This window comes from Lichenostomus cassidix, chromosome 3, assembly GCF_008360975.1.
Source record: "Lichenostomus cassidix isolate B80296 chromosome 3, HeHo_3.0, whole genome shotgun sequence".
Lineage (NCBI taxonomy): Eukaryota > Metazoa > Chordata > Aves > Passeriformes > Meliphagidae > Lichenostomus > Lichenostomus cassidix.
The window spans coordinates 56,639,895-56,743,932 of record NC_139483.1 but is presented as its reverse complement, the minus strand read 5'-3'; the positions used below and the strand labels follow the sequence as shown (position 1 = coordinate 56,743,932).

General features: G+C 41.3%; 1 protein-coding gene across 3 annotated transcripts; it reads right to left on the bottom strand.

Annotated features, from left to right (window-relative positions):
- Positions 1–21,791: 21,791 nt before the first annotated feature.
- Positions 21,792–91,317, bottom strand: SGK1 (serum/glucocorticoid regulated kinase 1). Of its 3 annotated transcripts, XM_085055896.1 has the most exons (14): positions 91,206–91,317; positions 69,180–69,395; positions 46,520–46,595; positions 27,139–27,214; positions 26,636–26,711; positions 26,099–26,203; positions 25,586–25,669; positions 25,352–25,483; positions 24,955–25,067; positions 24,651–24,774; positions 24,212–24,307; positions 23,944–24,099; positions 23,761–23,850; positions 21,792–23,045 (listed from the first exon to the last, which is right to left on the bottom strand). In XM_085055896.1, the coding sequence occupies exons 1-14, from the start codon at positions 91,272–91,274 to the stop codon at positions 22,878–22,880; spliced, it is 1,581 nt and encodes a 526-aa protein (XP_084912022.1). In that variant the 5' UTR covers positions 91,275–91,317; the 3' UTR covers positions 21,792–22,877. The 3 variants fall into 3 exon arrangements, with proteins under 3 accessions (XP_084912022.1, XP_084912020.1, XP_084912021.1); XM_085055894.1 differs by lacking the exons at positions 46,520–46,595; positions 69,180–69,395; positions 91,206–91,317 and adding an exon at positions 29,805–30,179; XM_085055895.1 differs by lacking the exons at positions 46,520–46,595; positions 69,180–69,395; positions 91,206–91,317 and adding an exon at positions 27,321–27,766.
- Between the last annotated feature and the right edge of the window lie 12,721 nt (positions 91,318–104,038).

Here is a 104,038-nt window from a genome sequence, read left to right as displayed (position 1 = left end):
TTGATGTTTTTCTGTTCTCCATTCTTTTCCTGTTACTGCCTTGCCTGTGCACACTGCTCAAACAATTGCTTGGCTGGGGCTCTGTGCCAGGAGCGAGGTGTCCCTCGGATCAGGGGCAGAAGCCTGCCAGCGTGTTGGCAGACTAGGACAGGACTGCACCTGCTCTGCCCCTCTCATGGCTACCCAGGAAGGGAGTCCCGCTGCAATTGAGGAGCAGGGAGAAATGTTCCAGAAGACAACAAATCCCAGATGCTGGGATGAGCCACAGATTAATGATGCTCTGAAGAGTAGGAGTCCTGGCTTCATGGCTGTGCTGTGGGAGGCTGGGCAGAAGACCACACCCTTCAGGAGGAACAAGAGTGGGAAAGATTTAAGAGCCCAAAACAGGAGAGGATCAGGAGATAGGCAAGGGGTTTGAGTGTAACACTTTCATGAGATTCCCCTGTTGATTTTATCCCTGTGCAGTTGACAAGAAATCATCTTTTCTAGGATCTTCTCAGTTCCTTGCATTCAAAAGTGGTTTTAGTACTAGAAACGTGATTAGGCTAGAAAAAGAAGGTAAGATAGTACATAAAATTGCTGAATAATCTGTCTGAAAAATCTGTGAGGCTGATGTGGGGATTTCCTCTAAAATCTCTGGTTTGTATTTGTATGTTTTTCCACTGATCTAATGACTCAAATTGGGACTGTGGAGAGACAGGGGAGTTGGCAATAAGCCAATAGAAATTAATTAAGAGTTGAAGAGTTTTCTGAATCACTTTTTATCAACCACTTTTATCAGAGTTGCAGTAAAGAAGGTTGCCTTATTTCTCTGTAGATTTTTTCACTCTTCAAAAGAAGATGGTGTATGTCTCCCAATTAATTTATTTTAAAATGTAGGAACAAAGATTGTCAGCAAACTATGGAGAGGATTTTCTTCACATATGAGCTTAAGTTACTTTGCCTTCATCTTTGATTGTTGAGATTTGCTCTCAGAACTAATAGTTTGCCATTTGCAGAACATGCTCATGAGGTAGCTGGCTTGGAACGACAGAAGGAAGGCTGGGAGGACAAAAGCAGGAAAGTTACATGGAGAGGAGAGAAAAGAAAAAATGGGGGAAAACCAAAAGAGAACCATACTATTTATTTTTTAGAAAGGTACCAATCTAAAAAGCATGAGTAGCCTTTACCATTAGTGTTGACACATTGATATCCACACACAAGGAGGAAAATGTGCCAAAATTCCAGTTACAGAGCAATGAAAACTGGGTGAAAAAACCAGAGAGCTGCCTCAAGAAATTAAAATGATCCATCCTTCAGGTACTATGAAGATAATTGTTATTACCTTTGTGCAGCAAAAGAATTGCAACTCAGGAGTCAGCTTTGCAAAGGTGCTTATTTTAAATGTAAGATATGTCATAAACACAATGTTTAGGATATGCCATTTGTGCCATTTTGCAACTGAATGAACTCCAGATACACCAATGTACAGATAATACTTTGTAACTAAATAAATAATATGGTCTGATATCATATAGAAAATTCATGCCTGAACTGAGAACAGAAGTGTTTTCATTCTGAGTCCTGTGGTTTCTTACTAAGTCATACTCTTTCTGCTATGTTCTTACTCATTGAGAGGCACTGATTTATACCAATATATTTTTATTTGGCTTTTAAAAACTCAAATCATAGACATAGTCCAGAGTTCATTACACTTCACAACTCCCTGCAGAATCTGTGCTGAGTCACTGCACAAATATTTAATCTTTTGGTCTTCTGTTAACATCTTCTTTAAAAGTACTCTTTAGAAGTACAGTGTGGCCTTGGTCAGCAGCTTCAAGAGTTATGTTTTGGCAGAAACTTGAAATCAAACTGGAGGTAAGAACTGAGGACTAGAAAATACAATGCAAATAGAATTGAGCTGAGAAAAACAAAATAAAATATAAATTTTAGTTTAGGTTTCCACTTTCACGGCTGTGTATCCTTTCCAATGGATAAAAGGAAAAGTTTTTTGACTTCTGGGTAACGTGAAGGGCCACTTGTATGTACTTTGTTGCTGAATAACATATCTGTTGTTTGTCATCACACACTGTTCTTTCCTGTTGCTTCAGATATTTTGCATTTACCTTTTTTTTTTTTAACAAATCATAGAAACAGCAGCCCTTACATTTGAAAGAAAATTGTGCATATGAAATAAAACTGGGAGGCTGTGCCCATTCCCAAAGCAAGAACTGAGCCCAGAGAAGCCAGTTAGTAATGTCACCCAGTGCTCAAAATCAGGTGGTTTCTAGGAATTTCCAAATAAAGTGCCAAAAAATGCAGTCCCTTAAGATCAATGGAAAAGGGAATTTGTTCTTTACTCTTGTGATGAATGGTTAAAAATGCATAAGCTGAAATTCCCTTTGCCTGCTCCAGTTAAGGAAAGGGATGTACATTGCTAAGAAAAATTTGGGCTGTTGAAATGTATTTTTTTTGGTTGCTGGGAAACATTTTCTCCCACATGGAATATGTCAGTCACACAGGAAATGCAGTCATTTTCATGGTTTTAATTATTTCCACTGAGAAAGTGTTTTGTTTTCTCCTGAAATCTTATTGTTGCAAAAATAAACAACTAAATGTCATTAACGCTGTGCTTCGACTTCTTGCTAGTTTTTAACCGCAGCTGGCAATCTGAAAGCAGTTTTACATGCATTCATTAAAACCAAATGTCTGGGTAAAGCTTTCCAAAGTCGATCAAAATTTTCAAGTCATTGCAGGCAGGCAAGAAATGAAAGCAGCCTCCAAAGCACAGGTCATTTTGTGTTCACCCAGCGGTCCTGAAGCAATGAGCATTGGACACTCCTGCAATGCGGGAAAAGCTTCAGGTCACCTGTTCCCCAGAATCTCTGCCACCTGAGTCCATTAATAGGTAGCAAAGGCTGTCTTCAGTGGACACTGGAGGTGTCTCAAATTTACTTTGAGACCACCATTCCCCTTCAGAGTTGGAGATACTGAAAGCTCAGCAGGTAGAGTGACAGACCTGTTAGAACCTAGGACAACCCAGGAGAGGCTCTTTGCAAGAAATGGAGGTTTTCTGCCCCAGAATCCTTTCCTCTGCATACACCAAAATCCCATCTTTTGAAATACAGGTAGGGGAAACGTTATGCTAGCACTGTTTCAACAGGGAGGGGACAGTTTCCTTTCTCTGTTGTGATGGCCTGGAAGGGCAGGTAGGCACTTTGCTGACAGAGAGAGGCCAGGGGGCAAACAGCTTATTTGCTTCCCACTTAAATGACATTTTCTCCCAATTGATATGAGGAGGGAGTGGATGCCCTTTAGGGACCAGCTCTCTGGCCCCTCACACCATCTGGTGCAGCTCCTGGCGGCAGGCCATGCCTCTGTGGGCAGTGATTACTCCTTATCCAACATGGATCAGTCAGGTGCACCCATGGGACCCCTGGGTACCTCATCACAGAAGAAGCCCTCAGCTGGGCTGTGGCCTCAGAGAGGATCCCCAGCACACTACAAAAACACCTGGTGGGGATTGCAGCCTGCTGCAATTCAGGGGCTGGCACTTGGTCTTCTGGAATTTGAGGGTTTTTTTTTTTTTCTTTTTTTCTAAAGCCCAAGATATACATCACCTCTGTCAAAGCTGATTTTTTGACATCCTGGGTAGTAGCAAACTTTGTCTTGTAATTTTCTGTTTGTCAGTAGGATCTGTGTGAAGGACTTCCCTGAGCAGCTGAGAACTGCAGCCTGGAGAGCCTGCTACTGTCTCCCTCCATACCCCTGGTGAAAGCAGACAGCCTCTGGAGAAGGCAGCTGCCACCTGTCACCAAGATCCCTGTCATCCCAACGTGCCTGCTTGGCTGACTTACTTCTGTGCTAAGAGACCTTAACATCAAGACTTGGGCCTCTCTGAAGACTACCGCAGAAGTCCTGGTGCACTCATTTGCCTCTGACATGGCATAGGCTGCCAGCCTGTGAGCGACTCCACTCAGCAGACACCCTCTTCACCCCCTTCTCATTCAGATTCAGATTCTGTGCTGCTCAGTTTGGCTTAAACCTCTCTGTTGCAGACTAATCACTGAAGCATTAGTTGTTTAAATTCACACTGATGAAATAGGTGCTGGCAAAGCTCAAAGGACTGTCAGTGGTACAGCATGTGCTGTGCTGGGCACTCACAGTGCCCTGAAGAGCCACTGCACTGCTCTGAGCAGGAATGCCCCAAGGAAAGAATGTCCAAGATTGGGTTCACAGCAAACAGGGTGCACACAATGCTTTAGCTTTCCAATAGAGCTTCTAACTCCAGCAGGTCTTGTCAAACAAGAGAGAACAAAGCATAGTTTTGTAGTTAGCTCTGATAAAGTTTAGCTCTTGGAAAGGACTTTTCTACTATGGATATAGTTCATGAGGAAGATTTTTGGGTTCATGGAGTCAATAGGCAGAAATTTCCTGTCTTGGCTGAAGATTAATTTCACACCACAAAAACTAATCAGAAAATCCAGATCAGAACTAGAGTGGCTGCTTAGTTGTAGCCACTCTCATGAGAGCAAGGAAACTTGCAAGTCTCTTTCTGTCTCCTCTGGGAAAGTGAAAGACCCACTTTCCTTCTCCAACCTCATCTCACTGATTTTTGGGAAAGTTGGTGATGTGTTTTGGTGCTGCCTTCAACTTTTCTCCCTTCAGACTGAGAACTTTGAACACATCTCTCACACTTCACCTTCTTCTCCAAATCTTACCTTTTCCTAGGTAGTTACCAATATGCACTCTACCTCTCAAAGGAAAGTATCTTTTCCCTGGTCTGTGACTTTCCTGAATTGCACCTTGGCTTTTTGCAGTGGGTGCCTGCTGCCTCCTGATAGCAGCTCTGAAATTTCAGTTATACTCAGTGAATATGACCTCACACCCATCACCACAGAAACATTCATGCTTTCTTACTCTAAGCTCTTTGACCATGTCCTCTCCTCTACCTGAGCCCACCCAAGGGGGCAAAGCAGCTACAGCAGTGAGAAGAGAAAATCGGGCCTTCAGTACCCCTTTGAAAAAAGTCCCAGTTCACTGCAGGACATCTGACTTTGAAATGGCTATGTGATTTAGAGATTTTTGTGACTAACATGTTTAGACATATATATCCATGTTTACCATTGTGGGGTTTGGATCCCTTGCCAATTCTAGAAGCTAATAGACTCATGCCAGCTCTGAAACTATTGGACACATGCCATGGAAATCAGAGGCAATATATTAAAGTGCCTAATTCTTGGAGTCTTATGATTATCACATCTACACAACCCACCCTCTTAGCTGTAAAAACCTGAAACCCCAAGTTAGTTACATTTCATTCATAGAAACTCAAGAGTTAGAACATGAGGGAAATAACTCAGCATTTTTTGTTTTTAAAGCCATGTTTTCTAAGCCAGTATTTTGACTTTTATTTTATGTAAGGCTTAACATAAAGGCCTTAAATGTTTAATGTTTTATCTTCAGCTTGAACATACATGACATTAAAACTGAAGAATCAGTTTTATGCATAGAAGACATTTAATCCTTCATGTTTGTGACTGCAGGATAGTTGGAACAATCCAGCCCTTGCATGATTGATACAGATAGGGCAGTAGGGGACAGGCACTCTAGGGACTATGCTCAGATGTGCAACAACACACCCCTGGTCCCAGTGTTGGCTGTGATGGAGTTGGCTGGGAGGCACCAATCACTGGTCAGGAATGGGCTGGGCAAAAGTCAGTGGGAGGTGAGAAATGGTATTGGGCATCACTTTGGGTTTTTTAGGTTTTATCTCTCCCTCTCTCATTTGATGATGATGGTTATTATTATTATTATTAATAATAATTATTTACTTTGTTTCAATTATTAAACTGCTTGTATCTCAACCCACCACTTTTGCATTTTTTTCCTTATTCCTGTCCCCATCACACCGGGGCAAGTTAGGAGAGTAAATGAGAGGCTGCATGGTATTTAGTTGTTGTCTGGGGCTTAACCACAACACCTCTAAAAGGCAGGTTTTCAACTTGCCAGTTAAAAGGGAGGGCCTGAGCCCAGGATGAAACTGCTTCATTCACCTGAATGAATTTCACAATTCACTCTCTGTCAAGAGAGACACCTGTGCCAGTGGCAAGCTAGAGCAGTAAGGGCTGGGGAGCACAGCTGCAGTGGAATTCCCCTTAACTATTTGCCTATGTCTTTGCAGGTGTTGGGAGCCCAGGGCAGAAGCAGAGCAACTTGCCTCATCAAAGTCTCTACCTCTTTATCAGATCCTGGTTCCTCAGAGATAATGGGTGTCATGGAGCAAGTGGGATTTGGAGGGAACATTTTGGAGAAAAAGCAGAAGTGCTAATGCTCTGCATGGTAACTGCAGCTGGCCAGGTGCTTGCCACCAACAGATGACCTTACACCTACTGCATGGACTCTGCAGTCTGCTGGAGCTGCACAAGCTACTCTCAGAGTTGGCATGTCTGCTTTCAGAGACTTCCTACACCATTCCATTCCTTCAGTTTCATTTCCAAGTGACTACTAGATCAGATTGAGGTTTGATCTCTAGGTTGCTGTGAGTTTAGACAGGAGAGATTTCTGGGCAGCCCCACAGGCCAGGGGCCACGTGGTTCCCTGTAGATGTGACTCCTGCCTGGGCTGTGCCACTCTGGGAAAGTGGAGGCTAGGGAGCAGCTCACAACTCTCTCACCAACAGCTTGTGTTGTGCCTCCCTGCTTAACTGAGCAGGGAAAGGAACCAAACAGTTTCGTCTTGATGACAAGACAGGTTTGTCTCAATGACTCGTATCACAGATAATCACAGATATTCTGAATTGAAAGGAGCCCACAAGGATCACCAAGTCCAATGGCCAGTATGGGGATCAAACCTACCACCCTGGTGTTATTAACCAGCTGAGCTAATCTCAGAGTCCTATAAATGTGTTCTTCATGTCTGAATACTGCATGGGTTGATTTCATGCACAAGGGCATCTGAAAACACTACTGCAAAAGGCAGCTATGCACAAGTTGGTAAATTCCAGAGGCAGAGGATATTTGTGCTTCTGTTACTCTGCACTTTTGTGCACATGCACAACAGACTGTTTAATATCTGTACTGCAAACAGTTTTTTTCACACATCCTCACCTTGTTCAGCACACAAAGTAGATCATTATTAGCCAATAGTAACGTGGAGGTCCATGGTACATCAGAACTCAATCTGCAAAACCACAGCCATCGTTGCTGCCTTTACAACCTACAGTGATAGTGAGCTTTATGATGTTTGGTTTTTTCCAGCCTGTGGTACTAACCTTGGAAATGGAGATAATCCATCATGGAAATATAGTTAACAGTTTCGCTATAAAATGCTGGATGGTACTGTAATATATAAAAATTTCATAAGACTGAATTAATCCACCTTTACAACATGCCAAAAAGATGAATGGATAGCATTAACTCTACATTGGGGTTGAGGAACAAAGATGTGTCATTTTTAAAGCCCAAAACATCCTTTATATTTGGATATCCCGTTTGGGAAACCTAGGCTCTGTCCTTGTGATTTACTATTAACCAAGTCTTAAAACATATAAAGGCAGTTACAATTGACTTTGTTCACATTTGGGAGTCTGGAACACAGATGAAAGTAAAGCTTTAGCATTTCAGATCATGCAAAGAGGAAAAATAAGTCTAACAGCATCCCCTGTAGGCCACCTAGTCCATCTTCCTGCCCTAACAAAAGGTCAGCTATCTCAGTCTTTGCTGGATATCTTTATTGCTATATTTTTCCTGTCTAACCTCTCTCTAAAAATGCCCAGACCCCAGAGATTTCACTGTCTTCTGAGTCAGGTATCTTCCAGTGCCCAATTATGTTCATTGTTAGTCGCATGCTCATCTTAAACCCTCTGTACAGATGCTAGTCTATCTTTCCTTGCTTTGTCCCCAGGGGACATGAAGAACCAAGTATTTCTCTGCTCTTTGAAGATGTTGGATATCTGCTGCTGGACCTGAGTGCTCACTGAATCACAGCCTCCTTGGGGAATGCTGCCCAGAATGGAAGATGAAACACCAGTGGAGGTCTCAGGGTTGCTGAGTAAGAAAGAAAAATTTCTTCATGACTCTTATATGCTACTTTTTCTGCTTATATGTCACAGATGTGATCCTCATGTTTCTTCACAACAGTGTCAACATTATTGCTTATTAATAACCTGATTCCCTGCTTAGCCCCATAGTTTACATGGGGTATTCTACCATCCCATTTCTGTAGTAAATTACTCTTACTTAAATGTATGATTTTGTGGTCTGACTTATTCCCCACACTTTTTCAACTCTCTATACTAATTTGTCAGTCTTCTGCCCTCCTGTGTGCCTGCAGCTCCCCTCCCAGCTGGGTGTTGTTTATGGTCTCCCACACGAAGTTAATACACACATCTGCTAATGACGTAAGTGATGGAGGAGGAAGCAAAAAAAGAGAAGCGGACCCAGGACAGACCACTGTGGAAGCGACAACTGATTTTCCTCCAACTTGACAATTATTTGCTAATAATTCTTAATATTTATTAAGAATTAATAACAAATAATTGTAGTGTTCCTACTGCAATTATTTCCCGTACATTTCAGAAACAAGGCATCTACCAATGGACAATCTGACTTGGAAATTCTGGTGTAAGTGACTTCCCTAGAATCAGGTGCCAAACAGGCAGGGGGTGGAGCTCAACTTTCATCTATGTCCACAATGGGGCAATTTTTTTCATGCTGTTCAGTTCAAAACTCCCTGGGGTGGCTGGATGGGGGCAACTCTCTCTTCCTAAGGAGAGTGCAGGGCAAGGTGAAGCTTCTTGGGCATCAGGAGCTGGGAAGAAAAGACATGACATGCTTCCTAAAGATAGCACCTTCAGAGACTTCAGCTTTTAAGCTCTAGCATGCCCTAACTCCTGATTTAACCAAACCTAGGTTTTTTTCAGGAAAAGGAGAGCATTCTGGCACAAAGATTACCCCTGCTAACTAAAGATTAGCCCAAGCTTATTTGGTATCCACTGAGGGTCTACCTTTAAGAAACCATTGCCTTTACATTCTTCGCCCTCTGGCGACAGGAAGAACAACAGGATAGCTGCCTTGGAATTTATAAGAGGTTTGGAGGGAATTACCCTTTACCTTCACCTTTTCTCAGACGCCACATTTAAATTACACCAATGTCATGTACCCCCTTTATCAGAATTGTATCATAACCTTTGCATTACATAAATCCATCAGAACTGTGAGCTCACAGAAGCAGGTTTTGCATGGTTGCTTTCAGCTTCTTGAGCACAGATATGGAAAAGAAGCTTTTGTTTTAGGGGTTTCAGATTAATACAGTTTGGAAGGGGGAAAATCCACTGCTTTTAATGGGCACGTTTTTGATCTATCTTAAAAAGGGGGTGGGGGGGAAGGTCTATTTTTATTCCACTAGAGGTCACCAGCACCATAGTTTTCAAAGAATACTTCAGGATAATTTCAGTTCAAGAATTCACTTGGGACATAACTAGGTGATGTATTTGACCAGCTAACCATTCCAGAATAACTGTAACAGGCTGCTTTTGAGGACTATCTCACACAGATTTCTGCTGTGGTAGCTGATACTTTTTCTGAAAAAAAAACCCAACCAAAAAACCCCTAACACTTTAATTCTGTACTAGTGTGTTCACACCACAAAGGATAGCTTAGAAAAGTTAGATCATGCCAAAGTAAGTACACTGGGCAATCATTTTGAAGTTCTGAAGCTACAATTAGGAAAGAGAATATTTACTAATAAGAGAGCAAATTAAAATAAGGATTTGAAATTAGATTCTCTGCTCCTTCTTTCCTGTGGCCTGCTTAGCAAATGAGGACCAGAGAGGATATTTTTTTGTCAGCATACATTAACCCAGACTTGAGTCTAACCCTATGGCTACTCCAAAGTCCGTAACACTTCACAGTGGGCTGGCAGATACGCCTACCTGTGGCACTTCTGCTGCCCTCTCACTGCAGCCAAATGGGGACCTGCTCTGGGGTCACAGCAACTATTTAACTCATGAGGGACACACTCAGGACAGGCATTGCTTTTGCTGCAATGCTGTGCTCTCAGCTACCCTGCCCCTTCCCTGGGGCTCAGAGCTGAGCTCAGCAAGTGGTTGGCACATCTCCACTGAGTGGAATCTCAGCTGGCTAATACCAAATTTGTTGTGATATGTTATACAACGTATAGATCATCAGAGCTAAGGGTGGGAGATACAGTCATTAAATTGGTTCCCTGTCTCTCACATATCTGGAAAGAGGAGTATCCCAAAGGGAGCAGTAAACTGCCCTTCTCCTGCAGTAATCTGAGGTTTCTCACAGCTTTCTTCTTGTCTCCCTGCAGCAATGTTGCATCTACTTCTCTTCCCCCTGAGCTGCACCTTGCACTTATCTCTCTCCATGTCGTTGCAGCAGGGTCAAGTTGAAGCTTTACTTAACCTGTTATCCTAAGGCCTTAGCATGGCCTTGCTCTGACACCTCATCCTAAATAAAAGATCGGGTCCTAGAGCAGCGCTGCAGCCTATCTATATTGGTCCAGCTTGTATTTTTCCATGGATAATGCAATCACAGGCCTCAGTGTGCTCTTCCAGAGGGGAGTAGGGCCATCACACATCCGGCTGCTCCAGGAGATAAGGGTGCACAACAGCCCAGTTTATGATGCACAGCCCATAGCACACCAAAAGGAACTTCACCTTTGCTGACAGACCAGGTCAAAGGCCAGGCAACGGGAAACAAAAAGAGTCTCTTCCCAGAAAGTCATGCACTGCTCATGAATCAACAGATATCAACAGCAAATACAGCTGCCAAACATTGTGCAGCTCCATGAGCAATGGTTTATATATAAAACATTTAATGATTTTTTATGCACCTTTGCAGAAATCTTCCCCTTCTTTGTGCTGCCCCCAACATTTTGCAACACCTTACTGCAGTTATCTCCCTGTTCTCCTGTTCACTATTGGATCTACCCCAATTCTTAACCCCCACAATCCCCACCAGCAACAGAGCAGTTCAGTTTCTGCCTGTGAGAGAGCAGCAGGTGTCAGGCCAGGAGCAATTCATGATAGGGCACTAAAAGTGCTGGCTGTATTGTCTCTGGGTGATTTGAGTGCTTGACAAAATGTTACTCCTTGCAACACCCAGCTACAGGGACAGCATGGCAGAGAGACAGAGAAGGTAATTGCAACTTCCTAATGTTTCTGGCAGCAACTAGTGGTTTAGAGGTATGAGAGACAGCAAAACACCCACCAGCTTAGCTGGGCCACTCATATTTGGCATGGAGGGAGCAGGAACTGAAGCAGACTCTTTCCAGTGCTCCACTGTGCGTCACAGTTTTGGAAGGAACAGCTGAGCCACTCTATATGTAAACAATTTTTTTCCTAATGACACTTGACAAACATCAGTTTTCTTCATTTCATGGCAGCAAGTGCATCTCAGCAGCATTGCCACTGCAGTGAAGTCTTGTGGTTTAGGAAGAGCACAGTGCTTCTCTAGTTCTCTTCTCAGTCATTGCTAATTTCACTTTTGCCTTTTCTTGTTCAGGGTCAAAGAACCAATGTGCACAGCTTAAGACACCTGGATGGAATAAAATTGGCCTTTCATTAAATCATGGATGTTCATCCCCTTGGTAATTGCTTTTGCTCTCCTTGAGCTCATTTATAAACCACAAGTAGCATGGACAGGGTGAAACAGCGATTGATCATTCACTGTCCTCTTAATACAGTAATTCTAGGTCATCAGGGAAAAGAGAGGTAGAAGACAGATTTGGGAGATGAGATAGTTCACAGCCATAATCAAGCACCATGGCTGTCCTCCCACAGTAGAAACTGACAGGCAAGATATGACCTGTGGTGTTTGACCTGACACTTTTCTCTTGTATCAGGAAATGTGGGAAATCTGTTGACATGAGAAGGTATGATGACCGGACAGGGAAAGGCACTTGGTTGAAACTTAATCTGGTGAGCAAGAATGTGGTTTCTGTACAGGCTCTCTGCTGAAGTGAGCACCGTATGAACCCTGTGCACCTGTAGAGCCAAGACTGAAAGCCTGGCTGTCTTACCTTGCTCCCTGTTGCTGTCAGAGCTGACCAGGACAAACATCGATCAAGCTAACTGTGTCCCCGCAGTAGAATTGAGTGCAGGTTGTCAAACCCAGCTAAGAAGCACAGTAAGTATTTGACCTGTCAAGCTCCCTGCTAGCAGCCCCCTGCCTGGGCTTGAGGATGTTCACATCATCTCCTTCAGAAGAGCAGCTTACAGGTACCTTAAATTTAGCCCAAGGCTGCCTGTGCATTCATGCCGGCACACTCTGGTTACAGGGCATACACCCTCCCAGGGGCGGGTTTGACCTACAGTTTGGGAAAGAGGATTTCTTATTTCTGACATGCAATACCATGCCTCCTCCTAAGCATGGCAAACTGTTTATTTTGTCATGTGGTTTTGGATTAACCCAAATGGGGAAAGCTTCTTATATCACTTACCTGGAGGGTAGAAAACCTGACCTATTGTGCTCTTCATGATATTGAGGTAAAAAGGATTAAGATAGAAATAGTATACATAGAGTGAGAAAAGACCAGGGTATACTTCTGCTGATTAAAAGATGCAGCTGCTATCAGTGTTTGGGTTTGTGCATCTACATCTTCTCTTTTGTTATATTTGGAGTGTAAAATTAACTTTGTTATATTTGGAGTGTAAATTAACAAGTCATTAAGTAGATGTCATTAATAAGCTTATTTTCAGAAAATCAGTACCTCAGAATATTTAAAATAAATGCAATTAAAATGTTCCTCCAATAAAGAGTTTATAAAAGTTCTATAATCCTAGCTCTGGAAGATATATTAGCAAACTGACACTATATTCAAAGGAGGGAAGGGGATTAGATTATGCATTTGATGTGATCAGCTAGGTTCTGAATTGATTCTTCATTTTAGTGACGGTGCTTTTCCACTTGCCTTTTCAGAGTGCAGATTTCAATAATAAAAAAAGGGGCACATTTATAGAGGACTAAGCTTCCTAGAAATACCACAATTGAACTCACAAGCTTCTTAACATCCTTTTTATATCCTGATGGTGTAATCAGTGTATCTTTGTCTTTAGCCAGCAAGTAATTTGGCATTAGCAGTTCACCTTATTTAGGTCGGTTGAAAAAGACTCCTGATTTATGGTGAACATAAGGAGAGAATTTATACCTGTAGAGAACAACAGCCTAAATTTAGGAAAGGTAACAGAAAGCATTGTATTTAGAGCTAATAACATCATGGGAATGGGTTACTGTCAGACATTTCAGTTCTTTAGCAGAACTCCTTACCCTATTTTGTGACAAACCACCATGATGGCCAAATTTTGCTTTCAGTTTTAACTATGAAAACACATAGGACTCTTTGGCCTTACTATAATTTATATTGACATAAATAATAGTATGTTTTTCTCAATTTTTTTTATTATTTAAGATTTTACCTTTTCTAAAACCTGGCCAGTTTAAAAATATATAAACAATATTTTCAGTCTTTCAGATAGAAATAAATTTCTATGTGGATTTAGGATTAATTTGGAGTGTAATTATTCTGAAACAAGTTGTTTGTGAGTCTGTGAATTAAAAATCTCATTTGGGATAAAAACTTCCCTGGAAACAAAAAGTGGGCAATTGATTTAGGAAAAGCTGAGATGTGCAAGTCCTTACTTTATCATTCTGATAGAATTATTGTTAGAGATGTCTAGAACTTAAAAGTGTGGGTCAGATTGTAGAGGCTTGCTATGCCATAATCAGGGCAGAACCTGAATCAAAAGACACAGAAAGAAAGCTGTCAAAGGTGTGCTTCAGTGCTTTCTACAGAAAATTAAGCTACCATCTATAGAGGGAAAAGAGAAGACGTGAGATTTCTTGCAGAGAAAATACCTTTGTCTAAATATGACAAAGCCTCAGAGATGAGGGTGTGACAAAGGGCAGACAAATAGAGGGAATCACAGGCAACTGGGGTGATGGGTTTTCAGGTGTCATCTTTGTGAAACCAAATTATAATTACAATTTGCTACTCAGTGGTGGATAAATAGAGAGGTATAATAGATCCTACTTTTAATGTGTGGTTACATGAGTAGCCGCTAGATTCTAAACTGTAAGCAATGTGTATCTTTTCTCCACGTGTGATGGGTTTGGGTACTGCATGTGCCTGTATGACTAATACAGTACACCCAAGTGTCATCCATCAGCGAACACTGTGAACACTGTGCCAGGAGTACAAGAGCTTTGAAAACTGAGTTCTTGAATTCTCATCCAGGGAAGGGTGTAGATCCCTGTTTTTAAATAACCTATTGAAAACTGCAGTTCTGGAACTAATGAAGCAAATTTTTTTTGCTCTCTTTTTTTTTTTTTCCTTGAAGAGGAGGCTCAGGTTGACTTGGTAACATAAAGGCATATTTGCTGCAACGGATGAAAGAGCTTAGCTGAAATGAGAACACTGAGTAGAGATCATATACTTGGCTACACATGGAAAAAACAGTCACTGCTTGGTTCACGTGCATCCATGAACAGCTAGAGGATAGATGCAAATAATCTGTTTGCAATTCCTCACACTTGGTAGATATTTGTGATTTGTCTAATTTAGAGCTGTCATATAAAACTGTCCCCAACAGAAAAATGGTAAGGATATATTACCAAAAAATATTTTCCCTATAAAACCTGATTGTAATTTTCAAGTGGTTGTGGGATTAAATTTTTTAATTGCACAGAAAGCTCGGACTAATTTCAGTAAAGTCAATCTTTTTGGGCCAGAACCAAAATGACAGAAAGAGAGGTAAGAGTCAAACTCACTCTGTTTTTTCTTGCTTCACAATCAGTGATCTTCCCAAAATAATTTTAGCAAATTACATTTATCATACTTTTCAAGTTAAAAGGTGTGAACTGCATTCAGACACTCAAGATGAGCTTTCTTGGATTTCTGAAATCACTGGAGACCTGACTACATAATGGGAAGAACAAAAGCTTGGATGCATGAACATCTTTAGGAAAAGATTGTCTGGATTCCATTTATGCTTACGTGGAAGATGACACTGCTTCTCTCAGAGCCTTCATGTGAACACTATAGTTGAAACACAGAAACTACTTCAAAATGTTGCACAATTTATGAACATTGCAAATGCCTGCTGGAGCATGGCTATTGTGGTCCACAGCCTTGGGCCCTGACACATAGGGCTGTACACAGGCAAAACAATAGCAAAGGTCCTGTTGCCAACAGCCAACTACCTGCCTGCAGCCTCTTAGTCAGCACCTCTAACCTCCCATGCAAACCCATGACTCAAAGGGATTGATTTTCCATAGCCCAGCTGGGTGAGCATCAGTGGCTTTAGCACATACACAAGAGTGCTGAGACAAAGTCTCACTTTTGCCAAAATATTGCTGTTCTGCTCCCCTTTACAACTCTACCCCTGTGCTGGATCATATTGTGTGCCATTCTAAGGAAAAGGAGGTGTGTTCTGGGACCTTTCTCTTTTGGTTAAATGAACTGCTACTTTGGCTCAGTGGTCTGTGGAAGCACATTGGTACTGTCAGTCCAACCCAGATGTGCAGTAAAACAGCACTTAAGTAGCTCAGACCTGTAAGTTTTACTTTACAGCCTCCAGCAGGGACAAAAGCTACCTCAGAAAAGGCTCCATAAGGCAAGGAAGGGAATTCACAAGCGCTGTTACCAGTTGGTTCCAGTCGAGGTGACATGGAAACCAATAGACTGTGTATGTCTAGCCTGTCCACTGCAACAGAAGCTGCACATTTTGGGGTAAAGGAAAACAGTAAATACATAATTGTTTACTATGAGGGTAGTAAGGCACTGGAGCAAGTAGCCCAGAGAAGCCATGGATGCCCCATCCCTGAAAGCGTTCAAGGCCAGGTTGGATGCAGCACAGAGCAACCTGGTCTAGTGGAAGGCACCACTGCCTATGGCAGGGGAGTTGGAGCTAGATGGTCTTAAAGTTCCCTTCCAACTCAAACCACTCTCTGATTCTATGATTATATGAAACATACACATGTGAATGTATCAGCAGTAGAGCAGGTACTCAGTAGCATTAACTTTTATTCATGTAAATAGTCCTGGTGGAGTGAATATGTTGTGGGGTTTGCATGTTGTAAGGCTCTAAAATCCGTCTCAGAGTGACTAACCTCAGTATTTTAGCATGAACAGTTGTTGAATTATTTTTGACCCAGATGGTAACAGGCCCTCATCAAATGCTTTGGTTTGACTCATGCCAGTGAATGGCTCTGCTAATGATGTTCTCATGTTATATGAGAAAATGCTCTACAGGTTTACATGATCTAGTATAACTCCCTGTAGATTTTGGCACAGTTTCACACATGAACTACTCTGCTGATTTTCTAATGGAGTGTCTCAGTGTCTTATCTATTTTCAGCTCTTTGCCATTACATGTCATACTACTGTGTATGATGGCAGCATGCCAAGAGATGAATGTCATGTTAATAATTGTTAATATATCATGCATATTTCAGGGCAGATATCCAAAGTGATAGGTGTTTTAGAAATAATAAAACAAATTTCTTTTCTTGCTTTTCATGTTTCTTCTCCAGCACTTTCCATTTTATAGGCTGCTTGCTCTACTTCTCATCTCCTTGTTGTCAGTTGCTGAGATACTTCTTTGTAGTGGTCACAAAATAAGGAGCAGCATATCACTAGTTATCTGTAAACCTTAATTTAAAAATCCAAGCTTTGGAAGCTGGTCATCTCATCTGTTAAAGCTTTCTACTGGCTTGCAGTCATGTTTTAAACAAATGCAGTTCTTCTCTGCTAAATGCTTTTAATTGCTTGCAGGGCTTATCAGCATCTGCAGAGGTAAAATACTTCAACTCCCTAGTGAGCTGCATCATTTCCAGTTAGTTCCATGTCTTTTGATATCAATCCCATGTGCCTAGGATGTGATCTGCTAAATACACATCGGCAGTGAGCAAAATATGCACATGCCAAATGATCATCCAAGAGAGAGGAGGAACCTGTTTTAAGCAACTGCATTGACAAGTCAGTGAAAACTCCATTTACAGGCAATGGAAAGAAACCATCCCCTCCAGAATGCCCAACATCTCTGTTTAAGGCAAGTGAGATCACTTTCTCTCTCTGGGTACCTGGAAAGTCGCTGTAAAGAGAGACTAGGTTGCATGCTCAGGTCTGATTGATACTGAACAAGAAATATGATTTAATTAACTTAGCCATAGATTGTTAACTGACATGTGGCCCAATGTATCTCAGTGAGATGATATTCCTTATTCAGGGTTGAAAAAATAATAACTGGATAATCTCTTATTAAGCAGGGATGGTTCTTACAAGTCTGCAAATTCATCATTCACAGCCCATCAGTAAAATATAACCTTAGTACCTGTCTGATGTCTGGAAGCCAAAGTGATCCTGGAATACAGAGAAACTTCAGACCCAAGTCTGGAACCATAAGTCACATTTGAGACCCTCTTTAGCATTATCCAATTAAGCATGTCCCATAGCTCGCTTCATGGTCATCACTTAAAAGAAGTATATGGATTATTTTGTCCCTTCAGAGAAGCTAGATCCCTGTACACCCACACATCATTCTCATTTCTTATTTCATTGTATGGTTCAGCACAGTCAGTCATTAACTGCGGTCGTATGGTATGTATTATTTTTGTTCAAATCCATACAAAAGGCTATTTTTGGGCATCTATAACTGAATTGATACAGAACAATTCTCAGGAAAAAGCTTCTCTGTATGACATATACTTTCTACTTGAGGAGACATTAGCTGTAAAGCTGTCTTCAGAGCAATGTGTGCATTTACCTGAACTAATAAGTTTATTTCCCTGAGAAAAGCAAAAATGGTAACTGACTGACTTACAATATATTTTTGAAGATATATAGGACTGTGTGCCAGATTTCTACTCTCCAGTAGATTATAAAGAATATTAATTCTTTAAAAAAGCAGTGATAGATTTCTGTAGATTTCAGACATAAGTATATGGATTTTCTATGCCAGTGCAGAAAATCTCAATAGCAAACCACTTGAGAGCAATCATAGGTATAGACTCCAAAGTGCAAAGGGAAGGATGTTTACAAGAACTGACAAAGCAGGATAAAGTCTAAGAAGGCTTAGGCCTTATCCTATAAACCACTTATTTGTGTGCTTCATATGTTACATTCATAAAAGATGGCCTGAACTGTGGGGATATCCCCTCCTCATCAACATGCAAGAGACCATCCACAGAGTACTGAGTTCTTCACATCCTCACGCACGGGGAGAGATGATTCAGTGAACAGATCCTTACCAAATAAACAGGCCAAGGCTGTGGACCATTTCCTTTCCAATCTTTCCAAATAAGGAACTGCAGGAGCCATGGACTCGCTGCTGAGCTGTTCTTGCCTAGTGCTGCTCATCCCTGCCTGCTGGAGGAGAGAGAGAGAGGCAGCACCCACTGTCACAACTGGCAATCCATGCACCAAAAAATACTCTGGAGGGAACTCCTGTGTTAGCCAGGTGTGTCTCAGAGGCAGGTGAGCCCTGACAAGGATGTTACCGGGAAGGCTGAATCTGACAGAAGGAAACCCGGGCTTAGTAAGGCCTGCACAGCTCCAGGAACGCAGCCCCTCCATCATCACGGGTTGATGCCTGTCTGGAAGGGGAATCGGAGCCGTGCCATGGCTCCTGCTCCTCACTCAGCAGCAGCTCGAACCATTGGCTCATGCAGGTGCAGGGGGAAGGCACCATTTCCCAGCCGCGCCATCCCCCATGCCCTCCTGTTGCTGAGCTGCGGCAGCTCCAGCTCCCTTTCCCGGGGAGCCGAGCGCTGCGCGGCGGCACCGCAGGGTGTCAGCCTCGGCCCAGGCCCGCAGCGCGGCGGGCACGGCAAACAGCGCCCTGCTCGCTCTGCGGTTGAGAGCACCCAGAGCTGGGAAACTGACCTCTCACAGCTGCAGGGGACCACACGTGCATGAGGACTTTTGCAAACGTTTTTGCAGAAACTTTCCATAATCAGCTCTAGCCAGCATGGAAAATTTTATCCCGATCTTGAAATGCAGGCCTTCACAGCAGAAACTGAACTGCAACAGTGGGGAGCATCAGAAACCATCTCTGCCTGTAAGCTGTCATACCAGCCCTGCTGGGGTAACTACAGCCATGTGGGATCACATAAACACCTGTAGATCTGGTACTGTAGTTGAATAGGAGCATAATGTTGTGCAGTATTTCATTTCTCTTCTTGGAAGAGCCCAGATGGGCCCAGATTCATCTACCTACCTTTGGCTACCCTAGGTAAAATGCTGAATTAGGGCCACTAGCCAAAACTCTTTCCTGAGCAGCGTCCCTCATTTTTAGCCTCTATCTGTAGAAATGTTTCACTGGAGGTGCAAGGCTATACCAGAGGCTAAACCTGGTTTTCTTCATTAATTTCTCCAGGCTCTTTATAAGTGTACAGGGGGTGGGCATAAACAACTTTTAAAGAATCTTTTGGGGGAGACACAAGAACCTCCTGCTTATTTTGCTTTTGATCCAGTCTGTCCTCCAGCCTGCTGAGTGTAAGAAGCATAAGAAAAGTAGTCACTAAGAAGTTTCTCTTATCTCCCTAAGGCTCATGAAATGGTTCGTGGCTTATGGTACACGAGATAAGTAACGCATACTGAACCACGTGAGATGTCTGCATTCACGTATTTAAATGTTTTTGCATGTATTATCAATACGCTCCACCCAAAGAGCATATGAAAGCCCAAGCATGCACGCCACGCAGAATACAATGTAATAAGTGTTTTAAGTTTTGTTGCATTGACCATTTTGCTAAATAAAGGCATACGAGGTGGTGGTGGTTACAACACTGCCACCAGTAGGAAGTGTGGATGACTGCTTCCATTTTTACTAATGAGTGAAATTAAACTACAGGTTCAGCTTTTAGTCAAAATAAAACATAACACCTATGCCATCTGTGATTTCAGGAGTCCTAGCCCTTTGGTTCTCAGTGCAAAGACTTTTCTCTAAAGGAAATACAGACCTTATAGACACAGGATTCCATAAAACAAACAAAACAACAAACCCAAAACCCAGTTGACTTCCACAGACTCACAGGCATGACTGTAATACATCAAAATCAGTGAGATTAAAATAATGGACAACTTTTTCCCCTTTTCTACACCAAACAATTGAGGCGGCATGTGTTGAATATTCATTGCTAGCAATTGCAGACTTTTGCAGAAAGCAGCAGCATAATAAGCCTACGCATGGTAGAACAGTTAGAATTACAATCAGACATTGTTTTTTAAAGAGTAACCTATTAAAATAATATCCTACATCTTGGCAGAGATGAAAAGTACACGATGTACACCTTTGAGTTGCTGAAGTTTTATAGTTCTTCGTTATTAATTACTACAGAGGGTTTTTTTTCTTGAAAACAGTAGATGGTATTTAATGTTCTGTTACCCTGGGGCTGCAGTTCTCTGCTCGTGTATCTGCACGCAGCACCTTGCTCATGACTGGGAAATGTGAGGCAAAGATAATGTGTATGCACAGCGTCGTTGCTTAGCAAGTAGTTTCATTTTCTGCAGAGACAAATTAGCACTATATATTTGAACATCTCTAGCCTACAAGTCATCAGCAGAAAAGATGTTTCAGGGACATTATAGCAGTGGAGGACTTTGCAGAGCCTGTCAGTACACTATTCAAAAAGTTATTGAATGCATGAATTTGGCAGTTTGTTGGGAGTTTGAGGGGGAGGTGACTGCATCTCTTTCAGATAACGGGATTTGAAAGGTTTCTTGGCTGCTATAGATTAGCATTTTCAGCTCTGAGTGTGGTCTCCCAAAAACAGTTTATAGCTGAAGCCATACACGTTTTTCTGTTCCCACATCCAATGGATAATAAAAGACGGAAAATTACTGCAGGCTTTTATCTCAGAAATGTAATGAACAGAAATACCACCCGTATTAGAAATTTGCTTACACTGCTGTTATCACAGCAGCCTGAGCAACATTTAGCTGTCCAACTTTTCTCAGCAACTGCTCATCTTGATTCTCCAAATTGCTAAGACCACCAACTGCAGTACCCCGTAGATAACAGGAGCTGTAAATAAGGTGCAGATGCTCAGTTCCTCAGAGAAGAAAGCCATCTATCACCACACAAAAGAAACTGAATAGGATCACCCCAGAAGTGGTTATCTTACTTCTTGGCCAAAAGTCCCTCTTGCAGGCCATCTGGTAGTGATCCTCAGCAATGAAGAACTATTATACAGCTCAGTTTTAGATGAATAGTCTGTTTTACCCCATCTGCAAGCATATGCTCATTGAGTGAAACCCAGCTCCTGAATAGATATTGGAACGCTGGCAAACTCGGGGTGCATTCCACTGCCCCACATGACAGCAGCAAGGTTTGATGCTCCAGGATGGACTCCAAATAGTGACCGTTTCCATCAGCCTCGTGAAAACCTGCCTCTAGTGTATGTCTCCAGCACAGTGCTAAAACAGCTGCTGACTTTGTTACCTGAGGATGTAATTCAAGTGTAGTTGTGCATTGTCCACACTAGAGAGCAGTACCTTCACTTTGCTAGAGGCAGAGAAACTCATTTTGGGGAAGTGGGAGCATTTGTACCACAAAAAAACACCCACATTGATACACAACCAATCTTAACACCCACAGTTGGAAGACTAAGTTGTATCCATGTACTTTGCCAAGTTGTGTCCATGGTAAGACTTCTATGGGTGCAGTTTGATGGAATAACCATCACACACCTAAGCAAAATTATCTTGGCTGATTGGCAGCTTGGATTTATTTTTAATTTTTTTTTTAAATCTTTGTTTTAAAATAAGACAAGAGTTTATGGAAGTATTTTTCAGGATTTTACTGCAAACCAATGGGTCTGGTCACAAAAAATATGATACATATAACCATGTTAATTATATTACATTACAATGATGGTATACATTACAAGTAAGTCTGTAAGTTTAAATATACATCTAGAGTTACAACTGAATGTACAGATCTTTTTTACAATACATACAATCAGGAATGAAAATCCCTCAGACCCCAAGACCATAAATAATGCCCATTTTACAGATGATATCTTTTAAACTAAAAGAGGAAAAAAAAACCAACAGAAAAAAAAAGGAAAAAAAAAAGAAACCAACAGCTTTGACCGACTGCAGCTGGGGCATTTTGGTCCATAAAAACCCTTTCTAAAAATAGAAATCTTTTTTCATAGCAGCAATGCTTTCTTCAAGCATTTGGATACAAGTAATTGTGAGCCCATTTCAATAATTTTAGTTGACTGTATAGATTTACAAAAGAAATTTCAAAATTACACTTAATTTATCTTCCAAATATGGAAGAAACAAACAATGCCCCACATTGTGGTATCCTGCAAGTGTCACACTGATGCTTTAAACTAAGTCCATCTGTAGTACGCAGACCACACACATACCATTTGTTCACATAGTAAACCCACATAAATGAACTGAGAAACACACTCTGCAACAGGGAAAGCTTTGGAGCTCACAAGATCTCATCAGAAAAAAAGGCACATTTCATAAAATCCTTATCACGTTCAAATAGATCTTCAGGCAAGGCTTTTCGAGCATGATTACAAAACAGCTTGTTCTTACTCCTACGATCTGCCGTAGCAGTCTATGGCAGCAGTCACTCTGTTTTTTCTTTCCCAAGGAGACAGCACCACTTTGGGGGAAGAACAAATGGAAATGAAAAGCCTGTAAAGCTCATTTAGAGAGTGATGTGCTCTTCAAAAAAGCTTCCAGCAAACAGTGTAGTTGAAATTAAGGCTGCAAAGCTGCCATGGTGGAAATGTGCAAATTCTCTTTCAAGGTGACTGGTCAACTGGCAGTTCCACCAGAAGGCCAAACAAAAAATAAAAATAATAATTGTTATTATTATTTAAAAAAGAATAAAAGAAAAACGTTCACAAGAAAGAGTCCACAGGTGGGGCATACGAGAAGCCCAAAAAAGCCTCAGCGGCTTCTTTGACGCTGGCGGTGATGAGGATGCTGTCTGGGGACTGGCCGATGGAGTTTGGGACTGGCTCATCTGTGAACTCCGGATCAAAGTGTCGCAGGTCACTGGGGCCGCTCTGTGGAAAGGGCAGAAAAGTAATTTAGACCCAAACATTTTGTGAGCATGCAGTTCAATTCAATATGGAGACAAGCACCCTTGTATGGACACTCACAGTGTTATCACCTCAGGCCCACTGTTTAGCAGGCTTTGACAGTTTCAATTGACCTTTTTTTGTATCCTGCTGCACACTGTCTCACTAAAAACAAGATGATTCAATTCAGTGTGCTACACTCCTAAGCTCATGCAACAGAAGCTAAACACAAACATGCCTCTCTGCCACACACAGCAGTTTGCAAGGGAGGACTTTGATCTCCTAGTTATTAAATGGAACTCATAAAATGCTCAGGAAATGATGGAGAACAACCTCCACAACCTGATCCCTCTCTTTACATGTCAGTGTCTGACAAGACAAATGTAACTCTGCCCCAGGGAAGCTACTTGCTCCCTATACTTTAACTTCCCCTTTGGTAAAATGGGAAGGCTGGGGATTATTTTTAAATTGCCATGCAAATGAAGCATGTGAGACAACAAAAAATCAGCTAAATTTAAATGAACCGTGAGCAAAAAGTCAATTACCACCTATTTTTAACTTTGTTTGGACAGACAGGGGAAGGAAAGTTGCATTCCCCGAACACAGCCATCCAGCCACTTGTCCCTGGCTCCTGGGCACCCCACAAAGACAAGAGGTAAAAAGACAGTCTCCATGCACTATAATTAGAAGAGATACGTACCACATTTGGGTTAAAAGGGGGTGTAATCTTCTTATTAATGAGATCATCCCAGTTAATTGGGGAGAAGAAGATGTGATTCTTAATCTCCATCTGTTAGAGAGAGAAAAATAGATTAATTCAGACCCAAGCTAATGTAAACAGTACAGCCTAGTCATCCTACTGCACTGGCCAGTTTGCACTTACAAAGTCCTCCTTGGCGCCAAGTCTCTTTGTCCTGTCCTTCTGCAAGAGGCCTTCCAGGAGATGTCTAGCTGAGTTGGTAATATTTGGCTTCAGCTGCAAGGGTTTGTTCAAGATATTGTCGTACATTTCTGCAGTGTTCCTGCTGTAGAAGGGTGGCTGTGGGAAACAGAAAGGAGAAGTTAATGAGGCTGACAGGCGGGCATGAGGTTTCTTGTGGGGAAAGGCTGAGTAAGCTAGTTTGATCTGTCATGAAGGATTCATTGCTTACCAAGCCATAAAGCATCTCATACAGGACTGCTCCAAGGCACCACCAGTCCACAGTCCGGTCATAGGGCTGCTTGTGGAGAACTTCAGGAGCAAGATACTGTGGAAGAGAAGGAAGAGAGCCATGTTAGCCATAGGGATCTTTACAATCAGGAAAGCCTCACTGTTCTTGAATGAAAGCAGCTTACTGAATCCCAGCAATACCTAAGCTAAAGGAAAGCTCAAAGATTTTTACAAACAGGCAGATGGCTTGAGAGCTGCTCTCTCCTACTCAACAAGCTCAATGTGTCCCACACGTCCTTATTGCTAGCCCTGTATTAGAAGGCCCATAATGCCCTCTGCTTGTCTAACCAGCTGTACATGCACACTGGAGAAGTTAGTTTTCGCTGATGAGAACAGCTCTTGCCGTTGCTCTGCAAATGGGGGCTGAGGGCTGGCCGTACCTCTGGCGTGCCGCAGAAGGTGGAGGTCGTGCCATTGTGCTCTATGTTTTCTTTGCAGAGTCCAAAGTCAGTCAAGACAATGTGCCCCTGTGAATCGAGCAGGATATTCTCTGGCTTCAAGTCTCTGTAGGAAGAGATAAAAGAAGATAAATGTTAATTAGAGGAGGTGCAGTGACAATATTTTAGGTGCAACTGTTTACAGAATATTAAAAGCAATTCCGAGCTCCTACTGAGATCCATCTTTTCAATGCTTATTCAACAAAGCACACGCTTTTTGCTGTACAAACTGAACAAGGCTGCTCACCGATAAACGATGTTCAGGGAGTGCAGATAGCCCAGTGCACTGGCAATTTCAGCAGCATAAAATCGGGCTCTCGGCTCCAGGAAGCAACGCTCCCTCTGGAGATGGTAGAACAACTACAGGAGACAGAGAGAACAAAGTTGTGTAAACGGCGCCAAAGCCTGTTAACAATGCACTTAATTAGACTCAACATATATAGCAAGGGAGAACAATAGCAGGAAATGGCCTAACGATCCTTTGGTAGTTCAAAACTTGGCAGGCAGAAACATTCAATCTAGTAACTTCTCCCCCATGACTTTTCCCCTTGCAACTCTTTTTGTATTTAAAAGGAAGGGTGAAAATGTCTATCCTACCACCACGCACATGATAGGAAATACTATTGAATTTTCTTAATGCTTACCTCTCCACCATTGATGTAGTCCAGGACAAAATACAATTTGTCTGCAGTTTGGAAGGAAAAGTGAAGTCCGACCAGGAAGGGGTGTTTCACATTTTTCAGCAAGACATTGCGCTCTGACATAATGTGCTTCTCCTGAAAACATAAGAGATCACTAATGTTTAGTACACTTGCTTAGTAGTAGCAGTAAAAATGTATTTGATGGAAATTGCAATGGCATGGTAAAGCACAGCTTACCTCCTTCTTCTTCAGGATGGCTTTTTTCTGCAGGACTTTAACAGCATAGAACTGCTCTTCTGCCTTATGCCGTGCAAGGAGGACCTGAAAGTGCATAAAATTCCAGAACTGAGCAATACAGAACAACTTGTAAACACAACCAGCAACAAGTCTTTACGTTAACTGCTGAACACTGCCACATCCTTCTGGTTCAATGCACAAGCCCTTTGCTGAAAATGCCTAACCACTAGCATTTTAATCTAGCTTAAAGATATTATGTCTAGTTTCTTTCTCTTCCAAAAGCAAAGCATATCTATTTTTCACAGCACTAGTGAACCGAATTCCCTGGGTCTTCTATGACTCATTCAAATGCAGCATTCCTGCTCTCTGTCCCTGCACTGGGCAACAGGATGTGCTCAGGATTGGTTTAAATGACCACCATTCACCAAAGCCAGTACGAACCCAACTCTCTGGTATTTCATAGAAGAGCTCAAGAGTAAATAAATTAAAAGAAAAACAAAAAGTTAAGCTTACCTTCCCAAAACTGCCTTTTCCAATCACTTTTAAGAAATGAAAGTCAGATGGTTTGGCATGTGGGTTGGATGATGGGCCAAGATTGATCTGCTGTGAAGGACTGGGCTAGAAAAATAAACAGAAACCACATCTATTAAAACAGTTCAGCAGTTAGAGTCTCAACAAATTCTATTTCTTAAAAATATAAATCAAGTGACCTTGAAAAAAAATATTAACACTCTTCTTGCCACTAAAACTTGATTTCTAACAGATATCTTAAACTAATAGGTACTACCTAAGAAGAGTCTAACAATCATAGCTTACTTAGAAGCTCTTGAAGTTTTAGACATAATAAAATGTCATTAAGTAACATTTTTAAAAAATTTCTCCTTCATGTTCGAAACAGAAATTTTCAGTCTAACCCGATTACTCTTTCTTGTTTACATTAGTGCGCTATAAGCTGAACTAACGCAATACTCACTATGCTAATTTTGCTACACTTCTATTAGTGGACGAATTGATATTCTAAAAACGTCACACAGAGTAAAATCTACTTACCGGAGGAGAAGGATTAGCATTCATAAGTTCAGGCTCCTGAGGCTGAGAGATTTTCAAGATAGACTGAACTTCAGGGCTGCAAGGATAAGAGCACACATGATTAGGAGTTACCAGGAGCAGTAGGCAGATCTTTCCGCCAGAGGGCAAGCATGTAACGCAAAAGCGAAGTTCTGGTTGAGCTGACTACAGCAGGCAACCAAAACAATCTATTCGATTTAAGGAGTAAAATTTTTCTAGGGACAGTAAATTACATCATACAAAAGAATTTATTTATACTGTAAGTACAGAACAAAATAGGGACGGCTCACTAGAAATCTCCTCTGACTTATTTGTCCCAGAGCCAGCTCAGAGAGATCGTTGCGAAGTGAGTAATGAGACAAATTAACTCTTCCGTAACAGTCAGGCAGAAGGCATTACAGTAAACAAACATTATTTTTAAACTAGATCTCGCAATATGTAGTAATATTTTTGACTGAAATTGGCCCAAAATGTCTCATACTTACTGCTTGCATGCATAGGAGTTGGTGGCTATCTTCTGAATGAAGTCGTTTAGTCCCATTCTCCTCTGCTTCATGAAAGCTATAAAGTAAAAGGACACGGAAAGGAAAAACAAAATCGTTAAGCCACCCTGAGAGAAAAATCACAGCCCCTTGAGAATCTACGAAGAAGCCCCCACGCCGCTCACCGATGAGGATGGCCACCATGCCCCTCATCTTCGAGTAAGTCAAGGTAGGACCAGACGCCTCAGCTGCTTTCACGGTCATTTTGAAGCGAGAAGGGGATAAAATAGCAAGCGCACGCTACCACCAACTCCCAGCGCCGCACTGACTTGCCGAAGCACCCGACGGCGTTTAAGTGGCTGCGGTGATGGGCAGGACCGGGGCGGGGCGGCGACGATCGCTCCCCCCTCGACGTCCTGTGGGGGGCGGCCACTGGCCGCCTCGGGGGACATGGAGGGTGGGAGGGGAAGGCAATCGTCACTGCCTTTACCATCGCCCTACCTTGAACACAACCCTCAGGGGAGCACCCCCACAAGCACCCTCACCGTACCCAGCATCCACAGGCAAACGCATCAAATCCTTTTCTTTTTTTTTCCTTAACAGCAAACTCCGTAACCCAGGCTCTCTCTCTCTCCCCACCACCACCCCTTTTTCTTTTATCCGGCCATACTTATTTTACGGTTCTATGAAGTTGAAATCTTTCTCTGTCTTTAGTACAACCACCACTTCCGACAGTGTGGGTGTCCCCCCCAGCACCCCACAGCCTGCGTCCGCTCTCGGTCCCACCGCCCAGGGTGAGCGGCGATAAGGGGCGCTGACGTTTGCCTGAAGGAGCCGCAGTGACTCAGAAGAACAAAATTTCCTGCCCGGTTTTCAATAAAACAAACAAATGTGCCTTCTGTGCACTGCCCTGATCCTGCCTGGGACATAGGAAAATGAAAAAAAAATAGTATTTTAATGCCAAAAAGGGAAACAACGGGGGGGAAAAGAATTTGTTCTCTGAACTTGGAAGAGAGCACAGAAATCTTCTTTTAGAAAACTTGGGGAGATGACCGAGGGCTGAACAAGTGCAGTAACGGAGAGGGAAAAAAAAAAAAAAAAAAAAAGGGAAACAGCCCCGCTTTGCAGATTTTGTTTTTACTGTACACGGTCATTTGGGAACACCGTGTACCCGGCATTTAATGGCTCAGTCGCTTCCTTACGGGCGCACCGGGGGCAAATCAGGAGCGCCGGTGCATGCACGAAGCCCAAGGTGAAACTACGCAGCTGGCGCCCTTTCGCCCAAGGGGGCGCGGGAAGGCACGGCGAGGGGTACCACTGCCTCCTGCCAGGCTCCCCCGCCGGGGAGCATCCCCGCTCACAGCCCTGACACGGGTCAGGCGCGTCCGGGGTAGCCGAGCTCCTGCGCCCAACAGGCGGCTGGAACTTTCCACCCGACGGGGTGTTATTCATGAGCGTGTTTCGCCCCGCTGTATGAGCGAAGGGCGCTGGGCTGCGGCCAGCGGCTCCAGCTGCAACTTGCCCCCGTCCTCCCCCCGCCGGGAGACCGTCTTTTTACGTTTTATTTTTTTCTCTGTACCCGCTGTTACTGCCTCCCCCCACAACCACTGCCGGCCGCTGGGCGGCATCCCTTGGCAGCTGCCTGTATCCTCCGCGTCGCGGGGGGGTGATGGCAAGCACCGCAGCACAGCAGCCGTCAAAGGCATCAGCTCACCCTGAACAGCAAGACGGATGACCCGGAGAAGAAGAGAGAGAGACCCCTGCGAGTTGGGCACAGATCTCTTAAAAAAGCGCTGTCAAGGCCTTATAGGGAAAGAGTAAAGTGGGGTGACTACCGGCTCCGCTCCGAGCCTCCGGTGTCCTTCCCGGAGCAAGGGGCCCTTGCCCGACCCCGCCGCTCTGATGCGGGGAAGTGGAAGGGAGCCGGCGCCAGGGAAGGAAGCGGAGACGGGAGAAGCAAGGAAATGCGGACTGCAGCTGGCGGGGCTCTAGGTTCTCCCACTTGCTGCTTTCCATAACTCAGTTGCACACAGAAATTACCGCTCTCATTAATGCAACTGGAGAACAAAGACCAACAACAACAAAAAACCCGTCCCACAATAAAGCATAGGATTCAAAACTCTCCTCAAAAAGTCGCTTGATAGATTGAAAGAGACGCAGCCGGTTTTCTCTGCCTCTTTGTACTGTTTTCAGAGTGCTGCTGTTAAAAACCACTCGAGATGCACAGTTTGGAGGGTCACCTGAGTTCCCTTCCTCTGCCTGCTTGCCTCCCTGGCATCTCCAGGCTGTACGACGATGGCCCCCGGCACGTTCCTGCCCGCTGTGGGCAGAGGCGAGCGGCTCCCAGCCCTCCGGCACAACCCACCCGCTGTTCTGCACAGCCTGCCAGAGGCTGACACCCGCTGGCTCCCCACGCCGCCCGCAAGGGCCCCCTCTCCAGCCGGCTACACCAGCGCCCTCGCCCCCGCTTTGCGTCGGTCTTTTTGTAAAAGCTCCGCTGCTCTCGCCAAGTCACCTGGCCTCTGTTCGTGCCAAGCGCTGCCTCGGCTGTACCCCGCACGCAGCCGGCTGTATCCCTTGGCGCACGGCTGCGCAGGGACCCCGCTGCTGGATGGGTACTTTTCCCCGCGGAGAACAGTTCTCGTGCCAGGGCGGAGCGGTGAACCCACCTTTCAGAGACGACTTCTCCTCTTTGCCCCTCATCTCGCTGCCTGCCGGGATCCCAGGCTTGGCGCGGCGGCGCGGCGGCTGTGGCTGGGCTCCCGCTCCCAGCCGCTGCTTCAATCCCGAATAACTCCCCTTCCTGGCCGGGCGGCCCGCAGGCAGGAGGGAGGCGGCGAGGGCGGCGAGGCCGGCCGGCGTTCCCGCTGACCCCTTTATGGACGCAATATCGAGGGCGGCTGACATGCGGGAGCGTTATAAAGTTCAGCACGGGCCGCCCCGCACACTCTGCCCCGTTGCAACATCACCCTCAAAATTACTGTAATCAGCGCGCACACAAACACACGCACGGGCGGAGCGGGGCGGGGGGGCAGCTCCGGCCCTCCCTGACCTGCCGGCCGCGGCCAGCCCTGCCCCACGGAAGCTTGCGCTGCCCACGCTCCGCCGGCCAGGGCGCGGTGCGAGCGGCCGCGCACCCACGGCGCGGATCCTGCGCCCCCTCCCCTACGGGACGGGCAGAGGCGGGGCGGGGGCTGCTGCTGCTGCTGCCCGCGGGGGGCTCGGGGCTGCGGCTGCCGGCCGGGCTTCCCCGCCGGCCGGATAGCGCCGGGGCGGGACCGGCGCCCCGCTCCGACCTGGCACCCTGCGCCTTCCGCCGGCAGCGCCCCGGCGGCGCCCCCCGCCCGCGCGGCACCGCTCGCCCGCCGCCCGCCACCGCCCGGCCCGGCGCCGCGCACCCCGGCCGCGCCCCGCCGCGGGAAGCCGATGTCCCTCCGTCCGGCACCCACCTGCCGGCTCCCGCGGCCGGCAGGGCCCTCGCCCCCTCCCCGTGCTCGAGGTGCCTCGTAGCAGTGACGTTCTTAACGTGGAAGGGAGGAATTCCATCCAGGGGACGAATTATCTTTATTATATTACTTATAAGTCATGAAGCGTTTTATGGTAAAGAACTGGGTTCTCCAAAGCCCGGGGTGTCCTAAGGTTGCATTTTAAAACTTTTTCCTACAGTGACAGCAGCAAACCCCTTAGCAATTGGGCGGTATGAGAGAACACAAGCAAGGAACAAGTAACCAAAGATCCCCTTTCTCAAAAGACAAATCTTATAGGAAAGCATAAGACTTCGTGAATGCCTCAATAAATTGCATTAAGAATTTGTGTAGACAGTGGGTTAGGACTGTACATCTAAAAAATAGATACAAGAATCAAAGAATTACAGTGATGTTCTACACTCGTCTTACTCTTCTACCACAGCCTAAAAATTGACAAACTGTCCTGAAATTCTAAATTAACAGTTTCTCAAAGCAAAATGAGTAATAATAAAGAAGAAGGTGGATGCTGAAAATGGAACGGGAGACTCCACAGATGGAATACTAAAAGTTTATAGAACTCTTTGCCCCAGGACGTGCGCACTCCAAAAGAATGGATGAGTTCAAGTACAGATGGACAAATCAATAGGAAAAAACACTCCAGATTTGACTACATGGGGAGCATGTCTGACCTGAAACATCTCTGTACCACAAATTCCTGTAAGCCAGGGATGGGCTAGAACATATCACTGAATAGTTGCCTGTTCTTTCCTTCTCATGTAGTAATGCAGTGTTAGATAGTGATAACTGACCAGATAACCCAGTAACCCAGACTGACCTGCATGGACCTTGGGCCCATACTGACATTCTGACAGTCTTGTATCACACTTGTGAGTGGCATGATACTGCTTTATTAGTACCAGAGTTTAACCAACTCAGAAAATTCCAGGAACTGCTGATCACTTACAAAAAGGAAGAGAACTGACTTGAGTTGTAACCTAATGTGAAGCATTTGACTCTGCCAAGTACCTGTATTCCATGTAAAAGTAGCACCAGGTAAACAGATACTCATCAAGCTCTTCACCACGACAGCATCTAAAACAGGGCCCTGTGAGAGATGCCGAAAGACATAGACTCTGCTGGAACCATGGGTGACTTAGGTAGAGGGCAGAGCAGGCACAACATGCTGGCTTACTGGTATAGGTCACCCCCAGGGTCCTGCTGACACAGACATTGGGACATACCTGAAGGAAAGCCAGGAGGGATGTGAATAGATTTATCTTCTTAAAGAATGAACAGCAGCTCACCACTAGTGTGGGCCCGTATTGCTCAACGCAGTTCAAAGCATGTTCAACAGTAGCTGAGCTGTGTAAATTCATCTCCCTAGAAAAGCATTGCTGTTTGGAGATCTTCTTCATTTGTGGTGCACAGGCAGCTGTTAGTCCTGCCTGACACTGCTTAAAGGGCACACAGAAACTTCTGCCTCTTGCCCTTCAGGAAGGTCAGAAGCTCCAGCAGCCTACATGGTAACTGAAGTATGTGAGCTCTCTTCTGATTCTGTCCAGGTCCTCATTGTCTAATGTGGAATTCAGTGCCTCAATCCTACAGGAATTCCATTCTCTGATAGCTTCTGAACTTCAGTTTGGCAATGAATTCAATGCTGAATAAATGAATTCCTGCTTACTTATCTTGCTGAATCAAGACCTTAGGATGCAGCAGGTTCCTAGAATTACTTGGCTGACTCTGGAAGGAAACTTCTTCAAATTCTGCAAATATTTTCAGCAGTATTTGGCTTTGGTTAATTAAATGAAGATGAAACTCAAGCTTTGGACTGCAATAATGACACATCCCCCACCTACAGAAGACAATGGCACTCCTTAACAACATCTGCCTTCTGAAGCAAAATCTCAGAAGCTTTTATTTTCCTCCTGTAAATCCTGAAAAAACAAGCCTCTGACCTTGTAATTAAGTTTCATGTGCAACAGCCAAAACTTTCAGTCAAGACCTTCAGGCTGCCCCCACAAATGATGTCTACAAGTAGCAGCAAACAGATAAGGAGCTGAGTAACAGCTTTAATAACAACCCCAACAGAGATTTTAAATGAGAAGCTTTCGAATGCTGTCAACAGGTCTGCTAGACATTGTGTTGACAGGAGGTTTATTGACTGAAGCCCCTATTGATCTGGAAACATCTAATTGATTTCAATGTCATATTTTGTCAAACACAAATTTGGAACATCTTTTATTTCCCTTTTCTGATGCTTACAGAGCAGGTTTACTGCATTGTCAATAAGAGGCTTTAGTGCCAAGGGATTACACTCACAGGATCACAGAGTGATGCAGGGCTGTGCTGAGAAAAAAGTAATTCCCATCCTTGTAGAAAGGAGTGGAAAATTACAGCATTCTTTAGATGAACTGACCTCTAGTTAAAATAGCTGATAAACAATGCCCTGACCTCCATTTTATTCCCAGCACATGAATTTGAGTCTAACACAGTTGTTGTCACTGTGACTTTATGCGTAAATGTTGCAGGTACTTCAGCCCATAGCAGTCAGAGAGGGATGACTGCAGAAAAACCGTATTTGTATGCCTTGCTCTGAGTGTGCCTATCTGGGAGTGTGCCACCCCAAGGCTAGTAAAAGTCCTTGCAATACTGTGTAGTCTGTCTAGTTTAGAGTTCTCATAAAACCGCACTGGATGACAGATACCTAAATTTGTTATTGGTGTTATGAACTTTAATGTGCTGTGACTGCACAGAATCTGGTCTTATCAGAACTGAATAGTGCTAATATGGAAAAGGAGGTGAAAACATATGATGGAAAAGTGATAAAAAAACGAGTCATGAGAAAAATGAGGATTCTTAGTGATTATATGAGTTTGGTCTGCTGGTTTCCTTTGGTCACAAGGCAGACATATGTGAGGAGCTCCAGAATGAATAGTGTAAGCATGTACTGTCAGCTGACCCTTGCACTCAGATTTTTCTTCCAAAACTTTAGTTTTTAAAGGATAAAAGCAGAAGGGCATTTAGGCATTTTCTATTGAGGACATAATCTGAACAAGTTTCCTTGCACCTCTTGCATGAAATACATGTGCTAAAATGCAAACATTAGCTGAACTAATCTAGCTATGGGGTCATCTCTTTTCCCTTTATCTCTTCATCTAACTTCCACTAGGTGTTGGCTACCATGGTATTTCAATGTCTTTTGTGTGTATTCAAAACCCCCATCATCGTGATTGTCATAATCATCAGTTCATTATCTTATAATAAAGACCTCTTTAAGCCTGTGAGTCCTCCAACAACCTTGGAGATAAGGCACCAAATGATGTAAACAGTGAGAGAATTTGTCAAAGAGAGGAATTTTTGCTAGAGAGAAGTTCAGCTGGGTCCTAACTCAAAACAACAATTTAGATTCTTGACAATGTGAAAACAGAGGCCTGATAAAGGAAGACTCACACTGCCAGGTATCAATGCTTTTCCTCTAAGTGATACCACCGTGTCTCTAGCCATTACATTGACTGCTTCAATATTCCTTATTATTTATAGGAGGCTTTCTTTCAGGAAGTGTTAAAAGGCTTCCTGGGCAGAAGGATGCAAAACATGCATGCTAAACAGAACTTTATCTATAGTGATTTGTGTTTAGTGATATGTAATTTTAGGAGATATTTGGTCCCTTTCAGGACCCAGATAGATGTGGGATTATTACAGTATTTCTGAGCGTAGATTAATAAGCCTAAAGTAGAGGAAAAGGGAAGAAGTGTTAATTTCGCCCTAGGTAACACGTCCAAAATGGAGTAAAAATATTTATATATTCATTCATAATATATTTACCCTCCTTAAGTTCTGGTACTCGAGCTAGGCACATAGTCACCAAAGGTAGCCTCCTTGGGCAGAAGAGACAAATAAGCACCCTGAAGGCAACTCAGAGCATCAGTGGCCTGAATCAGGCAGTGTCTACTGTTTAGTTGAAGGAGTTTGGTCCTGAAACTCACAGATAAGTAGAGGATGATTTGAATTACAGGTGATTTTTTTTCTTGGTTTTGAAGTTTTACATGTAAAAGATGTGAAATCACTTTAGAGGATCATATTGTCAACATACCCTGAGGGAGCTGGTAATTTTATTCCTGATCTATATATATTTACATAAAAAGAAAAAATCCTGTGGCAAGTTTAGACACCACATATGTTAGGCAGAGATTCCTGACCTTAGTCCAGTTTAGTTAGGGACCTGAAAGAATACTTGTAACATTGTTATAACTCTCCATAGTGCTCCTCAAGGCTGAATTATCCATGTTGGCTTCCAGCTAGCAGCCCTGCGTGGTTGTGTATTGCAGCAGATGCACAAGACATACCAGTTTTCTTGGAATTAATTGACATTATCTTGCCTTGTACTGTGCCTGATATAATCTCAGAGAGATGTGAAAGTATTAGTTCCATTTTGCAAAGGTGGGAATTAAACCACAGGGTAGACAATGTGTCTCATCTGAGGGAGGTCTGTGGCAGAACCAAAAATTAAATGCAGAGCTCACTTTCTCCCATTCTAGTATCTGGATTAAGATTACTGTGCAGCAATATATATTCCATACCTGCCAACCTTATTTGTGTAATTACATGCATCGTAAACAGACAATTTTGGATGGCAAGAACCACAGCAGGCACTGCAGGCATTTGCTGTACCTTGGAGGAATGCTACTGAGATATATCATACTACTAAAGCCATATTTCCCTTCCCAGCAAAAGCCACCCATCACAGTGAAAAATGAGGGACTTGGAACACTGACACCTAAAAGGCTATTATTCCAGAAATGACCTGAATCTAGATGAGGGAGGGAGGGAGGGAGGGAGGGAGGCAGGGAGGCAGGAAGGCAGGCAGGAAGGCAGGCAGGAAGGCAGGCAGGAAGGAAGGAAGGAAGGAAGGAAGGAAGGAAGGAAGGAAGGAAGGAAGGAAGGAAGGAAGGAAGGAAGGAAGGAAGTTTAACCATATTCACATTGAACTGGCTCCTGGTAGCCTCACCTGCCATCATCCAATGTGTTGGAAATGCCAGGAAAGTGCTTTTCCCACAGCACACGGTCACCACAAAGAATATTACTGTAAGACAAAGAAGTCCCACAGCTGTTTCACAGGCAGACACAGAAAGAAAAAGCCACAAACCTTCCCAGCATTAATTTTTCTTTTTCACTTTCAGATGCCATTTTCAAACCTGTTCGGTCATTCACTGCACTGTGAATCTCTTTGTAGTGTTCCAGTTAGTCCAACTTTTTTTTAACACCTTAAGCCCTAAAGTGAACTGGAAACCTTTGACAGGGGTTTTATTTACTTTGCTAGAAGCTGCCATTACTTCTTTTTGTAAATGCTTTATGTGACTCCACAAAGAAAAGCACAGCTCAAGTGTTCAATCCATAGGTTTACTAGATTTAAAGACCAAAAGAAGACGCTGGAACATATAACTTGGCTGTCTGTGTAACAACTCTTGCATTTGCTGCTACGTATATCAGGTCCAACAACTTTACCTCTGAGGTTTCTTGTCCCTTCCTCTTAACTCATGCTTAACTATCTCCAAATTTTCGTCCATTTCAAGGATAAGAATCAGGAGGTCTGACAAGCGCAGTCACCCACCCATGCACAGTCACGCAGTGGACCACAGGCTGTGAGTATATGACCTTTCCAACCTTCAGCAAAGACTTCCTCGCCCCCATGCATCTGCATCTGCTCATCAGCACCCACTTGGTGGGTGTTACCAACCCTTGGACCAGCTGGCAGGTCTCCATGTGGGAGCTCCCACTGACTTGCATTAGTCAGCCAGGTGATGAGCAGCTGGGCACAGCCACTTCAGCTGGCACAGCTGAAGCTGGAGGCAGACATGTATTAGTGTGCAAGGCATAAAGCCATTGATCTTATCCACATTCGCTGCACTCTTATTTTAAACTTGTAAAAATAAAAAGGAATACAGATTTGCAAGTGTGTCATGCTCCTAGTAGTTGTGATACTTCTGTAATGTTCCCATCAGATCCTTATAATACGATTTTTTCAGAAAATGCTTGCATGCAGGAATGGGGAAGAGCAGGTCTAGCTTATTGGATTGCTGGTGAATGCAGTGTGACTGGTACATAATTCTCAGTGTGACACTAATCTCTATACCCTCTGTGAGATGACTGCAACACCTCTCTGCCTGACTGAATATAATGCCTTGATGTTTCACACAAGACAGACATAATAATGCTATAGATTTTTCTTTTTCTTCTTTTTTTTTTTTAATAAAAGAAAGAGCATGAGAAAGAGAATTATCTTTATGTACTTTTAATAGAGCATCAGAAAAATTAAGTCCTGGAACTCTGACTTGTTGTGAACGTGCCTTAGCTTGCTGCAATATGGGAAACATTACTAAGCAGCTTGTATTTTGTTGACAGTGGAGTACTTTAGAAATACAGATAAAGTGCCAGGTGAAGAAATTAAAGCATAAAGAGATTAAGAAAAGTACTGTCCAATGAGATAGGGGATTGAAAGCAAGGCTTTTGGCCTTTTGTGTTCTACAACTCATGTAGACAGATGAACCACTGAGGGAAAATTTAAAATTTAATTCAGAAAGGCTATGCATAATTTAGCTGCCAATGGCAGCATTTAGTCACTCGCAAAGCATAGCACTGTGGACTTCTCTACAGTTATAGGAAACTCCATTACCAGTGGTGTTATTCATTATTTTCACTCAGCAATGATTTTCACTTATGCATGTTTTTATTCAGAGCTCTTTAAAGCTTCACACAGGCAAATATTAACAGTGACATTTTGAAGAATAAGGAGATGGGGAAGTTGGATGACTTGGGTCACTGTCATATGATGAGCCTGAAATAGAATAAACATTTTGTGAGGCTTGTGACTTTCAATCCCATGCTCAACTCATTGGACATATAGCCCACCCCCTACAAAGCCAAACTTGACAGCAGTTTTGCTCCTTTGGTGACCCAGACTGACTGACTCAAAACAGTGGTTGAAATCACAACTCTTGGACTTGGGATCAAAATCAAATGCTGTCTTCTGACAGGTTCCATGAGGTTTGCAAGTAACACTGTTTTTGACCTGTTCCACAGTTGTGAGTTCCTTAGTGCTTAGAGGCAGACAAGAAGCACAGAAAGAAATTTCTCAGAAAGGAAGAAAAAGGGTTTGTGCCAGTGTTTGAGATATGAAAGTGTGAAATACACAATGATCTGCACATGCCAGATTCAGCTGAGTAGTAACTCTATATCTGCCTAATCCTGTTTTGATTTCTCTGTATCTGTTTCAAAACGGATAGTACATGGTAGTGAAGTGTGCTCAGCTTTGTCTGGAGATAACATTGTGAAGTATTTTTTACAGACCACATTTTTCTCTTATTTAGTATTATGTGTGTATATATATGTGTATATATACATGTGTATATATATATGTAGCTGTGATTGTGTTTTTAATTTATTTTTTCTATATTATTTAACTCTTCTGTGTTGAATAGCACGCACAGAACTTACAACTCTTTCATCTTTCTCAGGTGATGCTGATGAAAGGTCTGTAAACACTCAAACCCAGAGCATCCAGCTTGATTATTGCAAGTATATTTGATTTGTCTTTAGGTGCTGCAACCACAACTAGTGAACTTCCAAGTCACTTTGGCAGTGTGAGTTGAATCACAGAATAATATAAAATTACTTCTGTTCATTCATTTGTGCTCACTGAAAATACTTATATGTACAGTGGTGACTAGTGAACTAGTGAACATATTTGTTAAAAAGAGCTTAATAGGAAAATGTGTTTTGTTCTTGAAATGGGGGGATGGATATTATGAGGTTAGAAACTGTGAGAACCAACATTATTCCATTAATATAATGAGTGTTTATTCTTTACATGCAGTTTTATTCTCAGATGTGGTGTCTTTAAATATTGAAGAATATTATGAGACTGATACATCAGGTCCCACTTTGTTGTATACACCTATTTTTGACTGCCAGGAAAGGACATAAACTTCTCTGAGCATTTCTCACCATCTTGTGCCTTTAACAGTTTCTCTCAAGTCTTGTTAATTTAGGGATTACTTAGGGTTTTTTTTTAAAAACTATCAGTGGACCACCTTGTGCAGCACAACCATGTGATTCAAATTCACAAAAAAAGCCTATTATGAAGCTAAGCTTTGAGTGTTCACTAACTTGCCTTTATCAGGAATGTTTTGAGAATATTAATTCCTTTTATTTCCGTGTTTCTTTTGCTTTACTGATTACTTAGAAAACATTTGCACCTATTTTTCAGGTCACCATCTGATGTTTAATGGAGTGCCAGTACTGTCACAGACTTTGAAACACCTCTGCATGGTATGCAACATGAACCATTACTGGAGATGAGATCCTGGACCAAGTGAAACTTTGTTTGGAACAATGAGGCAATTCACATGATTTTTAACAATTTAAGAATGCTAAACTGATTACAAACTATTTTATCAATATATTACAGCTCTTGACTTGTAAAAAGTCCTCTTTCATAAGACACCATCATTTTCACAGAAGATCTTAAAATAGATTTCAAAATCACATTTTACTCTGAATTGGCTCCACAGGAAGGAAAACAGGCTTCCAGGCTATATGCCATCATCCACGAGTATGGCTCAGCATCCTGACACTTCTGTGGGCCCAGCTTACAAGAAATGTGGAACTGCTGAGATGCTGAATTCTTTTCACAACATGAAATATGTAGACTGCTAAGAAAGGCAAAAAAAAAATAAAAGGGAACTGCTGTGGGAGTGTGTGGGGAACTCCATATAGAAAGAGGAAGTATCGTGTGACTGATCAGGAAATGGGTACAAAGCATGTGTTTTGGTAGTATTTTCACTTGTTTTGGGGGCATTTCCATAGAGAACTGGAATCTGGCCCTGCATTTAGGTATTACTTCACTCCGGAGCGAAAGGCAGGCATTAATTTGGAGCGAAACACACCAGCTGTCAGCCTTTGCACATAGCAACACGGCACAACAGCTGAAGGCAGGTCGCACAAACACAACATCCCACGGAAATAGCAGTGTTGTAGAGCCATTCTGGGCTGCAAGAATCACAAACAATGCTCTGACTACTATAAAAAGAGGAAGCTATTTTCCAGGCTGTATTCTCTGAGATGAATTTGTTCTCTTTTACCTCCAAAAACTCCGGGATACATCTGCTACAAAAACTCCAGGGAAATATGCACAGTAGCAAGGTGCAAACATGATGAAAACCCTTTTTGATCCTGCCTGCCATGACACTTCTTTACCATGTACAGATTTGACAGGATAGAAGTTTGGCCCTCATCTTTCCATAAACATTGTCTGGTCTGGAGTACACTGCTACTCTCGTGATGTCAGGGCTGTTCAGTGCTTTGGTTTTGTCACGTGATTTTTTTTTCCAGAAACAAGGAAAAAGTCCAAAAATGTGACAATTCTTCTTGTGTAAAGTGAAGTTCTGCTTACTCATTTTCTCTTGAGCAAGTTGCTGTTAGTCAGATGTTTGCAGAGTTGTGGGGAGGGTAGTATACTGCCCTCAATGCAATGAAGTAATATTTAGAGGAAGTCCTTGTATGGACAATTTGTTCATTGTTCTGGAAGACTTCAAATAGCATTTCCAGGAGGACCAATTCAAATTCCAGATTTGATTCCCCTTATTCAGTCATTCCTCAGTCAGCTGGGAGGCAGAGAGTCAAGCTTAGTATGCTGGTGCAAGTGAGCAGCACAGAAAGCTCAGACACAATCCCTAACAGAGGATATTTTGGACCTTCCACTCCAAAACAGAAATGTAATTCTTCTGCAGAATTATAAAGGGACTGAAATAAATGAAAGGTATATTTCAAGGGCTGTCATTATAAGGCTCCTGAGCAACATGCTCAGTGATGTGGAGCGAGACAATTATTTGGAGGACTCTTTTTGCCATTGGCTTTCCCCTCTCTGGAGAATGAAACTTCTTAGATTAAATGATTTTAAACTTGACCCATTCCCATTTGCTAAGCAGATCGTATTAGTCTACCTTTGTCCTGGATCACAGTGTAACAAAAGTGTCAGAGTGTAATTTCCTGCGCTGCTCCCTTGGTCTTTGTCATGTCTCCTTTATCAGCCTAGTTTTTTTCCTTTATCTTCTTTCCAACCTTTCTACTACTCCTTGGAGTGATCTTTGAGGAGCCTTAATCTGCTTCTTCATTTCACCTTCTTTTCTCTCTGAGATCTTTTTTTTCTTCCTGGCTGCTTCAAATTGAAGCCAGCACTCGGAAAGCAACATTATCAGCTACAGTCACCTTCAGTGGAACATCACGAGTGCAAAGTCATCTTCAAAATGATCTCAAGTAAAAGAGATCATTTCTCATGTTTTTATTTCATAGGGTGAAGATGAAGTTAAATAGGATGTGGGAAATGGGACAGTTTTGGCCACCCACTTCAAGATAGATGTTAAGAAACTGGAGAGAGCCAGAGTGGAGGGCTACAAGGTTGATCAGAGTTCTAGTGCACAGGACCACTGAGGAGAGACTGAAGAGCTGAGCTTGTATGGTCTGATGAAGAGGAGGCCAAAGGCAGTCAAACAGCAGCCTATGACTTTATGATCAAGAGTTGCAATGGTGCCAGAACCAAACTCTTCCCAGGGGGGACTGAAGGTGCAAGAGGAGGCAGTGGCAGCAAGGGGAGTGTTCAGCTTGCCCATTAGGAAACAAATGCCCACCCAGACCATAGTGCAGCCTGGGAACAGGCTTCCTTGAGATCTGGAGGAAACCCTGTCCCTTGAGGTTTCCAAGCCTTGACCAGACAGAAGCCACACTGACCTGCTCCAGTACTGAAAATAGTCTGGCCTTGGAGTGGGATGGGTGACCCATGGGGCCCTCTAAACAGCACTATAACATCACAAACATGTATTTGTCCCCTCAAAACTCTTAGTTGTAGAGTTCTCCATGTTGCCTCTCCATTAGCTACTCCCTCCTGAATGGAAAGAGGAAGAATATATTTTGCATTTTTTAAGTGAAGGATCACATAAACCACCTTAAACAGCTACGGTAATCCTGGCATAAGTAGAATACCTCTACCTCTTGCTTTAAACAGAATACATCTCACGCAGATAGTGCCCCTTCAACTTTTACTCCTTTTCAAAACTCTACATTCATACGAGTGCTGGAAGATGTGCAGGCAGAGTGCAATGCTGAGAGCCTGCGAAGCACACCCAGCAGAGCAGAACCTGTACTTTCTGTGGTTAAAATTGTGTTGGAATTCTGATACATCTGTTATGTACCAACAGACCTAGGAGGAAAATGTATATGCGTGGAGAAGTATCTCTATCCCCTAGTCAGGCTGCTCTTGAGCTTAAAGGATATCTATAGAGCCCAGGGCATGGTAGGTCATCCTGTATTAGAATGAATACTCTCAGTTCTATAAACCAGTGCAGACGCTGGGTTTTATTTTTAGGTGGAGAAGTAGCCTTCTCAGTTTCAGTGGGATGATTCACATCCACGTAGTGATGTATACGTGTGCTTCGAGAATGAATGTTCTTTATTTGTTGTTTCAATATTTACGTCTTTTCTCTGAGTTACTCTAATGAGGTCTTTGTTCATTTTTTTCTGCCATGGGGCTGTCCAACATCCAATGTTTTTTGGGGAGAGGTGTTTCTTTTAAAGTTTCCAATTCCTTGGTAGGAATAAATTCACTTATTTTTACTGAAATGCTTTACATACTTTGTTTAGGACAGGTTGTAAGCCACAATCTTGCATTTTCTACAATTGCTTTTAACATACTTGCAATTTTATTTTTTGTGCAGCTCTATTAAAAACAACAGCAATTTTCCATCTGTTTTAATTTGCAGCAAATGAGCTTATGCTGCTGTGTTTCAGGCAGACAAGAGCTTGTCTCCTTCAGTAATTATTTCAAGACAATGCTGTTTGAATTATGTGATCGGATAAATGAGAATGATAGCATATCACAGGTAAACTAAGTGATTTTGCTCCAAAATATTAAATTCTGATCATAGTAAAAAAGGTTTTTAATTAATTTCCCTCACCATTGAACTGATTCACAAATTGCCTTCTGAGAAGTATAGTGACAAAAGATATATAAGTATGTGCTTGGGACTGCAGAGGGTATCAAGGAGCATTGTGATTATTGGCATAATTTAAAATGAATCTATGCCAGTGACTGAGATCACACCCCTTAGTCCAGTGATTCCTGAGAAGTGGGAAGGTTTCCATGGAGAAGTTTAAAGCATAGTTTCTTCTCCACATGAACAGAAGTCTCTTGTCTCCTGTGCAGGAGCTGAAGAAGCAGAAGGTGTCCTTGAAGAAGCTTTCAACTCTTTCCTGAGGCAACCAGTGTGGGGATAGCCTGCTCTCTGCCTAGAGCCTTGAAAGATAATTAGAGGCTAGTGCTTAGCAAGCTTTAGTTAGCCCTTCTCTCTTCTGAAACACATTCACTTCAGTGCATTTGCACTGGTATGGAAAGAATTAAAAGTCTCCTCAGTCAGGCTGTTCTGTTACAGGATCCGTTTGCGCTGTGTGGTGCTAAGGGCTGATGGATTCCAGCATGCTGCTACATTATGCGCTGCTTTGGTTAGGGTTCCCCCTTCCTGGACAAACCTCACCCTTTGAGAAGTGCAGTCACACAGATTTCTCTTGGAGAATATATTGCAGAAAAATATAATACAAAGAAACCTTGGGACACCATTACATAAGAAGAAAAATTGTCTTTTTTCTTTGTAAGGAAGCAACATAAGCACATGCCCACTGGCAAGGTCACTTTTGCAAGCAACATCAAAAAATACAGAAAATTACCGTAACTTTTTCTGTGGGATCTTCATTTCAATATGACCTTTTTAATTAGTTTATTTCAATGCCTATAAAATTCATAGCAATATTTCTCTTTGGGCAGGAGCCAGTCAATAGAAATGAGCAACCAGGAGACTCCTGATACTCAGCTTTCGTCTGTGCTACATTTTCTTAGAGCTTTTCCCTATTAATTTTGCAACAACCCATGCATTTGTGTGATTTATTGCTTAGCTGCATAACACATAAAAAAGGTTTTAGATTATGGTCCCTCTACTGCTTTTCAAAAAGATGACACTCTTCTACAAGGCCTGGAGGTCTTGCCAGCCAAAATGTGGATCTCTGCTGGGGAAACAGGACCTCAAACAGAATAAAGCCACAGTTTGGATACTGTCTGGAAAGGATACTGTGAAGGAAATGTTAGGGCAAGAGAAAAGGTCTGATCTGGATATGGCATCATCACTCTGCTATTTTCTCCAGTAGTTTTTTTCCATCCTCTTGCTCTCCCTTACCTTCATCCCCACAACTGCAGCAATGTAGCAGATCCTCTAGAAATCTCACTTAATGCTACACTCTGGAAGAAATCACCCAGGGTTCTGGTTTGGCCCATTTGGTACTGGCCTCCTTCACCATATTGTATGGTAGGTCATGTGCCAGATTGATAAATCAACAGAAGAAGATGGAAATTAAAAAAAAAAAAGAAAATAAAAGAAAAAAAAATTAAACCCCATAAATACTTAGCTCTCTGTTATATCTGCAAGGGCTGTCCAAGAAAATGGACATTGAGGATTTGCTGCCACTGGATAAGTTAAACCCAGCTCATCCAACCTTCATTCATAGTCAAGAGAGAAAAATGGACACAGATAGGGACTGATGCTTCTCCTTCTCAGCCAGGAGTTCTCCTGTAGGTTAGAAGAGCATTGTCTGTTCTTTGTCACGAGAAACAGTGACAACTGCAACAACACCACCCACTTTGCAGAGGTCTGAAGTCTGGTGAAATGACAGGTTTGGTTTTTATTTGAGAAAAAATCCCCAGAGCTACAAATACAAGAAGAACAATTTTTAACAAAAAAATTTAGAATGTGAAGTCACCACAGATCTTCCAAACTGCAGCATCTGAGTCGCCATTGAGTTCTGTTTCCTGCCTGACACCAGTGGCTGAAGGATCAGCTCCAGGTTGTCCTGCAGGTAAATCTGGAAGCACTTCACGTGTCTTCAATCCAGACTGTTACATTTCTTTTTTAGTGCAAGTTCAGTATGACACATAGACAGACATGTACATTAACTGCAATTAAGCTTTATTAGACCTTTGATCTGCTACCATGTTGTAGCGTATAAATGAACGCATTAAAAGAAAAATCAAATGTGAAATAATTCTCTTCTGTAAGCTGTAAAGCTGAATTTCAAACTGTGCCTTTAGAGCACTTTCATCACATTTTTAATTGAGTTTGCTTTTGTGTGAGGAAATAGGGCTTTATTGGAAAAGATGAGGGAAAAGTAGAAAAAAAGCTGATGTTTCATTAAACTGAGAAATGCCATGGGCATGAAACTGTAATCTTTAGAATTGGCAATTGTGTCCTGGCAGAAGAACCCTTAAACTTCAACTACGCTAGGACAAGGTCCTAGATTAGTAAGCCGTGAGCACTTTTTCTACTTTAACTGAAATTAGACTGGATACCCAATTAATATGGATATGAAAAAGAACAACTAGCATCCCCATCTCATCACCACTGCCAAGAAGTGGTCCCTTAATAGTGTATTTTTAACTGGGTCATTCCCCAGATGTGGTTTCTTGTGCAGCCAGCTGTGGACTTAACTGAGAAGACAATAGCTTGGTAGTGAAGAGAGGGCAGGAGTGTGCAAAAGGACATTGAGACCCCTCTGACTGAACATGTTGCTCTTAGAGGGGTAGTCGCCGGCCTAGAGCACTTCAGGCAGAAGAAAACACCACTCAAATTAGTTAAATCAACTTCCCTGTATGGACTTCCATATTTCTGAAAAAATGTATTACAGCTATAGCTACCACTGCTTAGGAATCAGTGTCATTTACAACATTCACACACTGTAGTGAGATCTCATGATTGACTGAGCATGTTTAGCTAATTAAATGTATTTCTAAACTTGTTTCATAAAAGTTTATCATCTACATCAGGATTTAATCTCTATGCGTAGAAGCCAAGACTGGTTATAGGTCAGGGGAATTAACCAAGACCATTAAGCATTCAAAATCAAAGCAAGGAAGTGAAATATTTCCTCCTAATGGGGACAGAGGCTTCTGGGATTTTTCCCAGGGGCACAGCTGCAAAAATGGCAAAGAAAGCAGAAAGAAAACCCCCCAAATATCCAAGTAAAATCCACCTCAGGATCAGACATCTACTGTCATGTTAGGAGCAGTTTATGTTTACTGGGACATTTGCACTGTGTAGTCACAATTTTTTTAGGGGTAATTTTTTTCTTGGCTTAAATGCAGTTCTGACATGTCATATAACCATGGCATCAACAGTCAAAGTTAATCTGGTATACTTTTCATTTGTAAATAATATCTAAGCTTATGATTAGGCAAAGAGAAATAAAGACAAACAAAGCACACAAAAAAATCCACATCACTCCAAAAAGCAAAACTCCAAGATAGAAAGGAGACAGAGTAAGAAAAATGCACGTGAGCTTGACATATTCAATTTATTCTATCTGTGCTAAAACTACTGAGGCTCCTCTTTGCACACAACTCAGTTCTCCTGCATAAAGATCAGGGGTCACTGAGTGGCCACTTTTGCCCTGAGATGCATTGACAGGACTCTCGCTGTAGCTAACAAGAGCTCTGCTCACACAGCAGGTCAATGCTGAAATGTGTCTGACAGCTTATTAAACAGATCTGCTAGAATTCTGTTGTTTCCTCTCATTATGTCATGGCATAATTCCTCTGGAGCCTTTGTGCTGCACATTGTGCTCTGTGACCATGCACGCAAGTGAGTTGTTGTTGTTTTCGCCCAGCAAACGCTCAGTGGGTGAGAGATTGCATCTCATTTTGACATGAAAAACATCCTTCAGTTAGGCTTGGCTTGGAGACAAGGCACTTGAGCCCAGAAGAAAGGAACACCAGAGTGCTCTGCCCGCTCAGCCCCACTGCCCACCCTGCAGCACACCACCCCTACCTGTGTCCTCAGCACCCCACAGGTTCCTGGGCTCCGGCTTGGGCAGTGAATCTCCCTTGCTCTGGGGCTCCTTCATCTGAAAAATACAGAGAGAACACATCAGGTCATGAGAGCTTCCTGTTGAAGTGGGTTTTGCCTTACAACACTGAAGACCAAAATTATTTTCCATCCAAAGTGCATATTTCAGGCAACAGTGCAAGGCCCTTCTCCAGCTGTTTCTATAATCAGAGGCAAACTTATGAGGTGTGAGGTACTGTGATCTTTCAGAAAAGAAAAGGGTCCTGTGAGTCACTGTATTTTGAATTGCATTTTTCCATTCAAAGTGTGTGTTGATTTTACACCGTGCACCAGATGGTCCAACCCTATTCTCCTGCCTTGGCCCTGCAGAGGTAGGGGAAAGGAAAGGAAATGGTGGGCAGGGTCCCAGAGGATCTCCTGCCTTGGAACTCTTTGCAGAGAGCTACTTTGCCTGCTTTCATTCACAGCAGGGACAACATTGTGGGATTTGGTGTAGGGGATGCACAGGTGCAATCCCTTCACATATCCTTGGCTATCTCCAGTGTGGGAGCTACAGATATGTGCCCCTTCCTGATTAACACTTCATCCTCATACCTGCTATTGCAGTCCATCTAACTGCTTGCCCTCTAGAACCCTCTTACTCACACATGAGGTTTGAATCAAAGCTGTGCAAGAATTTTGAGAACAAGGAATGTTACTCTGTCACCACTTCAATTAAAAACTCTGGTTTCACTTGTGCTGCTTCTGGGTGTGAGGGTGAAGTAAATCAGCAGGATTGCACCTTTGCTAACCCTATCTATCCCAAAGTACTTCCTAGGCTCTCCATCCTACTGAAATGTTGTGTCCAGCATTAGCATGGGCAGCAACAGTCAAACAGCAAATAGGGTGCTGCAGAAGAACAAGGTAAAGAATTCCCACTGGAAATTTGGCTTTTAGTAAAGTGTTCTGGTTTCCAAAGACAGGAGAAATTTTCTTGCTAGCATCAAAACTTAAATACTTCTTCATACAAATGCACGTTTCTCAAAGTCTGCAGTCCTGACAGATGAAGGAGTTTGTCAGTGTGGGTCTGGAGCTCTGGTGGGTTGCTCATGCAGAGTTTTCAGCTATGCTGTTCTTTGTGTTGTTAGTTTTAGAAATACTTTCATCCAAAAGAGGCCCAACTCAAATAGCTCTTCCCCCACCATTACACACACTCGAAATGGGTGTGAAGCTGTCTGGAGGATGCACAGGTTTGCAAAACATTGAAAAGGGGGCTCACTTTTCCTGATTACATAGTTCTGGTTATCTTCATTCATAAGATTAGGTACGTGACAAATAATATGGAAGAAATAGGTATTCAGGACAGCCACTGTTCTGGCTACTGTAAAACTCCTTGATTAAAGAGCCAAAGGGACTGTAGGAAATAAGCAGCAAGGGAATAGACAGTAAGTGTCGGAAGGGAGAGAAGGAGAGAAAGTGCTTAGTTTGATGCATTCCAGGCAGAACTGTGATAACACCCAGAAAAATGCAAACTCAGAAAACACAGGGAAAAGCATTTAAGAAAACCAGTCTCTAGATATGGATCTGTCCTTGCAGAAAAGCATGTCTTTATGAATGTACAAAACAATATATATGGCAAAGCCACCGTGTCAAAGACAGAAGTATTGTGTCCACAATGTCAATGAGCAATACGATTCAGACTTTGAATGCTGAAAGCTGAAAACCCTGAACTCTGTTACATGATGGAGTCCAGTAAAAAAAAAAAAAAGAAACTCTTGGCTACCCTGCCACAAGACAAGAGGCATCGCTGTCAAAGTTTGCAAAGGTAAAAGTCTGCGAAGTTGTACAGATGGACCATGTAGAAAGGCTTACAAGGAACCAAATTTATGCTAAACAGGTACTAAAGAGGAACAGAGCAGAAGAGGAACAGTACACTGAAAGCAATGACCCCCTCAAGGATCACACACGTGTATATCCATCAGCCAGGAGCAGCTCTGGGTGAGAATGAAGGCGTGCATTTGTACCTGCTGACAGGAGGAGGGTTCTCAGCAGACACTGACACTGCAGCGGGATCACCCTTGCGTGTCTCATCACAGGTTAATGCCAGCAAGTCACAGAGCTGACAACAACCTCACCCCACTCCAGAGTGTGTCTGTCTGCAGGACCACATCTGGGAGCACTTCTGTGTTCCACAGCAGGGGTGGGAAGGTTAAAAAATTAAATCTTGTGAAATGCAGAGAACACCAGTTACAGAAGTGACACAAATGGGTAGGAAACCTAGTTCAAAATAGTTTTTGGGACTCCTTTAGCACTAAGTATGCCCACTTTACTGGTGTGTGATATTGATAACAAATACATGCATTTCAACTTATATGTCCTTTAATTTCTTCATTATTATCTGTGTGTACAGTGGCATTTTAATCACGCCTTCCATTTTTATGTCTATGCTTCCGTTTCAATCGAGGTTCTTAAAACCTGAGGCATTCTTAAGAGCCTACTTGTTATTGCATGCAGACTATTTCTTTTGTATGTTTACCTGGATTATGTTCACATACTACAAATTCAGTAGTTCAATTCTATAATAGATGTACTGGAGAAGCTTTTCTTTTCATTCGTAGCTGTGCAATGTTTACCATGGTGCCTGTAAAATGCTGGATTAAGTCTGTTTCCTAGCTGACATTGCTCAAGCTTAAAGTTCAGTGAGGGGAAAGGAGACAAGTAATTTAATGTGAGTGGCCAAGTCTTTGTACTGGCTGAGTACTCATAAGCCAGAGCAGATAAGACCTCAGCAGGTTAAATATTTTAAAACAATATCCATACAATAGTGACTCAATATATATAAACCAGCACATTTTTTCATACCACAAAGCACAACTTCTCTCTTCTCACATTTCTTGTACTCCAATAATGTGACCCTGAAAGACAGACTGCCCAGATGAGAGGGACTGCTCTCTCTGAGCTTTGCTCTAGGAGTCAGCTGCAGAAAACTACATCCTTTTATTTGCAAGAGGAAAACTGTGTTGGAAGCTCTATCTCTGAAGCAGGGTTTAACAGCACTAGACTATGTTTTTAGTTTTCTCCAATGTCACCATCATTGGAAGAAGATAAAGGGAAGTAGAAGTCAGAAGCTTATATGTCAGTGCAAGCAACACTTAACTTGAAATACTGATTTTGGCTAACATTCAGTGCTTCATATATTTTGGGCAAACATGCCATTAATTGCATGATCCTGCTTTTTCTTGTTTTAGAAAGTAAAAGGATGGCAGTCTTTATAAATGCTTAATAAAATAGCAGCTGCATCACATCCTTCTCTGCTCCCTTTAACCTAGGCACACAGTTCTCTGTAGCTGTAATTCCTCTTGGCGTGTCCTCAGCTTGGACGCCATCCCTAAAAGAAAGACTGGAGAAGAGACAAGGTAGGCACACTGGCTACCCATTCTTGGTGTAGGCCAAGGAATTGGAAAGGCTGTTGAGATTCAAATATTTAATGAGATACTCTGAAAAAGCTCATCTTTCCCATAGCATCCAGTATGGGGATGATTGAGAGCATCTAGATATCCACACAGGTGTCTCTTTATATAGACAGAGCTGGGTTGTTCAGTCTGGAGAAGAGAAAGCTCCGAGGAGATCTTACAGCACTTTCCAGCACCTAGAGGGGGCCTACAGGAAGGCTGGCAAGGGACTTTTTGCAAGGGCATGTAGTGACAGTACAAGAGGAAATGGCTTTAAACTGGACGAGGGTAGGATTAGATTGGATATTAGCAAGAAATTCCTTGCTGTGGAAGTGGCGAGGCACTGGCACAAGTTGCCCAGAGAAGTTGTGAATGCCCCATCCTTGGAAGAGTTCAAGGCCAGGTTGGATAGGACCCCAAGCAACCTGGTCTAGTGGAAGATGTCCCCACGCATGGCAGGGGATTTGGAACTAGATGATCTTTAAGGTCATTTCCAACCCAAACCATCCTATGATTCTGTGATTTTGGGAGCCCCAAAGGAATTAAGACTTGGGGAAATTGCTTCCTCCTTTGCTATGATGTGGGGTCCACATTCCTTCACTGCACACAGCAAGGTGCCAGGCATGGAGAGCACCAAAAATGGGGGAAAGGCAATGGTTTAAAGACTTGTTATTCTTTGAGTAACAATGTTATCAAGGCAGGTAGCACTTCCAGTCTAGAAATCACCTACAATTCTAATGCACGTGCTTCTAGAGGGATTTCTGCTGTTTAGCTTTCAGACAGTCCTCACCTTTTCTGTTGAACCAAGAGCCAGAGAAATGTGGTTTGCAAAGGCAATTTCAACACTGAAGCCTAATTTACACATCAACATTGTTAATTATTTCATTGCTGAACATCTTAACAGCAAGAGCTCATTATTGGCTGCATATTCCATTCACTTGAAAGGACATCGATACCAACAGGGGAAGCAGAATATATTATCTAGACTAAATACTACAGCCACTTTGTGTTAGAAAGAAAAGATGTTGCTCACAGATACAAAATTATACTCATTAATTAAACTGTCTGCTTTCACTGCTGCTTTCTGGAGTCCTACAGAGGATCTACCTTATTCAGCAAGACACAGCCTTGGGATCCAGCATATTTTTGCCACTGAGATGACAATGAATATCCTGTTTTTGCTTGAGGTTCCCAATTATACAAATAAGTCATTGACTTCTCTATGACAGTTAATGTATTCAGATTTACAACTTCATTCCTGTAGACAATCTGTTCCAATGAGGACAGTATCAGAATGTGACCAAGCATACACTAGGTCTGTGGATTGTGTTTGTGAAATACTCATCAAAAGTTAAAAGATTCATGAAGCTGGTGGCTAAAATTTCTACAGTCAGTCATAACAGCTAGTTATCCATTGAAATGAATGGGAGCCATCCACACTCCTCTTGGCCTGACTGCTTCAGCACTGCATAAAATATTGTGAAACTTGCAGCTAATCTGTTCAGGTCCAAGCTATTTGGAGTAGCCCACATGTAACTTGCGAAAACATAATCATATAATCCTCTTCCAGAAGTACCTTGACCATTGCCAGGGGACAGAAGATGCATTTTTCTGCAGCAGGACAGCCTGGGCTAACTGTATGTGGCACAGGGTTAACTGTGTTTTTGAACTAAGGACATTATCCCAGCCCAAAGCGAAGCTCAGGGACATAACTGAACAACATTCTGTGAATCAGAGTTTTGTGATTCATTGCCTTCAACAGTGCAAACCAGAACTGTATTTAATGATGTCGGGAACCAGATGTGTTGGAATGGGACTGGTTGATGTACCAGGACAAAGGACTGTGCTGTGGTTCACAGGACAGGGTCCTGGGGACAATGAAACTGCAAACCTGCAGTGCAGTGTGAATGCTGCATCAAACAGCAATTCATTATGAATGTACAGCATGCTGTAGCTACATCATCTGTTCAGTTAGTGAAAGAGTCCTTTTCCTTGACAAAACAAAGTCATGGGACAAGCAGAAGTGAAAACCAGCACTTTTCTTACCTACACTTACGTGAAATTTGATCAGTGCATTTTCTACAGTAGAATTACACTAGTCCAAACAATGCATATAAATGTTATTTGGATTGTTCATTATAAAGCATCCAATGGCTTTATTTATGTCAAATCATGGAATTGAGAGAGTATTGAATAGAAAATATTTTAAAAAGCTAAATTTTTCTCTCTTAGCTTAGAAATTCATTAAAGCCAGAATATGAGATCCAAGGTTTCTAGACTCAGATTTTGAAAGAGTTTTAATTTGGGTTCAGGTTCATATCTGTGTTTTGTTCCATGGGACTGGATAGTAATCCTGAGACCAGACAATACTGAATTGAGAGGAAATTCAAGTGCATGTGGGAATTCAGACTTACAGTCATAATAACTGTAGAGTCATAAGTAGACAGTACAACAATCTTGTCTGAAATTCTGCATAATGTAGCTACAGAATCTTGCCACATTTATTGCTACCTCACCCCCCTCACCTCTGGCATTTCATGTCTGGTTTGGACTTCAGGACTTCCAGTGATGTAAAATCCATCCTTCCTTATATGAGTTATTTGTTCAACATTTTTTTCACTTTTTTTCTTATTGATTGATTTTGCTTGATCTTCCAGTCACAGGATGCTTTTATATCTTTTCTTTGAAGAGCTTTGTGTTACCAATAGCTGCTCCAACAGGGAGATATTTGTAGGCCATGGTCAAGCTGCCTCTCAAATTGGTTTTTGATGAAGTCATCGTGGCCCTCTCATCCAGGGTTAAACAGTCTTGCGTTTGACACAAGGGAAAAACACACACAGTTCCTACAAAGTAGCAAACAGAGCTATAAATTTGAGCCCTTCCAGCTGACTCACAATAACATGTACCTATATCCTAAATCAAGTTCAGAAAAAAAAACCCAACCTTTAAACCCCAACCTTTTTCCAAAATAAGACGAGGTGTAATAGAAACAGTGATCATGTCTAGACTATAAAAAAATGGGATTTATTGCCATTTTTCTCTTTTTGTGTAGACTTAATGAGGTCAAACCAAAGACTACAATTTAACTATCACAAAGAAACTAATGCATCATATCCTATGGTAAAAATTGTAAAATGTGCCTGAAATAATTTTGAGTGTGGAACTTAACTTTTAAGTTAACGGTGGCATAAAAAGTAGCTGTATGCAGAGCTGGTTTGGACTCACAATGAACAGGGTATGTTGATCAGAGTGTATGGAGCTCCCACACATTCACAGGGTCCATTAGAGCTGTGGATATCTTCCAAGGCTGTACTTTCTTGCTTTCAAGGAATCAGACTGAAACTGTCATAAGGCTGTGCTTTCTGGTCCTTGCTGGCTCTAACCATAGCAAAGTCATTTGTACATTATCCCACTTGTACATTATCCCACTCTCATTTACAAATAGTGAGTGCAAGAAAGTGAACGTTAACTGAATTTACTTCAGGTTTGGTTAAAGATTTGGGCAAAGGTTGGAGTCAGATCCCATTTTGCCTGAAATAATTCTCTCCCCTGGGTTGTAAACCCTCAGAAATAATCGGTGAACCTTGCAAGCTTCCAGCTTGCTTTGAACTGCTTCTGGCCTGAGCAAGGAGCATTTTTCCATGGATGAGCAAGTGAAATGTCTCAGCAACAATCACATCTACCTACAGTGATAACTATTCTCTGGTTGTTCAGTCACACAGCGCCTATTGCCAGGGAGAAGATACTGCTGGATTTTGCTTCAGATACTAAGTATGCCTATTGCATAAGGAGTTTGCAGACCTTCTAGACTATATCCTCACTCAGTCCTAGACACTAGCATAGTAAACTAGTTGCAATATCTTTTTGTTCTGTATTTTTCTGTACGTGGGATGAAATAAAAGCAGCGACGGCTCATGCAGTGATGTATGCCTTCCATGAGCCAGAGACAATTCATAATATGTGGCATCTTGAAGTACTGAGCCTAAGGATTAATTGGATAATTATCTCAATTTTACAGATGGAAAATCTAAATAACAAAGAGTTTGAAGATTTGTTCAAACTCAAATCTCAGTTCAAAGAATCTGGAACAGGCTTTAGTTTCCAATCCTCCAATTAATTTTCACGATGAAGTGATATCCCCTAATACATTCTTACATAAGTCTGACAATCAGTTTACACATACAGTGGGGTTTATATCAATGGAGAAATCCTTTTTTGCTGCATATTTTCTAGATGCTAATCAAGCACTTGGGGATCCTTTTTCCAAGGCTTGTAGTTATGCCATGTGCTCAGATACAAAGGGACTGAACTTGGTTAAGTGAGACAGTGGGTCTGAAATCCTGCCAACAGTACTAACAAGACTTCAAAACTTCATCTGAATATATATATATATATTCATTTGCTCAGAAATAGGGGTGAATTACTCAGGAAAAGGGCTAAATTTATTCCTTAATGATTACTTCTGTTGTAGCACAGCTCCAGGTCTCTTCAGCTTGATGAGAGGAGGTGAAGGATAATGGCTCTGATATGTCCAGGGTACACACTGAGCCAGCTAAGATTTAAAGCTGTTGAGAGAATTAGAAGCAAATTATCTGAGGAGTTCTGTAAGACTGATAAATGTTCCTGGTAGTGGCCATGTTTCCTCATGTGGCCCCAAATACCACCATAGCTTAAGCCCTCTTGTGTCCCCTAGTCCTGTGTAGTGTCCATGCTGGCAGTGGTGAGGAGCTCTCTACAGGCATCTCTGTCCCTATGTGCAAGGATGCTGGCTGGCACGTCCTTAAATCTTGTCTGGATCACAAACTCATTTATACAGGAAGATGGGCAGATATGCTTGACTGAAGAACAGAAGGTGAGGCTGAGGGAGGAGCAGACAAGTACCTGGACCCAGCAGTAGCAAGTGCATGGTGCACTCACCAACTGCCCTGCTGCACCGAGACTTCCATTTCCATTGCCTGAGATGAACATATCCTGAGGAAGCCAAATGTCACTTGCTCTAGGGACAGCTTCAATGTCCTTCCTACTAACTGTGAAGTGTTGATATTTTCATAATTCTGCAGTTCAGTACTGTGACAGCAAGGTCAAGAATATATTATTATGAGAAAAGATTGTCTACTGTACTTAGGTTTGACCCTTTCTTTTTCAAGTGCCTGATCATTCTCCCTTTCATATTCCCTGCTAAGGAATCATTTGACCTGAAAATGAAAAGAAAATGAGGCTGGTTAGAAGCAAAATGTTTTTGGAGTGTCATTGTCTACCTGTGCTATACTTGAAATCATATTTCCATTAATTTCTGACAGGCCAGTGACATAGCGAGGAACTAATATTTTTCTCTGTTTAAAACAATGAAAAATCTCACTGTCTTCAGGAGTGAGACCTCTGTTATAAATAGCTGCCAGGAAAGAAAGCAAATTGCTAATTTGTAAAAAATCTGTATGTTTTTGCTTAGGTAAATTTATGCTTGCAATGGTAGTTGCGTGAATGTTCAGAGGAAGAAATGAAGCAAAGCTGTATAGGGGATATAAATGGATGTCTAAATAATGCCATTGTTGTATGCTGTGTGAGTGCAAAACTTGAAATGGAATTGCATGGAACTATAACAAGCCCATGTTATTCTACACCCATATTTTGCAAGAGGTGTTGGAGGTGGAGTGATGCTGGCCTGATAATGAGGGCAGTGATTGTTATTTGCCATTTAGAAACAGGTATAGACACTGAAATTACTCAAATGAACAGGCTGTTGCTATGTCAGGGGTGTGATTAGCCCTTACCAGTGGATTTGTTCTGCCTCTCCTGACAGGAGACAAGAGAGGCTGGGTCACTCCTGCAGGTTAGTATGGAACACATGTCCACTGCATCAGAGACACTCACAGAGGTGTCCCTGCCTGCAGAACAGTGGCTCTGTCCTGAGGAAGCTCCAGGCTCTGGGGAGAGTAACAGCATGGTGCCCACCAAAGCACTTCTGACAGCTTCTAAATGGCTTCAGTATGGGCTCACCCAGTGTCAGCAGCACTGGCATTGTTTTTCAACACTTCCCCGCGATGGCTGGCAAGGAGGCTTAGCCATCCAGCATCCCATCCCTCCCTGCTTTTGCTGTCAGCCCCCCTAGGTCCAATACAACTTGTATGTCAGTATAAACACACATGTAGGCCATAAGACATGACTTTGGGATAGTTCCGGTGTAGATAAGCTCTAAAACTTCATTCTACCCAAGAAATAAATTGAGGGACTGAAACCATAAAGTTCTACACAAACATAATTCTTATCCGGATGGATGGTGTTCATGCTGGTCAGCCATGCTGCAATATCCAGTTTGGCTGAAAACTGGTTTAAATCAGATTTAAACCAAATTTCTTTCCTACAGTTGCAATCCACAGATGAGTTCTAACAAAGGAATGAATAGGGCCTGCACAGTCCTTGCAGTCTGGCTTGCATTTGCAAACAGTCTTAGTTCTGAACATTTGACACTTTAATATTTGATGCTGTCATTATTAACAAGAATTGATCTTGCACTAAAGGGGTGGCCAAAGGTTCAGCATAAAATATCCAGCCACTTGCATGGCCACTGAGCATATATGTTGGCCCTTAGCCTCTGCTGCTGTGAACTATCTCTAGCTGTGTGTTTTGAGGGGTAAGGGAAGAACAAGGTATATTTCACTGCTTATTACAAATCATAAAAGCACCAAAACAGGATTTCTGGATGTGTTAATACTTTCTCTTCCAACTCACCTTAGCTCTAGCCATAGCATCAAGAAAAATGTGATTTGTTAAATAGGAAAATATTTAACACACTAGTGTCAGCAGTCATTGCAACTCTGAAAGGCTGTTTCTCCTTTTTTCACAGTACAAGTATTTGCTTGCATTCAGTTACCTAATCAAATATGGGAATGCTGGTTCATAGCTATGCATCTCTCTGAAGAAAGTTCCCACTTGTGCTTAGAGATTCAGATTCAGTTTTTCTATTAGTCCAAAAGACTTTTTCAGCATGCAGGTTGTCTTCTTTCCGGCTGTCCACAAATCATCAAAGCAGATGTAGCATAACCAGTGGTCCATCGTTATTACTGAGGCTGCCAGCAGGATTAATTGATTTATGAATTGTGGCTTTGGTCCAAGAAGAGCCTATGCTTCTCCCTCAAAGAAACTAAAGCAGCATTCTTAGTGAAATGATAGCATATGATCCCAACCCAGCCAAAACTGGCAACAATCAAGCTGGAGCCAAACACATTTTGAGGTTGTGACGGAATTGAGCAAGTCTGTTACTATCAGCCTCACCACAAGACTGCTGCCAAGACACTGAAAATACAAAACTAAGCATACACAGCAGTTTCACTGAAAGAAAAATAATATTGACAAATGTTCTATGAAGGTACCAGATCTTTTTTATCCCTAAAATTCTTTGCAAAACTTAGAAGGGAACAACATCCTCTGAAGATCTGCTGACAGCTCATAAAGGAAGCTGTACAGGCTTATATAGCTACAGATATTCCTAAAGGTCTAATTTCCACTCTTCTCAATATTTCTGGAATGAAATGTAAGGAATAATCAGGCTGCTAATGGCATGCATGGCAGTGATACAATCTGAGTTTTCCAGCAACAGGCTTGGAGAGTGTCCAAATTGCCTTTTTCCTGTGCTCCTCCAGTTATGGACTGGGGCAAGCGTAGGCTCAGTACAGACTTCAGCATGTGCTAATGTGGTAAAAACACAGATTCACAGACTACAGCAGCAATTCCATAGCTGTAAGAGAACAAAGGGGCCAAAGATTGCAAACATTGCCACCACAGGCAAGCCTGGGAGGACAAAGAGCCAGATCTGTGACTAGAGTGTCTCCTGAATTGGGTGTGAAATGTCCCTCCAAATGCAGGCAAAACCTTGGACTGAAACCATGGCAGTGGCTGTAACTAGCGCAGGAAATGGCAGATTTGCAGTTGAGTTTCGTCTTCCAGTTGTGCCTGTAATTCAGGACACTGCAAGAGGCACGCTGTAATGGAGGAGCTGCCTGAGCATAAAAATCTTTTACAAATGTCCTCTAGGGATGAATTCCCAGATCCTGATTTTCAGAGTCCACCCAAAACTATAGAGTGTGGAAGGATTAAGCAGTGCTTTGTCAGGGTGGAAAATTACTCTGCAGTTCATATGTGAAGTGACATCCTGAATGTGTAATGTGTTCAACAGCCACACAACCTATGATGAGAACTTCCCTTTGCTGCACCGTTATGTCATCCCTGTTTCACACGGCTTGCAGAAGTTGATGTGGTCACAAAACTCTGGTCTGCTTGCACATGTATGTTCTGCAAATCACAACGGATGACACAGTACTGGCAGAAATTTTTCTATTTCTTCTTCAGGACAAGATTGCATTGATCAAAGTTGAAGAATTTGAAAATCCCTCCCACGCGGTTGCTTTATTGTCTAGAGAGAATATGAACCAGAAGAAGACAGTGAAAACTAGTAAAAACTATGTGGCTTCATTGTAGAACAGAAGCTCCCTTTTCATCCTATTGCCTTGTGCAATCCTAGGGAGGGGAGAATTTGCTTTTAAAATTTGTTATTCCTGAAGGTCACTGCTGAATAGCTTCAATTAAGAGAAATAATGAGCAAGACTTCCTAGAGGTACTGCTGGCTCTGAGTGCCACAGTTTCTGAGACGCTGGTTGAGGTCCTACACTGATCCCTGGTACATGAGGGGTGTTTCTTACTTCCTGCAATGTTATTACAGAATAGCTCAGTGCCTGTGCATTCATGAGGCGAAGTACTTAACATTGCTGGTCACTTCTGACAACTTCGGCACTATCAATGTTCACAATCAATGGAAATATTGATATTAAATGCTATTTTGACACATTAGGAATATAGTAAGCATAGTTTGCTGACATGCTGAATTCAAAAAACAAAAGTCATCCTCAGAGCAGCTGGAACTGAAACCTTATAATATTTCAGTGAAGCCTAGGAAAGCAAAACTAAACAGAAAAACTTTGGACTTCCAGTTCTGATAAAAACAATTGATGATTGAAGGTACACAGATGTCTGAAATTCTTCCAGTTATAGTAATCGGATTTTAAAGATACTTTTCTTTTCAGATATATGATACTTATCTTGACAGAGTTTACTCAACAGTTTCATTGTTCCATGTATTTCCCTTTGGTACTTTGAAAAGAAAGCTAGTTTGTTCTTTTCATCTATAGCCATTCCCTCAGTAGCTGTCATTTATTATGTAGAAAAAAAGGATTGTGTTTTATTTCTGTATGCATTTGGCTTTGCATGTAGCTATGTTTTTCTTTCAGTAAATGTATCTTGGGGCTTGGGGAATTGTTTTGATGAAAGGACTGCTTTTTAAGCCAAAATATCTTTATCTCTCAAAGATCCTCAATTCCTGTGGGCTAGATTAAAAAAATCCTTAAGAAACCAAACATCATAATCTTAATAAATGCTAACTTTTAGACATCAGCCTTCTAGGGTATAATCTGTAACTTTAGGTGTATAGGTGCCCCTGCAGGTGCCTTTTGAGCAGAACTGAGTGCTTCATAATAAGAGTAACAGCAGGCAATATCGACAATAGAGGGAGAAACGCTAGCATCAGCTATCTAGCTCCTGCCTTTTAAGAGTGGCTTTTGAAAAGCTTCTCAAGGGCATCAATCGCTGTTTTTATCTAAGAGACCAAGCCTGTCAACAAATGCTCCAGTTTTGACAGGTCTTTCCAACCTATAGGAATGAGATCTGTTTCTTCTGCCTTCCATGATGCTGCTTGAAATAAGCCGAATCCCTGATGGCAAAACTTGGCCACTTTCAAGAACCAGACATTTAGGAAGCAGGCAGGAGCTGGAGCTTTCCTTCCCACCAGCACTTCATCCAGCAACCCTTTAATACATAAATAAGGGTCTTCAGGAAGGCTGCCCAGGGTTCAAGCAAGCTACACGTTTTTGTGTGTGCTCTTACAGAGTGATGCAGCTGCAAAATGAGGCATTCACAGCATCCTCCATTTTCACCTGTACAAACTTATTACTGAGTAATAGTTAGAAGATGCTTTGGGAGTAGAGAGGTGTTTGTTTCCCCCACCTAATAGATTCGACAGTTATCTAAATTGTAGTCCTCAGATTTCCTCTTCACACTTTCAGTCGGAAGTGGGATGTGGGAGGTAACCCCTCTCAGCAGCTCTTATCTTTCAAGGGCAAGGGTGGATCCTACCGCATTCTCTTGAAGACCTTTCTTTTTCATGGCTTAGAGAAATACATCTAACATCTTTTTGTCTTTTCTCCTTGCTTGTTCAGCACTATACTGAAGCACATAAGTGTGTGCAAAGCTCAAGTATGTAACTGAAGGCAATAGATTCTGTTCCAGAAGGCAGATGTTATCAGGTGCTATCATACCACCCGTTAAAAGTTTATTGGAATTAACACATTTGTGTTTTGTTTTGGTTTTACTTCTGTCTGTAAGTCCACTTATCTGCAAAAAAATTTTTAGTTTCACGGGAAAGGAAAACCCCACATGGTTTCGCATGACAGATCACAGTTAAGGACTTCTAAATTAGAAAGTTTAAAATAATTTTCAGATCCTTTAAACTGGCATTTCTAATCTATGGAAGTCCCATGGGCCTGACTCCTTCTTCTTCCAGACTCACATGCCTTTTATAGATATCAGATGGGATGACACCCACCCCACAATCCCCCTGAGCTCTGTCTCAGAAAAATGTGATTTCTTTTTTCCCCCTACAAAATTAATTCTCCAACTTATGCAAAACTACCAGGGGATGTTAAAAACAGTGATGCCTTTTCCAGTAAGGCTCCAAAATAATTTTGAAAGAGTGTGGCTGTTTTGAGCCTGAACAGAGTTTTTCTTCTTTTTTGTTTTTGTTTTAATGGTTAATATTAATATGTTGTGATACAATATAGGCCATAAAAAGTCTTTGTGCAGCTGCACTGCTGCTTTGGAAATAATTGTCTTTCCATTAATACAAATGGTGAAAAAAGTTGATTTATCATGCATCTGTCAAATTCAGAGAGTGCATTACAGAAACTCTTTTAGAACATCCTGAGCTAACTATTCAGAGGGGTGAAAAGATTTCATAAAATGGAAACTCTATAATTAGACATAGAACAAGAACACTATATTATGAGAAGAGACACTGAGGAGTCCTGGGGTGTGGATTCCATTAAATTACCTTAAATGAGCAGCAGACGCTCTATTAACCAACATTAAAATAGGATTTACAGAGTACATGACTATGGAGATCTTAGCCAATTATAACTTCTTGGTGCAAAGAGGAAAATTCACATAAAAGGTTACCTGGAACTTCTAGACAGAAAAATAGTGATACCTATTTATAAACTGGTAAGGAACGCAGCATCTCCAATGCTAAGATGAGAACAAAATTGCCCACTTTGGCTGTCTTGTCATGTCTGTGACTTCTAGGGGTAGACACACCAGTGCATATAGCACAGCCAGAGGAAGAACAAGGTTTTCCTTAAGAAACATATTTTGGAGTCAGAGAGGCATTTCTTTAGAGAGAAAGGACATACAAGATTGGCACTTGCCAATACTCAAAAGCACAGTCTAGGCAGGCCATTAAGGCCTCACTCCTCCGTGGTGAGGAGGGGTGGACACAAACTGGTCACAGGATGAAATCTTTAGAAGTGGGGAAGTCAAGAAAGCTTCAGCTCACCTCTCTGCTCCATGCAGTCCTGCTACTGGCATGGCGCTGGCCCTGGCCAAGTGGCAAAGGTGGCCCTGCAGCCTCTCCTGCCATCTGCATCTTCCCCATCATTGTGCAAACCCAGACTCCCTGACCATATTTTAACTTGGCTTATGGCTCTCTTGATGGATGAGCTTGAATTTGGTTTTAGATAACACTCAGCTCTTTTGCAGATCTAGTCTTTAGCTGTCTGTATGTGGCCTTATGCCCATGTATATGTGTATAAGAGTTTGTTTTATCTTTAGTGCTGTTACTCTTTGAGAGAGGAGTATCAATTGCCTGTCAGATTGTTTTTATGACCTTGTCACACCATGCAACAGGCTCCTTTATTTATCTACTGTGAAGCATGGAATTATCTTCAAACTGAGCTGAAGCAATGATTACAAGATGGGCAATGAACAGATTAAAATCAAACTCCAGTTGAAGAGAGCAACTCCAGTTGCTCCTGCTACACAGAACCTTTGTAGACCAAAGGGATCTAGCACAGCATTTGACTGTAAGAAAATATTTTCTTTTCAAACAATGTGCTTTTTTACTGGTTTTGTCCACTTTCCTCTTTGACATCAGGTATTAAATATTACCAGAAGCTGGATTCTGGAGAAATGGAGAACATTCTTCAACTTTAGTGAGCAAATATCTTGGTCTTATGTGGCTGACCACTTGCTAATCAAAAATGAGCTTTGTCTGTCTTGCATGACAGGACAAAATTAAACAGAAATTTGGTCTGCTGTGTTTGGCCCAAATTCCTTACACCCACTGTGCTGAGTATTTTCTGGTTACTACCAGAAATGCAAAAGGGAACAATTTTCTCTGATCTCTTTTACTGTCAGCAAAGTCATTCGAATCTCTGACTTGAAAAGGTGCCAGACAAATACCATATTAAAAGAAAAAAATAACTTTAAAAAGAGAAAAGGTTGTCATTTCCAGTTCAGGTATCATGGAAATCCCATGGAAAATACAATAGATCATTTTTCCAGCTGTAGATATCCTCAAGGAAAACACTTGACAGTTTCTTTAAAATAAGAGATATTTTAATTATCTTCAGTACTGTTGAACCAGCATTCAAAAAGGAAGAGAACATGTTTTTAGATTTTGATATTGACTTGTCCAATTAATTTACTAAGTCTATGGTACTTGAGCAAACCTGTGATGGATGTACAAATGACTGAGTGCCTCACTGCGTATTTGTAAAGCAGATGATTGATGTATCACATCATTTCTTTGAGCCAGGGAGCTGATTTATATGCTCTGTGCTATATAGACATTCTCTTTGTCAGTTGGGACTGAAAACCCCCCACAGGCAATTGTCTGCTATTCAGTTTTTCCCATTCACTGAAATTACACATAATTTTAGCCTGTGCATTTGCAAACTGTGCTTTGCCATTTCCATTTGAAAATGCCTTTGTGTTAAACATTTTTGACTTGTCTAAATAAATATTATCCATAATAACCCTATATCAATCCATTACAAAACCATGAAACTACGTACTGCATTTAGATTTAATCCCTGAAACAAAGCCTGTTCCCACCTCATTCGTGTTGTGCTGCTTTCACAGCTGATACTCACAGCTGCTGAGAAATCTGAGTAACAGTGAAATCTGATTGCTTTCATCTTTCTAAAGCTGTAGGATCTGCAATAAAATAATGTTTGAGTCCCCTGTCTTCGTATATGATCATATATGATGAAATTCCAAAAGTGCAGAGACCTATTTGCAGGTAAATAAGCCTTATGGGTGGAGGTAAGTATTCAAACGTACTCAATTCCAAATTCCATCAAAACTTCATTAGTGACACATTTATATCATTAGCTGAAAATGTAGTCAGCTACAGCTTTAGTGTAGTCAGCTAGAAAAAAATATTTAGGAAATAGCTGTAAGCTCTGCTGGTGAAAAATGGGTTTCTCATTAGAGACTGTCAGCTCACAGGATTAAGGTACAACTTTGACTTGTGATGATCCAGAAAATAGAGACTTTCTACAGGCAGAAACTGCTGAATGAAAAGAAGTACAAAATACCTTCTTTACTGTTCTAATTCCTCATCTTGAACCACTTTCTTCTCTAAAATTCTCTTTAATCTTCAGACAGTGCTATAATACATTTCTGGAGCAGAATACCATGACTGGGTTTATTTGTATGTGAAAAACAGTCAAAGAGAAGCTGTGGAGTTTCAGTGGTTGTGGATTCTGAAGTTAAATTACATGTCGTATAGAACTATTTCCTTTACTGGTTTTTAGCATTTTCTTCCTAAGGATTATGCTGCAAGTATCCTTGTCAGTATAACATGGAGCATTGAAAAAACGGTTATCTGATAGATTATCTCTCTATATGTCACTTTTATTGGCACAAGGTAGAGTTTACCACCTCAGCAAGATAAGCCCCCATCTTCTGGTCTTAGAGGACATAGCAAAACATACCCTGAAATCTAGAGTAACACAAAGTAAAGGCAGGCAGGGCCATTCTACATGTGAATAGATCAAACTTCAGCCAGATGTAAATAAGTTTGACTCTTCTGTTTTGGCAGACAGCTCCATATCCCTGTAGCTTTTATATTTAAAGTCTGCTTATAATGTTAAGCCCTTTGTAACACAAATATTTTGTACAAGATTTTCTTGTTGTTTCTGTGCTTAAATGGGAATTTTTCAGTTGTTTTTAATTTTGTCTTTCCAGACTTATTTCTACTTTTCATTATTGCCATGGAGCAGGCAAATAAAGCACTGTAATTTTTTTAATGACTTTAACAATACATGTTTTGGTTTGGTTGTTTTTTTTTTTTTCAGAGAACTCCTTTTCCTTGAAGAACAACAACAAGGGACAAAAGAGAAATCAAAACTCATTGAGATAATCTTCATAATTCTCTCCTGAATCACTGCATGGGGTATGTCAGCAAGACAACAAAGCTCACACCAATGTCAACCTGAGCTACAGGCTCATGGGACCATTGGCCTCTTTGTCCTCTGCTCCTTGACAATGTCTTTTCAAAGGATCCTGCTTACCAGGATCTCTGACAGCCACTTCAAAGTGGATTTCATTGTGTAGATGAAGAAAAAAAATATATTATTTGCTCTGCAAAGCCTTTCCCAGGCATGTGTTGCCCTGGTATTGCTGGTCTGTCCTCAGCCACACTAGATACATATAGATATATATATAGATATATATTTAATGTCCTTCCTCATGTCAATCCATATGGGACAGAAGTAGATTCAGTGAATGGAGGGCTGTACTCCTAAATGAATGCTTAGAGCGTCTGCTTTGCTGAGTGTGGGATTGACCTGAGCCAAGCTACTTTCTGTGGCATCTAGAGCTGCCTTCTAGAATAATCACACTTAATTCAAGACCCTGCAGCGTATACTGAGTAGTAATAATTATTCCATCAAAGTGCATTACTGTGTTTCTGTCTCTATCAAGTGTAATCTGCCATCAGGTTGTTAATTTGCCTAGGTTTATTAGAGCCTCTCACAGTCCTCTCCAGATTTGATTTCACGAAACAATTCTGTAATTCTGTTACCCAAACTTCCTTTTTTTTAATCTACTTTTCTTTTCCAAATTGTCTTTTATTGCAGCACTTTTTGCATGTATTGGTTCCAGGAGTATTTTTGTCCCATACTGGGCTTTCAAGATTTTCATTTCCTCTGCTGTGTATGTGCATATGTTAGTGTATTAACTAGCACTTATCAGGGTGTAAATCACAGGGTGCCTCATTACCAAAGCAGATCATTAAATGTACGAGGGTTATTTATCCAAAATGTGTGAGAAAACCATCTTTTCCTAAAAATCCCACTCAGATCTGTCACCAAACTCTTTTTTATAGAGAGCTAGTCAGATTTTTGATCTCCATATTTTCCTAATCCATTAAAATACATTTATTTTTATGATCCCCCTTTATGCAGTATATTTCATGTGAAACATATTCTTACCACATTTCAAATGCAAGCTTCTAGAAGCTGTATGTTATTTGTAGGAGAGATTTGTAAGTAGAACTATCTCAAATAATTGCCCAGCCTTTGGCTTGGGTTCATTTCTTTCAGCATTCCTCATCTCTGAAACAAGACTTGAAATACAGTAAAGTGCTGAAATCTGACTGAAATCAAGAGCTCTTCTATACACAGGAGCCTTGAATGACATTCAATAATAAAACAAATTCCTGCCATGGATCTAATAACATGATCCAAAAGTGTCTGTGAGAGTAATTAACTTCCACTAAGCTGCAAAGGATTTATCCAAAAAGGTGGCAGCATTGAATTCCCTGCAGCCCTCATTAAGATGGACATGCTCCCAGCAACCTGAAGTCACATTGCCTAAATGGAGCAGACACATTAGCTCGCTCTTTCCCTCCTCTCATCCCTTAGCTAGGGGCTGCACAGGGGTTTTGTTTAGCTTTGGAAAGAAAAGACAGCTCTAGACATTCAAGGCTTTGGTCTATTAGACAGAGATGTGTCTGTGGTGCTTCAGGACAAATGCCAGCTGATGGATAAGGCAGCAGAAGTTTTTGTAGACAAAGAGGAAAGAACAGAACAAGCCTTGAACCTAGCTCTTGGCTCTGAGAAATAAAAAAATAAAAAAAAAAGGAAGATATTTTGAGCTCCCTAACAAAGTCCTATCTTTTGCTTATTTACAGAAAGGTTTGAAACAAGGCCATAACAATACAGTGTGAGTGGAATACACAAGTCATGCAGAGAATGAAAGAATTGTGTGTTTATGCGTATGTGAATATGATTTACTTCTACTAATCCAGCTTGGTATACCCTCACCTGAGAGATTTAAATCACACCCAATTTTCACCACGTTTGCCTCTCCCTATTTAGCAGACTGTGGTGCAACTCCAAGAGGTGGGTTGCCTGCTCTTTCAAAAGAAGCTTATTTATACGAGGTATTCATTATTATACAGCATGGTAATTTATTTTGAAAGCAAATTTACCCTCTTCGTCAAGCTAGTGAGTTATGTGCAACCTGAACTATGTAGATAGATATGGAAAAGCGAGGTTTGGTTATTGTAAATCACTACCCTGGCAGTGGTCCCAGCCCTTAGGGCTTCAGCTGTTACACTAGTAGAGCAGATATAAGCTCCCATATAACTAATCCACATCGGTTACAAAAAACAATAATATACCTATGTAAGCCAGTCATGTGAAAATTAGCATGATTTTCTGGCAATGCTTGATAATTATCTAGTCCACTGTATACAATGCAGAAGAAAAGTCATAAAAATACAGAGATAATACACTATCATACAAATAATAGAGGAGATTTAGTAGAGGTTACATCAGAAATAATTTTTATAAAATCCAACTGGCACTTGCCTTAATAGAAAAGCCTGGGGAGGTGGAAATGAAAGCATATCATAGGGAAAAAAAATCATTATTTAAAATACTTTTAGTTTCAATATAATCTTATTTACCCTAAGTCAATTTTTAAAGACTCCCCTACATAATTACAATTATTGTAAACAAACAGTAATGACTTTTTCCTCTTGTTCTGTGTTGGAAATAAGAATAGGAATACAGACACGTGTCCCCTTGGGTGATGTGTTTTAATCAGGTTGTTTTTTTTAAGGCCTTTTTCAAACTGATCAGAATAGCCTGAAGCCTGTCAGAGAAAGCTTGTTGCCTAGAATAAGCCTTTAATAATATTTCACAGCTGATTTGTTTCTGAGTTAATTTGCCCTTGAGCAAAAGAACAGGGTCAGTAGGACCCTTGTATGTGTTGGTGTGGGGCACAGCACAAAGGAACTATAATCATTATACCAGTACCTGGGTGCAGCATTGAAAACCAGAGAAGGAAGAGCAGGGGAGAAAAAGAAACAAGAATTAGCCAGGAAAGACGAGTGGCACAATCCAAGCCCCCTGCTGATTTATCAGAGATCACGTTCTCTTCTTCTTGAAACACAGAACTGTCTGTTCAAGTTCATTGGTTTAAAGTGAAGGGAGTTATTTCACATTTATGCAGCTTGTGCCATTTGTAACCCTCGAACAGAATCTCACCCAGAAACTCTCTTTAAACCTTGAGAAGGTCAGACATGGAACTCCTTCAGCCTTTATTATTAAAAGCTTCCTGCCTGGTTTTAGTGTAGAGAAAGAGGCAGTGACCTTACATTTAATCACATCAAGGACTCTGTGCTTTAACTTACTTAAAAGGCTCCTTATGCAGGATAGCTTTATCCAAGAAGTCTTTTGCCAGATAATGATGTTTTTAAAGCAGTGTTCAAAATATCCCTCTTGCTGCAGACTCCAGCTGCTGAGTAAGCAGCCTCTCCACTGCCTGCAGTAAGGAGACTGCGAGAGAGGTCCAGGGGAATCTGAATTCAGCCAAATCTATCCCATATGCATGTGAAACCTAATGGAAATCAGTTGTGAGGCCCTACAGCTGTACAGGAGTACATGTGATTTACAGCAAGGCAAAGGATTTGCAGAATCCTGTGTCTTTGGTGCTTTCATTTTTTTAATGCTTCAGCCTGACAAAAATTAATCTTCTTAATGAAGTAAAATGGAGGAGTAATTAGCTCCTTCACTTGCACATGTTTCACTAAAATGCCTTTGCTGGGTTTCAGAAGTTCACAGGACTTCCATTTTTACCTGCTGCTTAGGTTTCCCTGTTTAAAAATGCAGCAGATGTAGCTTGAAAAAATGTTTCTGCCGTGAGCTGTATGCTAAGGCTCTGATAAATGCCTTGTCACATTTGCTGTGCTTTGTACTTGGAAAGATTCTTATTTGTTAGCTTTTATGTTTCTACAACTCTCTTCTTTTTTTTGGGCACCATTTCCAGGCAGGGGTAATTCTGTCAGGGATGACGGGCTCTGAGCAAAACTTTCTGTTCTGCATTTGGCTTTTCTTCACAAGGATTATGTGGAGCTGAAGGATGAAAGAAAGGTCTAAAGTCTGCCTCAGAAAAGCCACTCCTTGACCATTTTATCTCAGCCCTTACAGTTTTGCCATCTTCACATCTGTCTGTAACTGCCCGGCCCTAGATGAGGAATGGTGTCATCTGCAACATACTAACATGACTTGAGGCAAAACAGAGTTTCCCTTCTGCTAGAAGGAACTGAATCATTCACCTCCTGTTTGGGAAAATGCCCTGAGCCAAATTCTGATTTCTGAAAAGAAAGCCAGACATGACTGGGGGGGAATAGAGGGGGGGGGATGAAGGGTGGTTTTGTGGGAGAGAAGGGAAGAAATTAGCAAGTCTGGGTTGTTTTCATTATCTTGGAAAGATAATGTCACTTATCCTCACCTCAGTTTCTGTAAAACAGGGAAATGATACTTATTGTTGCTGCTGATCTGTTCAAATACTGCAAGAGTACATCACAGGACTTTAGTGAAGAGTCCTTTGTTTTCCATGGGTATCAGAGTTCAAGGTAGAAAGCAAAGCACAGATGTGCACAACAGCCTTGTTCAACAGAGCTTCAGGCTTTGGAGAATCACTCCTCTTCCAGGGGCACACAGTCTCATAAATACAGACTCATTGTAAATATAGAGCTGTTATTAGTGTAAAACGTGTAAAACAAAGTTTGCAAGGAACAAAGAGTGGCTTACTTTGCTGTTTCTCTGGCTCTCCCAGGAGCAGGACTCAGCCTCCTGAGGAGCAATCCCTCGCTGGAAAGGGTGGTCGCTCAGGCAGGTCTGGCAGAGAGGAGGCTCAAGCTCTGAATCCCCTGGAGGTAAATTCATCACAGTGGACCCCGGGTATTTGAGGTTGGCATGTGGATGCTTTTCCACGTTGACCATCGGGCTCTTAATCCACCTTCGTACCTGCCGGCAGAGAAAGAGGTTATGGACTCTCTTTGCTTTACAGCAGTTGGGATGGCACAACAGGGTTTCCAGTAGGGATAAAGGCACAGACTGGGGAAAATAAACAGATATGAGGATCAGGATCAATTTTCTGTAGGAGAAAGTACCAGGCCAAGTCGGGGTGAACACACATCATCATAGTCAGGCTCTTTATGCTGAGAATTTTTTGCTGCTTTGTGCAAGTCTGCCATAAGTTTATCCACAAAATAAAGTTTTCAGGCTTTATAAATATATTAAAATACATGGCAGATTGCTAAGAAGAGAGAGACAACTACCCAAAGCAAGTTCTTCCAGACTAGACAGCTCGATTTCCCCATGTGAAAAAGCAGACTGGTTTTTCAGGAATAGAATTGTAATACTTGCTCTGTGCAGTCCTTTCTTTCAACAGCAGTATCTCCTGTATAATCTCTGACTTAATAATCTATCTCAGCCTCTTCTCTGCTTCTCCCATCACTCCATTCAAGGGTCAGTTTCTCATGTTGACCTGCCCTAAATTTTGCTCCTGACTCCTCTAACCTACCTTCCCCTGCCTTCTCCTTGTCTCTGCAGCTTCCCAGCTAGGACCCATTGCACTGCAGCAGGAAGGACAATGGTTATGAGCATAATACACTGCACTCGCAGGGCACAGTGTCAGGCTTGTGCACTTTGTTTGCTCTTCCTTTCACCTCTGTGACTGTCTCTTTTATGCCATGTGAATCAAAAGTATTGGATTTTCTAAGAAGTTAAGTGAGCAGTGAGAGACCTTTCTGAGCTCTTCCTCTTTTGCTGTGAAAGCAAAAAGACTGCTTTGTGAACTGTGGTATATTTGCACTGTATCTGTTCAGAACTCAGTAATTTCAAAGGATGGATAGGGATGTCTCAGGACACACTCTTCCAGGCTGGAGGGGGAGGGCTGGGACAGCCAGGGCTAACAGCCCAACTGGCCTCCTATTGATAGGATGCAATCTCTTTGCTCTGCGTGCTTGGTGTCCCTGGCCTCAGCATCTCCATTCTTCATTAGGAGATGATATTTGCCATTAGAGGATGCTTTACATCAGGAAAACAAACATTTTACGTTACATTAGTCATGAGCAGGATGGCAAGTGTTTGATTAAGTGGAAGTCTATATCACAGCAACAGGTTACCAGGATCACGAACGATAAACAAACAGAATGAGACATATCTAACCAGCCTGCTGCGGGTGACTCCTCCGTGAGCAAAGCGCCTGCAATTGCTCTGCTGACCTCCCGGAAATCTCAAGGTTAGGAAAATTTCTCTTTCCTCTCTATGGAAACCAAGCAAATAGATTTCCTTCTCTGGGCAAATGAGCCACTTCCCAGTGCATTACCTATTTGTATTTTTTAGTGTCTGTTAGTGTGGATAATATTACCCTCTACTTCCATGCTCAGAATTATCCCTACAAAACTATCTAGACTGCTTTAGCTTCAGGTCAGCAGGCTGAAGCTGTAGGGGGAAGAATTATTTTCTTTCAGATTTCATTCCAATAAATATATAGTGAAACTGATCTTTTGACTCAGGCAGATTTAAAAAAAAAAGTTATTTTTGACAAGCATAATTGATTCTATGATTGTTAAGCACGTCATTAAGTACATTACCCTCCCCAAATAAAAATGTGGTTACGTGTCTTGATCTAATTTCAGAATTTGGTGTGTTATTGTGTGAAAATAATAATTATATTCACGGTAAAAACACCCCATGCTTGATTTATCATTGTGGTTTTATTACAGGAAACATTCAATATATTTAATGTGACTCTGAGAGAAGTAAGTATTAAATTTGTCCTTTTTAAGTTAGACCTTCTGATCAGTTAAGTGTTTTCTGACTTGGTTCTGCCTTTCTTCCTTGACATCCTGCATCTTCAGTCACATCATTATGGGTGTACACACTGTACAGAAATGTGCATGAATAAAGAACCAAACTGACAGAAGAAAAGGCCCTGGACTGCAATGTGCTGCAGGTTCAATTTTCCTTAAAAAATCAGGAAATACTGGCCAGTCTTTTGCTTGAGACTTATCAATTGCATATGGAATTTGTGTCTAAATGTGGATTGAAGGTTTCATTAAGACCATATGATGTTTGGCTTTATGATTTCAAATTAATTACATTTGCAGTGATGCAGTTAAACAATAATTTCTATTGTAACTTCACATGTTTTTTTCACTGTCTTGGGTTTCCATTTACATATCTCAAGCCTGCCTGTATATGAAAATTCAAAATGTGACCTGGGTACTTCTGATATACCAAAATCTGTCAGTATGTTATGATCTTGCAACTGTACCTTTTAATGGCAATAGAATAGACGTTGTGCAGTAAAATGATCATAAATTAAAAATTAACCTGCTCTAATGATGAGGGAAAGCAACATGGAGTGCATTTTATGAAGCTGCACACACCAGAGTGTAGGTGGCATTTCTATCTCTAGCATCTGCAAGTGGTCCCTGAGTTCAGGCTTAATGCTAAAGAATTTTTCTTACCATTGTTTATTCCAAGATGACTCCTGATTTTAAGTCAGATGTGCATCTTTTCTATGGATTATTTTTGCTGTTTAAAATTTTTGGATTAAACCAATGTTTTCACATGACAGGTCCATATAATTTATATGTTATAACCTGTACTGAGAGATAAAAAATAAGTATGATCATGAGCACTGATCTGGTCATATTGTTGTTCTGTTTAATGCAGCAGAATTTTGGGGAAACTAAGGTGAAAAAATTCGCGGAGCATCAAGCTTTGAGATTGAGTGGACCAGCAGGTATTTTTAAATTTTTTTTTTAATGTTTGGAAACAGTTCAAATAGGTTAGCACACCCACAGTTCAAATGAGTTGTCAGAGTAAATCTTTAAAACTAGTTTTCCTTCCTGAGTTCGGACAAAGTCCAGGTTCATGTACATCCAGCCACATCTGCCCAGTCCAGGATGCCATGCTGACTCAGTGAGACACACTAACTTTTCAATAAACTCCACTGAGTCACTCTGAAAAGTAATATATAATCTACAAACATCAATAGAAACCCAAGGGCTGACTAGCTAAGCCCAGGGAAGTTGTTTTTCTTTTCTCTGAAGCCTTTGCCTCTGAGAGAGGCGCCGAGCCGGGCCCTTGGCGGCTGCCCACGCGCCCAGACCTGCCTGGCAGCTGCCCCAGGGGAGCTGGGCTGGGCTGTGGTGGCTGCCAAGGAGCTGTGCAGAGACCTGGTGTGTTGGGATGTTTCTGGGACTTGCCCACATGGGTGTGTTCAAGGCTGCTGGTCCAATCGCTAGTTGGGTGAATACACGTTCAGCCCTAGCGTGGACAGCTTGGTTCAGAGTTGTGGTGGCTTTCATTCATCCTGCAGCCATTTACTCCGTTTGTCTAAGGTAAAATTTCAGGTTTTGTTCTGAATTGGGAGGTTCAGGAGGACTCTAACAGCATCCAACTCCTCTCTAATTTCACTTCTTCAGCTAATTCAGACTAATGCCCCTCAGTATCCCTCTGCAGACAAACTCTAAATTTGCATTTTGAAATTCATAGGTAACACAGAGTAAAATGCACAGAAGAGTGTAGAAAATGCCGTGATTCACCACTGACTTTCAACATATATCCATGTCCAAAAACATTGAAAATACTGATTTGAAAGTAGGAATTGGCAGCAACTTCATAGCAGCAAGGTCAAGATCAGAATTTGGAAAAAAACCAATCTCCCTGCCATTGCTATGCAGGTCTTGAGTTTCTATTGATGCTTGTAGATTACACATTACTTTTGAGAGTGACTCAGTTAAGTTTATTGAAATGTTATGTGTATATATTAGTCACCGAATTGTAATTCTACACTATAGGCTTTTGTCTAACTTTAACCTTAATAGACTTCAAAGATTTTTTAGGTTTTAAAATTTACATTTACATTAGACAAGTGCCTTAGATCTATAGCTCTGTTTGACTTGGGCTATCTTAAATGTCACTAAAGGATTCAAAGTGCAAGGTTAATTTCTTTTGAAATCACTTCCACTAAAAAAGCTCCCACACTGAATTGCACAAAAATAAAAAAGAATTTTAAAGAAATTTCTCAGAGTTTCTTTTGTGACTTGACAAATTAACAAGTGGCAGTTTGCTGTTTACGGCATTATATGATTATGGAATCACAGAATGGCTTGGGTTGGAATGGACCCTCAAGATGACCTAGTTCCAATCCCCCTGCTGTGGGCAGGGACACTTTTCACTAGACCAAGTTGCTCCCTGCCCCATCCAAACTGGCCTTGAGCACTTCCAGGGATGGGGCATCCACAACTTCTCTGGGCCACTTGTTCCAGTGCCTCACCACTGACATTGTGAAAAATTTCTTGCTAGTAGCTAATCTAAACCTCTTTCAGCTTGAAGTCATTCCTTGTCCTGTCACTACTTGCACTTGTAAAAAGTTTCTCTTCAGATTTCCTGTAGGGCCCCTTCTGGTACCTGAAGGTCCTTTAAGGTCTCCCCAGTGCTCAAATACCACAGTATCTCATGGCACTGTAAGGAGTATTTGATTATTCAAATACATTACTTTTTTATTCATACCATGATATCAATCTATGAGTAAATAAACTAGAGCCTGCTCCTAACTGCAGGAAGCAATTCTGTTCTGAACTTCCTCCTAAGATTTCTGTACTTTTGTTTTCAAGTCAAGGCTCTTTAATCTCCTCAAGCAATTTCATCCACCATTACAAAGTATCAGCAGCAGACTTTCTAAGTGCGTCTGAAATAATCCAAGTAGGATTGAGCAGAACAGTAAGAGCTCCTAGTGTCTCCTGCCCCATCATGACTATTGTTTCTTTGTGCCTTCTCATCAACAAATCATATCTGCTGGAAATTACTTCTACTACATGCCTGTGCAGATGGACAGTGGTGCCTCTTGATGCTTTCTAAGGCTGACCAAGAGATCAACTGTACCCATTAGTGCAGACAGGCTTGAGATTTGTCAAATGCTGCCTTACTGCTATTAGCTAGAAGCTAATTCAAAATGCTTCAGAGAACCCTTGTCTTGCCTTGCTTGGAGAGGAAGAAAAATGCAAAGCAAGAGAAAGAAAATTTACCAAAATTATATGTGAAACCTGATGAGCTTTAGTATAACCACTCATCTGAATAATTTCTGAAAAGAAAGAGTTTTGAGGTTGTCAAAGCAAATAATTCTGACTTTTCCAAATCAAAAATTTCGCATTTTCAAGTCAAATGAAAATTTTACTTTCTTTTTGTTATTATTTATTACTGAGGTAGAACAAATTATTTGGAACAAATGCAGTCAACCTCACACTCACAGACTTTCATGACTGGGAATAAACACTTCTCTACCCTGTCAGGTTTTAGAGTTTTTTTCTGTTGCTGGTTTTGTTAGACCACCAAAGCACCTTTGGAATTAGTCAAAGCTCTTTGGCATTTCTTGTAATGACAACAAACAAAATTGATGAAAACTTTCCCTGTTCTTCCAAGAAAAGCAAGTTCAAAGTGTTGTGCACCCTTCTAGTATGTAGCCACGTTTCATTAATCCCAAACAAAACTGAAGTGTGGCTGTTGTTAAATAACAGCTCTAAATACCCTTTTCCCAAGCATGGTCTGTAGCATTGCTGAAAGGTGCAGAAGTATTTTTTTAAAGGCTCTTTATTTTCTGACCTTTGTTTGCTCAAGTTTCTTTGTTTGCTTTACTTTCTAAAAACATGATATCCAGCAGTGATAATCTCAGACCTGAAAATTGCCAGATGTGATTAAATGAGATTTGCCAAGTTCCTGGGTTTTTTTCACTCCTGGCTTTTCCTGTTATGTAATAGTAAACAGATACAGCTTTTAATTTCATATGGCTCCATTGTCAATGGTATCAGTCAACTCAGCACATTTTACACTTTAATCAGCTATCCATAAGCCAGTCCCCATCACTGTAATCATGAGAAATATTTTCCATGAGAGAAACACCAGCCTGTTCTCCAGGGCCACTACCGATAAAGGTGTGGCTTTTGCTCAGAGGAAAAAAGATGCTGATAGCACCAGTGGCCACCATGGAGCATCCTCTCTGTCTCTGGAGACTCTGAAAAACATAGTGCTTCTCAGGATGAGACAAGGTTTTTTCTGGCTTCACAGCTGAATACTTGACTTTCAAAACTGATGAATACATGGGAAAGGAAAAGGCAGGTTATGCAGGGACATAATGTCTTGCAGGATTAGGCCGTTTGTGGATGTGGGAGTCACTTCACTGCACTAAGCCCCAGTGCCTGATACAGACCATGGATTTCAGCAGGGTTTGGCAATAGGGTGGGAAGATACATATCCTGGAGTAATATTAATGTGAAAGAAAGAAGGCATAAGTTTGTAGACAAATTTGATAGGCCGTTAGACATCTAAAATCGCAGACATTTTCTGAGGACTGAGTATAAACTGAATGGTGGAATGGCTTGAGGGAAACTGTGGGAAAAACAGCTTGGAGGGCCAGTATTATCGGGCAGTTCTCAATGAAACATCATACCCGTCAACACAATAGTATCAAATGTAATCTGACAGCCTGTGCAACCATGTGCTGTGTACAGCAGCATTTTCTCCCTCTGAAACTTTGGATGGGCTTTTTAAAATTCTTTTTATTTTCTTTTTTTTTTTTTTCTTTTTTTTGGGGGGGCAGGGATTGGAATAAACCACTCTGTGCCCTTGAGATTTTCTATACTTAAATGTTCATTCTTCATGAAAGTTTGTTTGCATCAGTTGATGGGTTATTTTGGCTCCTAGTCAGCTCTCCTTTACTCTACATGTTGCATTGCAAAGTCTCTGGATATTCTTTTCCCTACTGGCCAATATCAAATGCATTGACTGTGATCTAGGTCAGTGTATGTGCCTGTGTTTTAGTTCTGCCTCCCTGTGATATCAAATGTACATTTCTCCTTCTCCCATTGCCGTTCATCTGATCCCTTCTTTCCTTTTCCTGACGTTATCTAATTGCACCCTGGGCAAGGATTTGAATTTTCATCCATTATGTAAACCCGAGGTGGACACGGAGCTCTTGGAATCATCTCCCCTGCAGTCTTGAGGGCGACTGTCAGAAAACCTATTTAAATTACAATTAGGGAGATTAGGGATGAAAAGCTCCATTGTTCACACTGTATACAGTCATCTACTTAAGTGGAAAGTGGTAAACGAGAGGCAGGCTGATTAATGCCCCGACTGAGATATAGCACTACTCTCTAGCTGGCTCTGACATTTAATTTGTCATGTCCCATGGGAAATGCGGCACAGCAAAAGAATCAGTTTGTCAAATCACCTCGAGCTATTTTTTTCCCCTGCGGATCCCTGAGACACATCACTTTGTTGATTAATAATCACATTTTATTTTAAAAGGGAAAGTGAAGGGCAACTCGCTGCATAGTCATCATTTGCTGCTTTCCCTGCAAAGCCGAGAAGCTGCTCGCTAAAAAGCAGACCGAGGCCAAATAGCAGACCACATTGTTTCTGTCCAAGCCTGGCTATACATGGCCTGGATTCATTGAGAGCTTAGCTTTCCAAATGTGCCAGGAGAAATGTTACCTGCATGTGAGGGAGACCTAGGGAAGGACAAATTTGCCACAGCCCAGGGTGGAGAAGTGCAGGGAATCACAATGTTCTGCACAGGAGCCCCAACACACTTTAGTAATGCAAAACAGGGGAAAATAGAGCATCTGACAGAAATCAGATCTATCTAGGGAAATAGCAAATTTTTCAGTATTTGTTGTTGTCATCACTTGCAGTGTCAACACATGAAGTAAATAATGCAGATTTTTATGATCTTAAATATGAATGACATGTCTCCAGGCCACAGAAGAAAGCCAGCAAAGGCAAGATTCTTAAAAAAAAAACGTGTCAACATGTGACTGCATTCAGGCACGAATCCCAAAAGATGATGGGTACCAAAATGACTCAAGGAATTTGGAATCCTCCTATTTAAATGGGTTTAAATATTCCTGCCGAACAAGTTGTAAATCATGTAAGTCAAGGCACGAAGACCAGCAGAAAATTTAAACACACCCGTAATGCAAATAACCAGTCCTAATGAGCACACAGAAAACTGCCTGGCTGATTTCCCCATTCCAGTAAGTGGGAAAGCTCTTGCCAGCTCCAGTAGCACAGGAGAAAGTCTGTAAAACACACATCACACATTGTTAGATAAATTAACTTTTGCTGTGCCCTCAAACTGATTTGTTTGTAATGTGGCACCAAAAAAATCATAACAACTGAATAGGCACCCTTTAAGATTTTCCTCTCTTGCTTCCTCCCATATTATCCTTGACAACAATAGTTAGTGTAGTGGGATTCTTTTCTTTGTGAATAAATAAATAAATAACTGCTGTGTTGGAATCAGGTAAGAGCTCTTGGATCAATTGCAAGCACTGATGGCACTTGTTACTACACGAGATGAAACAATAGATTCACTGTCCATTCTGGTGTATAAACACCCTCTGCCTATTATGTCAAAGAGGAAAACAAAACAAAATGGGGTTTATTGTGTATGTGCAAGTCTAATCTTTCCAGGCTACCAAGTTAAAAGTGCTTTTCATCGAGATCAAATAAAAACAACACAAACAATACAACCCTAAATCCTATCCAAATAGTCCGAGGCTGCCCACTGGTACCTTCTCTTCTCTATTCTCTGTTTTATGTGAGCAAAGCCAATTGTCAGTAAACCCAGGCAACGTTTATTTTAACTCCTGCTCTGATAAACACCACATCCCACATCTATTAGTCAAAGCCTCAAATCAGTCTGCAGGGTACTGTGAGCATCTGATCCAGGCACAGGAGCCAGGGAATGCATGTTTGGATGTGAATGGGCAGCAAAGGTAGGTGAATGAAAAAGTCCAGGCAAAACAAAGATACCTCAGTGTACTTTTTCTCCTTCTGAGTTTCCTGATGCAACAATTATTTTGCATCCTTCAGTACTCTGGGATGAAACAGCCGAGCATTATAAAGTTTAACTGCAGTGCAAGAATAATGACTGCAGTGGCAGAACACTATGGATGACTGGTTACAGCACCAAGTCCCATTCAACAGTCATCCTTAGCTATTTAAAAGCTTCATACTGTCAAAACAGGGAAGCATACTTCGTGTGGCCTGAAATTAATAACTTTCCTAATTTGAATTTGAGCCTAATACTGCACTTCGCTAATCTCCTTTTGATTTGGCAGAAGGTGACCCTTTTAATTTGTTATATAACTTTGCACAGCATCCTAATTTTTTGTCAGCCTTTAAAGCAACCAGGACCACTAGATGATCTGATTTAGAATTCCTGGTCCTTCTAGGCGTGTGAGACAGACATGCCGAAACATTCCCAGAGCTGTGAGACAGACCATATACCTTAGAAAGCTGCACTACTCCAAAGCGGCTCCCAACGAAAGATGACAATAGTTTTTCACAGATCAGCTCCTGTGCCAGGCAAGGCTGGGCTGGACCTGGCATCAGGGACTTTAGCAGCCCATGCAGGCCCATGTGGCATGTGGCATGGCAGTGCCTTGGAGAAGGCTGCCACAGCCTTGGTCAGAATCCCCACTTGAACATGCTGGGGTGATCCTGTCATCTGTCAGACTGGGCAGCAGTGACAAGGCAAATGCCTTTGCTTTTCTGTTCCAAGTCAAAGGAAACATAGACTAGTACAACTGTAGAATAGGTTTGGGTTGGAAAGAACCTTAAAGATCCTCTACTTCTCAACCCTCTGCCATGGACAGGGACACCTTCCACTCCACCAGGTTGCTCACAGGCCCATGCAATGCGTTTGCTCGAAGGCATATCTTTCAGGAAAATATCCACCATTTCTTTTCCTAGCTTTTTCTAGTGGACAATTTTCCTTTGCTAAGAATAGTGTTTGAGAAGAAATAGAAAATCCCCATCACTCAAATTAGCCATTCCTAAATGGCATCCCAGCTGAGATGCAGTGTGCAAGACACCAATAAATTTCCATCAGGATCTAAAAGATTATTTTATTCTGAACCATACAAGAACTTATGACTTAAAACACCATCATCAGCAGAGATTTAAGCTAGGAGCAGGAATTATAGTTCAAGTGCTTTGACAAATTAATTCACTGCCAAATGTGACCAACTCTGTTAAGATAATTCACTGATTTTCATCTATTGTCTTCCCCACTAGGATAATGAAAACTAACTTATGGAAAGCAGACCACTTGATACATACTCTGTTGCTGTAGGAGAACATACAGTCCTGGGTAATTTGAAAATAAAACATACATCTTCCTCTAGCAATTGCACAGAGTGAAAGTAAACCTCTGTGATACAAGAGACTCTAACAAGATTAACATTTGTTGGTTAATGATTCAAAATTTTCTGTGCATTATATTCTTTAGAGATATGTAATGAAATCTTAGCTCAGGCTATCTGAAATGTGGATCAAACATTTATAGCATTTCCTGTTCCAAAAGCTGAAAGCAACATTTATTTGTAGTCCCATGAGGAGAAAACTATTATTTTCTAGTTACATTTCAATCTACTCTGAAATCTGTTTGAATTTTGCCAGGCTTCCCCTCGCTCTGTGGTGACTAGATGCCACCTCCACTTGAGAAATAGGTCTTATGAGTCCTCCTTGGAGAGGGGGAAGTGACTCAATGCTTCAAAAACAAAACAGCAAACACAAGATGAACTAACAAATGTGAAACCCCATCCCATTGCAATTTCATCACCTGTAAAACTGCAGCTGTTTCAATTTGTGAAACTAAGCAATTTCTCCTGCACCTGTCAAACCTGCCTGGCATTTCAATAAATTGTTCCATGTGTTGTTTTTGCTCATGCTTTAAAATACCTTGAGAAATATGGTTTTAAAAAAGGCTATGTACAGACAAAAAGTAAGGCTAATCAGAGTAAAGACATTTTCAAACTGCCAGTCAAGACCAGTCATTCATATGTATTAAAGAAATAAGTGTTCTTAAGTGAAAAAAACGTAGTAACAGATGCAAACCAGACACACTCAAGAAGTACGAAACAAGGGAGGCTTTCTTGCTGCTGTTTACATTATTTCCTTTCTTAGCTTAGTATTTTTCCAGGGGCACACTCACACACACAAGAAACATATTACCCAGCACTTTTATTCCTTGTGGTCTTCACTTTGACCATGGCAATAAAGATCTTTGTTTTAGAAACACGAGCTAAAGTGTAAGTCATCAATGCTGACTTATCAGCTTGTGGGTTGGAGTCTCCCACGTGTAGGTTGTTGGTTTTGGGAAGACTGTGACTGAGGCAGCTTGTTTTGAGCCTCTTATTCCATATGCTTGGTTATGTGTGGTTTTTCTTCTGCTTAACTCTTGCAAATTAAAAATAAATATTCTGAAGTCATTTTGGGCAAAAGCTACTGGAAGCTAACACATTTTTCCTCTGAGAATGCCAACATTTTTTGAGGGTTCAATGCCAAACAGGTTAAACAATAATTATGACATCAGAGAAAATGTTAAAAATACCCTGCAGGTAGGATGATTTACATGGTTTCAAGTTGGTGTGTAAATCCTTTTACAGGGTTCCTAGTCACCAATATAAATTACTGTGTCAGAGAATAAGTGACATGGAGAAAGAAGTACTACTTGTCTTAAAGCAAACAGAATTGAGGAAGGCAAGTAGAAGGAGAAAATACCTGAGACAGATAGGTTTTTAAATGGACTGAAGTTTTCCTAGTAATGTGACCATGAAATAAGGGAAATCAGACCACAGCCTAGCATTGTGGACTTGGCTGGTAACTTCTTCACTGAAGACAACATTTGGAAAAGCAGCAAATGTACCAATCTCAGCCCCTTTCCATCCTGTGGCTCATTTCTCTCACTGGCAGAGAGCCTGGGCATGTGGCACACCTGCTAGGGCATGGGAACTAGTTTTTAGGTGGCATAACTACACTGGAGAAACCCAGTGTGGTTGTCTGGATCCCATACAAACACAGACATCTGCAAAGATATTTGGGTGCAGAAGCTGCTGGGGTTTTCCAAGGCTCACAGCAGTTACTCCAAGAGCCTCACAAAGCACACTGCTAGGCTGGACTCTAGCAGTTTGCAATAGAGAAGCAGCAATATCTCCCTACATCTCTGTAATGATATCTCTAGGCCTATTCAGTATACAGGCTAATACATGGGAAAGGTCCAGGTTGGTTAGTCCTTGGAGAGAAAAAACGGAGAAGTATGATGAACAGAAGAAATTTGGTGAAAGGAGATGATTTATTTACAAATTTAACTTCTGGAGGACTGCCAGTGTGCTTGGAACTGCACAGAAAGAGAACCTCATCAGGCTTGTCTCATATCTAATTACAGCTCTTTCAGGCTTAGCATATACAGAGTAATTGGGGAATGGAATGAGCAATCTCAGAGTAGCTCTGACCTTTTTTTCCTTCAACATTTCTTAATTAATCTTAAATAGAGGAGGAAATAATTTATTTAGTCCAAGCAAGATATCCCAGAGGAGTCACCTTTGCTCTCTTTGCAAAAAAAAAAAAAAAAAAAAAAAAAAAAAAAAAAAAAAAAAAAAAAGGCAGCACAAAAGAAGATATATAAAAAATACAGGAACATTTGAATTTAAAATGAGACCTGTTCCTGTCACAGGGAACTAGGAAGCTGGTGGGAGGTGCATGCAGGGACACTACAGGCTTAGGAAAGAATGGACACTAATGGATGCTTCTGACAGGGTGAATCAAATCTCACAATCTCCTTATCAAAAATATACATCTCCCACCTCTACCACATGTGTCATAACTCCTGATATTATGCACTGGGGAGACACTGTCAAACTGAAATGCAGGAGCTAAAAGAGAAGTGTCAGGGCCAAGATAATGAAGAGAGACTCTAAATCCTCTCCTGATGACTATGCTACTTCTTGCCTCTCCACCTCCCCAAAGGTTGTGGTGGTGTTAGAGATACCTCTGGATGAAGGCTGCATCTTTAGGATGCCCATCTACAGAGCTGCTAAGCATTAAGCAGCATTCATGTTCATCTTTTTTTTGAGAGTTCAAGACCATCCCTGACTAGTAGTCATAAATAAAAAGGCTTGGGTATTATTTAACTTTGTCTACTGGTTTCTGAGATGAACGAAAATCAATCAGAAGTCAGTGGTAACACTGTATAAAGGGACAGGGTGTCCGTGGAGCAGGAGAGATGATGATATGGAGCCAGGATGCAAACTGAACACAAAACTTGGCGCAGCAGATGTGATTTTAATCACACCTCCAGTCTGTTGGCATAAGAAGAAAAGGTCACACTACTGAGTTAAAGATTGCTTTGGCTTGTATATCACAGGCTGTCCTCCTCCAACATTACTTTCCATTATCTTCTCTTCACATGCTTTTTCTTACAGTTATTCTTTGTATCACAGCCTAACAGTAAGAAAGGTTTTACACAGAGGATTCCCACAGTGACTTTGTTCTCATAGCATAGAGGTTTAGTCTAACACTCCAACCAGAAAAGTTGATGTTATAATGACTGTCCTTGCAAGGAGCCCTCCTTTAAGTTGACCTTTAAGGAATGTGGGATCCAAAGTTTTGCATGAATCACAGTGTGCCAAACAATGTCAATGTGCTTCAAAATGTCATTAATTTTAAAGCAAGTAATAAATTATCATTATTCAAATTCCAACTTACCTACAGTTGGGCTGTTAAGGTTTAACAGTCTTTCAATAGAATAATGCAAGGATCTTTTCAGAAAACAAAAGATACTGAAAGAACTATATTTTTTTTTCACTAATGTTAGTTAATTAATTAGCATGGAAAGAATTTCAAGCCATTTTATGGACCTATTCTTTGGTAAAATCTTTTGCAATACACCTAAATTTTTATTGTTGACCTGCAGTTCAAGCATTTGGCTTCAAAATAAGCGCTGGGTTATGGAGCACAAGGGGCTCCAGTCTCAGGCTGTCACCTCTTCAGGCATTTCCTGATGCGCCACAGTATGGGAACAGGCTTGGTCATGCTGGAAGACACTTATAACACAAACATGCCCCTTGGCACTCTTGGCTTTGCAGGGCAGGCAGAATCTCAATTTGTCATGCTTTTTTCTTTTGCAATTTTTTGATGAGCTGAGTAGACTGGAAATAATAGCTTTTCAACTTAACACAGTATCTAGCATCTTCTGATGCCACTGCCATGTCAGCAAGACTGTATTAAACACTTCTGACCACTTGAAAAAAATTATTTTGGTGCTGGTGTTGTTAAGCTGCTTAAAATGACTGCATAAATTTCAGCCACAGCAAACCCCATCAGATGTTTGCTGCTGCTTTTTCAGAAAAAGGAAATTTTTATTTTAGTGGTGGAAACTTACAGTAGGGGTCAGGAAACAAAGAGTAACTTTTGTCTTGTCTGTGAATTTGTCTGACTGAGATACCGATTTTCTCTTTGTGCACTTACCTGTGAAATGGGTAAGATTATTCTACCTTGTAAGGCTATTTTGAGTCTTGGTTAATTGCTTGTGAGCTGATCTGTAAATCTCTCAGTGCATAGTCTTCAATAAACATCAAAATTTATTGCTTTTGGAGCTATTGTTTTCTTACTCCCTATATTTAATCATCTTGCTATAAAGCAACTGTTGTAAATAACAACCACTAACAATTATTTTGTGATAACATGCTATTTAGAAAAGAGAAAAAAAAAATCTGCGTTATTGATTTGATTTTGCAACACTGTTTTGCTGGTTTAGCTCTTGCTTGGTTTTCCACTGCTTTAGCAACTCCATTTACATGTTTTTTTCTGCAGAGATGGTTCTTGTCCTTCTGTTTTCTCCTTTTTTACATCAGCCAATTTGTTAGAAGGATACAAGCTTTCTCCTTGCTTTTGGTTCTCCAATTCCTTTCTCTGTGGATACAGACCTTGCCCTCCCCTGAGCTTGTAACCCTCATCAAAGCCATGTCTTTAGTTTGCAGATAGGGTAACATATACACAGAGTTGCTGCAAACTCTAGTCCTTCCCAGCCCCTGTAGATCATATTTATCAATCTCCCCATTTGGCTGAGGAATCACATTGATTTTTCAGCAGACACAGCTATCTGTTTTCTCAGTATCTCAGTTTGCATCACCTCTTACCACACAACTAAAGGTCCAAAACCCTCTGTGCTGTTCTTCTTGCTGACATTTTCTTACATCACAATGTTTTTCTGACAATTTGGATGTTTAGACTAAGGGTAAATGATACTAAGGCTGCTGAGCTGAGTTATGATAGCAGTGACAACATTGTGTCTGGGGTAGGATTACTCTAAGGATTCAACTCCAGACTCTGTGGCATTTAAAACACTGTTAATATGCACTTGGCAGAAGAGTGGGAGATCTCACAGCTGGCCCTTCCCCAGACAGAAGCCTTGCTCAGCTCAGAAGGCATGTAATGAAGGCAGACCGAAGCACTCTTCAGGCTCAAGCAATATCTAATCTGATCTTGAAAGGAATGAGCCAGAGCAGGCTCTCAAAGGATCCTCCCCCCATTGCTATTTGATTTTAGTGATGGTGGGTAATGAGGACCTGAAAGTGGTAGAGGAGCTGTGAGTGTGCCTGGAAAAATCCAGTCAGAATCTGAAATTACAAAAAGAAAGAAGTCAATTTCTCAGAAAGAGCAAGGTGAGATAAAAGGTAATTCTTTAGATGAATTATTCCTCTGAGTTTTCCAGAGGACACTGGTGGACACTGGAGGACACTGAAGTACAGCATAGAAGAAAAAACATTATGGGACTATGTGAACAGAAACGAAACTTACCACATCTGAAGAGAGAGCAAATTTTAAAGAGTTCAGTAGAAAATGAGATCATATTCAACATGCATTTAACAGTATGCCAAACTTGCCTGATGTCTTCCTTTGATGATGAAAATGCAGACAAGATAACCCATATGGTCTTTGGTAACTCAGTAACACAGTGATAACGTAGGGGAAATAAATTAAAATGGAGAGTAAGAATAGTCTTACAAAAATAATCATTAGATAAAGGAACAAGCTGAAAGTGTATTGTGAAGAGGAACATTACTACTGGAGATGGATTTGATACAGAACCTAGGCTTGTGCTCATAAAATTTGCCAGTGACACCTAGATCTGCTCAGCAAAAGAGGACGAGAGTGGGAGGAGAAGAGTGGGATAGAGATTAGAAGTGTGTAGCTGACTCCATGAGAAAGAACTTTGAAAGGGGAATATATGGGTGCTTTGGTAACTCCAAAGAGATCTCTTGGCCAGCAAATATGACAGCTGCCTCTGTCTGCTAGAGGTACTGGGCAATGGAAATTCTATCCTAAAGGAAGAGTCTAAAGGAAGTTGGCTTATTTAGCTTAGACAAATACAGCTGAAAGAAGAAATGACTACTCTCTACAAATACACCAGTGGTTGTGTATATGAGGGAAGGGCAAGAGCTGTGTAAATTGTTGCTTTGTGTTAGTAGAAGAGCAAATAGTAATAAATTGGCCATGTGTAAAACTAGGCTGAAAATGAGAGGAGGATTTCTAAATTTTCAAGCAGAGTAAATTTTCCAAAACTGGAAGAGAGCTGGGCAATCTCAAGCATTAGCTTGACAAATTTGTGGTAGGAATTACAAGACATGTTAAGGAAAGGAGTTCAAGCTTGAAGAGTGTGGATGTGCTTTCTAGTATTACATTTTTTATGAAAGAGAAAGAAATAGGTTAGAGGAGGGAGAAAGGAATAAGAAATAAGAAGATTATTCTCTCTTTAGATCTTTTTTCCTTCTTTCTTTCCTTTTCTCTCAGTCTGCTGTCATTCCTCTATACTTCCCTATTTCTTTTTTCTTTTATTAATTTTATTCCAAGCTTTTATACTTGAGTTTTAACAACACTTTCATATTTTAGTTTTGAACAAGGGACTCACAGATACCTGCTTGTCTAGATGTTGCCAGTTTTGTCTCATAAATCTTTTCCTGTATATTAGCTGAAAACCAAAATGTAGGCAGTGATCCTGACCCAAAGCTCATCGGGGTTTAATGGGGAGACAGAACGAAACAAAGTGTTTTTTATGGAAAACCAGTACTGGGGCCTTACACAGTTTATCACCCATTCTCATATTTCATCCCATGTGTTTCCTTAATAGGCTTTTTCAGAAAACAGTTGATAGACAAAAGACAAGAGAATTATTGGTCAGCTCAATGAGTTTCTGTAGCAGGCTTGAAGCCTGATAGAGATATATGGCCACCTTCACCTCAGTTACCTTAAAGCCCCATGGCAGTCGTGGTCTGCAGTGCTCAAACTATAGACTGATAAAGGCATTTGGGGCTGTGGTGGGCAAGGCTGGGTGCTCACAGCTTTGGCTGATGCTAAGAAGAGCCATGGATGCTCAGCACTTCTCTACACAGAACAAGTGAGATGGGAAAAAATGTCTCTGCTGTGGCAAGTCTCTGCCCCGTTTGCAGTCAAGCAGGATCCTTGTCTCTGGAAATCAGCTTTAAAATTTATGTACTTTTGTGACATTGACCCAAGCAGCTAAGAAAAGAAGCAGTATAATCATTCATCCCATATAAAGCTGAGAATTTCCTAAGGTACAGTCAGCTTTGTCTCTCACTTATTTTCTTCTAGGTAAGCTCACAATTACCCTAAATAAAAGTAACTCCAGCCCTAAAATTAATTTCTAGACCTGTAAAAGTGGCAGAGCAGAGAGCAGTCCCTCCACAGCACAATCTACCAGAGGGAGCATAATCTATAGGAAGTCAGCTGGAAGGGCATTCAAGGGTTTTCTGTATCACTAAATTACTGTAGCCCTAAAAATGGTATTCAGGTAATTCTGCAGTCCCCTCAGCCACGGATTGCCTTGAGCTCTAATGCAGGCTCAGCTGTCATCTTCATGCATGATGATGTTTATGAGTTAGTCTCTTCAGCTTGTATATGGAGAAAGCTGCTGGTATGTGTGCCATAAAGTATCAACCTAGAAAGGAGAAAGGCATGGCTTCCTCAAACTACTTATTTGAAAAAACTGCATAGAAATAAAGGTTGGTATTTTCTCTTCCTTTTTGTGCATTCACTTTAGCTTGACCTAAATTGCTAATTAATGTAAATTTTCTCAGAGAAAAAGGATTATGGATATTCCTTCCCTTATCAGGTTTCAGACTAGCAAATCCTTAATCCCTGCAATAAACTTCCTCTCTAAGACATGCCCTGTTTCCTTTTTTTCCTCCCTTTTATGGAAGCCAGCTATTTCTTCTCCCATTTATCAGTCATTTATCTTCTTCACATTCTGAATAAATTTGTATTTGGTCTTGGTCCAGACCTAAGAGGATAATGAATTTCCATATTCACTGACATTACCATATCATGAGTACAGTGTTAAAGTGGCAGGGACAGTTCATCACCATTGATGCATACTTTAACCATGTTGGTTTCTCTTGTGATATATGACATGGCAAGTTATTTTGATATGAAGGAGTTCATGTGTTGTAAAATACTATCCAAAATCTTTATAAGGTAGGTCAGTGCAAGAGAAGAGGCAGTGCAAGTACCACAAATCCCGACTTGCTAAAAACCGTCTGGCAGAGGTGGCAGTAGGTGAAAACCAAAAGCCCCTCTGCCCTGGGATATCCTGCTGGCCAAAGAGAAATAGCATATTTGTAGGTTTACCACATTCAATGATCTTTTGAATGGGAAGGGTCTTGCTCTGTGGGTAATCCTGCACAGCTTTGAAGGATGAGACCTGCAAGCCCCTCACAATGGAGGGATGTGACTTCTGTTTCCCCCCCGTACCTATATACGACCCATCTTCTTCTCTCCCTTCCTCTTTTTAGATTTAGATTTTTAGATTTGATTTCAGAACTAAAAGGCAATATTTAACTATTAAAACTTCTGATCCTAAGCATAATTACTTGTTACACCTCTTGCAACAAAGAGACAGGCATTGTAAATCCATTGGTTTTCTTCCAAGCTGCACCCATTTTAAGTGGATGAAGTCCCTATTTCATTGTTCCAACCCTGCCAGAAATGAGTGCTCCAGGCTATTCTGCAAAACAAATAGTTTCTCTTTCCCCTTTTATGTTAATTAAGTGTGCTGCCTTTTAATTTCAGCCTTTCCTTCCTGTTCTCTGACCTCTGGACATGATTAGCCCATACCCTGAATCATCTGACACAGCAGGCAGCATCCCAGAGGGTCAGTGCGTTATTATCAGAGAATAAGCCAGGCTTTAAAAAAACCTGGTTCTCAAATTCAAGTCAACATTTGAATGCATTTTCAGCCTAGTCTAAACCCACAGAGCTCTGCCAGTCCTTTCTGCACTCTTGGACACAGCAACAAAGAGGACTGCAATTTAACGAAAAGATAAGGCTCAATGGAAAATGAAAACAATAGCACTTTCTTAAAAAAAAATCTGAGTTGAAAAAATAGTAGCATTTCCCCAAATTTAGGGTGTTTTAATCTCCATTGATTTGGATTTTCTAGAATTAGACTTGGAAAACGCCTCTACTAGCTATGTGAGATTCTGAGGAGACAGACACAGTGATTTCAAACTAGAGATCTGAGCCCCATCCTTTGTTTCATCATAGACCTTGCTGGTGATCTGGGAGACACCTACCCAGATAACAAATCTCCTTCTCTGGGTTTCTGTCAGTAAAGAGGGATGGCAACACCTCACCCTGAAGCCAGGACTGCTGAACTCCCCAGTGCAAGACCTGCCTCTCACTCTGGATGTAGGATGCATCCAGTGGGTTGCTGGTTATGGAGCACTGGTGCTGTGGTGATGCAAACTCTCAAACAACTCTACCACACGCTACACTCAGACCAAGAAACCTTGTAAGTGTCCTTCTGTACACACGGGATTCTGGTGGTTGTTCAGCCAGAGTGTCCAGGGCACTGGCTGGGGACCAAATTGACTCTTGAGTCAGCTCTCTCTGTCCTCCAGTAGTTAACATGCAGTACACCACCAGTCCAGCAAATGCAAGATGTATTGCTGGGAGCCAGCAACACATTATGAACATGTAGCTTTTTTTGTTTGTGCATGTTTCAAGCACTAACATTGGACAATGGGGATTCTGCAAGGAAGGTAAGAGGGGTAAGAGAAATTTCAATGAACAGAGATACCTATTGATAGAAATGTATAGGGAGAGAATTCCCTTCTTTGTGCCTCTAAATTGGTTTTATTGATTTCATCTACCTTCATCACAATAGCAAAAAGGAAACATCTGTTAAAATGAAACCTTCAGAAACTAAAGACAGCTATTTGTTCTGATCTACTGTCCAGGACTGTAGCAGTATGCCAGTTTCTTCAAATATGATTACAATTAACAATCTCTTTCAACTGAAAATCCACTGATTATCAATGTAGTTCTGAAAAAAACCCACAAATCAAAATTTTCCCTTCTTGTAGAACAAAATTAGGTAGAGATTTCCAGTGGTAACTTCTCAGTGGCTCTAAACAGAGATAGAAGACAATTGCCAATACAGGAACCTTATACAGGAATTGCAAGCAGTTACCTTCCTCTTTAAGAATACAATTATATTAAAACCTTCAATCCATTTAAAAAAAGGCCAGAGAAACCTTTCTGGTGAGCTGAGTATCAGACATACGTGTACCAATAGTAATGAACTTAAATGAGAACCATCTTGGAATGAGAACCATTTTTATGGGCTGAATTTATGTGCTGTTTGGGTTGTCAGTCTGAGGCTTCTACAAACAACCTTGGAAACAACAAACATTGGCTAACACTGCACTTTTTTCCCTCTGAGTGACCCTGCCAGTATTTTCCACATCTGCCCTTAAATGTGGTGTCTTGGTGCCCAAAAGGGTTTGACCCCAGCTTACAAATTAGTTACTGGTGTAGGCTTCATTTACTTTGCCTGAAGGGTTAAATGGACTGACCATATTCTTGGTATAATGGAGAGAGAGAATGAATGGGGATGAATGAATGAATGAACTAATGAGTGAATGGAGCAGCTTATCTGCTCCTACTCCAGTCTGTTTAAAGAGAGGGTTGTAGTTTTAATCACTCAGGAAATCCTTTCCATCGTGTAGTCCCTGCTAACAGTCTCTCTGATGCTTTGCTTCTCCTGTCCACTTCTACTCGGACTTACTCAGAATGCCTGTCTTGCTGCCACATGGAAATGACTTTGTTGCTCAAGTTAAATAAAGAGCGTGCAGTATTGTCACTAGAAAAGAGTCAAAGAAAGAGAAAGGACCTAACTAAAGTGATGAGATAGAGTTACACTTGCATTTCCTTGAGGAAATCATCAAATAAAATGCATAGCAAATATTTTCTAAATCCTGATATATCTGGCTAAGTTAAAGAATATAAAAGAAAATCAAATCCAGGTGTAGCTCAGTCTTACTCTTTTCTCCTTCATTAATTATGATTACAGGCAAATTACAAGCTGTGAAGTATTTTCCTGAGCTCACAAATGCTTCTTTGCTCTCTTTTTTCCCATACTTTGTGAGATGAAGAATGGATCTGGATAATCCCACACTTCAGAAAAGTAAATGGAAGGTGTGGAGGGAGTCATAATCCAGTTGGATGTGGAGGAGCAAGTCAGAGACAAGCTGCAACATCCCTGCACTCTGCTTTGGAGTGCATTATCCCAGCCTGAATAGCTGGCTGTATTGCGTCAAGCCCTGGGGTCAGCAGCGACAGAGATACACATTCCACAGCAAAGAGTGCTGACGTAATGCCTTTCGGTCCCCCAGCTCATCCCCCCTGCCCAGCTGCTCTTCACCTGCACTGCTACTGCCCTTGGTGCTCAGCAGAACTGCCCATGCCATGGATTCACTACAGCAGGAGTAAAACCAGTGTAAAACACCTTCCTTCTTCAATGACTTTCTCTCTGCTCTGGCAAAGTAATAAATGAGGCAATGATAAAAGGAAAAAAAAAAAAAGAAACAGAGAATTAAAATAAAATCTTACCCTCTTTTTAAAAAACTGAAAGGCTGAGCACTTCTTGACTGGAAATCCATTCATGTCTTTGTTGACCATTTTCCACAGTGAAGGGTACACAGTGATAGATCCAGTGTGCCAGTGTGGCACTTGCTTAGTGCATCTGTTTTCTTCTGTATCCTTCCAGTTAATGAAGACAGAGCAGGACGGGAGGCTCACCGGCACAGCTCGGGCAGCTGTCCTTTACACATTCATCCTGCTGCACCAGCTACTGCAGCAGCAGCAGCAGAAGCAGCCTTTTCCAGCTTTCAGATGCAGCTCGCGATTAGCTCCTTAAAAGCATCCCCTAAATACATACACTCCTGTAAAATCCCGTGACAGCTTTCAGACCACAGGCAGCAGAGCTCGGGCTAAGTGGGTCTCACACAAACCCAGGTCCATCCATCCTACGAGTGCTACTGGCACCACACGCTGTATAAGCGCAGAGGATACCGAGCTCAATTTGCTATTCTCCTTCTTCAGGTGGTGTGATTCACTGCTGTTTGAGATGAGAGCTGGTTTTGATTGTGCAAATTTCAGTGGGAGCTGCAGTTCAGCAACAGCAGAGAGACAGAGAGAGAGAGAGAGAGAGAGAGAGAGAGGGAGGGAGGGAGGGAGGGGAAGAGAGGGGGAAGGAGAGAGAGAGAGAGAGAGGGAGAGATGCACAGGCAGAGCAGCTGAACACAAATAACCATACAAAGGATAGTAGGGAGGCTCAGGGAAAGAAGTGCTGAAAGGCACTCTCCCTTGGGAGAGTGACAGGGATAGCTGTCATTTTATATCTGAACAGTCTTTGAGTAAAAGGAAAAGAGACACAGGTCAATTAAAAAAATGGTTTTCTTATGTTGTTCTGATTTAAACAGTGGTACTTTGGAAAAAAGCCCATTGGATGATCAGTGCAACACTCGGTTATGTGAGAGGGCATGCTGTAGAGAGTTCAATGAGCTTAAAGGAAACCTGCAGTTCTGATAAAGTACATTTGCTACATGTGATGCAGATAAATGTGAGCCAAGCAGACACAGACACATTTGTTCAGACATTTCTGTAGAAACATAGATATATAGCTTTTAAAATCAGAAGTGTTATTTTATTACAGAAAAATAGGACTGAAAGGATCTTGAAAGGACATGTTTTTAAAGTTCCTTTCTATTAAATTCAACTGAGTTAAATTTCACCAAGTCCAGTGAATTCAATAATATGTGTTTAACTAAACAGTAAAGTATCTTTTAATTAAGCTATGTTTTCCAGCAAGGTTTGGAAAGTAAAATAGGGTTTTCATGACTTCCTATCAGCCTATGTTCCAGGTTAATAAAGCTCAGGTTCAAGAAAGGACCTAATTTCTAATATTGATCTGGCTTCTGGTTCTAGCCATAGCTTCCTGTCCAGCATGTCCAGCCTTCCTCTGTAAGATTAGTCAGCCTTGTGATATAAAGTATGTTTGAGGATTCTGGTCTAATGTAAATCATCTCTATGGTTAGGTAAATAGACTGAGCATTTCACATTTTTCAGTAGAAGCCATTTTCAGTAGTCTTTGAAGATACTCTGTCACTCTTCCCTCTTGCTTTTATCCCCTGTTTTTGAAGATCCTTTAAAAATAAGAGTACCTATGCTCTGTATCCTATCCCAGTACAAACTTCTCCTTATTGCATGCAGAGGTGAAACTATGAACTTACATCTGCTACTATGGCTGTTCCCCAGAGAATCCCACTGGTTTTTGGATCTTTGCAACTCTCTGAGACCCCAGGTTGAGCAGCTCGTAAGGTATGACCTCTTTGCAAGTCAGCAACATGCATTTCCCCAATTTGTACCTTCAGCTCTCAATAACTGTAAACAATTTGGCTGCATTCATCTTAGACTTGGAATTTATGAAGGACATAGTACTATAGCACTCATTCAAAGCCTCTTTTCCTCTTTCCCTTTCCCTTTCCCTTTCCCTTTCCCTTTCCCTTCCCCATCCTTTTTCTGTTGTTTCTGTCTTTTTCCTGTCTTCCCCCTTTGTCTTTAATTGCAGCAGACACAGCGGTCACAATAATACTCTAAAAAATATTTCTTGGGCTCAGGATGAAAATTCTGGTCACAACTATGAGCGGAAGGTACAGCCCCATTCCAGGTCACAAATGAGAATACTCATTGGGAAGTTACAATTCAAGGTCCAAGCATCACGAAAGACATAATTTTGAGTTTGGATGTTCTTAAAGGACTGTCTGAAGCAAGGGGCTGAAAAACCAATATCTCATCAGAATTGTTTCACTTTATATAACTAATTGTCACTGGAGCAAGGACAGAGGGAATTTTCCACTCTGCTACTCTGTCTGGGGCTAATGGATTTTACCAAGGAGCAATTCAGCCCAGCCCTTGAAAGGTGATCAGTGATTCAGAGTGTCCAGCTAGAGGGACATTGAGGGGATTTTCAGAAAATATGGAATTCTCAACATGCCTCAGCCAGGCTTCCCTGAAGTGAGCCCATCCCTCAGTTTCATTGATCTCTCATTAATCCTCTGCTGTGCTTTAGAGCTGTCAGAGTTATATTCTGGTGCTTGCAGATAGAGATGTAGACAATAGCGTGTGCCCCATTTTCACTGGTGGCATCTCAGTACTCTATTCTAAGCACCACGTGCTTTGTTGGCTAATCTGAAATGCAAGAAAATGATTGTCAAAAGAGTGACTTCTACTCAGGCAAACCAGGCAGCTTGCTGTGCACGTACATTTATTTTTGAGATCTTTGATCTATTCAGCCACAGCTTTGATCTGTCTCTCAGCCTCAGATATTTCTCCTGCGGGCACTACCTTCTCTTTCACAAAAGCATTTGTGTTGTCTCTACCTCCTCCATACGATTTCCAGGCTGCTGACTGAAAAGCCATTCTCCTTCTACCCTTCTAAACTCAGCACTCTGCGGGCTGCTGGGGGTGGTGACTGCTCCTGTGAAGATATCTCACTCATGGGTTCTGCTGCCAGGGCCTTGACCTCCAGACCTTCTTGCTATTTATTTTGTTTGGGTGTTTGCCTCTTTGCAGCTGAACAAACTAGGCACTTAAGTTACGCATATTTCTATTAGAGTGAAAAAACTCCAGCTGCTTTTAAAGTAGCCTGATAGTTTTAAAGTACTGTAGGAGTTGATTTTTGAGGCAGGTGCATTGCTGCAAGGGGAATGACCTAGGACACTATCCCTGAATCACAGAGAGCCTTCCTTGGCCTCTCTTGGATATCCATGTTTTGGTAAGAATTCTTCTAAATTGAAGTCCTGTTTGCTCTGTGGCCTCAAAGGATTTTATTTGCAATTTTTTTTTAAAATACAGATATCAGAGGTCAACTCAATGCCTGCAGAGTTTGTATCTAGCACAGGGAGATCAAAAATCTAAAAGAGGAGGAAAAGGGGAACACCACATATTTGTTTTTACATCAGAAGCCAAAGATTTAAAGCTAGAGATATTTTTCTAAGTAAAAATGTTTCCCTTTTTTATGATGCCAAAAGCATGGCTTCATAATTAAACCTAAAATGAGCATAAAACTCCATGTTGACTGCATTTAACTTCAATCAAAAGGCATAAAAATTGAGTAGGAAAATAAGAACTTCAGCCAAGCCAACCCCCTCAGCTGTGCTTTATTGTGATTGTCATGAAACATCAAGGGCTTTCATCAGCTTGGTGGCCTGCCAGATATAGCAAACACTTTAAACAAGTCCTACAGGTACTTCATGCTTTAACAGCCTTAGCTGTTTCCATTAAATTGTCATATACTCACCCAATGATAAAATAAGTTTCTTATTAGGGCAGTCAGGAAAGAAACACACATATATACTAGCTACAGCATTTTGGAGAGCTGCAAAACATGCAGTTGCATTTGAATCCCTGTGAGGCAGCCCCATAGGAGAGCACGAAGGTTTTTTTGTTGAAGAGCTTCTTCAAGAAATAATATAAACTTAGATTAACGTAGTATGCAAAGGGCACTAAGCCTGGACCAGAGTTCTCATTCTGTCATATCTCTTGTGAACACAGCATACTAATAATTTGTTTTGCTTTTAAATGCTTACAAGTGTAATGTCAGAGATAACAGGTGGTAAATCAGTCCAGGGTTTATCATGGAACAAGTGGATTACATTGACAAGTTTAATTAGCTGCAACCTTAACAGACTAAATATTTTTCTCCCACTGACTAGGAAGAATGTTCAGTGTGAAGTCACAATTTTTAGTATCACAGCTCTTTTTTGTGGCTCCCTTTGCTGTGCTTTCAAAGTTGCTTACTAGCACTAGTATTATTTAGGGAAAAACTAGACAGGTTAGTATACTAGGGAACTTATGGTACTTTCCTGCAGTAGCATAACACCCACAGTTATTTTAGGAAGGCACAAGAAATCAGGTAGGGGTTATCTCAGCTGTGATAGAAGGATGAAGAACCTGTACATTGCTGCCCAGAAATATGGCACAGCTAGAGGCACTGAGCTGGGTCCTGCCAGAGTACTCCACTCTTTCCTTCACCTGACCCAGCTGATTATGCCAGTCTTTCACAGCCTGTGCTGGTTGAATAGAAAAGGAAATATAGATCCTCTCTAGCACTTCAAACTTCCTAAAAATGGCTTACAATGCTTTCTATTCATACACAATATCAGAAGCAATTTGAAGGTCTGATAGTCTGAAATCCTTCCAGGCCTGGAAGCAATTGTTCCATATTTCATAGGTGAGCTGAAATCCCTTTCTGTACAGCTGTATGTAGTTCCCATTTCTAGTCTACAGAGAGCAGGGGATATAAAACCTATTCCAGAGGAAGAAAACATCAATCTATATCCTATAGGCCACAAAACAATCACCAGAAAATAATGAACTTTGCTTGCTGCTGACCTGAGCAGAATTCAAACTGCGAAAATTTCCATGACCAAGATCAGTCAGCTTAGCTAAAGTGCCTAAGTGGGTAGCTGGTTTTAATTTTTGCATACTTGACTTTCGCTGTTGGATTATTTCAGGCATCTCATTTCCTCGAGTATTACTTAGAGGAGGGATGAAAATAAAATGATACATGAAACCATGAAATGAAATAAAACTGACATTCACAAAAGAGAGAGAAAGAGTAGATCTGGTTCTACAGCAAGAAAAACTTCACTGGAACAGACAGAGATGCTTTGTTTGTGCCAGGACTCTGTTTTTCCCAGAGAAGTCCAATCTAGAAAAAAACAAAACAGGATAGAGGAAGGTCATCATTATTGCTGTAAGCACTTAATTAGATTTCCTAACTGTATCTTGATTGATGTGTAAGCTTTTTAGAAATGGGGAGCCAAAAAGCATTAGGGGGAAAAATTTAATTTTATGGAAACCTTACTGAGTCAATAATTTTCCCTGGCTTCTTTTTTCACTCCTTGAATCCATTCACAAAGCAAAACCTCCCTCCAACCCCAGCAGTGCCTTCATGGCAGCTCCTGCCAGAGTCAGAGCTGGGGCTGAATGAGCTCTCTGTGCCTGCTCTCCTTGCAGCTCTCCCTGCTTCTCCCACAGCACTTCTGTGCCACAGCTCAGCAACAGTGGGATTTTCCCAGCTGCCTGCAAACTGCTGCTGGGTGTGTTATCCCAGCCAACAGATAGAGCTTGTCAGGTAGAAGGAAGCCTGCAGGGAAGTAAAGCCCCTACAAAATACCTTCACAAGTGGCAAATAAAAAAGGCATTAAAACTAAATAGAAAAGAAATAAAGGTCTTGCCATGAGAATATTTCACTTACACTTACTTCCCTTGCTATCCACCAGGATAGGGCTCTGTCATAACATCTGCAAGGATAGGGATTTATGAAACATACAGCTTCTGAGCAGACAGAAACTGGTAAAGGTCCAAGCTGGGACAGATTTAAACAAATCCATGGTGTTTTGAGAGTGGGCTAGCAGCTGCCCTGGACCAAAATCCAGAATGGAAAATCATTAACAATACCTAGTCACCCACAAAAGACTTGGTCTCAATCCTCCACCACCAATAACTTAAATGTGGAATCATTACTGGGTTTAGATGACATTGAAAATAAGCATGCTTTGTGGAGGACATCGTCATTTTTAAAGGATTTTGTAGTCTAAGCTTTCTAGTGCAGGCTCATTCAAATATGTGCATTTTGTTTAAAAAAGAAAAATAATTACATCTAGGACACACACTTGTCTAGGACATTTGCCACTGCTGTCAAGGTGGAGATATTGCTCATTTTCCTCAGCAGGCTCAGCGTGCATGCTTGAGTTCTCATGCTGTGGAAATCTGCTCGCTCTGCCTAGCAGGTGGAGAAATGAATTACAGCAACCATCCCCCTCGGCAAAATAAAAAATCTATTGGTTGTCACAGCAGTTAGGTGTGAGCTCTCATTGTCCTTCACTTTTGGGGGAATTATTTTTGTTAGCAAATCAGCTAATATCACTGTCTGCTCACTTCTCAGGGTGATGTCTTATCTCAGCTGCCCTTTTCACTGGTACCACAGAGCCATTAGACACAAACTGTACTGGATTACCCTAATGAAACCCAGTGATTGCTACCCTCAGCTTTTGCTCCCTCTCCCTAGCCAGCTGGCCCTTAGGGGAGTAGCTCTAGACATGCCCTACTTGATTCCTCTTCACCATGTATTCTAGGTCAGTGCCTCCACACTCCCTATACTATAGCAATTTCCCTCTGTTTCTTTAAAAAACCAATTCAGTAGAATAGACGTTTTCCAGCTACTCCTGTCAAGTAAATAACTACATTTAACTTGGGACCTGAAATTCCTTTGTTTCACTCTGCCTTGCCATGTAGAAGCAGAAGAAAAATGCAATGGTACAAAATCAACACCTTACAGACAATAGTACGTAGTCTGCCTAAAGTAGGCTGCCTTATGACCCTCTGGCACAGGGATGAGAAAAATATTCTGATATGACCAACATCAGCTTAGAAATATTCCAATGAAACCTGATCTCTCAAAAGTATCAGATGAGTCACAATTACTCATTCAGTCCTTCAGTTGGCTGGGGAGGGGGACATGGAGAAATAGCTTATTAATGCTGGCTCATAAAATCTAAAAATTTCAACAACCCACATGCAGTACAGTTACAGTAGCTGGCATGTAGGTGAGACACAGCCAAGATCCACCCAGTCTCCATGGCTTCTCTCCCAAGCTTGTAGCTCCACCATTTCCCATTGCAGTCAGACCCAAAGTATGAGCTGTCTGTGTGGGAGTGTTTGCAAGTGGTATTTCTCCAAGGCAGTGTAACACTGACACATTCTGATAAGCCACATCATCATCCATCCCTGCAAAAGGGCAACTGAGGATGGCTGATTTTTGTATTATACAGCTTCAGATCTACCAAGCAATCTCTGCCTGCTTATAAGATCTGGGCTAAGCAGCCATGGGGCCCAAATGAGCACATGACATATTCTCAGGGAAAAAGGGGGATAAATTGCCTCTCCAGATGACTATGCTCTTGGTGGTTTGAAGACAAAAGATGCTTGTATCAGAAAATATTTCTGTATGGGCCATTTGAAAATATTCAGGCAATGTTATGACCAAATAACTTGACTCTATTTTCACAGTAAACTCAGCCATAGCAAAACTCCCTTTATAGCAAAGCAAATTAAAGTCACTAATTGTTTCATATGTGCAATGTGGGAATTGCAGTTTCATTTATAATGAAACTTTGATTACACTATAATTGTTCTAGCAGAAAAATTATTCCATTTTCTGAGACTTCTGCTGTGTTTTCAGACTCTGTCTGTGTCTGGAGTAGTTTTTATATTTCTTGACTAGCATTGTGTAATCACATATCTTTAGGCTTCCCCAGAATTGTGATTCATATCGCCTGATTCTCAAATTCTGAACAAACTCAATGGAAATGCTTTCCTTTAGTTACAAAAACAAACAGAAATGCAGTGTTTTGGATAGCCTGGTATGTCCTCGCTGCGAAGAATCCCAGGGGAAAACCAACTCATGCTTTTTACTTTACTCCAAAGTATTCTGCACTTGACATGTCCTCTAGTGCTTTTCCTGTTATGGAAAGCCACTCTTCCCTTCCAGACGGTGCTTCTGTGACTTCCTATCAGAGTTTATTTAGTAATTGCCTACAAAGTATGAGCATGCCTGCACTGAACATCTGGAATTGGAAGGCATCATTGAAAAGACCTTCACAAACTTGTTCCTAAGGTAATTAAATGCATGAATCACATTCTTCATGACCTTCTCCCTCCTGTAATATGTTTTGCTTCACACTCATCCATGAAGATCACCTCCAGGTGGTTATTGGCATAACTTTGAATGTTACAGTCATTGATATTTCTTCCATATGTTTGCACTGGTGAAACAGTGGTTTAGGACTCTGAACTGTTTGTAGCAAGGATCCAATTTTCCTGGAATTCTATGTCCAGTGCCTACAGGTCTGAGAGCTTCATAAAATAATACATAATAATAAGCTGATGTTTATCACCTGTGCTTCCTTTACAACTTTTCCAATGTCCTCTCCTATTACAAAGGAATATTGTAGCTATCTGTTGGCACAGGAGGGGAGCAACTCTTCACCTTTAGTTCCTCAGAAACCCTAGCATAGTTACACATTTTACAGTGAAGGAAGAAGTATTTGTAATTAATGTCAACAGATATGGGCATGAAGTGACTGACAACAGTGTGTGATTGTGGCCCATAGCAGGGAGACTTGTAGCTGAGACCAAGGGTGTTGTTTCCATGTCACTGATACCAGGATTGAACTGTGAAGTGAATATTCACATCACTGGAGTGAGAAGTATTCAATTTCCTCAAGATAAACTCTCTGTAGTCTGAAAGTGTGAAGAAAATGTGTTGGGCCACTTTCTGGGCATCCTTTTGTGAAAATGAAACAGGTTTTCAAGATATGAGAAAATTAACACCCCAGATAAAACTGTTTTGCCAGATGACTTCAGCCTTTTCATATTAAACACTCTTCCACAATAAGACTTGGATTCTTCTGAGTAGCAGCTGTGGGCCTCAGCAGTAATGCCCTTTAGCACTTAGCTAGCATTACTAATGAATTTTTATGTATGACATACCTCTGGATGGAAAAGCTACTATATGAACCATTGAAAAGTGGAACCATTTTAATCTGGATTATGTAGAGGCTCTTCCTATGCTTCCATTTCATATGTGCTAATGACATGTTCTACTACTTATATTATAAATTGTCCATGTGACACAGGCATTCACTTCTATATATTTGAAGATTTCTCTGAACAAGATTTGTAACTGTTTTAGATCTCAGTGCTCTCAGCTGGGGAAACCGGTACTTTTAGAAGTCTGTTCACCTCTACACAGGACTCAATGATGGGAGTCTCATGCCACTAAATTCTGTCTTCAAATTTGTTCTTGTGATTTGTGTTTTATTCTGATGGTTTTTCATCAGTCTTATATGTATCGCCTTGAAATTTCAGTAATTCAGCATTCATAGAGGCTGAATTTCTAGTAAATACATCTGCATCTTTCAGTATGTCACGGAGTACCACGTATGCTGAAGGAATCCTTTGATCAGTTATAATAAATGTCTTGGTTCAGATAATGTCAAAAATATCCATTAATGAATAACATTAGTGCTGAGATACATAGCGTAATGGATTATGTCCAACTGTACTCTTGATCAAACATAGAGACATCTGATGATGCTGTGAAAATGTAATTAGCAAATTTGATTGTAATATATCATAAACAAAATTAACATATGGACAATGATTCAGATAATGCTTTAGGAATATAAAGAGAATTCTTATTATACTGCAATGTCATATGTCAGCTATTGCCATGAAAAGAAAGAAAGGTAAAACTAATTAGAGTGTTTCCAGTAAAAAGCACTTTTCATTACAAAGTTCCATATGTCAAAACTGAAGCTTTTCACAGGAAATGGTCGGTTTTAGTAAGTCCCAGGATAACTTAAATTTGAAATTGTCAAAATACCTCTTTTTGAATCTTTAAACAAAAGTCTTCTTTTCTGACATTAGATTATTCTTTTTTCTGAAGCAATTTTCAGTACGGTATCATGAAAAAGGTTTAAAAAATAAAAGTCCATTATCAGAAAAAAAGAATCATGTTTTGATTAAAACAGTCTTTTTTATTATTATAACATCACGCAGAATTTCTTTTCTTTTTCTCTGTGCCAAATGAGCTTTGAAATCTCAAAAATTCCTACAGATCAGAGACCTGCTTTGCCTTCAGCTCTTGCACACATCAGCATTTAATAATCTCAGCATACTGAACCACTGGTTTTATTAGGAGTCATGAGCTAATGTGAGCATTGTGAAACCTATCCAAACATACAAATTTTTATTTGAGGGCATGTTTTTTTAGCATTTCTTTTCAGATAGATGTAAGTTTAAATGGTTAACCTTTTTTCAATTTTTTTCTCCCTAGACCTTATTGCATTATAAAAATAGCTATTGTGTGATGTTGGGCCTTTCTCCATCATCCAGGTAGTTGATCCATCAGTGTGTATTTCATGTGCAAATCCTTTGATTTTCTGTTATGCAGTTCCATTGCTGGTTCCATGATTTTTTTAAATGCTGTTCCTTTGATCTTAAATAAATTAATTTGGAACCACAAGTAATTGACTGATATTCCTACAAAAAAAGCATTTAATATATTACTTTTTAACCTCTTCTCTCTCACATGCTAAGAGGAGTGTTAAAATTCATAGCACGTTTAGCAGAACAGAAAATCTGGTCTCCTCAACTACTCACTACTTAATTGGATGTTTTCAGTTAAGGCTATGGTGTTCTCATGGCCAAAAAGAAACTGCCTCTTCAGTAACGCTCTGAAATCAGTGCAGGCACAACATGATAAAAGCAAAACCTTGACCTTCACACAGATTCTTATCATGAACCAAACCTGAGCATCAAAGCACTAATTCAATGCACTGCTGAGACTTGAGTCAGAGGCAGCTATCTGCTGTATCAGCTTCAGTTTTGCAGGATTTTGTCATGGGCATGAGAGCAGCCTGTTCCCAAAGTGACTAAGACTTCTGGTCAAGAGTGAGGCAACAGTTGTGCTGTGTGTTTAGGAAAGACAAAACCACGGTCAGGGTTACTGCCCATTAGGTGCCTGGAGGTCCTGAACCAGCTCTGTTATCCAGTGCTGCATCCTGTCTTTGAGCTCCATGAGGCTGTGGCTGTTCGGTGTTTGCTCTATTCAACCTGCAGACAAAGCAATCTCCCTGTATGCCACGCAGACCTTTCCACAGTGACTGCAAGGAGGACTTGTACCTCTTTCACCAGCAGCAGATGCAAAGGTCCTCACAAGGGAAGCAGACACTAAATGCAAATGGCTGGTGCCTCTGGGCCAGTGGCACAGTGAAATTCTTGACAATTGTTCCACAGCCCTGTAATGTAACTCATTCTTTATCTGTTTATCAGGTAACTGATGGATGTCACTCATTCTGGTGTGTGGCACGGGTCAGAGCAGATGGACATGTGGAGCCAGGAATCATTAACATACTGATACATATCTATCACTTATTAATGGACTAAGACCCTTATGCATGTTCAACAGGACAGTTAAGAGGTCACAATGCCACACAATAGTGCTTTTAGGGCAAACTCTGATCCTCTCAGGCATCTAGCAAGCAAAGGAACAAAGGCTTCAAATCATCAGTCTGAGAACCAATAAGGGTCACCTTGTCAGTCGCTGACAGATTCTACTGATAGCTATACTTAGCTGAATTAACCTAACTTTGACTTGGGCCAAGGTCTTTGTTTGAATGATCAGTGTTGGAAACCTTGGACTTTATCCCCAAATATGCAAATCTGATTGAGTTTTCTGTAGGATCTGGGCAGGCTTGAGTTGGGGCTACATAGAATTTAGGTTAAAATATTCCCACACACTAAATAACCTTCCAAAACTCCCTGAAGGCACTCCTGAGGGAGAGAAGTGCTCTCTTGGCACTGTAAGAGCTGATGAAAACTATTAGCAAAATCAGTAACAGGTGAACTTCATTTCTTCTGAGTGTAAATGGACAAGTGAAGCGTAGGGAGGACATGGGATGATGTATAATTGTGGGGGATGTTCATGTCCAAGTTAGTGCAAGTGCTCAGACTCTGGCAGCTGGCACACAGGATAAACCAAAACCCAGTAAGTCCCTATCTTTCTTCACTTTTCTGAGAAATCAACTAGAAATAAGTCAGCTGCAACCCATAGATTGTGTAGCATATGCAAGAAGGAAATGCTGGTTGACCCTCCAGCATTAGATGGTGTGCAGTGTTTAAGGGTGAAACCTTATCAGTCAACCTCAGGACCATGCATACAAATTTTGGATCAAATAAAGCCAGATCTACATTGAAATTAAAAAGGAGTTTCCCACCTAATACAGATCTAGATGTCAGGACAAGCAGAAATCATAAGGATCACAAAAGCAATAGCAGAAAATATCAACATCTGCTCAGGCTTCATTCAGAACAGACATTATGTTATGCTGTGTTATGTTTAATAGAATCCAAATTCTATATGTGATTGGGTGAAATATGCTGAAGTTTAACTGCTTCCTGTCATTACACATGGAAATTCCACTTAGTGATGATAAATACTGAGCCATAAACCTCTTCAGAGTTCAGAAGAGATTTCTTGTCTTCAGAATGTTCTTGTGATGTTACAACAATGTGACTTGGGAATTATTACGTGCAGCTGTTTCTTTTAATCTAGTGTACTTAGCTTCAATGTCAATTTTAGATACTCCCCCGGGAGCTACATGAAAAATAAAGTCTTGATCATTGCCCAGCTTTATGAAAATTCAGTGCGAGCAATCGTGAGCTGAACCTTGAGAAGGTCACACTTAAAAGAGTGAATGAAGCAGCTAAGTGAGAGCGACTAAGAGTACTGAGCAGCAGAGACTAAACCA

Bases quoted from the DNA above. Each gene is read 5' to 3' on its own strand.
- SGK1 (XM_085055896.1), bottom strand. From the start codon at position 91,274: ATGGTCAACAAAGACATGAATGGATTTCCAGTCAAGAAGTGCTCAGCC. The intron at 25,670-26,098 runs GTAAGCTTAACT...ATGCACTTTCAG, and splicing joins GAAAAGGCAGTTTTGGGAAG to GTCCTCCTTGCACGGCATAA. The intron at 24,308-24,650 runs GTACGGCCAGCC...TCTCTTCCACAG, and splicing joins CCTTCTGCGGCACGCCAGAG to TATCTTGCTCCTGAAGTTCT.